The sequence below is a fragment of the Corylus avellana genome, chromosome 2, assembly GCF_965113065.1.
Source record: "Corylus avellana chromosome 2, dhCorAvel1.hap1.2, whole genome shotgun sequence".
NCBI lineage: Eukaryota > Viridiplantae > Streptophyta > Magnoliopsida > Fagales > Betulaceae > Corylus > Corylus avellana.
This window is the reverse complement of record NC_142491.1, coordinates 25,057,536-25,161,837: the sequence shown is the minus strand read 5'-3', so window position 1 is coordinate 25,161,837 and position 104,302 is coordinate 25,057,536. Positions and strand designations below refer to the sequence as shown.

The 104,302-nt window shown below is 35.7% G+C and overlaps 6 protein-coding genes and 2 pseudogenes across 13 annotated transcripts; 5 read left to right on the top strand and 3 right to left on the bottom strand.

The window, feature by feature from the left end:
• Positions 1 to 12,025: 12,025 nt before the first annotated feature.
• LOC132167127 (fatty acid elongase 3-like) lies at positions 12,026 to 13,058 on the bottom strand. Its single transcript, XM_059578025.2, has one exon. The coding sequence runs from the start codon at positions 12,933 to 12,935 to the stop codon at positions 12,132 to 12,134; it is 804 nt and encodes a 267-aa protein (XP_059434008.1). The 5' UTR covers positions 12,936 to 13,058; the 3' UTR covers positions 12,026 to 12,131.
• A 1,509-nt stretch (positions 13,059 to 14,567) lies between these two features.
• LOC148587553 (uncharacterized) lies at positions 14,568 to 16,800 on the top strand (annotated as a pseudogene).
• Positions 16,801 to 22,274: 5,474 nt separating this feature from the next.
• On the bottom strand, positions 22,275 to 46,514 carry LOC132164253 (fatty acid elongase 3-like). Of its 8 annotated transcripts, none has more exons than XR_015911555.1 (6): positions 46,278 to 46,514; positions 45,323 to 45,444; positions 27,084 to 27,158; positions 22,768 to 23,127; positions 22,595 to 22,677; positions 22,275 to 22,502 (listed from the first exon to the last, which is right to left on the bottom strand). XR_015911555.1 is itself a non-coding variant. In XM_059574727.2 (2 exons), the coding sequence occupies exon 2, from the start codon at positions 45,071 to 45,073 to the stop codon at positions 44,255 to 44,257; it is 819 nt and encodes a 272-aa protein (XP_059430710.2). In that variant the 5' UTR covers positions 45,074 to 45,444; positions 46,278 to 46,514; the 3' UTR covers positions 44,148 to 44,254. The 8 variants fall into 8 exon arrangements, 1 of the variants encoding a protein (XP_059430710.2); XR_015911556.1 differs by having other exon boundaries at positions 22,280 to 22,309; positions 22,442 to 22,502; positions 22,595 to 23,127; XR_015911551.1 differs by having other exon boundaries at positions 22,595 to 23,127; positions 27,074 to 27,158.
• A 2,489-nt stretch (positions 46,515 to 49,003) lies between these two features.
• Positions 49,004 to 51,988, top strand: LOC132186279 (putative pre-mRNA-splicing factor ATP-dependent RNA helicase DEAH5 pseudogene; annotated as a pseudogene).
• A 2,686-nt stretch (positions 51,989 to 54,674) lies between these two features.
• Positions 54,675 to 60,034, top strand: LOC132165596 (RNA demethylase ALKBH9B-like). The gene is made up of 6 exons (XM_088513539.1): positions 54,675 to 55,025; positions 55,872 to 56,345; positions 58,428 to 58,513; positions 58,616 to 58,926; positions 59,132 to 59,203; positions 59,311 to 60,034. The coding sequence occupies exons 2-6, from the start codon at positions 56,321 to 56,323 to the stop codon at positions 59,411 to 59,413; spliced, it is 597 nt and encodes a 198-aa protein (XP_088369665.1). The 5' UTR covers positions 54,675 to 55,025; positions 55,872 to 56,320; the 3' UTR covers positions 59,414 to 60,034.
• Positions 60,035 to 68,190: 8,156 nt separating this feature from the next.
• On the top strand, positions 68,191 to 71,776 carry LOC132167693 (RNA demethylase ALKBH9B-like). The gene is made up of 5 exons (XM_088512680.1): positions 68,191 to 68,326; positions 70,697 to 70,782; positions 70,885 to 71,195; positions 71,401 to 71,472; positions 71,563 to 71,776. The coding sequence occupies exons 1-5, from the start codon at positions 68,191 to 68,193 to the stop codon at positions 71,774 to 71,776; spliced, it is 819 nt and encodes a 272-aa protein (XP_088368806.1).
• A 5,181-nt stretch (positions 71,777 to 76,957) lies between these two features.
• On the bottom strand, positions 76,958 to 85,260 carry LOC132185518 (plant/protein, putative (DUF3411)). The gene is made up of 8 exons (XM_059599285.2): positions 84,763 to 85,260; positions 82,304 to 82,468; positions 82,029 to 82,121; positions 81,840 to 81,955; positions 78,916 to 79,014; positions 78,509 to 78,814; positions 78,207 to 78,371; positions 76,958 to 77,521 (listed from the first exon to the last, which is right to left on the bottom strand). Exons 1-8 carry the CDS (start codon positions 85,111 to 85,113, stop codon positions 77,236 to 77,238), a joined length of 1,581 nt encoding a protein of 526 aa, XP_059455268.1. The 5' UTR covers positions 85,114 to 85,260; the 3' UTR covers positions 76,958 to 77,235.
• Positions 85,261 to 102,092: 16,832 nt separating this feature from the next.
• LOC132167713 (RING/U-box superfamily protein) lies at positions 102,093 to 103,651 on the top strand. Its single transcript, XM_059578728.2, has 2 exons — positions 102,093 to 102,930; positions 103,583 to 103,651. The coding sequence occupies exons 1-2, from the start codon at positions 102,093 to 102,095 to the stop codon at positions 103,618 to 103,620; spliced, it is 876 nt and encodes a 291-aa protein (XP_059434711.2). The 3' UTR covers positions 103,621 to 103,651.
• The last annotated feature ends 651 nt before the right edge of the window (positions 103,652 to 104,302 follow it).

Below are 104,302 nucleotides of genomic sequence, written 5' to 3'. Positions count from 1 at the left end.
AAGTAAGGATAGAAGAAGAAGAATCTGAAGGGGAATGGCTAGAGTTTCAGAGAACCTCTTAAGTTGCCTCTCCAAATGCCTCTGCCTTACAATGGAGGAGGGGAGCCCGTTATATAGGCTTGAGAAAAGTAAAAACAGTAAATTACAATCATGAGCCGCGTTCATGCGGTCAAAAGTAAACAGTAAAAAGTAAACAATAGTGGCACGTCTGGCGCCAGTCTGAACAGTGAAAGCATCAATCTGGAACAGTAGATTGTCGGCACTGTAGTGTCGGCGGACAAATCTTGAACAGTGAGTGAACAGTGCATCTGAACAGTAATCCTGCGCGTGTCGTCCGGACATGAACAGTAAAAGTGAACAGTGATTTTGCACAGTAACTCCAAGTAGTTATGAACAGTGATCCGTCTAAGATCAAGGAAGACCAAATATTCTGAAACCAGCCGTCCTGGGCAGGCTTTGTTGAATTGAATAACTCTGGCCGTTATGGAGCCAGTCTTGGGAAATCCTGAGAAAACTAGCTGTTTGGAGGGCTAGATTAAAACTGGAAATTGAGGACCGTTAGGGGCCCGAGAATCACATGTCTTCAACCCTGGTTTATTCTTCTTTGTCAAGAGACCCAATAGACTCAAGATAGGTTTGAATCCATTGCTTCTTTTTTGAACAATATTTAGGGACAGGAGGATGAGTAGGTACAGGATATGGCACTATGGCATCATATTTGCGAGTCATCAGTTCAACCTTTTTAACAATGGGACCAATTTTTGGAGACATTGCCCAGGTTTTGCATTGGAACCAGAGTCTTACAATTTGTTCTTGATTTCTGGCATATTTCCATTTGAGAAACCAAGGAATTCTGAATTCTCTGGAAAAATAAAGCATGGGAGAAAAAATGGGGTTGTAATGAGCAATAAAGCCTTTACAAGCAACATGTGAGGAGAAGAGGTGGAAAGCATAAACAAGGGGATCAGGAAGAACATCAAGAGTTAGGCCAAAGTAATCCCACCAATGTTTGAACCAAGGGGGAAGCAGGCTGTTGAAGTCTTCAATGAAAGTAATGAACCACCAATGTTTGGAATCAGAGTTCTGGTAAAGCATGAAGCGAAACCAGGCATTAACATAATCATAATATGAAAAGGAAATAGGAGAATTGGAAGAGGGGAGAAGCTGAGATGGGTGGGAACCCCATTCTTCCGCGGAGATGAATTTGACAATATAGGCAATAGTCCCGACAGTCGTTAGAGGATTGTCTTTTTTGGGAATAGACCTAAACTTGACAGACTTGGTTTTGACCAAGATATCAGTAAAAAATGACAAATCTTTCAGAGGATGTTCAGGTATCCAATGAAATTTATCAGGAAAATAACTATGGGCCAACTGTTCAGGAGTTCTGGAAAGATCCTGAGAGGAAAATAAATATTGAGAAAAGGGAAGAGTGACCCAGGGGAAGGATAAAATAATAGGGTTGGAATTTGGTTCCGTCCGAGAACCAGAGTGGGGATTGGATTCCGTTTGGGAATCCGAAATAGAAGGAAGATAGCTGTAAAAAGCAGAAGAATCTGACTGAACAATTAGTGGGGATTTACCAACCACTGTTGAAGAATGGGTTACAGGTTCTCCAAGAAAATCAAGGGGAATCTGATCAAGAGGGATTGAGGGGCAAGGCCTCAAAACAGGGTTAATTTTTTCCTTTCCCTTGTTGCTGGCCATTGTGGCACTGCAAGAATTCACGGGTAAGAAAATCAGGTATTGAATTGTTTGAGCCTTTGATGTATTCAATATCAAAATCAAAAACACTTAAAATAGCTTGCCATCTGGCAAAAATCTGTTTTGATGCAATATTTTCAACATCTTTTTTCAAAATATATTTAGCAGACTTACAATCAATCCTTAAAAGAAATTTTTGATTGAGTAAATCAGACTGAAATTTGGTAATGCACAAAACAACAGAAAGTATTTCTTTCTTAATAGTACTATAATTAATCTGCGCAGAATTCCAAGATCCAGAATGGAATCGAACAATTTGTTCAGAAGTTTCTGGGTTAGACTCTGATGAAACAACTTGTTTCAGAATACCTCCAAAGCCAATATCGGAGGCGTTAGTATCTACAATCTTGAAAGAATTATCAGAAGGGATGCCAAGACAAGGGAGAGTCTTGACATGAAGTTTGATTTCTTTGACAAGAGAAGTATGGATATCAGTCCAAGGGGGAGGATTGCCTTGCAACCTTTCAAATAAAGGCTTACAATGTTTTCGCAAATCCTTGTAGAAATCAGCAATATAATTCAGAGAACCAAGAAATCTTTGAAGCTGTGATTTCTCAGTGATGACATCAGGGAATTTATCAGCAAATTGAATCGCCCTGTCAATAGGACGAATCTGACCTTTAGAAATATCAAACCCAAGAAATCTGATTTTATCTTGGAAGAGTTTGATCTTTTTGGCAGAAACAACAAGCCCGTTATATCGAATAGTTTCTAGAAACGATTTCAAATGTTTCCAGTGTTCATCGATGGACTTTGAGAAAACAAGAACATCATCAATATAGACAATGGTGAAATGGCTGAATGGGTTGAAAATATCGTTCATGATATTCTGGAACTCACTCGGGGCATTTTTCATACCAAAAGGCATGACATTCCATTCATAGTGACCAAAAGGGGTAGTAAAGGCCGTTTTGTACCTATCACTATCCTTAATTTGAACTTGCCAGAAACCTGACTTTAAATCAAACTTAGAGAAGACAACAGCGTCGTTCAGACGACTGACTAGATCCTTCCTATTGGGGATAGGATACCTAATCCACTCTAAAACATCATTGAGGGGCTTATAGTTAATGACTAACCGTGGAGCACCTCGTTCTAATTCAGCATTTTTCATGACATAAAAAGCAGCACAGGACCAAGGGGACTTACTCTTACGAATAATACCCTTAGCAAGCAAATCAGCAATTTCTTTTTGACAAAATTCTAAAGTTTCGGCATTCATTTGAATAGGCCTAGCTTTAGTAGGAATTTTGTTTTCAGAAAAATCTTTAACATAAGGCAAAGAAACAATATGCTTTTTTCTATGCCAAAAAGCATTAGGAAGGTCAGAACAAACAGAATCAACAATCAAGGTATTGAAAGCAGAAATTTTTGATTGCAAAAGTTCGTCCGAGAGCTGTTCAGCAATCTTCTTATACCTTAATTCTTGTTTGAGGAAATTGAGTTGTTTATGTTTAGCAGAAACTAAATTTAAACAACCGTTATCAGATTCAGTAGCAAAAGGAAATTTAACTTCAAATCCCATCTTAACAGTTGAGACACCTGTGTCATCAATTGTTATGGGGTAAAGCATGGCAATAAAGGGTAAACCAAGAATGACTTTATTAGTCATGTTTTTTACCAAAACAGCAGGGATATGAAAACAAACATTGTTTTGACAAACATGAACATTGTTTAATTCATATTTGATGTTTAACTTTTCTTCACTGGCTGAATGCAGCCGTTCTGTGGATTTTTCAAAATATTTGCTGGGGATTAAACCTTCTTGGATGCAATTCAAATCAGCACCAGAATCAATCAAAGCAACAACATCAAGGGAAAAATCAGGAGAAACAATGATATGCACGTTAGAATGCCATTTGGGAGGAACAACTTTGTTGATTAGATTGACAAAATGAGTTTTATCATAAACAGAGATGGGGAGTTGCTTATTCTTTTTTAAATCAACCATTTCATTCCTGATATTACGAATCTCGTATTTCAAGTCTGAGATTGTAACTGCCTTGGATTTTTGCTTTGAAAATTTTTCCAAAGTTATATCAGGAGATGTTTTAGTATTGCTTTGTTCTTCTTGATTGGTCAGAACCGAACAAGTACTAATACAATTATAGTTGATTCTATTAAGAAGAGCATGCTCAAAATCTTTCGTAGGATTGATAGATCCGTTAAAGATCTTTTGGAGGTTAAATTCCATTTCAATCTTACCCAAGTTTTGCTCTAGAATTCTGATGTTAGAATCAGTGGATTCTTGGGAGGAATTTTTAAAATCAGGAAGAGAAACCTTTTTGGTGGTAAGTTCTTGTTCAACAGAACTAGCACTACCATTAGAAAAATCAGAAAGAAATTTGTCAATTTTCTCAAGGTTTTCTTGAGAAGTTTTTTGATAAGAAAGTTTTGACAAATCTGGGTGAGAAATCAGAGGGTTTTCAAATTGCTCGATGATTCTTCTATCGTTAGTGATAGGGTCCTTATCATGAGTTTTGGAAGGGGAATACTTAACAATCATGTTGTTGACATCAAGAAGAGTGGTTTCAGTAGGAGGATGGGAAGATCTGATTTCAGATTTATCCTCTCTGACAAACTTCTTTTTGACAACGTTCAAATCATTTTCGTCCGGAAAATGTTTTTGGAGAAAGTCAAAAAACAAAATGTGAGTCTGAGACTCGATCATAGCTTCGGCCCATTGGACCTTGATACGATCTCGTTCCTTTGAAGAATATTTGGCACGGTAAGCATGCCGCAACTCACGATTTTCTTTTGAAGAAAAATCTTTGTTCAAAGCAGACCAATCAATGACAGAGAAGAAATCTCTGATATGAGCAGTGATAACATTACACTGATGGGGAAAATCAGAAGGAATAGGAGCAACAAAATCAGAAGCAGAGGGAGAAAGAGATCCACGATCGTCATCCGTCAGTGGATGATTTTTCGTAGAATAAAAAGCAGATGAAACTTGGGAATCAGTGGAAATTCCTTTGAGTTTCAAACCAGGACTAACAGTGGGATGAAGATGAGGAGAATCGTTAAGGGATTCTTCGACATCTTTATCTCTACGACGGAGTCCTTCTGAGGTCGTTGAACCAGCAAAAGAATTCCTTCGTTCGTTAATCAACAGGGGACGTTCAATTCTGTTTGAATATCCCAAATCAGCAAAATTGATTTTAACAGATCCATCCATGTATTGTTGGATGTAATCAAGATTAGAGGCATCGTTAACTACTCGAGAAGGTTTTGCAACACCTTCCAAAAGCCACTCGTTGGGGAGTTCAATCTCAGCCCACCGAATCATTTTTGGGGTTTTAATATGAGCATTCTGAGTAGAGCTCTGAATCAACAGAGTCGATTCGCCAGTATTCTTAATCACAGCACGTGGATCAAGATTTGTTTTCATCAACTTGTAATAAATACGGTAGATGATAGCAACAGGATGGCTACCTTCTTCCATATTATAACCAGATGTGAGAATATTCAGCGTCAGTGCTTTCAGAATATGAACATCGGTTAAACTCAAAGTCATGTTTGGAAAAACATCAAAGTGGATAGGGCCACCAAATAATGAAGACTGAATTAAACTAATAATGCTTGTTTTAAAATCAAGAAAACGAGCATCACGCAAACAAAGCAAGACAGAAGCATTAATACCGAGTCGAGTCAAGGATTTGACTGCAACTTGGACAGAACCAACATGCAAAAATCTGAATTTCTTTGCAAGAGCATCATTAACAAAATGCTTGCTGAACAAGGTAATAGTCTGATTATTACCAGTGACCGGAAAGGTCTGTTCAACAGTTTTGACAGAATATTGAATCTTAAAAGAAGATTGAAACCAAGTAGTATTGTAAACATCCCTAGCGTCCAGCTTGGGAATGTTCCAGTTTTTGAAATCATTATCACCATCAACCAAAATATTTTCGTAGTTGACCACGTCCGGTGGTAAACTGGAATTAGAGCTAACAGAAGAAGTAGATCTCCACATTATGACACACAAACTAAACTCATAATCACTCACTGGGTGAAGTCTTAAAGGATCTCATCCTAGGTACTCACTCGCTGTATAAACAGTCTCTGAATAAAGGCTTCTTCCTAGAATACTAGACTATCTGCACATACCCTTGGCCTAGCCCTTTGGTGAAACTATCCACACATACCCTTCGCCTAGCCCTAAGCTGAAACCAGAACTATTCGCACATACCCTTGGCCTAACCCACAGCTCTTCTTCACGCCCTGACGCCAACTCCAGGCTTAAGCGGGACTTACAGATACCTCGACTACTGTAGTGACGGGGTGGCGAACTACCGTTTCTTACAACAGAGGTGACGGGGTGGTGGACTACCGTTCCAACAAAAGTGACGGGGTGGCAGACTACCGTCTAACACTTAGGATCTCGACACAGAGAAAGGCTAACATGGGGTAAATAAAAAGGAGGAGGCAAAGACTATGCACTCAGGGGGGGAGAAAGAGAGAAGATGTATAATCAAGGCAGCAAAAGACCGACAACTCTCACGGCTCTGATACCAAAAGAGGGCGGTGATACCAAAAGAGGGCGGGGGGTGGAAGCCCAGTATGCATATAGATGCAGGGGATGAGGGGGAGGTGATAATAGATGCAGAAAATAAGCAGTTGTAAATCAAAGCAATAGAACCGTCCAAGATGGCGGTATGACAATTGATAATCAAAATAAACAACTGAAATTTTAAAAACAGTTGATAAATATGGAAACTCAGAAAACAGATAATCGTTATAGATTATACAGATAAAAACCTTTACAGGAGTAATATATATATATATATATATATATATATATATATATATATATATATATACACGTCACGTGATCACTGTTGACATTTTCTTCCCCAAAATGCCCCCACTCTCATCAGATTTTCTTGAACCTCGCGGGGGTAGCTGCCCAGCTCTAGCCGGGTAATTATCCGATGCCCCAGCATACCTTCAAGACAATGTATCCTATTAAATAATTCGGATTCTCAGGCCTGAACATGAAAAATCGAAAATAAAGCAGAACCTGAAAAATCGGTAAACCGACGCCCAGAAAAATCGGCAAGCCGCTACAATAATCGGTAAAAAAAAAAGTTGAACCTAAAAAATTAAAAATTAAAAATTAATCCCTAAAAGGACAAGGAGGGGCAGTAGGAAGGGGAGTGCGATAAGCATTTGCTTATCCTATCCTTGTAGTGAAAATCTTTTTAAGAATATTAAATGGTTCACTTTTAGAGGTGGCCCTTGAGTTCATTTGCTTTTAGTTTAATATGGTATCGATACACCAACGCCCACTGCAGGTTCTTTTGGGCACAGTCCACGTAAATCTTGTTCCCCGCTTGCGATTGCAGGTCTCGGAGCAGCCTCGATGCCGCCACTCCTGTCCGATCCGACCCTTCTCAACGGGATTCTTAACAACGATTTTGAGAGCATTTTAGGAATGATGATGAGGGTGGGGGCATTTTGGAGAAGAAAATGCTAACAGTGATTACATGCGAATCACGTGATGACTGTTCCGTCAATTAAAACGGTTTTGATTGACGAAATTGTTGAATTGCAAAATTTAGAACTTTGAGAGGGTGAATTGTCAAAATTGAAACTTTAGAAGTCGAATTGAAAAAGATTCAAACTTTAGGAGGTAAAGTGCAATTTTTTCATATATATATATATATAGGTATTCTCCTACTGTTATCTAGGTGTTCTCCTTGTCCTAGGTGTATATTTTCTAAAAAAAAAAAGAAATCGGCCATTATTTCTCTCACCTAATTTTTAGAAAATAATATCCACCTAGAACTAAAAGAACACAAAGATAGCACATAACATTCCCCATATATATATATTATGGTTTTCTCTTCCAATTAAATTTGTAACTACCCATAGGCACTACTAGGTGGCATTTTTATTGATATTTAGCTTGAGAAGTGCTAGAGAGCCAAGCAAATGAACCCAGAAAAATTTTCAAACTGACGTGTCAAACCGTGAGTGGCAGACAAAAGAGAGAGAATTGCATTTTTTTAATTTAAAAACCCTTGCCACGTCAGTTTGAAAATTTTTCTAGTTTATTTATTTTGCTTCCTAACACATCTCATTTAGCTATTCTTAATTCCTTTATGACCTACCTTTTTCCAAGATAAACAATAAGGTGTTCATAATTAAAGTGAAAAAAAAAAGAAGAAAAAAAAGAGCATTTCAGCCATATATGATTTATTGTATGATTATTTCTATTTAGACTTTTATATATATATATATATATATATATACGCTGGCTTGCAGACAGGTGATGGTGAGCTAAATGCTCATTGGACAGGTGGTCGGATGGAAGAATGGCCCCATTTATGGTAGAGAGAGAGAGAGAGAGAGAGAGAGTTTACAACAAGTTGTCTTATTTCTCTTTACAGGTCTGTCTTATTTTTCTTAATTTGGCAGAGAATTCTTTCCATTTCTCCTTTAAAAAGTCAACCTTATTTCTAGTTTTTTTAATGAAAAATGCTAAAGGCCCAACTTTTTTGCCCAACAAAAGTTCAACTTTTACCTTTTATTTTTTTTTCTAAAAAAACCAAAATGAAAAATGGAAAAAATGTCTGAAGCAACCCTATCTATTTTTGGCATTTCTTTTATTTAGTATTTTTTTAAAAATGAAAAATAGCATTTTTCTTCATAATAATGACATTTTCTTAAAAAAAAAAGACATTATTATGAAAAAAATACCATTTTTCATTTTAAAAAAAATACCAAATAAAAGAAAGACAAAAAATAGATAGGGTTGCTTTAAACATTTTTTCCATTTTTTATTTTATTTTTTTAAAAAAAAATAAATAAGACAAAAGTTGAACTTTTGTTGGGCAAAAAAGTTGAGTCCCTATCATTCCTCTTTTTTAATAACCCTTTGTTTTGGGTTTACAGTAGATTGAGACCCACGATATATGTACCACAAAGTCAATCCAGCTCCGAACCAAGTGCTAGAAAGAGCTCTATTAATTTTGGCATTAGAACATGAAATTTACATATCCATTATTTATATATCTTCAATAATGCCATGCACGAAGAAAGATTTGATGGAATATTATCAGGAATTAATCTTATAAAAAAAAAATTAAATGTAATTTCATGCCCAATATTTAAGATATGGGAATCTTAGTATTTGTAATCGAGAAATGATAAGTGTTCTCCCAATATATATAAAGCCTGAATGCTAAGTCGAGTACACCCCGACTTTTAAAACAAAGTTGTAAGTGTAATCTCTAACTTCGCACGTGATGCTACTACATCATACATCGGAGATAATAGATCTCACAGCAGAATTTTTTTCTTTTCTTTTAGAAAGATAACCCTCACATAACATATTAGAGCTACTGCATAATCCTTAATTAAATAAATATAAAAATTCTACTATTTATATTATAAGATAATTTGTTAATTATTGTTGTTTCTGTTTGTTTTAAAATTATTTGAGTTACTAATGTGATGCATCATAAATTAGTTGTCTTGTTTGTTTACAATATGTTTTTTTGTTAAAATATATATATATATATATATATATATATATATATATATATATATATGGTTGAAAGTCTAATGGTCGTCTTTGACAGGTTGCCCTTTAGTTCATCTTTTTCTTGAGATTTAGACACAGCTTCACATATAGGCACAGTATTAGGTGGCATTTTTAGTGGTATAAGGTGACCCATATTAATAGAGCTCTTTAGTGTCATCTTTAGTGGCATCTTTTTCTTGAGATTTAGACAGAGCTTCATAGTATTTAATTATTCCTAATTCATTTGTGACCCTATCTTTTCCATTATAAACAATATGGGGAAACTTCACAAATGATTCTTGAACTATAATGCGTTTTGAGAAGACCCTCAAATTTAAAAAACTTTTAATTTCACCCTTTTCATTTTGATGCAATTTATCCCCATCTATCAATTTTTGCCGTTAAACCCTAACAAAAATCCCTAAAAATACCAAATTACCCTTCCATTTTCCTTTTCTCTTAAAACAAAAAAAAAAAAAAAAAATGAAGAAAAAAAAAAGGGGATTATATGGGTCACCTTGTGATTTTTATTTTATTTTTTTATTTTTTTTATATATAATAACTTTATTCTTTTAATTTTTAATTTAAAAATAATATATAAATTTAAAATTTTATAAAAAAAATGACAGGGATATAATGGTCATTTTATTATTTTTTAACGTTTAAAAACTGATAAAGGGGGTACATTGCATTAAATTTAAGAGGGCCTTCTCCAAACGTGTGGTAGAATCTAAAGTGAAATTTTTTCAAACAGTAAAGTGTTAATAATTAAAGCAAAAAAATAGAGCATTTCTGTCCTATATGATTTATTGTTTGCTTATATATATATATATATATATAGCATTAAAAGATGAGAGTTACACGTTGCACATGTCAGACTGTGTTTATGAATCTATGGAAAGGAGAAAGCAAGGGAGAAATAGTCAAATAGGAGAGCATTAATGGTACACATGGTACGTAGCTGCTATTCCTTGCATGATTACTCACATCCACCATTAATTGAAGGCCTGCAGACTGAGAAATCAACTATGAACAAACCACGCGGTGGAGAGAATATGGTGGTGAGGTAAATGTTCCTTGGACAGGTGGTCGGAGGGAAGAATGGTCCAATTTATGGTTAAGAGGGAGAGAGAGAGTTTGCATTTCTCTTTAAAAAGTCAGTCTCATTTTTTTAAAAAAAAATTGGCAGAAAATTCTTTTCATTTCTCCTATAAACGTCAACCTTGTTTTTTTTTATTTTTTTGTTTTTTTTATTTTTTATAATATTAGAGTCTATTTGAGTTTGCGATATTAAAAAGGTTGATCGTTTTAAAATACACACGTTTCATGCAAGAATCAAGCGTATCTACTTCAAAAAAAAAAAAAAAAGCCCAATTTTAAACCGTTATAAAGAAAAGACAACTAATCATGCGATTAAACACATAAATTTCAGCTTAAAACATGAGAAATAAAGACAATTGTTAGGTCTAAGATGAGCTTTATACCTCAAAGTTGGGAGTTTTCCAAGCCTTAGGTTGGTCCTTCCTCTCTCTTGCTCTCGCTCTCTCTATCTCTATCTCCATCTCTTGGGTTGGGAATCAAAAAGTAGACGAAATAGGACCTAGGGTTATCCTAAGCCCTTAAATAAGCATATTTTCCCTGGTGCTTGTAACAAAAAAGATAAGTTACAAGTGCATGCAGACTGTCACGACCGATCCTCTTTTACTGCAAACATGCATGTGTGTCGTGTAGTACTTGATGTTATGAATGCCCAATTAATCTTGAACCAAAGTGATTAATAGGCTCGTTTGGCAACACTTTTTAGGATATTTTTTTGTTATTTAGGAAAAAATTAAAATCATTAGCAAACAACTTCAAACACAAAATACTCACAAACTACTTTCACTTTATGTCGCATGACAACAACAAAAAATATATAATAAGTTTTATCAAATGAGCCCCTTGTACGCTTTCTTGTTGAACCAAAGTGATATTGTTTGCTTGCTGAACCAACATAGGCATGCGCTTCTATCCGCCTTCCTACCTTGTGGAATTAAGCGACCTGGTGATTTGATCGTGACCCTAGCTTTGTGCCCCAATACTCATCCCAGGTTTGATTGTGACCCTAGCTTTGTGCCCCAATACTCATTGCCCCATCCAATTGGTGTGAGTTTTGCACTTGACTCGCCTTACTCATAACAAAAATTAGGCTGAACAAAAAGTGCCCCAACGCTATGTCTATAATAGCCATTGCATAAGTATTATGGTTGAGAAATTTGATTAAAGGTCTCAAAATTGTAGATTTTATAGCTAAGACGACTTATCAAGATTTGTTGCGATAACTTTGCTACAATTTTCTTCTTAAAAATTAGTAAGACTATAGAAGTAGAAACAAGCATAAAGACATGAAAGAAAACATTGAGAAACATGAAGAAATTAATGTTCTTTCCTCATAAGGTACATATTTTGGAAAGACTCATTATGCGAGTGAACATTTAAACGAATAGTTGAAATAAATAAAGTAATGACCATATTGATGTACCCGACATGCACCATAAAAAAATTCATATTTCATGTGGGCCAAGTGAAAAGAAATAAAATATTATCTTGTTATTAAAGTGTGGCCGACATACCATAGGTGATTTAATGTGGTTTTATCGAATAAAAATTTAAGGTTTTTGACAGTTTATTTCAATAACAACACTAGTAATGAAATTATAATTAATATGAACTAAATTCTCTTAAATGCTGATAGTAACAAAATAAATAGAAAGCAGTAATGCAACATTACATAAATTAATTAATCAATCCTGACTGTCCATGGCATACGAAAGAATCATCATCATCATCATCATTATTATGTCAGTTTATATTCATTCTTGACATAATTCTTGGCGTGGAAGTCAAGGAACAGAGCCAGAAGAGAAGAGTAGAAGGCCACGTTGAAGCACCAACCCCAGACGCCGGAGCACCCACCGCCGGTGAAGTGGTAGTGCAGCATCATCCCCAACGCCACAAAGCTAAACATAAACTGCAATATCTGGCACTCCGTCACCAGCCTCTTCCACCTGGGACGCACCCCAAGTGCGCACGATAAGTAGTAGGCGTACATTAGCACATGCACCGACGCGTTGGTAACGAGCACCGCCGGGAACAAGGACTGCGACGTCTGCAGCCATATGTAGCACATGATCACCACCGCTGCATGGTGGTACACGTGGAGGAACGTGAGTCGTCTCCGCGTTGACTTTCCAGCGATGATCAAGAGGGTGTCAAGGAACTCCACAATCTTGGAGAGGTAGAACACGTAGGCCCAGAAGAAGAGGGGTCCAGTGGGCGGGGTTTTCGGGGGGAGGCAGATGATCCAGTGGAGGTCGGGCGCATGGGAGAGGGTGGAGAGGGTGCAGCCAAGAGACATGGTGAGGGAGAAGATGAGGAGGATGACGTTGTGGACGGCTGAGATTGGCTTGAGGAGGGTTGGGTTGATGGGTGGGAGTGGGAGGTGGTAGAGGAGGAGAGTGAAGAAGAGGTAGGAGACGACGGCGAGGGTGAGGAAGAGCGGAGAGGAGCCAAGGGTTTGGCCTTGGGTCCATGAGAAATGGAGGATGGTTGGGTGGTGGACTAACCAGTAGTGGAGGGTGGAGGAAATGTGAGTCATCATGGTGTGGTGTGGATCACCATGCTGCCTAAAATGGTTGCTTTTATGATACTCAGGGAGTGGTAGAGATGGAAGGTGTGAATTTATGGCCTTCAATCGAGACCCTCTTACAATTGAGAAATGTTAAGCCGTCAATAAATTCTTTATATTTGGCTCATATTCTCTTATAATCGATCATTAAATTTTTATGGTTCACCATTGACTTATATGGGATCTATATGTATAAGGCTACAAATCCAATTACTAATTATAAAGGAATACAGCTAAATATGAGAAATTTATTGATTCTTAGTATTTTTTCCTATAATTATTATAATGTGACAGTGAATATCAGTTATTGATTTTTTTATTATTACATCATCATAGTTGTATAATTGTATAGCAGTCGTATAAGAGTCTACTAGTATCACTTTTTAAACTTTTCCTTATACATAGGGAAATGAAAGACTTGTAGAGAAGCTGTTGAAAATAATAAGAAAAACTGATGTGGTTTTGATTCAAATATAGAAGCAAAAAGTAGTTTTGTTCGTTAAATTCAAGAAAAATTTAAGACAAGCTACTGTCAGCTCTTAAACCCCAAGGGTGGCCTCATCTAGTAAGACGCTGGTATATCATGAAGAATCATGTCTAACGTTCAATATTTTTTTTAGTGTAAATAATGTTTTGAAAGTTTGAGTTTTACTCAACTCGTGTAGAAGGGACATTTTGTACAAGAAAAAGCCCCAAATATTAAAAAGTACTTCTACTTTTAGCTTAGGTGTGGTAAAAAGGTATACTGTAGTTTTTTAACTGTCTAAATTTAATTTTAACTTAAAAAAAATAGTAAAATAAAATGTGAAGTATATATCAAGAATATTATATACAGTGTATTGTTGTTTTAGGGAAAAAGTATGTGGGCGCGGGAAGAGAGACAAAGAGACACAGACACACGAAGAACAAGAACAAGACAGACACATAACTTCGAGTATATGGATCTGATGATGTTGGTCCCACCACAGCTGGCTGTACTGTCCATTTTCAAACTTCATGTCGCTCTCCCATTTATTTTCATTAATAAAAACTTCCAACTAATTTCTCACCACGTGTAGAAAATTCAAATAAATAAAAAAAAAAAATCTGTCACCACAGGTGGAATTGCAAAGGACGATTGAGACCTCAGAATTAGGTCTACCCTACTACAGTACTACACCACAACGACCTCACTAGATCTCATTATGATCACCTTCATAGGATTGCAATTGCTAATAATAAGATAAGGTTAAATTATTATTAAACAGAGTAGGATTTTCTTATGTCAAAATGAATTGAAGAGGAGCTGGTTTATTTAAAAGGAGGGGTAAAATTGGTAAATAAAAGTAAAATGACAATTTTACTCATTTTTTAAAGAAATCGGATTTTCTCCGGTTCGTTTGAATTGGAGAGGATAAAGTTCCAAGTTGTATTCATATATATTCAGTTGACTTGTATATACAACTTTATTTTTAATAAATTTTATAAAACTATTTTAATTTTGTAATGAAAACATTTTAAGTGAAATAGAATTCTCTTCATAATACGATAGAATATAGTTTGAATTATTTTTATTGTAAGTCTTAATATATCTATATGTGTACTCTAAGAAATTCTATTTAAAGAATGGCCCGTATGTCACATATATATTTACTGTAATTATAAAATAAATATAATTACGGTGTTCACCATAATTGTAATTATAAAATAAATATAATTACAGTGTTCAATGATTTATTCCAAATGAAGATTATATTATGAAATCAAATATTTTGAATTGATTATTGATTTGATTTTTATTTCTTGATGGGAGGAATAAATAAGGTAACGATTATGATTGAGAGTCTCTGACCTACCTATAAATAAAGCTTATGTATTCCATTTATTCGCACTGGTATGTATAAGTCAGAAGAACATCTTTCTCTATATTTTCCTGTTGTCAGGCTCTCTAATTATTTAAGAAAGGTGTTCTTCATTCCGCTTGACAAAGCAATGGCTGGAGATATTTATATAATTAAATTATTCTGCTACAAATTTATATTGTTAGTTAGCATTTAATTATATATTGCTAACATGTGGTATTAGAGCCATCTCTAGGCTAGATTTGCTCAGCATATAATTATGTTTGCATTCAATGATTATTGTGATTCTGTAAATGCTATACAGTTTGAAAATATTCACATAATCACTGTTTGGTTCATTACATGTTTGAATCATTGATTTTTTTTTATTTTTTTTATTTGTATTAACATTGTTGTGCCATAAACTCATGACTTGTATGGACTCCACCGTGAACCAACATTGAGCCGTGGTTGGGTAGATGGAGCGATGGTGGCCAAATCTCTAGCCACCGGCGCAAAGGCCACTAGCGAGCTTCGGTGACTGGGCACCTTAGCAAGAATGCATGTTTCCTCTATTGTCAGCGGCGTTTTGCCACACGCAGTGAGGAGCGGTCCATCATGGGCCGCCCATAAAGAATAACTACGGCAACCCTACAAGGGCTGCCTATTGTTTGGCCAGAGAGCCAATCCTTGGTGGCCTACGCATAAGGGAGGCGGCACTGAAGGGGAGGGGCGGCAGCGGCGGCTAGCGTTTGGGTTTTTTCGGGTTGGGTCTTAAGGTTTCTGGGTAGGGTTTTCTAATCCATATAGGAACCGGGTCTAGTGTTTTGGGCTATTGGATATGAGTTTATTTTTAGGGATAGTAACTTTTTTGGTACCTCGGTTTTAAAGTTTTTATTTTTTCCCCTAGGTTTTAAAACATGACAAATCTAGTACCTTACATATAAGAAGAGACGAAATCACTACCTCTGTTAGTTCTGTCAATCTCAATTAACGGAAATCCATGTCATCTACGTTTATATCGCAACACATGTCCTAAAAATTAAAAATAATTAAAATAAAAAAAATAAAAATAAAATAAACCTAAAAAAAAAAAAAAAAAAGCGCTCTCGGTACTCTTCCTGCTTCCTCTCTCATTCTCCCTCGTTGTCTTCCCAACCCTCCTCCACCTCCTCACCGATCCTTTCCCCAAAAACACCCAAGTCCTCCTTCATGCCCATCCTTTTGATTTCCATACCCACCACCATCATCATCATCAACAAGAACCCATCTTCTCCAACAACGAACTCTTTTCTCTCCTCTACTCCCTCTTCATCTGCGCCTTCTCTCTACTCGCCATCGCCTCCATCACCTTCAGCGGCTTCTATGGCCGACCCGTCAAGCTCATCTCCGCCATTAAGTCCGTGTTCACTTCCTTCTTTCCTCTATTGTTAACAGTCATCATTTTCCAGGTAATCGTTTCTTAGATTTGTATTGCTTTTGGGCTTTTCCTATTCTTGGTCGTGAGAGTGATGGAGCTTTTGGGGCATGAGGTTGAGCATTCCTCACCTTATTTTGTAACTTTTAGTGGGGTTTTGCTGGTTGCTTTGATTATGGTGTTGGTGTATTTGCAAGTGATTTGATCCCTAGTTTATGTGATTGTGGTGGTGGAATCGAGGTGGGAGTTCGAGTCGTTGAGGCGGAGTGCGAGTTTGGTGAAGGGGATGAGAGGTGTTGCACTTTCTTTTCTCTTGTTTTTTGGGGGATTTGCAGGGATTGTGGTGTGGACCGATGCGGTTTCGGCCATGGGATCGGATGGTGCAAGCAATGAGCGAAAGAGTTGGGCTTTTGTTGTGCAAATTGTGGTAACTTCCACTTTGCTTATGCTGCTATTACTTTACTATGTGGCGGCCAACATCCTCGGAAAGATCACCAGCAAAGTCCACAACAACGGTCTTGATTTAGGTCTTACCGTACTTGGCTTGAGTAGAATCCGAAACATCTTTGAGCTTGTCCGGATTCCAACCCACCAAGATTAGATTAATCCCTTTACGAGCCAATTGAAAAGCAAAAATGGGGGTGGCTCCCAAGGCCAAAATGGGGTGGCCAGCCACCCCATAGAATTTTCACTTTTTTTTTTTTTTTTTTTAGGTTTATTTATTTATTTATTTTTAATTTTTAGGACACGTGTCGTGATATAAACGTAAATGACATGGACTTCCACTAATTGGGACTGACGGAACTAACGGAGGTATTGATTTTGTCTTTTCCCATATGTGATGTTCTAGATTTATCATATTTTAAAACTTAGGGGGGAAAAAATAAAAACGTTAAAACCGAGGTACGAAAAAATTTATCAACCCTTATTTTTAACCCAAGCCCGATTCAGTTCAAAAAAAAAAAAAAAAAAAAAAAAAAAAAGGTTTTGGGCATGAATGGGTTTAGAACTTGGGTCATCAAGGTATAAAGGGCCTAATGCCACTTTCTAAGACCATTAGGCCATGCATTTTAATATACTTTAATATTACAATTTTATTTCTCTTGTTATTTAAATTGTTCAGTATTAAAATTATTGCTTCTTTAATGCATTAACTTAGGAATATATTTTCTCTTTTAATTTATATTTTTTAAATATAAATTGTTTGATGCCTAGACCTGAAAATAATTAACTAAGCCACATATATTGGTGAATGTTTATGGTACAATCCAAAATTGCAATGTCTAGGAAAGTTTTGGCTACGAAAGTCTTTGGATTTAAGTGTGCATTTGTGCGCTCCCTCACTTTTTTGGAAACTTATCCGGTTGTAATTTGGAAAATACTGTTTATCCACTTCCATGTTGGTTTACTCTTTATTCTTGGGAACTTTATTTTGGCATCTATACAATTATTAGATGTTAATAAAGTCGTAATTATCATAATAATTTTAGAAGAGTCACAGTATCCCGATTTTATAATGATAATTGCATCAAGATTATATATGTGAACTTCATAAAGAAAATTAACATCATGTTGTAATTAATTCATAAATTTAATTACTAATCCCCACAGGGACGTTTTTATTTTTATGATTGAATTAGAATAAGATAGTAAATTTAACATTGAAAATAAAATTTCTCTTAGGCCCATAGGTATGGAAAATTTTATTTATTAATGTTTAAATTTATTAGTCCTATTACTAAAGAGTAGATTTCATGTGTGATGCAAACTTTGCTCACAGGTAGGTTGAAATTAACTATTAAATTAGAATTTGTTAATTTAAATAAAGTTATTTCATAGCATTAAAGTATTTTTTTTTTCCTTTGGTTATTGATGGAACTTTTCATGTTCTAGTGCTTAATGGTAACAACTTTTCTGACTAAAAAGAAAATTTGTTTTTTATCTTGAGGTGTTTGGAGCTTGACTTAGCACTCTGTGTGGACGAGCCACCCGCCCTCACGGAGAAAGTACGTCACAAGAGATTGCAAAACATGAGCGGTGGGAGGGATCTAATCTCTTAAGTCTAATGTTCATGAAATCTCATGTTTCTAAGGGCATTAGGGGTTCTATCCCTGAATGCACTAAGGCTAAAGCATTCATTAATGCTATTGAGAAACAATTTGTGAGTTCTGACAAGGCCTTGGCCAGCACCCTAATAAAGAAGCTTTTAAGCAAGTCCTATGATAATTCCAAAGTGTGAGAGAGCACATTATGGAAATGAGGGACATGGCAGCTCAACTCAAGTCCCTAGAGGTTGATATATTTGAGTCATTCTTGGTTCATTTCATATTAAACTCTCTCCCCTCTGAGTATGTTCCTTTTAAAATATCCTATAACACAAATAAGGATAAATGGTCAGTAAATGAACTTCTGACCATGTGTGCTCAAGAGGAGGAGAGGTTAAAACATGAGAAGCCAGAAGGTGTTCACATGGCTACTTATGCTCAGGGAAAGACCAAGAGAGGCAAGTATGCCCAACAATTCAAGAAGGAGAACAAGGTGCCAATCATGCTATATGGCAAAAATGATACTTGTTTCTTCTGCAAAGAAAGGGGGGCATATGAAGAAAGATTGCCAAAAGTATATAAAGTGGCTCAAAAGAAAAGGTAATCTCATATCTCTAGTGTGTCATAAATATTTTTCATTGATGGTCCAAATAATGCATGGTGGATTGATTCTAGTTCTACAACCCGTATTGTCAACTCAATGTAGGGTTTTCTCAAAACAAGGAAGCTAGCAAGCAATGAACCATGTGTCTATTCCGGAAATAAATTATTTTTATGAGTAGAAGCTGTTGGGACTCTTAGATTAATTTTGAAATCTGGATATGTTTTAGATCTTGAAAATGTAATTTTTATTCCAGATTATTCTAGAAACTTAATTTATGTTTACAAATTGGATGTTGTTGGTTTTGGATTTTGGTTTATCAATTCAACTTTCTGTGTTTTAAAGGTGAACAATTTCTTGGTGGTGGAATAAAAATTGATGGTTTATTCAAAATTGATCAAAATCCCAATTTTGAGAACAACTATTTATCATTGCATATTGATGTTGGCATAAAGAGGAGTCTTATGGATCAAAACTTTGCTTTGTTATGGCATAGGAGATTGAGACATATCTCCATAGAGAAAATCAAGAGGTTAGTGAATGATGGAGTTTTAAAAACTCTTGACTTTACTAACTTTGGTACTTGTGTGGATTGCATAAAGGGAAAACAAACCAACAAGACCACTAAGGCCTTGTTTGGAAGCAGTTTTGTCTATTTTATGAAATGTTTTTGGTTTCAGACCAAACTCCAATGCAAAATGATCATGGGACTAATTTTGAGTAATGTGAAAAAATTCAAATAGAAATGTTTACAAAACTTGCATTCAAACGGTTTTTAATTTTGTGAAAACTTGGGGATAATCATTGGCAATTAATAACCCTAACCATCCTTAAATGATGATGCACAAAATTTGATGTTGTTATTCTTTTTTCCCCCAATAGCGGACAATCTACTAATATGGCTTTGTTATTATTATTGTTATTATTATTTTTAAATCAATTGTTAGTTCTCTACATCATATATATATATATATAATCATCTACATAGGTAACGTCCATTTGATTAGTAATGTGCATTCCTATAGAATTGCCACATTGGTGTGAACCCCTTTTTTTTTTTTTTTTTTTTTTGAGAAATGCTAAAATTTAATAAAAACTTCGCATTTTGCCCATAAAAGTCTAAGTGGCAAGATGTCACATTATATTTTTTGTGGAGGAAAAAAGACAACAAAAAAAAGATGATGCGACATCTTGCCACTTGGACTTTTATGGGCAAAATATGGAGTTTTTATTAAATTCTAGCATATCTCTTTTTTTAAAAGGTTAAACCGGTTTTTTAAGGCATCATTTTTGAATTGATTTTTTAAGAGTGAACCGATCATTAAATTAGTTTAATTAAGAGCGTAATTATATTTTAATAATTTTCCTTATATGTGATTTTATTATGTTCAAAAATTTAATGTACTATATTATTTTCTCATAATTTATTACTTTCCAAAATATATAAAGACAACATTTAGAATTTAAAAACATACCACATTAATTAACTACTCATAATCGGTCATATATGTTTTTTCAGTAGATATTACGCTAAAAATATTAAATATTCCTACTAATTTTTATATTATAATTAATGTATTTTTCTTACTTTTTTTATTTTTTATACTTTTCATTTTAAATCATATATACTTATACGAACAAAGATTTAAACATTTTTTAGTTTATATAAATTAAACTAAATCCAATGGGCTTATGTTTTAATTCATCTGTGTGTGATTGTATCATTAAGTACATGTTCAGTACACTTAAAAAAAAAGGTGCATGTTTAATAATGTATTGGTGTATAACCTTTAGTATGTTTTTTCGTTAAAAGAGGCATGATAGATTTTTTCACATGAAAAGTAAGATGAGAATTCATTTAAATTTTTTTTTTTAAAAAAAAAAAAAAAAATTCAGCGCATAGCGCAGGTCATGTGCTAGTTCATATAATTACTAATACATGTAATGGATGTTTTTTTCCTGATAATAACGAGTATTACAAATTACAAATTACAAATTTAAAGTTCATACATCCTGACTACAATCCTTGTTAATTTAACATAGAAGGCAGTGTCCATAGGACAAACTACTCACTGCAACTCAAAATACATAGTGTGGCATCATGCTCATTCAAAATAACAAATTTTTGGATTTTGCTAACTAATTTGCAACACGTCAACCAAGTACGATGAAAATGATATGGATCAACATCAGGATTCCTAAAATAACATGTTTGTAGTAATAATTTTCTTAAAATTCTCTTCATCCTCAGCTAAAGATCATGACAATTGACAATTGACAACCTCGTAAAGAAAAAACCACATGTGCCGGCCATTTCCATTTTCATACAACTTAAGGACATTTTATTGAAATCACACTCTCTTTGTGCCTCTAATATCTCAGTACTCAAGCCCAGATTTGATGCAAACGCAAAATATGATTCAAAAGATGATGATGAGGTAATTACTTACAGTTACAGTGCTAGATGGGCTGCCTTCCAAAACCACGGCTCCTAAAATCGTACAGTGACATTACCCACGTAAACATCCTAAAATGATAGTTTTTTTACTATTATATTACAAAATACAAGCAATTATGTAATGACGATAAAATAACCCACGCAATTGATAACAAAGGAATACCACATCAGATAGCAACTCTGCAATTACATCACAGTCTCCTTACAACAAAAGTCCAAAATATAATAGCGTCATACCAATTACTTTAACTCGTTATCATGGTTATGCATGGATAGAGACAAAACAACAGTTTATGTAACGAAAGTACAAATTGTTGAAAACAAACCCAGCATACCCCCCAACACCAAACATACATAACAATGTTCCCAACATACACACCAACAACTATTTAAACTAGCATATAGGTGTTAGGTAATGAGCTAGGGATGAGGGATGCTATCCCATATCAGCTGGGCAATTGTATCCCTAGTGTTGGCCATTGCTATGGAGGAAGCTTTAGAAAAGTCAAATATATGGCCGTACTCCAAGCCATCACCATCAAGTGGTTCAACAGGAGGGGCATGTGCAAAGAATACATCGTCACGATCAGCCAAGCGAATATAGTTATGCAAGGTAACACATGCGTTCACAAGAATTGGTTGGCGTGCAACTTTATACTTTGGCATTCTAGTTTGCACATGGAATCGAGATTTCAAAACACTAGAACATCGTTCAATCACCACTCTTAAAGACGAGTGTCGGTAATTGAACAGTTCCTTAAAGCCAACCAGGTCCCCTGAGTTGCGAAACTGTTGAAGATGATACCTCTCGCCCCTATAAGGTGGAAGGTAACCCTTGGAGCACGGAAACCCAGAGTCAACAAGATAATAGAAACATACGCGAAACATTCAAAAGATGATGGATTTTAATTGCTGCAATAAAATAGAGTTAAAAGTTATGGTCAGTATTGAAATAACGCATGCGTACCATCAGGGGGTATTGGGAACTGATTTTCAGACCAGGTCACTGCATCATAAAACACACACGAGTCATTTGCTGTGCCCTCCCATCTAGTGTACAAAAAAGTGAAAAGCATATTGAAATCACATGTGGCAATAACATTCTGAGATATGTATGCCTTGTGCCCCCTAAACGCACTTTGACTTGCCATCGGAACCCAAGCACTAACATGAGTACCATCAATTGCACCAATACATTGCTACCAAGAAAAAGTGAAATGGGTCAGCATTAATGACTAATGTTATGAAATGGACGGAAAAAGCATTGAGAACATTAGGAAAGTATATACACCTCGAACCAGGGGTAGTACTTCGGATTAGCAGCAATGTATGGGTGTACACCACCATGGTGGGTTGGCCTTATGCTTGTTTGGCCTAAGTGACAGAGAGCTCGCATTACCATTTTGAAATGACGAGAAATTGTTTTAGTCGAGTGTTGAAAACGATCCGCCGCAACACCCATACCTTGTCAATGTCCAGTTATTAAGCAGAATATGGCTAAAGACTCCTCCACCCGTAACAGACAGCTGTCTGCTAGGTACCCACCTCGTAGGGTAGTACACAGCAAGTTGAAAGTATCCAACTTCATCCTAAATAGTTCATAGCACGTGCCCGGACGGCCGAACAAAATCTTGTGGATGAAGTCATTTCCATGGAGAGTTGAGGTACGCTGCGGGACTCATTCTAGACATGTAGACTCGATCACCAAGTTTTGAAGTTGTAAGAGTAGTAAAAACATTTCTTCAAACCAGTCATGGTCATCAAAGGATGGAATCAATGCACTAAAGAAGATGAAGTCAGCATAATTCGGCCCATCCATGGATGCTAGATACAAATTCAACAAAGGCAGCCTTATGTTACTAATTAAATGATGTTACTTATAAATAATAATGATGCCAAATAAACGATAGTACACATAGTTGAAGACGCATATGAATGTGATAACTAACGTATAATTGACGATCTGAGAATAAATTGAGTAAAAAATAGTTTGGTAAACAATACAATGGCAATCACTAACAATTGGTTTTTTTTTTTTTTTTTTCCTTTATCTCAAACCGTATCTGTACTTTTGTATATAGTCCACAATTTGCATATATAAACAAGATGTGGATCACACCCTATTTATTTTAATATATACATAATCCACATAATTTATATAGAAACAATTGACTATGGTGGCTGCCGGCTACTATAAATAAGTCCATCTAAGGTTATTTCATTATAATAGAGGTCAAAACACCACCAAGTATACCGAAAATTATGTTGATGTATCAGTAATTAAATAATTATTTTCAGCGTACAAACCTGCACACTCATAGGCCATTTCAAGATAGGTACACCCTCATGGATTCAACTTTGTTTAAATTTTTTATTATGAAAATTATATTTGTTTAATTACAAACTGTAAAGGAAAAAAAAAAAATTATCAACACAAAAAAAACTACTAATGACATTACAATATGAGGTCTAAAACACAACCTCATATATAGAGAATTACATTGTTGTATCACAAATTAAATGATTTGTTCTAATCAATTTTCATAACAAAAACTCTAAATTAAAAAATAATAATAATCAACACAAAGATGCAACCAGTGACTTCATTACCGTGAGAGGTCCAAAACACCACATTATATACAGAAAATTTAGTTGTATTAGCAATGATTTTTGTTTTTTAAATAATTTTCAGCGTACATCCCTACGCACTCGTAATGGCCATTTCAAGAAACAAAAAAATACACCCTCATGGATCCAAGTTTGTACAATATTTATCAACACAAAAAAACTACCAATGGCATCACTGTATGAGGTCTAAAACACAACCTCATATACAAAGAAAAATATATAAGCGATCCCTACGTGGAATTTTTTTAACTCCTCCATTACTCCTTGGCTTCTCAAATCTCGCGCTTGAGCCTTTTTTTCCTTTCTTTTTCTCAATTAACTTCTTTTCCCACCTTCTCTGCCAACTTCCTTTTTTTCTTTTTTCTTTTTTTTTTTTTAAATTTTCTCCTTTCCCATCACTCACTTTGTTTTATATTATTTACTTTATTTCTTTGTCTCCCACTATCCACTCTATTTCTTTTGTTTTTTTTTCCTCCCTTTCTCAAGCTTCTGGCTTCTTCTCTCCCTTTCTCTTCTCCTTCTCTCTCCCTCAGTGATTTGATCCCTCTTAATTTCTCAAATCAAATACTCTCTCAGGTTTCGACTTTATTAAATTAGGGCTTTTAGTATGTAAATTTCATATTAGTTCATTGTCAATGAATTTAATATTAGTTAATTGGAGTTTAATCCTGAATTGTGTCATCACATATGAGAATTTGATGTTAATCAACGAGGCGCAAAATAACTCACATATTGAGAATATTGGTTGTTAGAATTTAAACATTTAGCTGGAAAATTTGACACAATTCTAAGCTCAATTCATCATTATATTTAAGTACCAGTGATTAGAAAAAAAATAAAGAATAGAAAAAAGTACCAGTTCATTACACGGTGCAAAAAAAAAAAAAATTAAGAAATTTTTTTTTTAGTTTAGCGGCACCTTCAATATGTAAAGGCTGGCTCTGCCACTGCAAAAAGTGATACTACCGTATGAGGTCTAAAACACCACCTCATATACAGAAAATGATGTAGATGTATTATCAATGAATGTAATGAACTTTTTTTATTTTTTTATTTTTATTTTTTTAGAATAAATATAATTTAACTTAACATATAGACCCACACACTCGTAATGGCCATTTCAAGAAACAAAGTTCACCCTCATGGAATTTGACCATTTGGTTTATTTTGTATTAGAAAAATTATATTTGTTTAATAACAAAGACAAAAAAATATTTATCGATACAAAACAAGCATCAATTTCATTAGCATATGAGGTTTAAAACACCACCACATATAGAAAGTTCTTTAGATGTATGACCAATTAAACAAATTAATTTTTAAAACAATATGAAGAATAAAAGCCCTCACACAGGTTTTGCCCATTTCAATAAACAAAAGTCACGCATTGATGCAATTGTGTTTAATTTTTTTATTATCAAAATCAAAATTGTTTAATAACTATATATATATATATATATATATATATATATATATATATATATATATATATATAAAAAATAAAAAATAAAAAATAAATAAAAAGAAGAAGTAATACAAAATACTACTACGAACAGACAGTACCAGATCAAATAGCGACAAACACTAGCAAGTGGGAAATCACGTATAATTGCAGATTTCATAAGTGAACACAAGTAAAAAGTAACACATAAAATAACAAGCAAACATTAACTTAGCAAATACGCAAATATTACAGAAAATTGCCAGCAATATAATTGCTAGCGGAAAATAGTTCCGTTACACATAACCAATAAATATTAAGCATACATTACAACCTTGAAATAAAGGATAGGAAAGCAAACAGCAGTTCCATAAAGCAACAAACATTACGCAGCACAACAGACCATAACATAACATACTATTGACCATTTTTTCCAACAACTACCACCTAGCCTAGAGGCACAAAATCCATGAAAGCCTCCTTTCTGGGGGCATGGATATAAATGCTTTTTGTAACTCCTTGTCCCTCAGCAATTCAACCGCCTTAAAATAGCGGTCATCATCAAGTTTAGGTGCAGTTTCAATCAGGAGTGCAATACACTTGGTCATAGGGTCAAATACATCTGAGCTACCGGCATCCTGGCTACCCCTAATGGCTTCAGCCATCATCAAGTCTTTTTTCAGTCGGGTTGCCTCAGTAAACTCCTTGATTGCATCACTCATGTAAAAAGATGCGGGTTTCTTACCCTTCTTGCGAGACCTACTCCTAGACCCACTACTAGCTTCAACTATTGGACGCTTTCCCAAACATCCACTACCGTTTATCATGACCCCGCCATTAGGAGAGGCATGAGGGTTGCCACGGTCCACAACTTCAGCACCACCACTACCTCGGGGTGCACTGTCGCCAGCACTCCCTGCCGAGCTTAGAAGCATACCAAACCTTAGTTCGTCATCCAGCTCATTCTCCACATCAGTATTGGGCGGATCCTGTGCACATGAGTGCTTCAACACACTTCTGGCAGTGGACCCATTGAATAGTACCCCCAACAACTCAAAATTTTGGCATCCCTTCCTACGGAAACAACTGGCCTTTTTGTTAACCTATGGGATACAATATTAAAAGGAATTACCTATTGGTTAGAAAATCTAAAAGTAAAGAGGATAGGTGTTGGTACACTTATCCTTATGTATTGCTGCCACTAGGTCTCAGTCCCTGTAACAATGTTTGAAATAGGGTCCCATCCGAACCCTGTTTCGCTCATCAGAAGGTTAGAAAATTCACGGTGATTCATCCGCAATCTTTTATACTTATCACTGCATTGTCTTGCAGTGTATGTCACTCCAAACATGTTCGACAATTGTGAGGCAATGGGAAACCATTGATTTGGGTGCATATGGCCATCCACTAGTCGGCCTTGGTTCATGAGCTCCACCAACATTTCAACAAATTTCGTCTCAATATTGAGAGGCCATGATGCATCCTGGTTAGCCATCTAGTGGGGATTGAAGTCATGGAAGGGATAACCAAAAAAAAAAATTATTTATGTTCAAAATTCAATTTTTTTCCTACCTACTCTAGACAAAATTACTAACATAGCTTTAACTTAAACATATAAATCGACAGAGGCAGACACAATTGAAAAAAAATATTCATGATAATATTACAGTATACTAAACAACTCAGGGCTATGTTTACTACATGTTAGAACCTTTTTGCGGATTTTCGAGGGCGGTGTCGATGGAACGAAAGGGCGATTGTATTTCTTGCTTCTGGTACAGTATGCCTGCCAACGTAAGTAAGAATGTGTTAGAATGGCAGCAAAGGTTTAATGGCCTCAATTTTTTTAAAAAAAGAAAAAACAAATTCAAAGAAAAAGGTGCAGTGAGAGGATGCAATTGTGGACCTTACCTTCCACGATCGTATCCTCGGTGCTGTAACGGTTGAGGTGGCCAAGTTGCGAGTTTTACGCTTACGACCAACTTTACTATGACAGCTACAAGTGCAGGAGGATTCAACCATTGTATTTGACTTGTGGGAACGAAGGGATTAAGAACACCTCAAGATCATTGTGCGTATCAACTCAACTCCCGTACATGTAGGGAGTAATTAAGTTGTAGGGATTATGCAGAGTAGGAACGGTGGAGAACACGCCCTCGGTTTATGCAACTTAGGCATTGCAGAGAAGACACTGAGAAGATGGTGAAGGGAAAGGTTTGGGGTACGGACTGAGGATTTGATTCAATAAGGGACATATTTGAATGCAAGAGTTGTATACGTGAAAGAGATGAAGAAATTTAATGGCATCGTTTAAGAGTATGTCATCCTCAATCGTTTATTTTGGGTTATCAACGTAACTATGGAAATTTTGCTAATTATGTTCACAATTTATCATGAACCGTTGGATGCTGGATTTTCATTTGAAGGAGCCATCTTTGCCGTAAGTAGAGTATACCAGGTAAAGACAAGATGATATGCTACATGTGAGCATTATAAGCATTATAAATGAACCATAATCGGACGGCTAACAAAGACACACATGGAAAATGCATAATCGAACGATTATGGGTAAATTGAGAGAATCGGGGAGGCAGTTGTCAAATTTTTTCGATTTAGGATGAGCTGGGTTACAGTGTGGACATAGCATTGCATTCACTTTTAATTGTTACACGTGTATGGCTACAACAATGTACTACTTCAGATGTTAAACCATCCAACTAGATCAACAATAGCAGCCAATCCTATTGGATGACTTGCTTATTGGGCATCACATGGGATTATACCATGAATAAATATCATATGCGGCATCACTCCACTTTTGAAGGGAAAAAGATATCTAAATCTCAACTTGCCAGCTTTATCTCACGCAAGTCTTATCTCCTTTGGCCGTTGGAAATTTTTTTTCTTTTCTTTTTCTTTTTTTGTTTTCTTACATAGAACAAATCGATGCACCTAGAACCATTAGATACAGATGTGCAGCTGAGGAGAGCTGTAAGGATGAGTAGCCCGCAAATCAAAGCAATTGTAGCCGTTGGATATGAAAAGGACAAATGCTGGCACATTAATTAGGCGTGAAAAAAAAAAAACATAAATGTCAAATTAAAAGAAAACTGAGTGCCTCGGGATATGGGATTAAGGGTGACTAACGAGTAAAATTGAATTTGGGTAGGTTGGTATTGGGTTGGTAGAAGCAGATTTATTACTCAACAAAAATTGTACCCGACCGGCCCCCACATTCATTGAGCGGCCTGTTGTATCAGGCTGACAAATTAATTAAAGGCCGGCCCAGAATTTCATGACTGTCACTGCCTTATGAAACCAGATTCCGAGCCTGGATGAAATGGTCTGAGTACAAGCCCAAAAACATCTCAAATTATTGTGGCCCAAAACTTATATAATACATTGGGTTTTGCAATTTTGAAACCAAACTCAAATCTAAACCCAAATGAAACGGCTTCCAAACAAGGCCTAAAGGTTCCAAAAGGAGTTATAAGATTCTTGAGATCATACACACTGATATCTGTGGACCTTTTCCTACTGTCTACGTTAATGGTCAAAGATATTTTATATCATTCATTGATGGCCATACATGGTTTATGTATCTCTATCTTCTGAATGATAAGGCTAAGGCATTAAATGCTTTCAAGACCTATAAGGCAAAAGTAGAGAAACAAAAGGAAAAGAAAATCAAGATCGTAAGATCTGATAGAGGCGGAGAATACTTAGGTACATAGAAAAAGGGACAAATAATAGGTTCATTTGCGAAGTTCCTTGAAGAGGAAGACATTGTTGCTCAATAAACGATGTCTGGCACACCACAACAAAATGGTGTAGCAGAAAGAAGGAATTGTACACTTATGGACATGGTTAGGAGCATGCTTAGTAATTCTCATCTCCCTTTATTTATATGGAGTGAAGCCTTAAAAACTGTTGTATATGTTTTAAACAGGGTTCTATCCAAGGCTGTCCCTAAGACACCTTTGGAATTATGGAATGGGTGAAAACCAAGTTTAAATCATTTACACATATGGGGTTGTCCTGCTAAATTGAAGATTTACAATCCAAATCTAAAGAAATTAGACCCAAGGACAACCAACGAATTTTTTATTGGCTATGCAGTTAACTCCAAGGGATTTAGATTTTACTGTCCTTCCCATAGTCCTAGAATTGTTGAGTCTATAAATGCAAAATTTATAGAGGATGCTGAACTTAGTGGGAATGCTTATCCTCAAATGGTTGAATTAGAGGAAGCACAAGAATTGACTGAAGCTCTTTCACATGAAGGACATTTTATTGTGCTTAGGAAAAATCAAAATGATTACCTTGAACCACAATTGGTTTCAAAACAGCCAACTCATGAGGAAAGAGTTTAGAATGAACGTACTCAACCTCTTCCAAATGTTGAGGAAGTAGGATTAAGAAGATCCTCTAGAATAAGTAGACCAGCAAGCAAATATCATGCTCCTAAATTCATGTGGTATTCGTTCAAAACTTTAAGAAGATCCTCTATGCCAATTTTAATATTCGTTCATAGAGACAAAAATCAACGAATATTAAAATTGTCTCAGAATGCCTAAATTGAAAAGGTTTTAGAGATATTCAGATTGAAGAACTATTCGACTTTTGTGGCACCTATCATTAAAGAAGATAAAAATGATCAGTATCCCCAGAATGCATTGGAACCAAAGCAGATGAAAATTATCCTATATGCATTCGCAATCAGCAGCCTATTGTATGCTCAAGTCTGCACAAAACCTGACATTCAAATGGCGGTTAGAATGCTGGGTCGATATCAAAGCAACCCAAGATTGGAACATTGGAAAGCTGCAAAGAAAATCATGTGGTATTTGCAATGAACCAAGGACTACAGTTTGACATACAGACACATTAACCATTTGGAGGTGGTTAAATGTTCAGATTCAGACTTTGTTGGATGTGTAGATAGCATGAAGTCTGCTTCAAGATATATTTTTATTCTTGCTGGAGGGGCTATATCTTGGAGAAGCAGCAAGCAGACTATAGTTGCTACATCTACAAGACTACAACGGAGGCAGAATTTATTGTATGCTATGAAGCCACTACACAGGCATTATGGTTGAGAAATTTTGTTGGTGGTCTCAAAGTGTCGATTCTATAGCGAGGCCAATCAAAATCTTCTGCGATAATCGTCCTGCAATTTCCTTCTCTAAGAATAATAAAATTGGAAGCAGAAGTAAGCATATCAACATCAAGTATCTTCGCGTGAAAGAGAACATCAAAAGGAATAAAGTGTTAGCATATTAGTACTGAGTTAATGATTGTGGATCCTATGACTAAAGGTTTACCTACCGGGAAAGCTGTTTAAAAGTCATGTGGAGCATATAGGGCTCATTAATTCATTTTGTACTTAATTCTTTCTAATTAGGACATCATGTTATTGTTATAAAGTTTTTGTGCACATTTATTACCTTATCCATGGGGATAAAATTAAAGTTGGACCCGAATGACTTATGAGAAGTTTATTCATAAAGTTTGATTGCCCATATGGTACACATTTGAGGAATATTATATATTGTAATGCATTGAAGGGACGACTTATTATATAAAGGTTTTACCAGCATGATTTGTATGTAGAATTTCTAGAATGAGTGGGAGAATTTCATGAATGGTTGGAATAAATAAAGTAATGGCCATATCATAGAACTGAACACCATAAGAAATTTATGTGTCATAAGGGCCAAGGGGGAGAATGTAAGAAATTTTATTTAAGGAATGGCCCGTATGTCAAATATATATTTACTGTAATTATAAAATGAATATAATTATGGTGTTCACCGTAATTGTAATTATAAAATAAATATAATTACAGTATTCAGTGATTTATTCCAAATAAATATTATATTGTGGAATCAAATATTTTGAATTGATTATTGATTTGATTTTTATTCCTTGATTTGAGGAATAAATAAGGTAACAATTCTGATTGATGGTCTCTAAACTACCTATAAATAATGCCTATGTATTCCACTTATTGGGACTGCTAGACATAGGTTGGAAGAACTTCTTTCTCTATATTTTCCTGTTGTCAGGCTCTCCGGTTGTTCAAGAAAGGTGTTCTTCATTACGCTTGAGCAAAACAATGGCCGGATGTATTTATATAATTAAATTATTCCATTGCTAATTTATATTGTTAATTAGCATTTAATTATATATTGCAAACATGTACATGCTATAAAACATACCTCAAGCACATACTATTAAAAAAAAAAAAAAAAATGTGTTTCACGTGTTAAAGAACACGTATTACTTTTAGATGCTGGTTTGTATAAAATTTCTTACAAACCGATTTGTAAGAAATGTGTCTCCATAAATTAATCAATCAGCTCGTGGGAACTTTACCTCCTCCTTCGTGTTATTTTGCTAATCAATACGCGAAAAGGGAGCTTTACCATTTTATTAGAAATTGAATGCAACCCAAGTTTTGAGTTCGATTTATAGGCCATTTATTTTTGTTTAATTCAAAAGGTAGATGGGAGAGATTACATGTAGGGTTAGCAATTTTGACACGGCCCGCGAACCCAACACGAACACAACACGAAGTTACCAGGTTTGGGTTTACCCTTAACGAATTTGGGTCATAAATGGGTCAACTCATTTATTTTGTTCCTGGCGGGTCAACCCACGGGTGACCCTTGGGTGACCCGCCACACCCGTTCAAATTATTAAAAAAAAACACACACACACAAGAAAAAACCCTAGAGAGCCTAAAATCCTAAACCTAAAACCTTACTTTCAAACTTCATGTCGCTCTCCCATTTATTTTCATTAATAAAAACTTCCAACTAATCTCTCACTCTCACCAGGTCTAGAAAATTTAAATAAATAATTAAAAACAATATCTCACCAGCAAGTGCAATTGGAAAGGACGATTGAGCCCTCGGCATTAGGTCTACTGTACTACATGACAGTGACCTCTCTAGATGCCATTATCACCTTCATAGGATTGCGCAAAAAATTGATGAGTTCGAATTGGGTTTGAATAGATTTGATTTGCTCTTAATAAATGAGCTCATTGTTGTTAATATAAGATTAGGCTAAATTATTGTTAAACGAGTTGTACGAAATGGGACCCTCTCCTGTTTGAATGAACTGGGAGGAGAGTCGGTTTCTTTAAAATGAAGGGTAAAATTGTCTTTAAAAACAATAAAATGACAATTTTGCTTTTTATTTTAATTGGATTGACTTCTCTCCCGTTCGTTTGAATCGGAAAAGATTATTCGAGTTATACTCACATATATTTGGTTTGACTTTTATATATATATAACTTTATTATTATTCATTTTTATAATACTACATTAATTTTGTAATAAAAACATTTTAAGTACAATAGAATTCTCTTCTTAGAGATTTGGTATGCACCTAGTAGCAATATTGTTGTTGCCATTAATGGCATAATGGCTTTACGTTAGAGTAGCCTGGAGAAATGAAATGGAGAGGAACCAGTTGGTTAAAATTTGAGGGGTAAAATTGTATTTTCAATTTTAGTGGACAATTTTGCCTCTCAAAAGACCAACCGGTTCCTCTCCATTTCAAATCTCTACATTTCATTTGAAATGGAGATGATCCGTTAGCGAAAGATAGACCAAGGTATTTTGTTTCTAATTCAAAGTTGGAAATTGATTATTTTTTAGGTTAATTGGCACTTTACCTTCTTCTTCTTCCTTTTTCCCTAATCAATACGGGGAAAATGGAACTTTACTATTTATTATAAATGGAATGCAACTGAAGCTTTGAGTTTGATTTATAAGCCATTTTCTTTCTTTTTTTTTAATTAATAGCGGGCGGGGGAGATCAATTGTGGCACTATTCTATTTGTGCATGATCATAATAGTACCTACCGACGAGAAGCTGCACATGAAGGGCATAGATAGTGAAAACTACATACACTCCTTCAAGTCCCACTAAGTCATAACCAGACTTAGCCCCACTAGGACATTAACTAGGAGCTAATGTGGTTTACACTAATCAAGCATGGAGATTTTTATTACAGGATTTAAACCTATGCCCTAGTATGTAACTAACCACATTATAAATTTCCTTGGATCATTGAACTACCACCCTAAATGATTTATAGGCAACTTCTTGTTTTTATTTGTTCCCACTTGTCACATTAACTACGATAGCAGTAAGTAATGCTTTAACTTGTATTATCCAATATGGAATATTAGGTGCTCTTTTGGTGTTCTTTTGGTTCTAGGTGAATATTATTTTCTAAAAAATCAAAAAAAAAAAAGTTGATTTTGTTTCTAGCTCTAACTTGATTTTTAGAAAATAATCCACCTATAGGAGAACATCAAGTATTTTCCTTATCCAATCCAGCTCGATCATCCACAATTTTCAAGGAGTGGTAAAACTTTGTAGTAAGGATTATACATTAACGGCTTGTCTAACTTCAATTTTTGAATGTTATTTTTATTTATTAAATAAACAACCAATCCCTTGAATTAATAACCAAGACTCGTTTGAGATTAAAAGGGCAAATTAAGTCAGACTTTTAAGATTGAACACCATCACATTGTTAGATATATGAATATGTATGTGTGGATAATGAATTTATATACATATTAGAAAACATAGTCATAAATTCAAGATTTGATTATTCAACATTCAAGTTCATTTATTTAATTAACTCAAATTCAAGATTTAATAATCGTTTCTTGGTTTTTGAGCTAGTGATTAGCTCCATGGATATTTTGTTTATTAACTTTGGGTTGTGGTTTAATAATCAATTGTGAATGGTGTTTCCTTTTGATTAACATGTGTGTATGCACTCTTGTATGGTGCATGATATACTTTGTCTCCAAACATTTTTTATGTTGGTTATATATTTTCCAATCTTAATACTTGTAATGAGTTTGTTGTATTATTGACAGAACAAGTACACTAATCTAATAGCGGTTTGTTAAGTAGGGGTAGGATTGTAAATGTATGTTTTTCCTGTACTTTTGTTTAATCTTTGATGCTGTTGAGGTTTTGTCACTTAATGGTTAATGGGAGAGATTGTAAGACTTAAGAAATGGGTCATTTTCAGTATTCAAAACCATAAGTGGTTGTCTCTTTATTGACCCAAGTGCTTGGTGTGAACATGGAAGTGTTTAGAGAATTATGTGAGGTTTCATTAGGAAGCCGTTAGAAGGTTGTCATGGCAGTATCATTCTAATCTCTCGACCTTGTTCCATCAGATAGCCACCAAAAGGTCGTCATGAGGTTCTTGCATCTGGAATAACATATACTCTTGGCCAGACTCTATTAGACTACCATTTTCTTCCAAAAACTCCCCCTTCCGTCAGTCAACCACGTTAAATTGGACGAAATATTTTCTTTTAGATGTTAAATTTCCTTAAAAGATAGAAATACCACCAAATAAAAAATTTAAACAAAAATACAAATATATAAATTTATTTTATTTTATTTTAAAAAGAGAGAGAGAGAGAGAGAGGAGTGACTGCCAACAGGGAGGGGGTGGCCAACAAGTCACCCCCAGAGGTGGCCGGGGGTGGCAGGTGGGGCACTGCCACCCCCGGCCTGGTTTTTGAGCTTGTGATTAGCTCCATGCACATATTGCTTCTTAACTTAGGGTTATGGTTTAATAATCAATTGTGAATGGTGTTTCCTTTTGATTAACAAGCTCATGAACTAATTAATGATGATATGTGTATGAACTCTTGTATGGTGCATGATATACTTTTTCACACATTTTTCATGTTGGTTATATATTTTCAAATCTCAATGCTTGTAACAAGTTTGTTGTTTTATCCATAGAACAACAAACTTTGAGCGGCAAAACCTCTCTCTCTAACCTCTCTCTAGTCTAGAGTTTTTTCTGTAATGCAAGGGGTGAAAAAATAGAAAACCTTCGTTTTATCGTTCAAAGGCGGCAGGTTTTTTAATAATATTACTAGTAAAATAGAAGTCGCTTTCAAATGGTTTCAAAAGGATTTATAAACGTGAAAGAGATTGAGTTAAAATAGAAGTCGCTTTTACATCATGGTCTACTTGTCACGCCCCAATTCCAAAAAGAAAAATTTGATTTACAAGTCATATTCAAATCAAAGCTGGGGGTGGTGGAAACCGACTGGGCATTTATCTTTTCGAGTATTGGGAGACAATATCTTTCTTATTCAGTTCGAACACTTCTGGGACAAGTCTAGAGTGTTAGAGGGGCGGCCCTGGATTTTTGAGGGAACTCTATTTGCGGTAGAGGAGTTTGATGGCTTAACGCCACCAACTCAGATCGTTTTCACACAGGTAGCGTTCTGGATCAAAATGTTCAACTTACCCCTGGCTTGTATAGGGAAAGTTACGGGGATGAAGCTGGGGGCTACTGTGGGTATAGTGGAGGATGTGGACACAAACGAAGATGGTATTGGATGGGGCAAATATCTGCGGGTGAAAATCAGAATCGATGTTCGTCAACCCCTCGCTAGGGGGAGAATTTTGAAGCTGGAGAATAAATCTATTAGGATACCCTTCCAATACGAGAATATACCCTGGTATTGTTATCATTGTGGGAGGATCAGTCACGGAGGTTTGGCTTGCCCGGTCAAGGAGCCACGGAGCGTCTCCGGGGATGCCACCAAACTGCAGTACGGTCCATGGTTGAGGGTGAGTCCACCCCTGAGAGGGACGGATAAGGGCCAGTGGGGACATGGAGAAGATGCGGAGGCACCGGAAGGGAGTAATCGACGGAGGAGTGGGGGCTCGTGGGCAGAGGATCACCGGAACGCTGGGTCGACGAAGAGACGTTTCGACGGGGAGACTCGAAACGGAAATTTTGGGTATCCCCAAAATTGCGCGAATATTGATTATGAGAATATTTCCTCAAGAAATAATTCCCATAACGGTAACAAAAATGGCGGAACTGTTATGGAGAATAATAGTAATGACATAGCAGATTTGGCGGAAAAACGTGCAAGAGGCGAACATGCAAGGTGGGAAAGTGATGGGGGAATTAATTTCCCACAAGAGGCCAAGATAGGTGCGCTGAATTCAATGCAAAAATCTGATGGGGAAGGGGCAACGCAGATTCTGGAGAATAGTTCTCTTGATGAGAATATACCAAAATCTTTGTGCATGCAAAAGGAAAAAGCGCTGAAGACACGTAAGTCCATCAAAGTTAAGCGGAAGGAAGCCAATGAAGGGGGTATGTCCTCCAAGGGTACACGTGGAACAATGCTAGTAGATGAAGATGCTACGGAGCAGCCAATTGCTAACGTGGCTACTCTCTTTGCTCACCACCTAATGGATCAAAGGGGTCCACGCCAGACCAAAAAACGACAACTAAGGAGCAGCCCAATTGGGACATTGGAGGAGGAGACTTTCGATGATGAGGGGAAAAGCAAAGAGGTCAGTGGGTCTTCGAATAAGAGGGGAAAACCGACGGCGATGGAAGTGGAGAAGGAGCTGCAGACTCAGGTGGTGGCTGGTTCACAGCCCCTCCAAGCATTATGAGAGCCTTAAGTTGGAACTGCCGAGGGCTTGGGAACCCTCGGACAGTTCGGGATCTTTGCCGTTTGGTAAAGACTAAGAGACCCAATTTGGTGTTCTTAATGGAAACCAAATTATCAGCCCAGAGAATGGAAGCAATTAGAGTTCGAACGGGTTTTGTTAGTGCTTTTTCGGTGGATAGTGTCGGAAGAAGTGGGGGTTTAGCTCTTTTGTGGAGCAATGATATTTCTATGGAGATTCAAAATTATAGCAGGAGACATATCAACACTGTGGTGCAATCTGAAGCTAATGGCCAGCTGTGGAAGTTCACTGGGTTTTACGGTCAACCCAATGTGTGGAAGCGTCATGAAGCTTGGGCTCTTTTGAATCATTTGCGAATTTATTCCCCTGAGGCTTGGTTATGCTTAGGTGATTTCAACGAAATTTTGGAGGAAAAGGAGAAGTATGGTGCAGTCAAAAAAGCAAAAAGCCAAATGGAGGCTTTTCGGTCTACTTTGGAAGCCTGTCAACTATGGGACTTGGGTTCTAAAGGACCTGAATTTACATGGTGCAATATGAGGAGTGATGGCCAGTTTGTAAAGGAGCGACTAGATAGAGTATTGGCAAATGAAGAATGGATCAGACGTTATCCTATAAGACAAGTAGAAGTTCTAGCCTCGGTCTGCTCGGACCATACCCCACTGGATATTTATTTTCAAAAGCAAAAGGGATTGCCCCAGTCCAGTCATAAAAGATTTAGATATGATGCAGAGTGGGGGGAAAATGTGAAGGCAAGAGAGGAGGTCAGGAAGATCTGGAGAAAAAAGGAGGTGGGTGGAAGTGCTTGGGAAACGGTCAAAAGCAATTTGGAAAGAAGTAAAAAGAAGCTGTTGGTCTGGAGGAAAATATACAAGGGCCCATCTGAAAACATAATAAACCAAAAGGTGGGAGAGTTACAATAGCTTTATGGAGATGCTGGCCTCTTAGACGTTAACTCCATCAGAACGCTACAAGCAGAAGTGGATGAAATTCTGGAACGGGATGAGCTGAAATGGAGACAAATGGCGAAAGAACACTGGCTGAAACTGGGGGCTAGAAACTCAAAATATTTCCACGCCGGTGTTAATCAAAGAAAGAAGGCGAGCAAAATTCAGTGCATTTCGGATGGGGAGGGAAGATGGTGTACGACTCCAGAAGCTGTCCAAACAGCATTTATTGAGCACTTCCAAAATATTTTTACCACTTCACAACCGGTGGACTTCTCTCAATGCCTTGAGGCTTTGCCAAGAAGGGTCTCGATGGAAATGAATGAGAGGCTGCTTCAAAACATGACTAAGGAGGAGATTATTGCAGCTCTAAAAGACATGGCGCCGCTCAAGTGACCAGGCCCGGACGGCTTCTCAGCGTGCTTCTATCAAGAACAATGGGAGGTGGTAGGCCAGGAGGTTTGTGAGGCTATTATGCATTTTTTTACTACTGGTTTTATTGATGAAGATATAAATTATACTCATATTGTTTTGATCCCAAAAATAAAAAACCCCACAAAAGTCACGGAATTTCGGCCTATTAGTTTGTGCAATGTGGTGTATAAGATATTATCTAAAGTGTTGGCAAATAGGCTGAAAAAAATTCTTCCCCATATTATTTCAAGCAACCAAAGTGCTTTTATACCTGGTCGGCTCATTTCAGACAATATCTTGGCTGCCTATGAAACCTTACATACTATGCACTCTCGCATGTGGGGTAAGGAAGGTTTTATGGCCATCAAGATTGATATGAGCAAGGCGTACAACCGAGTGGAGTGGTCATTTTTGGCAGAAACCATGGGGAAATTGGGTTTTGATCACAGATGGATTAAGCTGATTATGAATTGTATTACTACAGTTCATTATTCCGTTCTAATCAATGGAACTCCTGTGGGGTACATCCACCCATCCAGAGGGATCCGTCAAGGGGACCCCCTATCCCCCTATTTATTTATTATATGTGCAGAAGCGCTGAGCTCAATGTTTCAGAAAGCGGAACGAATGGGAGTTTTGAGGGGCGTCCCGACATCAGTAGGAGGTCCAAAATTAAATCACTTATTTTTTGCTGATGACAGTCTCCTTTTTTGCAAGGTGAACCGAGCAGAGTGGGATTGTTTGTCAGGGATTTTACAGCTATATGAAAGGGCATCGGGACAACGGCTTAACAAAGAAAAGACGTCAATTTTTTTCAGCAGAAATACAAAGGAGGAGGTTCGTGAACTCTTGATACAATTGGCGGGTATTCCAGCCTCACAGCGCTTTGACACCTATTTGGGCCTCCCCGCTTTGGTTGGGAAGTCAAGGGTTAGTGAGTTTCACTCTATAGCTGAGAGAGTTAAGAAGAAAGTCTCGGATTGGAAAATGAAGTTCTTATCCCAAGCGGGCAAAGAAGTCCTTCTTAAGGCGGTGGTACAAGCAATCCCCACTTATAGCTTGAGCATCTTCCTCCTTCCTAAGGAGTTGTGTAGGGAATTAAACTCTATCATGCAAAAATTCTGGTGGGGACATAAGGCCAATGATAGAAAAATTCACTGGATGAGCTGGGAGAGGATGGGGGTATCAAAATCACAAGGAGGTATGGGTTTCCGTGACCTTTGCTGTTTTAATAAATCTTTATTGGCAAAACAATGTTGGAGATTAATGCAGGATGAGGAAAGCCTAGCTGGTAAAATCATTAAAGCTAAATATTACCCACGGAACTCATTGTTGGGAGCAAAATTGGGCAGTCGGCCTTCCTACGCGTGGAGAAGTCTATTGTCGGCTATAAAACTACTCCAAGAGGGTTTAATATGGAGAATAGGGGATGGGCGTACGGTCCGTATATGGCAAGATCAATGGTTACCTACGCCTTCAACGTTTTCAATTCAGTCTCCATGCACTAGGCTGGGGGAAGAGGTGAAGGTTGTGGATTTAATGGACCAGTCTACAAGAGGGTGGAATACCGAACTGATTAAGGGGATTTTCACAAGTCAGGAAGCTACAACAATTTGCAATTTGCCTCTTAGCCGGTATAGGCAAGCTGACAAATTGATTTGGAGGGCCACTCCAACTAGTGCGTTCATTGTCCGAAGCACCTACTACATGGAAAAAATGAGAAGGGAGTCTTTGAAAGGGGAAGGGTCCTGCAACACGAGATATGAACAGGTTTGGAAATCTGTTTGGAACCTGAAAGCTCCTAATGCTACCAAGGTCTTCCTGTGGCAGGCATGTGCGGATATTTTACCGACCAAGGAAAAATTAATGCAGCGGAAGGTTGTGGCTGAAAATATGTGTCTGTTTTGTCTTAAGGAGAAGGAAACTGTGGCGCACATTCTATGGGAATGCTCCTCCTCTTCAGACGTGTGGGGGGTCTGTGATCCAAAGATCCAAAAATCTAGGTTGGTGGGGCTGGAGTTCATTGACGTGGTGGCTCAGTTATTAATGAAGTGCAGTGAAGAGGAAATGTCTCTTTTTGCATTGGTTGCAAAACGCATCTGGGCTCGTCGTAACTCTGTGTTGCATGGGGGGGAATTCGCAAATCCAAATAAGATTGTTCAAGAAGCAAGGTTGACCCGGGACCAGTTTTGCTGTGCCAACGATAAGGCAGTGGAACTGAATGAATCATATCCTGCAGTAGGGACGGCTAATACCAAGTGGAGGCCACCAGCTGAGGGGACTTACAAAGCCAACTAGGATGTGGCGATTGATAGGAACAATTCCCGCCTGGGCTGTGGAGTGATCATACGGGATTTTCAGGGTGCCGTCATTGCTGCTCAAAGTAAGAAAATCCCCATCCTTCAAGAACCAGTAGTTGCGGAAGCCACGGCAGCTCATGAGGCTGTGGAGTTTTGTAGGGATGTGGGTCTTCAAGAAGTTATCATGGAGGGGGATTCGCTACAGGTTGTTCAAGCATTCATGGATCCTGGAGCTAATTTCAGATCGTACGGTCAGGTGATAGAGGATGCCAAGACAATTCTGGGGAGAATGAGGATATGGATGTGTTGCCGTGTAAAGAGGGAAGCAAATATGGCAGCTCATGAATTGGCAAAGTTCGGACTGTCATGCTCCTCAAAACAAGTTTGGATGGAGGAAATACCAGAATGTATTCTCTCTGTTGTAACTTTAGAGCAGTCTGCTCTGTCATGTCAGAGCTATGCTCTTGATAATTTCTATGATGGAATAATATTATTCAAGGTTTCAAAAAAAAAAAAAAAATCAAAGTTGGAAACATAATTTTATAATTATATTTAATCATCATGACTTGTAAATTAATCAATCTAGAGCTGACATGACATCATTATACATTTTTTAGTTTGTAGGGTGTGGGTTTTTTAAGTAAGTAATGCTATTTAGTAAAGTGACACGTAGTTACAGTTAGTGATTATTGCTTCTAACTGCAACTGCTTTAGGTAGTTATCAAATTTTAGTAACCGTAACTGCATTGCTTTAGGCGGTTAATAATTTTGAAATAACCGCAATTTAAAACTTATTGAAACCCAAAACCACGTCACATAACTGCTTTTTAAGTTTGAGCCTTTTGTGTTTATTTTGGTGTTTAGAGCCTACCTTACGCCTCTTTTTAGGGTCTATTTTAAATGGTATTAAACACCAAAATATGCTATTTTGGAATATTATTAGATATATAATATATTATATATAAGGGTATGCAGTTAACGGTTTTTAACTACACATTTGTACACCCCTACAACTTGATGTTGCAATAAAAAATCAGTTCTTAGATCAACACTTAGAGGAAAAAAAAAACTTTTCTTACCTCCAAAGTATAGGTGCATTTAAAATCATACGCTCGAAGTTTAAAAATTTGCAATATCACTTATAAAAAAAATAAAAAAATGGAAACTTCATTTACCTCAAGTATAAGTGTTTTTGCAAAATACCCTTTTAAGTTTAAAAATTTACAATATTCGTATCCTAACAATTTCCCCCTGTCAATATCACTTCCATCATTAGAGTTTAGAGTTAAAACAAACGTTAAATATGTGAAATTGATCTTATATTCTTGTAAAATTTTTAAAAATACAAATTTTTCCTTAATTAAAAAATTAAAAAATAAATTGGAAACACCTAAATGTTTTATTTATGGTCATGGGATTGCTGACCCACTGGCTGGCTTTGGTCGTGGGTTGATGTTATATATATATATATATATATATATATATATATATATATATATATATATTTCAATGGGGGTATTTTGGAGATTATGACATCCTTTGTTAGAATTTAACAAAAACAAAAATCCTAATGAATAATAATAATAATAAAATCCTAATAAAATAGTAAGATTGAAAGGGGTAATTGTTGGAATACCAACATTGTAAATTTTTAAATTTTGATACAATTACAAAAATGCCTACTCTTCCAAAGGTAAGTGAAGTTTTTTAAAAATAATTAATTAATTAATTAATTTTTACTGTCACGCTATCTTAATTATTCAAAAAAATATTTAAAAAAAAAATCCAAACCGTAACTAAAACGGTTTTTTTTTTTTTTTTTTTTTTGTAGTGAAATAAGTGGAAAAAATTATATATATATATATATATATATATATATATATATATCGGAATTTAATAAATTAGTGATGATTTTAAAAAAAAAATCACTAATTAGTGTCAGTTTTGCCTAAACCGACACGTTTTCCCATTTCCCTACTCTTATTTAGTTATCCTTTGGAACCATCACTACTTTTGTAGTAAAGGTTTTTAGTCCTAAACCATCACCAAAAAACCATCACTAAATCTCTATTTTTTTTGTAGTGAGAGTTTCGGCATGGTGTGTGGATCTTCTTCTTTTCCTTTTCCAATAAGATATTTCTGGTGGATTGGTTAGAAAAAGGCCAAAAATAAAAAATAAAAAAGTCGGATATGGTAATTTTTAATTCGTATTCTGAAGTGAAACCCAAAATGAATTTTAAATTTCCAAACTCTTTTGTTTTGTTTTGTTTTTTTTTTTTCAACAGTTGAGCAATTGCATCCAAACAATTAATATGAAGAGAAGTCATACAACTTAAAAATGTGCCAATAAAAATTAGCAAATTGAATTTACACTTGTAAAAAAAAAAAAACTTAATGAATAATTTTCACTATTTCTTCAACGTCATTACAGTTATATGACCATTGTATATAGGTTATATTACCCTTAAGTTATATTTATTATGCAAAATAATTATTCTATTACAAAAAAATAATTATTTTTCAATTTAAAAAATAGTTGTTGCCTTGTCATCAATGAGAATAGTTATTCGGTCCGGTTTCCCGGGAACCGGAATTGGGGTACCCCGGTTCTCGATTTTGAGAAACCGGAACCAGAACCGGGACCTCGGGTTAACCGGGATCCCGGTTACCGGTTGGTTCCGGTTTTACCCAGTCCGGTAACCGGTTTTTTAAAAAAATTGGTTTTTGGGCTTATTTTAGGTATTGGGCCTAAAATAACCCCTTTTTTTTTTTTTTTTCATAAGTTGGCCAATTTTTTTTAAAATCTATTAGTCTCTTTGTCTAAATTAAAGAGGACTTTGTTGTAATTGTTTCAAACAATTAAAAAATAAACCTAAAAAAGTTCAAAATTCCTAAAAAAAATCAATATTTTTGCCTATTTGGACCTTAGAAATAAAAATTTAATTTTTTAAAATACCCTAAACCTAAACCTAAGTGTATATATATATATAAATATTATTAAATAAAATGAAAACCCGGTTCCGGTATTCCCGGTAAAAACCGGATACCAAAAACCGGTACCGGAACCGGGGTACCCGATTTTTGGATTTTTCGAACCGAAACTGGAACCGAGACCCCGGTTTCCCGGTAATTTTTGACACCCCTAGTTATTCCAAGTGTTCAATTCTTATTATATACTCTACCACCATTTCACGCGTCATAAAGCGAAACTCACTTATTCAAGTCCTCCTCCCTAATTTTCCTCTCTTCGTGCGGACATTCAAAAAAAATTAAAAATAAAATAAAATCTACTCATTTTGTTATGTGTACCAAACAATCTTATTACTAAGTTAACAATTTTTAATACGATTCACAAACCCAACACAAAATTAAAGGGTTAAAGTTAAGAAGTCGAAATTGTTTAAATAAATTGGTCAGATTAAGGTTAACCTATATAATCTTATACCGATGCCTCCATACGATCCAAACCCGACACGCAACATAATACTAACAATTTTTTACATAACCTATTAACCTTACACGATCTTAATACAAAATTAAAATATTAAAGTTAAAAGAATTTGATCCATTTAATTAAATAAATTGAATGAAAATTAACAAAATCCAGCCTACGAACACGAATTCCACCACACACTTATTACATTCTACTTGGTAAGAAACAAAATATTCAAATCTCCCTACAAGAAAAACAGATCGTGACCGTCCAATAAAAGAAATCAAGAAGCTTTATCCTTGCGAGGCATCTGCTTCCTATTGGCATAACTCTTGGCATGAAAGTCAACAAAAAGAGCCAAAAGAGAGGCATTGAAAACAGCATTGAAGCACCAACCCCATATCCCGGAGCACCCAGATCCAGTAAAGTGGGAGTAGAGCATCCGACCCGACACCGCAAAGCTAAACAAAAATTGCACAATCTGAACATTCGTGACCAGCCTCTTCCACTTGGGCCGGAGCCCCATTGCGCATAAGAAGTAGTAGGCGTACATTATCACGTGCACCGCCGCATTGGTCACGAGCGCCACCGGGAACAGAGACTGGCGAGTGTGGAGCCAGAGGTAGCACATGATCACGACCGTTGCGTGGTGGTACACGTGGAGGAAGGTGAGCCGCCGAGTGGAATTACTGAGGATTATCAAAAGGGTGTCTACGAATTCGAGGATCTTGGAGAGGTAGAAGATGTAGGCCCAGAAAAAGGGGGGCCCAGTGGGAGGGATGTGCTGTGGGAAGCAAAAGATCCAGTGGAGGTGAGGAGTGTGGGAGAGGATGGAGAGGGAGCAACCGACGGCCATGATGAGGGAGAGGAGGAGGAGGGTGAGGTTGTGGACGGCGGAGATGGGTTTGAGGAGGTGGAGGCCAAGGGAGGGGAGAGGGATGAGGTGGCGGGAGAGGAGGAAGGTGAGGGAAAGGTAGGTGACGACGGTGAGGGTGAGGAAGAGAGGGGTGGAGCCTGGGGTTTGGCCGCGGCTCCATGAGAAGTGAAGGATGGATGGGTGGTTCACCAACCAGAATTGTACGGTTGAGATTGTGGCCTCCATTTTCAGGCGGCTATGGATGTGGCCGTGTGGGGAAGAGTGGAAAAGAGAAAGGGGTGATGTCGTTTGTGGTGGATTTTCAGGATATGATGAGATGGATTTTGTTTATTTTAATTTCTGGAAAAACAATTTATAAAAATTCAAATCATTTAAAAAAATAAAAAATTTCGTCCTATTTTGGCCCCCTTAATTATAGCATAGACGAAAGAATAATTGAAAATAATTGCCTTGTTAATTTAGAAAATCTTTCACCTTTCACTCATGGATCTTCTGATTGATAGGACTTAACCTTATCATATATTAGAACCAAAATAGATGTTGAAGTGTAATAATTATCCTTCTTCATGTACTGTGTAAACAAATCTGCCTTCAATCTATTTAGAAAAAAGGAAAAAAGGAGTATTAGTAAATTCAACGTAGAACCAGTCGCATACTCGCATTGCAAAGCAACTTGGGAGATCAAGAATCATGAAAATAAAATAGCTAATAAAGCAGCAAAGCCCTTGAGATTTTATATATTATTGATTGCTCAAGCATACTTGATCACATTAACCACCAAAACACCTATTGATAAGATTGTTGCCTTAGAATTTTGCTTAAATCAAATTCATTGAATGCAACCAAGGAATTAGCTCTATCACCCAAAATATAGAAACATCTTCAGGGAGGTTATAATCAGAAAAATCACCAGCTCAAGCAATTTCTAATTCTAGAAATTATTCATTAAAATGGCATGCTTGTGCTTCGGCCAAGTGAGCACAAGCCAGTGCCCTGCAATTGTCGGTCGAAAATGCTCTCACTTACTTAAGCAGAACAATGGTCTTGGTTATTTGGCACACGTCACAAACAAATCAAGCAAAGCCGGCTACCATAAGAAATGAAACCTTTTCTGGCATTCATTTGGTTAAAGGGTTCTCTCCATCAATCCCTCTTGCCCAGAAAATGAATCCTATTCACATTTAATTTCAGGTAAACACTGTCTAATCCGACTTATGCAGCACTCAACTATTGAAAACCTAATACAACCCCCACCGACACAACTGGTATGTGCAGAAGATGATGCTTCACAGGTTTAATTTAAACTACAATGTAAATCCTCATATAAACCCTAAATTTACATCCACAAACTCAAGCTAAATCCAGAAATTCAGTAGAAAAGAAACCCCCAAATTTAATACCCATATGAAATAGGACCCAGAATTTATACCAATTGGAATGGAGATTTGAGTTTAGAGGCACCGGAGCACGCCTGCAAATCCGGCCAGTTAACACAGCCGCTCAACACTGCCCACGGCGCCACCTCTTCCTCTCTCTCTGTCTCTCGGTTCACTCTCTCTCTCTCTCTCCGCCTCCTCTCTCTGAAATCTGTCTCGTTCTCCCCTTCCTAGCAAATTTTCTCTCCTAATCCCACTCTCTGATTCGGCTTATAGATAAAGGAAGAGAATGGGAGGGAGCAGCATATATATATATATTGGCCGAAAATCCGCAGTTATCTTATAAAGTTGTTTCCTTGTTGGAAAAAAACAATCAAAAGACAGAAAAGCCCGAGGTAAGTTTGAAGCAAAAGATCAAAAAGCACATCTACATTTTTTAAATCAAAGAATTAAAGGGGCAAAAACGTAAAACTAACGAACAAAGTACACTGGTCAATTGGTCATTTATGGGACAATGTGAACAAAACACGAAAAAGACCTCAAAATCCATTAAAAAAAACTCGACTCTATACAAACGCAAAGGGCAAAAACATATTTTACGTAAAAGACAATAATGCCCAACAAATTTAGTAGATGGTCAAGGGTCAAACATGGGTAAAATAGTAATTTTAATACAAAAAGACAAAAATAACCCTCCCGGTTGCACTGTGATCAACAAAAAGTAAGGTCAAAAGGGTCATTTCATTGCACAAACAAAAAACTGATTTGTTGTGCATACTAAAAAGACAAAAATAACCCTCTTTGATTTCATTATGAATAATATGATCAACAAAACGTATGGGCAAAAGGGTCATTTCATCACCCAAACATAAAAATATTGTTTTGTTGTGTATGCTAAAAAGGCAAAAGACCAAAAAGAACATCTACATTTTTTTAAGTCAAATAATTAAAGGGGCAAAAACGTAATTTCAAGTAAAACACAATAATGCACAACAAATTTAGTAGACGGTCAAGGGTTAAACAGGGGCGAAATAGTAATTTCAGTATTGAAAAAACAAAAATAACTCTCCCTGGTTGCACTATGATCAACAAAAAGTAAGAGTAAAAGGGTCATTTCATCACTCAAACATAAATAGTGTTTTGTTTTGTTGTGCATACTAAAAAGACAAAAATCACTCTCCTTGATTTCACTATAACTGAAATAACAAAAGACAAAAAGCAAGGCCAACGCTCTTGATCTGTGTTCAAATTAGACCATAACTGAAAACATCATCAACCTGACCTCAAACTTTTATTTTGAACAAAGTGTTTCAGTAGCAAAACATATACCAAGTTTCCTTTCAACAGAGAATCTTTAACCAGCTGATGTTGATCTTTAAAGATCTACCAAACAAATGTAGTTATGAGAATGCAAAAACACAAAAAACCAACAATACATTACAGATTACCCTCATTTGAACAATTAACAGGATAGCAGAAGTATATATAATAAAATAACATTCCAACTACAAAAATCATGACCCGTTTATCAAAATTGCCTAATTATGCAAGCTCAATGATAAATTACCAAAACTATGTTTAAATTTCTAAAGATCATTAATTTGACAGTTACCTAACAAATAAGTTTCATTTCAACCGGATGAGAGCAAAAATCAAGTTTCATTTGAATAGAAAACATATACTCAAACATGGATCCGGCTTAGGTGTGGTAGTGAAAAACTACCGCACCATGCGGATGTGGTAGCCCAAAACGACCCAGTTTGGAGTCGTTTAGGGCAATAAAAAAAATAATTTTTTATAAGAAATAATATAAAATTCATTTAATATTAAAAAACTAAAAAGCTCCACTGCACATCATCTTCATCTTCTTGTTGCTCCTCTTCTTCTTCTCCAGCTCCTTCATTTCTTTTCTTCTTTTCTTCTTCTTCTTCGTCTCCCCCAATTGGCATACCCTTTTTTTTTTTTTTTTTTTTTACTACCATTGACCATTTTTTTAAGGCAAGCATATTTTTCCATGCTTCATCCATGGAAAATGACAAAAGCATATAAAATTCATTTTTATGCAAAACAGCCATGGATGGACCATTTTTTTTTAATCCTTAAAGGAAAAAGTGTGAGAGTTGGGGGAGATGAAGAAGAAGAAGAAAAAGAAGAGGTGAAGATGGAGGACCCAATAAAACTCACAATCTTTCCAAAACCGACATTTTCTTTTCGTTCCCCAACTTTTCTCACTAACCAAACAGAATATCCACAAACTCAAGCTAAATCCAAAAAATCAATAGAAAAGAAACCCCCAAATTCAATACCCATATGAAATAGGACCCAAAATTTATACCAATTGAAATGGAGTTTTGAGTTTAGAGGCCTCCGGGCTCCGGCAATGGTTCACCGGAGCACGCCTGCACTGCCCACAGCGCCACCTCTTCCTCTCTCTCTCTCCGCCTCCTTCTCTCTCCCTAAAATCTGTTTATGGTTCTCCCTTCTTTTTTCTTTTTTTACTTTTTTTAATATTTTTTAGTTTTTTAATTATTATTATTTTATAATTTTTAAATTTTAATTAATTTTATATTATTTGTATTTTAAACATAGTTTTTTAAAGTGAAAAACAGTGCCGTTTAGTGGAAAAACGGTACCGTTTTCGACTAACCGCAGGCATGCTGTAGTGAAAGGATCCGAGCCTCTTTGTGCTTCATACTTCAGTTGACCCCCGAGAGAGACAGAAAAACAGAAAATAACCTAAGAGAAGAGGAAAAGTGAAGGCCGGAGAAGAGGAAGAGTGAAAATTAATTTGCGGAGGGTTTCATAAGCGTATGAAACGCGTTTTATACGCGTATGAAACGCGTTTTATACGCGCATAAAACGCGTTTCCGTGTATAAGACGCGTTTTATACGTGTTTTGTACGCGTATAAATAACGCCCTTTGCAATTGATTCTCGCGCGATCGCTCCCTCTGTCTATTTCTCTTTGTGAATCTGTGTGGCGAACGATCTGCATTCTCTCTCTCTTTCTCTGTGTGACGATCGATCTGATTTCACTCTCTCTTTCTCTGTGTGACGATCGATCTGATTTCACTCTCTCTTTCTCTGTGTGAATCTGTCTCTCTTTCACTTGTGTGAATCTCTGTGAATGGAGACGCCGATGGGCAAGCATCACCATATTCCTCCAGATACCCCACCGTCACTGCTAGAGAGGAAACCGGTGAGACAACTGGTGGGTCTGTCTGAGAATGAGAGTAGCAACCCCTTTCCATTGTTTGAATCGCAGGCTTTTTCTCCGGCGGATGGGACTACCACGCCCAAGGGAAAGGGCCACCAGCTTCCTCCGATGCCGTATACCTCGCCGCCGTCGCCGTCGAGACAACGCAGAATAGAGGTGGGTCTAATCAATCCAACCCCGCCGGTTTTCTCTCCGGTGGGGGTCGGGTATCCGAGATCGGAGGAATCACGTGTCCATTGCCCTTCGGCGTGCTACTCCAATTCGCTGGAGAGACAACCGGCGAGACCATGCAGAAAACGGGTTTCGGCTCAAAACAATGATTCCCCGGCGACGATACCACGATACATGGATTGGTCGTTCTGTAGAAGCAATGATTCCCGTCCTCTGCACACCCTCCCATTTTTCACTGGAATGGCTCCTCGCTATTTCAGGTGAAATGGAGAGGATGTCCCTCTGGTATGGCTCATTGATATTAATATTAATATTGAAACCCTCATTACTGTGGTGGGTCGGCATGAAAATATCTTTGTCTGAGTGAATTTATTGTGATTGTATTGCTTTGAGATTCAATGTGCTTTAATATTTGTGTGATTTACTTGCAGCTGATTTTGTTTGTTTGCTCCTTTGTCTAGATCATATTCTAGCTGATTTTGTTTGTTTGCTCCTTTGTTTGGATCATATTCTAGCTTCATACAGACTTACCTTTCTTTGGTGATTCTGATCCGGTTAGCTTGAACAGTAGGTATGATTTTGTTTATTTTCTGCCACATGTTTTGATTTTGTGTTTGATACTTGTCAAATTTTGTTTACCATTTTTTCTAGGGATTTCTCGCTTTCCTCTTAATTTTAATTTTTGAATCTATATAATCTGTGATGCGTGATTTGTAGTATGTCATTTCAGTTTTGATTTCCAATTTTGAAGTTTGGAGTTTTTGGAAAGTTCAGATTCGGTGGTTATTTCCAACCCACTCTTAAATATTTCTAAATATTTTTTGAAGAAAGAAATGAATTGATTTTGGACATCTCTCTCTTTCAGATATAAGATATAAGATTTCCTTTTTTGAATGTGTGTTTGTTAATTAAACTAAGACTTATAAAAAAAAAAAATAGATTTAAGACTTGAGAGAAATATGAATCATGAATTTAGTTTAGACGGCTAGGTGACAATGTCCCGGAGTTGATTATTCTACCGGTATATAGTGCGCTTCCTAGTGAAATGCAGTCAAGGATATTTGAACCTTCCCCTCAAGGATAGAGGAAAGTGGTTGTGGCTACAAACGTTGCCCAGGCGGCATCTCTAACGATCGATGGGATTTTTTATGTCATTGATCCTGGGTTTGCGAAGCAAAATGTGTAAAACCCGAAGCAAGGGCTTGATTCACTGGTGATTAATCCTATTTCTCAAGCATCAGCTAAGCAACGAGCCGGGCTTGCTGGGCGTACGTGGCCTGGGAAATGTTACTGCCTCTACACTGAGAGTGCATACTGCAATGAGATGTCCTTCAATTCCTGAAATACAGAGGATAAATCTTGGGTTTACTATGCTTACCATGAAAGCTATGGGATAAATGATCTTCTGTCTTTTGATTTCATGGATCCACCTTCACCTCAAGCCCTCCTTTCTGCCATGGAACAGCTTTACAGTCTAGGGGCTCTTGATGAGGAGGGGCTTCTGACCAAACTGGGCCGGAAAATGGCAGAATTTCCTCTTGATCCGCCATTGTCTAAGAGGCTGCTTGCCAGTGTGGACCTTGGATGCAGTGATGAGATTCAGACAATCATTGCAATGATTCAAACGGGGAATGTCTTCTACAGGCCCCAGGCAGGTCAGAAGAGGGCCAAGTTTTTCCAGCCAGAGGGAGACCATCTGACATTACTTACTGTTTATGGCGCTTGGAAAAATAGTAACTTTTCTCGGCCATGGTGTATTGAGAACTTTGTTCAGTCTAGATCCTTGAGGAGGGCACAGGATGTCAGAAAACAGCTGCTCACCATCATGGACAAATATAAATTAGAAGTTGTGAGTGCAGGAATGAATTTTTCAAAGATCAGGAAGGCAGTTGCTGCTGGATTCTTCTTCCATGCGGCTAGAAAAGACCCACAGGAGGGCTATAGGACCCTAGTTGAGAACCAACCAGTTCATATCCATCCAAGCAGCGCTCTTTTCCAGAGACAGCCTGACTGGGTCATCTACAATGAGCTGGTGATGACTACAAAGGAGTACATGCGAGAGGTCACAGTTAGAGATCCAAATGGCTTGTGGAAGTGGCACCGAGATTGTTCAAAGTGGCAGATCCTACAAAGATGAGCAAGCGCAAAAGCCACGAAAGAATCAAACCGCTTTTTGACAGATATCATGAGCCTAACTCTTGGCGTCCGAGTAAACGCCGTGCTTGAGATGGGTTTCAGCAAATCAGTTTGTCATTCATTTTAATTGTGTATCTTGTTGTGAATGTCTCCTTGTATAGTTTTATCAAGTTTTTGATGCTCTTAATGTAAATGACCACCCTTGAACAATACTGATGAAAAGTTTTCCCAATTTCTTTTATGTTGGAGCAATTGCTGGTTTCTCAGTTAACTTCATTCTTATTTTACATTATTATTGACTTGTATTAATTGAAGTTGTGAATCCTGACTGAATTTCTGTCTTTGTTCTTCCCAAAGCATGAGCCAACTTCTCTTGGTTTTTAGTCTGGTTTGTTTTTGCATAATATCTGTATGCAAAGAATACTTGTCCAAGTCTTTCAAATGAAGTTGTTTGGAATTTGGTTGACTATGGTTGCTATTCTAGATTATTATTATCTTTGGGTGAGTTACTGATGACCTTGACATTTTCTTAAATCTTGATGGAGTATGTTGGGTGGTGTTCTTTCATCTGCTAACCCTTTGGGGTTATCACTCAATTTAGCTTTTAAAGCCTTAAAGTCCTTCTCAAAGGATTTGGCAGAGTTTACCTATTAAAGGTGCTGATGTTAAAAAAAATTACAGCACTCAGAAGCCTGATTAAGTACAAGTCAAAAATGATTTTATCTTGAGCATAGAAGAGCTCATGAGTTTTTTATTTATTTTTTATATATCCAAAGATTTCTGTATGGGCATCACAACAGGAATTCATTCAGATCACAAAAAGTTCTTTTCCATGGCCAACACAGAAGCTGCCAGATTTCAATTGCAGAGCATAAGATAGCCAGCTAAAGCATATGCCCACATGTTCTTGTATAGCCTGCATCTGAGCACAGTGCTTTGACATTTTCTTCAAAACCTGTGAAAACACACAAAGATATCATCAATTACCCTTTTTAGCTAGTAAATTTTCTGGGTGGTTTTCTGTGCATGCACTTTACCAATATTTAATCTGCTTAGCCCTGGACTACTTGGCTGTCATAAATCAGGGGAAAGCAATTCCTCCAAGGAAACAAACTTCCCATGTGTTTAGCTATGTTTTACTTGGACGAAAATTAGCTACAACCAGAGTGTACTTAAGACTTGTGCCTCTCACATGTCAGTTTTAATAGACTTTAACGGCTAATACCTCATTTAACTCCGTTAACTTTCTTTCTCTTTCTAACATTCTGTCAAGGAAAAATTCATGTTGTCTCAATTGCTCATAAAGTTTTATACGCAATATCAAGGGATGCCTATGAATTGGTTTCAAGAGCATATGTATTAGGACAATTACAAAACATACAAAAACAATCAAGTAGTAAATGTGGCCTGTGCAAAAGAACATTTTATTAAGTTCAGCGTAGGAGCATTTCAAAAAAAAAAAAAGGTTCAGCTTAGGAGAAAATATATATATATATATATATATATATATATATAGTGCTACATCTACAATATCTACCGAACAGTCCAAATAAAGAGATACTTATAAACAGAAATCAAAGGTAGTGTATAATGTATATGTATACCACCCACATATACATTCAGGGTTGATTTAAAATAGGAAAAAAAAAAAAAGTGATTTATATACGCAAGCTAGGAGGTGCTTATTTGAATGAATGCAAATTTAAACCAAAATCACTATGTCGCATAGAGTAATGCTAGGGACTGTCTTTTTATCTTCCTAAAACCAATATGGTTTTTAAAATCACTATTAAATTTTAGATGAATTATATTTGAATTTTGATCCAATGGTGATTTTGAAAGTCATATCAACTTTAGGAGGATAAAAAGATGGTCCATAACATTACTCATTTCGCATAACAAATATTTGATTAAAAAAAAAGTAATTTTTAACATGTTTTACCAAACGCAATTTTTAAAATCGCATTTATTGAAACCATAATCACAAACGGATACTAAGATAAACATACTTTTTAAAGAAAATTTCTTCCAATCTTATTTTTATTATTAAAAAAGCAGGTATTTTTATATATTTAAGGAATTAGTAATGTTAAAAGGATAACAAAAACACAATTGAATTTTGATATATTTGTGATATTAAAAGTCAAATTATTATTGAATTTGAGAAGATTATTATTGGATTACTTTGTTTTGTTTTGTTTTTTTTTTTTTTTTTTGAAACTTCACTTTAGACCTTGTACTATTGCATGTTTTGAGAAAACCATTTAAATTTAAAAAACTTTCAATTTAACCCCTAAACTTTCAATTGACTATTCCGTCAGATTTTAAACGTTAAATGTAATAAAATAACGTTTATACCCATGCTTTTTTATTTATAAAATTTCAAATTTATCCATAATTTCAAATTTCAAATTTTTAAAAATAAAGTTATTAAAAAAAAAAAATTTGACCCACGATAACCCAAATGGGTCTCGCCCATAGACCCATCGTGGGTCTTGCCGCGACCCGGCAAAAAAAAAATCGAAGGGTAATTTGGCATTTTTATGCATTTCTGTTAGAAGTTAATGATTAAATCTTACTGGGAGGAGATGTCAATTTAATTAAATTAAAAATTTAAAGGGTTAAATTGAGAATTTTTAAAATTTGAAAATTCTTCGCAGGCAGTAATTCAACGAGTTGATCACATTGTTAATTTTTTTTTACCAGGATAAACGAAATTGGAATTATTAACATCGTAATCTCCAAACAACCGATTGAGTTAATATGTGTTCAGATGTTGTTGTATTCCCGCGTTACCCTTCCGGCATAAGCTCTTGGTAGACGCGCTGAAATCGGACTCTATACGCGTGTCACGGGCCAAATTCAAAAAAAAAAACCAAAGTAATTATACCGTTGGAATCATAGTACTCATAGACCAAGACCTTGACTTGCTCGGAAAGAAACACGAAAATTACCTTCAGTCCTCTTCTTATAAATTCTCTCTCTCTCTCTCTCTCGCTCTTTTTCCATCTCTCAATTGACTACCAAGCAGGATCGGTTCTTAGAATTTTGGCTCTCTCTCTTTCGCTTTGATACTTTGTTGCGCTTTGAAAGATTCTTGAAATTTCGAACGATGACTGGGGAGTTGACCGAGAACTCTGCCGACTCTGCCGCCGGCGAGGGCTGCATGAATTTGCTGAAGACTCTGGGGCGTGAGGAGATTTTGGAGGTCTTGTCTGAAGGGTTTTGCCGGCAGTGTTATCCTCTTCTGGAGGCTCGTATTCGACGCATTCTCAACAGTAAGAAAATCCATCTTCTATTTTTCCTTCTTTTTTTTTTTTTTTTTCGTTTCCGTTGTTTCATTCTTTCTCTTTCTCTTTCTCTTTTAGTGTTTTTTTGGAACAAAGATGAAGCAGGGTTCTTTTTATTTAGCGTTGTTTGTCTGATGATTCTTGTCGTGTTTCTTGAATTGGGGTTGGTTTGTTTCTTGAATTCTCAATCTTGAATTGGGGTGGTGTGTGTTTCTTGAATTCTTGATCTTGAATTAGGGTTTTGTGTTTCTTGAATTCTAAGACTAATTAAGGTTTGGGGTTTGATTGCAATTTCTGTTTGAGTCTTATCTTTGACAAATTTTGACCCCTTTGGGTATTATTATTATTAATAACTGGAACATATTTTATAGTTCAGTTTTCTTTGAAACATCACTTTCAGATTCTGGTTACAATTTCTCTTTCATCCCATGTCTTCATGTTTTGAAATGTATTTGGTTGCTTTTCCTCAACGGATTCTAAACCTATCAAAGACAAAACCATGCACATTAAGAAATTGTTTGGGAAAGAAGGTGAATAAACTATTTGAAGTGAGGCATGAGGTGGGTTGGCTGGAAACAGGAATTTATGATTAAATTCCTTTGTTTCTTTTTTTTTTTAATCATCATCAAATTGACAACTTCATGTAATTTTGGGTTCTAGGCAGGCTTGGATTTGAATCGGCTGGCAGTAAAACTTGTTTCCTTTTGAGGGAATTCTCTTAGAAATATTATATAATATTTACATATTTATCTTGGTTTTATTAATGCTCATAAATTTCTGATGGATAACCATGCTTGAATTAACCTTTTCCTTTACTGGTTTCTTTTGATGCAGGGAAAGTGAGGGAAATACCCAAGTGGAATGATGGCATTGAAGGTTCAGACTCTTTCTACAGGAGGAAGCCTCATAAGCGAATGCGTACTCTCGAGAGCCTTCCCCGAACACCTGAACACAGCTACTTGTCAAGGCGGAAAAGATTCACATCTAATTTTTCTGGCAAATCAGTTACCGACAATTGTAATTCATTTGAACATTCGGATTTCAAAATATTACCGAATGATAGACTCGGCAAAGTTTCCTCTGGGTTTGATAATGGTTTATCCGATGAGAAAAATGATCAAATCAGAATATCTCAAGTTATAAGGAAAAAAGACTTCGAATATACTGAGAGGATAGATGGGGGGAGACAAAGAAATGTGCTTGGAGGCCTAGAGCTTCACACTTGAGTGTTTAATACCGAGGAGCAGGAGAATATTGTGGAATATGTCTGCTTGTTGCAAAGCATGGGGCAAAGAGGGAAGCTAAGAGGTATTTATAGTTATATGAATCCTCCCTTTCTTTTATCTAGTTTTGATCCATTCAAAGTGTTCAAAAGTTTGGTGACACAGCACGGAAAGAGAATAAAATAAAAATAAAGGATAAGCGTTTCACCAAGAATGTAGAGTCTCACCACATAAAAGAGTAATCACAATTCTCGAAGAAGAAAACATCTTTTTCAATATTATCATATGACTATTACAATCAAAAAGTATGCTTAAATAGACTTAAGACACTAAACCCTAACCTTAACTCTAACTAGACTGACTTTGGCCAAGCTCATTACTATAATTCTTAAAATATAAATAAAAACCAATGTAAATACAAATAAGCTAATTAACTAATAAGACCCAAATAAAATTAAAAGATTTATTTTTCTCCCTGCATCATTTGGATTAGTAATTTTCCCCTGCTTTGATATGTTCTACTCACATGTTTCATTTCAGTTTGAATCCCTAGGTTTTATGGTGCTAAGTAAATGCTTATTAAAATAAACCCAAGATTGTGTTCACTTGCAGTAGTCTCATGTTTCTCTGTGCTTTGGTATAGAGCCTCCCTCCCTTCTGCTCCATTTCTCACCCTTGAGTATTTCTATGGGCACTGCCATGGCCATATTATGAACCTTGCTATTCCTTCTGTGTACACATGTGTCTCATTGTCCAGCATGCCAATGGTTCTCTCAAACCAGTTGCTATTTTTAAGTATTCAGAACATGAAATTACACGCACACTCACATAGGAAATTACACAAACAAAGTCAGCCTTACGAGTTCCTCACAGCTTTGATGTGAGAATCATTGGTATACCTTTGGGATTTCTTCTTTGTGTTGTGACTAATTTCTTGTTGATGTCTTACGTACTAAAAGTTCATATTTTATCCTATTTTCTAATATATATTACAAGAAAATTCACTTGAGAATTATCAAAGAGGTAAGAACGTAAGTAGCTAATAAGATTAGAACTCTGCTTTGTGTCCTCCATCTTTTCTTTCCCTTTCTCTTTTTCCGCCAGAGAATGCAAGCAAGGGCCATCAAATGAACGTGTAGGACAAAAGCACAAAAATCAAAATCAAAATCAAAATTCCATCTAGACGATAGTAAGGACTGCAAAAGATTCTCTGACATAGCGGAAGTGATAGAAATTAATTAGTGGATAAAATTAGTAGATAGCTTCAGTATGATTCTCAGATCACTGTAAAACTGCTATCTATCATGAGAGAACCTTTTCTGCATTCCTAAAGCGGTTTAAGAGTGAGATGTCCATACCCATTTCCAAAGTGTTCTTCCCCCATGTTCTTGACCAACCTGAAAAAGAGGGGAAAAAACTAATGAATTCTTATGTACACCGTAAAATATTAAGTTATACAAGTAAAATCAAACATGAACACCTCAATCACTGGACATTGAAACGACTTATTTACAAATCCTATGCAACAGTAATCGAGGCCTCCTTCAAACCATGAAAGAATCCTGACATTTAGTTTGTCATGTTTTCTTAAGGGTCAATCAGTTGAGCATATTATCGTATCATGTTCATAAACATTAACCACAAAAAATAAGAAGAAAACAATAGGATTCATAACTTGAATTTCATTGCCGTAACTATATAAATGAAAAACAGAAATGAGCAATGAGGCCCGGCTCATGAGGATAAATGACTAGCAATGCAACTCATGAGTCCTTTATTTAATGATGCATCTTCTACTTTTTCTTACATCTGACCACTTACACAATTTAGAATATAATCAATTGCAGAGTTAATTTATCCTAATGATCTACCAACTTTCGCTGTTATTTTGCCTCTTTCATTGTTTTAGACGTTCAAAATGTTTTCTTAAAATATGTTAGTATCATGTTTTATAGGTTTTGGGACTTAGTTAACATACATTAATCTGTCTGAATATATATATACTCAGTGAAATTAGAAATATGAGAATGCAGGAAATGGCCAAAGGGAGGGGAATTTTTAGTGTTTTGTGCTTTCTCTATATAAATGTGTGTGTGGTTTACGGTATGAAGAAAATGTGGTTGTTCAAGTTTCTCACATTTGGTCTCTCGATTGCACTATTTTGCAGAACGTACATATTCAGAACCTAGAAAATGGATGCGCGGTAAAGGGCGTGTCACAATACAATTTGGCTGTTGTTACAATTATGCAAAGGTAATTTATGATTCTTCTATGTATAAACCTTTTTATTTGACTACTTCTTAGTATGTGATTAACCATAACAAAACATATGATGCTGTTTTTGCAACCTTACAGGATCAAAATGGGAAGCCTCCAGGCATAATAAGAGATGAAGAAGTGGATCCCATACCATCCTTGTTTAAAATAGTTATCAAGAGGATGGTTAGATGGCAGATTTTGCCACCAACATGTATCCCTAACAGTTGCATTGTCAATATATATGAAGAAGGCGATTGCATTCCCCCTCACATTGACCATCACGACTTTGTCCGGCCGGTTTGCACTCTTTCACTCTTAAGTGAATGCAAGATAGTTTTTGGTTTGAATCTGAAGGTTGTTGGTCCAGGGGAGTTTTCCGGGCCGGTCTCTATATCACTGCCTGTCGGGTATGTCATATGATTGAATTCATTGCGCATGTAGATTAATGTCTTAATAGAATATCGATACGGGAATTTCAATAATATTTTCTTAAATGAGTTTATCTCATTCATGCAAATGGGAAAATTAATCTGGAATTTAATTGTTGGGTGGGTGGTGATTTTTCATTTTAATCTCTTGCTTCTAAAATATCTTCATTTTTCCAATTTTCAGATCGGTGTTCGTTCTAAATGGTAATGGAGCCGATATTGCTAAACATTGTGTTCCAGGAGTCCCAACAAAAAGGTATGCTTTCATTTGCCTTCTGCCCTAAGCAAAAGAAAAATAAAAGTTTATATATTTGGAATCATTTTTTTGCTATTTTGATTTTGCAAGATTTCCATAACTTTCAGGAAAATGGATGAAAGCAAACTTCCATACACGTTTTTACCTGACCTTGAATTGGTTGGAATCAAGCCTCTTATCTGTTCTCCCTTGAACACACCACGCATCTAAATCCAGCATGATCTGTATAAGCAGCTCATTGAGAAAGATGAGTTTCATCCACAAGACAACTTAAATGCACAAAATAGATCAAGTGATGTAGCACAAATGGTACATCTCGAGGCGTCACCCTGAGCTCTCCTATGAGACTGTCCTAAGAGGCTAGCCCGAGAGACCATTAGAGGCCCAAGATGGCATCACGAGAGTGAGGGTTCCCGACACGTCATCTTGAGAGATCATTTCCCGAGACGTCATCACGAGAAACCATTCGAGAGCTCCCAATCCCAAGAAAGAATGTACGACTAGAGACTATCCATGGGTTACCAAGACCAAGAAGGAAATTACTACCCGATCAGCTGGCGCATTAATGGCAAGAATCAAAGAAGGAAAGATGTGATTGCCAAGTTTCAGATTTTAGTTATTGAAGATTTTATTTGATTTGATTATACTCTTTACATTAGGATTTTATTTGACTGTAGTTTTCTATTATTATAGGAACTTCCTTAATAGGCTTAGATTTTCCTTGTGCTCCAAGCCTTCACCTTAATATTAATACCGAAGGTAGACGTGTGTAATGCCAAGTTTTGAATTATTGAGAATTTTATAAATTCCACTGCAGAATTTTATCGTTCCTTTAAGCTTTTTGGCGTGTGTATCTCTTTTAATTAGAAGACGAGAAGCTTTTGATTGTCGTTATTAACTTTCGCTATGTTCGCTATGTCAAATGATATCAAAGATCAGACTCATTCGGAATCATTTGGAGGGCTATTGGGAATATAAAGTGTAAAAACACAATTGCACAACAGAAAATCAAAATACTATGCTATTTAAATTAAATTGCCAAACAGAAACTACTTATTTGTAGAAAATGACCGCTCCTTGGCTTTTGGGCAAAACTTATGCTTCTTGTTTCTCCAAGAACTCGTGTAGTTTCAGGGATTATGAGACCTTCAAATCTTCTCACCAATATCTAATAAAAACTGGACCCTTCCATGCTCTTTAAAACTTTAATTTAGGGGAAAGTTCATATGCCCTCTCAAATTACCACATAATTGATAATGTACCCCCAAACTACAAAAACATTATCAATGTTCTCTCCAATGACAAAACTACCCTCATTATTATTATTATTATTATTATTTAAAAAAAATACTAAAACTTCTTGAAAAAACTTAAACTGGAAAAAAAAAAATGAGTGGCCAAATTTAAAAATAAAAAAAATTCCTTTTTATAAGAAAAAAAATTAAAAAATTTCAATTTTTTTTTTTTATGAAAATTGAAAATTTTTGTTTTTATTATATAATTTTTTTAAATAAAAACTTCTGTTGTAAAAATAAATAAAAATTTACGTTTAAAAAAATAAATAAAAATGTCCGTTTAAAACATAAAAATTTTTTAAAAAAAAATTTAATATATATTAATTTTTTATATTTTTCGGATTTATATGGGTATTTTTGTCTTATTGAGAAATATATAAGGGCATTTTTATCTTTTCGTTAGCCTTAGAGAACGTTGACAATGTTTTGGTAATTTAGGGAATTGAAAGTTAATTTAGGGGAGACATTGTCAATTGGGTAATAGTTTGAGAGCGGGTATGTGGACTTTACCATTTAATTTATTATTGAGAGTTAACTCAAGATTATTAGTTCTTAGTAAATACTAAAGAATTGTGTGTTTTTTTGCAAGAGCTTTGAGATTCTCTATTTATTGGCTTAAAATACTAGAAGAGGTGAGAGAACTAATCCATGTGGGACTAGTATGAGTGACATATGGGCTTGGAGATTCAATCCCTTGCCCATGCTCCTAACCCAAATGCTTGGGCTTAGGTTTTATTCCCAGCCTAGTCTCCTTTAGATGCACCTCATGTATTGTTTCTCTCTAGCTTATGTTTTAATAAATAAAAACAAGCAGCCCAATAATTATGAAAACACGACTTAGTTAAATTATATTAGCTTGGTGAGGGATTTAAAGATAAAAATAGTCTCTAAGGGGTAGTTCAATCTGTTGGGGACCATGCCTCATAAAGCAGAAGTCACTAGTTCGAATCTCCCATCTCCCTCTTATGTGGACATGTCAAAAAAAAAAGATAAAAAAGAGATAAAAATAAATCTAGCTCCAAATAGTCCCAACTTTCTTAAGTCGTTAATTTTTTTTTTTTGACACGTCCACACATGGGAAGGGGAAGGGGGATTCGAACTAGTGACCTCCGCTTCATTAGGCGTGGTCCATAGCCGATTAAGCTACCCCTTGGGAACCTTAAGTCACTATTTAATTACAATTGATTATACTAAACAATTATAATTGTACTTTAGTTTATAGTTTTGATTAAAATAATTAATTCATTTGACTTACTTAATATTGACTTTTGATTTCTCTATTAAATATTTTATAGCAGAATTAAGGCCAAAGACACTAGCCTTGTTTACTAACACATTTTTTTCTTTTCTTTTCTTTTCTCTTTTTTCATTTCTACTACAAGAAATAAAAACATTAACAAAACTTTAATCAAAAAAAAAAAAACAAATTGAAACTACTTTCATATTTATGTCACATCAAAATATTTTTTTAACCAAAACGTAAAAAATAGTGAAAACTTTATATAGCCCCCTTAAACTTTTACGCGTTTTGATATGATCCCCTCCAAAGTTCAAAACTCTCTATTTCATCATTCAAACTTATAATTTGATGCAATCTTCCCATTCGGGCGTTAAAACCGACAGTACAAAAAATAAAATGACATTTATACCCCTAAAACTTATAAAATTTCAAATTGACCATTAATTTACCAAAATTTCATTTTTGAAAATGAAAATTATAGGGTATTTTGGTATTTTTCATAGCCTCTATTAGGATTTAGTGCCAACTCCTGCTAGAGGGGATTAGATTGCATCAAATTAAAAGTATAAGGGGTGAAATTGAAAGTTTTTTTAACTTTGAGGGGGTATTTTCAGAACGCGTAGAAGTTTAGGGGTCCTTTGTGGAGTTTTCCCTAAAAAATATATTCTAAAAAACGTTATCAAACCAACCTCATAATTTTCTCTATCCTAAAATTGAAATACAAGTATATAGACAATTAACACCAAGTCATCGATCCGAGAGCCCTTACAAGACAATCAAAAGTCAAAGTGGTACCCCATTGGTGGTGGTGGTGCCACCTCCAATACATAAGTTAGTCCTAAGTGATGATTAGGGCACGAGAGCATACCCACTCCTTGCCTTTAGCCAACTTTATATAGATGTTGAATTGGTTTAATTGGATGCATGAATAAGGCATCTTCAATTAGTGATTTATTTGGCTGATTGGGGCATTGATCACGCTGTGAGTTTCCTTTAACATTCACCTTCCTTATGAGTAGTCTTTTCTTTAGTGGACTATTCTTATCTTAGTCTCTTTTTTATTTTATTTTATTTATTTATTTATTTATTTTTTTGTTGTGGGCGTTTTTAAAGAATGGTTTGTTATTTTATAATGATGAGGATTTTAAATTACAAAAATAAAATAAAATCATGAGGATTTGTTACCTCTTTGGTGATGTGTGGCTCAAGTTAAATGCTTATTGGACTACTTCTTCTCTCTCCTGTGAGAAGATAAGATGCTCAAATCTTGGCTGAGAAGGAAGAACTCTCTTTCCTTGAGATTTCAGCGTTTAATATCGAGAAGGCATTCCAGGCCATTTTGTTGGATATTTATCACATTATAAGCAAGAAGGCTCTAGCAGTCCAGTAGGGTGCTTCCTCCAATGGCCTTCCTCATGGCACTACCATTAATGTTTCCAATCTGTCAGCTATTAGGAACAAAGCAACTTGTTGCACTGCAAATTAACTTCATCTTAATTTCTCCGTAGAGGCAGGAAATTAGATGAAAGAAAGCATTGTAAAAGATCGATTAATGTTTCATTTTTTTTCTTCTAGAAATTGAATTTAATTGTTGACATAAATTGCTTGTAAGTTTCTGGGTTTTGCATTGTGCTGAATCGTCGTTGTAGTGGCCTAGGAGTTGTATGGGTGTGCAAAAAAGATTGCCTTCGTGTCCTTTTCCTTTTGTCTCTTTCTTTTTATAATGCACATTTTTATTTACTATTTTTTTAAATCTTAATTGCCTCGCAATTCAAACCATTATAGAAAATAAAAAGGAACATATAAAAAGAATTTATATATATATATATTCAATGAGTTAAATGTCACGTGAACTACTAAGTTGTATATATATATATACAACTTAGTAGTTCACGTGACATTTAACTCATTGAAAAATATTTGGAGTATTACAATTCTTACTACAATCTATGTACAAACTCTAGCATATTTTTTAATACATGTGATCTTGTTGGCTATAAGATAAAATTATTAGTAATATAATTAAGTTAATAACAACAAAAGCTTAAGACCTATTAAAATCAATGCTTATTGCAAAAAGCTTACCTCTACAGAATATAGTGAATTGGTTGCGCTGTAAAATTGTTCTGTATGCAATAATTCTCATCTAATTTGCTTCCATATCCACACAAGGTTGAAACCTTTGTATCAGAGACATATGCTTCCAAAAAAAGGGATTGGGTGGTGTTGGGCCAAAATGGAAGACTTTGGGCTTATATGAGCAAAGCAATTGGGCTTACGGAGACCATCGGGATGTGGCAACTGTACTTATTGGGCCGGAAATTCTAAATATTCACAGGCCAAAAGAGTTTGAAATTTTTCTGTCTCTATCTAAACATTTGGACTATGAGTAGATATCATTTACAGACCGAGTAGAACCAACTCATCAGCAAATGTCGTATCTAGATGACCCTTAAGCTCAGTTGATCCAAATTCGAGCCCAGACGTTGATGGTCTAATCACGGTCTACACTGACGAACCCAGTGTCAGTGTATGGTTTAATTTAAACGACAATGTGAAAGAAAGCAAGGAAAAACTTGCTTTTGAGCTGAATAATCTCTACTGTTTTCTCATTGAGCTTAAATAGAGAAGAGTTACAATAGTAGTTGATCACATCAAGCTAATAAGCTAATCTTGATGTGATAAGATAATAAACTAAGAGGGTTAATACAAAAGGGAGACTAATTACAAAAGATAATTATCCACAAGAGATTTGGTAGAATTGATCTGTTTGTATTTAATAACAATACCATAAGTAGGAGTTTCTGTAGAATTAGATAACTCATAAAAGAGAGGCTCGTATGCAATCTCGTCCAGACGGGATTACAGACCAGAGCAACCAGAGAGGCTCGTCCACAATCTCGTCCAGATGCGATTGCAGACAAGAGGATCACTTCGAGTCACAGAGAGGCTCGTCTGCAATCCCATCCAGACGAGATTGCAGATGCGCGATATGCTGCTGCCCTTCCTTAACAGCCCCCCTCAAACTGATGGGAGGAGAGATGACCATTAGTTTGTCTCTAAGAAATAGGAATCGTGTGGATGTGAGACCTTGTGTAAAAATGTCTGCACATTGATCTGCTATAGAAATGTAGGAGGCTGTCGGGTCTTTGTGTAGGATCTTTTCTCTGATGAAATGGTAATCAACTTCTATGTGCTTGGTGCGTGCATGGTAGATAGGGTTAGAAGTAGAGCAATTGCCCTTAGATTGTCACACCAGAGCCAAGGGGGCGTATTAAGCACAATATGTAATTCCTAAAGAAGCATCATTAACCAAGAGATTTCAGCAGTGGTGATAGCCATTGCCCTATACTCTGCTTTTGTGCTTGACCTAGATACAACTGGCTACTTTTTAGCATGCCAAGAGATTAGGTTAGTCCCAAAGAAGACATAATAGCATGTGGTGGATCTTCTGTCAAGTGGATCACCTGCCCAATCGGAGTCACAATAGGCATGTATTTGAAGTGGTCCAAGAGTAAAGTGTAAACCATGGTTTGGAGTCCCTTTGAGATATCTTAGTACTCGTTTGGTAGCTTGAAGATGGGCAGTTGTGGGGCAATGCAGGAATTGACACAGTTGGTTGACAGAGTAGGCAATGTCTGGCCTAGTAAGAGTGCAGTATTGTAAGGCTCCAACAATGTGTCTGTATGCAGTAGGGTCTGGTAGAGCATCACCATCCATCTTTGTGACCTTCAACCCTGAGGTGCATGGAGCTACATACAGCTTAGCTCCAATCATGTTGACCCGTGTAAGGAGATCAACTATGTATTTGCTTTGATTGAGATGTAGTCCAGTCTTGTTTCTGAAAACATGGATGCCAAGGAAGTAGGACAGGCAGCCTAGATCCTTGAGTTTGAATTCCTGCTGCAAACTAGAAATAACTGATGCAATGACAGTGGAGTCAGTACTAGTGATTATAATGTCATCTACATATATTAGTATAAATAGATGGACTGAATCTCAATGAAGTATGAAGAGGGATGTGTCTACTAAAGAGCCAATGAATCCCAAGTGAAGGAGAGCCTGTGAAAGTCTATGAAACCAAGCCCTAGGCTCTTGTTTTAGGCCATAGAGAGCCTTTTTGAGCTTGCATACATGACTAGGGAGCTTGCTGTCCACAAAACCAATAGGTTGTTCCATATATACTTCCTCAGATAAGTGACCATGTAGGAATGCATTTTATACATCTAGTTGTTTGAGTGGCCAGCTGTAATGCACTGCTAGAGAGAGAAGTATGCGTATGGTGGCTGGTTTAATGACTGGACTGAAGGCCTCCTTATATTCTATTCCATCTCTTTATTGAAAGCCTTTAGCTACAAGTCTAACTTTGTACCTCTCTATTGAGCCATCTGCGTGCTGTTTCACCTTGTACGCTTATTTATTCTTGATGATGTTGTAGTTTGATGGTCTAGGGCATAGAGTCCAAGTGCCATTATCAAGAAGAGATTAGATTTCACTTTCCATAATAGTAAACCAATAATAGTAAACCAATGAGGAATGGGAGCAACCTTAGCAAAGGTAGTTGGGATTAGAGGGAGAATAAAGCTAGTCATGGCCTTGAGAGGGTATTTGGTGGATTTAAGAGAGTGGTATCGTTTGTAATCTAGAAAGGGTTTAGGTTTAGAAATTCTTGTCATTGATCTGGTAACCATGTGTGGAGATGAAGGTTCAGATGTGGGAGGTATAATTTGAAGCAAAGAAGCATCAGAAGAGGGGACAGTAGGGTCAAGTTGAGATGATGAAGGTAAAGGGGGTTCATCATTCTAAGAAACAGATTCAGAAGGTAGGGCAGGTGACCAAAGGTTTGGGGATGAATTCTAACGGGATGAATTTTGTGGCGTGTTGTTGTCATTGGGAGGTACTGATGGAGATGGTATATTGGTGGGTAAGGTTATGGATGAAATGAAAATAGTATGAGCAGTTTGGTCATTGGCAGATACTTGAGATGAAATATTTTCAACACTTTCTAGTCTAGGTGGTGAAGCATGAATAGAAAGAAAGTGAGATGAATCAAGAACCATACCTGATTGGAGAGAATCACCCCTTGCAAGAGTAGTAGTGGCTACTCTACCCTAAGCAAGAAATAGCACTTTATCAAATACCACATGTCTCGAAACATAGATTCGGTTGGAAGTGGGATCAAGACACTTATACCCTTTTTGGTTTGAGCTATAACCTAGAAAGACACATTGTTTGCTTCGAAACTCTAACTTGTGTTTGGTATAAGGCTTTAAGAGAGGATAACAGGCACAACCAAAGGTTTTCAAGAAGGTATAGTTAGGTGTTTTTTTGAAAAGTTTGTGAAAGGGACTGAAGGTATTGAGAGTAGGTGTAGGTAATCTGTTTATGAGATAAATTGAGGTACTAACAGCTTCTACCCAATATTTTGGGGAAAGATGTGATTAAGCTAAGAGGCTTAGGCCAGTTTCTATGACATGTCTATGCTTTCTTTCTACAATGCCATTCTATTGGGAGGTGTGTGGACAGGTTAACCTATGAAGGATTCCATTGGTAGATAGGAAGCTTTGGAATTTGTTTAAGGTGTACTCTCCACCACCATCGATTTAGAGTTGTTTGATTTTGAGAGTGAAATAGTTTTCAACAAGACATTTAAATTTGACAAAAGCATCAAACACATCAAATTTGTGTTTAAGAGTGAACAACCATATATATCTTGAGAAATCATCTATAAAAAGAACATAGCAAGTGCTTTCATTTATTGACTGAATTAGGGAAATCCACACATCACTATGAATAAGCTCTAAAAGAGCATGAGAAATTCGACTAGACTCAGAAAAAACTAATTGTTTGCTCTTGCCTAACTGACAAGAGACATAAAGGGACTGACTCGACTGAATTGAAGATACTGGAAGCTGATGCTTGTTGAGAATCTGCTGCAGAACAGGTTTACTAGGGTGACCTAATCTATTGTGCCATATTGAGGGAGGTACTTTGACTCCAATGTGGCAAGTAAGAGCTCTCACTTTGTTTCTAGTGAAATGTTGCAACTGAATAGGGTAGAGACCATCCTTACTGGCCCCCTGCAGGAGGATCCTTCCAGTGAGATTTTCTTTAATAAAAAAATAGGTTGCTGTTAGTTCAAACATACAATTGTTATCACAGCAAAATTTATTTATCGAGAGAAGGTTTGCAGCAGCATTAGGGCAATGTAAGATGTCAGTAAGGTAAAGCAAGAAATTTGAGGTGGAAAATGATGAGGAACCAGTATGGGAGATACCAAGCCCACTGCCATTACCTACTGCCACTGTCTCATTGCCCTTGTATGGTTGCTATATGTTCAGTTTGTCCAAGTCAGGTGTGATATGGATGTTAGCCCCACTATCTGCTAACCAATGATGCTCATCTTCTAGAGCATTGGATTGAGATGCCATTGCAGCAAGGTCTGATGGTGGATGGCGCCTTTGGAAAGCAAAGTCCATTCTGTGGAAGCAATCAAGAGCTTAATGGTTAACTCTGCCACAGATTTGGCATGGAGTCTTGTTTGTTGCAAAATTGCTGGAGATGGCTGCTCTGTTTGGATTAAAGCTGGTGGATGATCTGGGAAACAATCTGCCTTGAAGTTGTCCAAAAAAGAACCAGTTTGATGAGCCTTGAGGAGAGGCCGGTGAAAAGGCCCTGTTTTGATCAAGGTTCTTGTTGGCAAGAAAGTTCCTTTTGAAGTTGTTGACAGAAGGATTGTAGTTTGGAATAAGTCCTCCTATGATGTAGGAGATCAGGTCATCTTCTGAGATAGAATCCAGCAATTGCTAGCTGATCTGATAGGGATTTAGCCATGCGAATGACTGTAGTACAGGTCTTGGAACCTTGTTTCAAGGACTGTAGTTGATGCCTCAACTGAGTGATATGGGAACGGGATGGAGATGCATAGCAAGTGGCCAATGTTGACCATACTTGTGCTGGTGTTTGCAACTATAAATCGTCGGTATAATCTGGGCAGTTATAGTTGCAATAAACCAGCTGAGAATGCATTGGTCTTTCTTCTCCCAGAGAGTATATTCTGGATTCAAGATTTTAGGTAGTGTCAGAGGGTGCGGGAATGAACTTTGGTGGGCATGGCTCGAAGCCATCAACAATTCCCATCAATCCATTAGTCTTTACGATGGGTTCGAACTAAAATACCCATCCTAGATGATTGTTGTCATCCAATTTGGAATGACAAAGGTGTGCAATATTGGGCATAGAGAAAGCAAGAGCAGAGGAGCTTGATTTGGCCATGGAGGAGTAAGAAGAAAAATATCTAGAGAGGGTATATAGAGAAGGTGTTAACCGAGAGGCTCTGATACCATGAAAGAAAGCAAGGAAAAACTTGCTTTTGGGCGGAATAATCTCTACTGCTTTCTCATTTAGCTTAAATAGAGAAGAGTAACAATTATAGTTGATCACATCAAGCTAACTAGCTAATCTTGATGTGGTAAGATAATAAACTAAGATGGTTAATACAAAAGGAGACTAATTACAAAAGAGAATTATCCATAAGAGATTTGGTAGAATTGATCTGTTTGTATTTAATAATAATTCCATAAGTAGGAGTTTCTGTAGAATTAGATAACGCATAAAAGAGAGGCTCGTCTGCAATCCCATCCAGACGGGATTGCAGATGATAGCAACTAGAGAGGCTTGGACAAGAGGACCACTGGGAGTCATAGAGAGGCTCATCTGCAATCCCGTCAAGAGGAGATTGTAGACGTGCGATATATTGCTGCTCTTCCTTAACACAATGTAACTCTTGTCTCTTGAGATCTTGTAACAACCATTGTCTCTTAAAATCTTATAATCATTGTCTCCTGAGATCTTGTAACCATTATCTCTTGAGCTCTTGCAACCATTGTCTCTTGATCTCTTTGTAACACAAAATGTTACATTCAGATCGTGACTTATCACAAAAGTTTAAGTGGATAGAAAATGGTAAATCTAATAATTTAATTAAATTATATATATATATAAGCATCGAGATATATGTTCTCCCTTTCGATCCTTTGCTTCATCGTGATGTCCAACTCATCATCCTCAACACAAAATGAGTATCAGAAGCTTGCCATTTTCAACAATTCTTAGTCTACCAAATTAATTTCAAATTGTGTTTTTACACTTTTGCATTCTGTAGATAAACAAGGCGTGTATAAATTAACCAGACTATTTTCTAGAGAAAAAGAAAACAGGAAAGAGATTGCAATAAGATTTTGTACAAGAGTTTGACAATGTTTTGTCATATTACTTAGGCCTTTAGAAAATACTTTTGCATTTAAAAGAAACTAAGTCATTACTTTGGCCATCGTGTACTATTTATTACTATTTAAGAAAAAAAATTTCTCCAATGGAAAAAAAATGTTTTTCCTTCCAAATGATTCATTTGATCTGTACTATAAGAGCAAGAAATAAAGTACAGGCTGGGTTGGAAAAGTTGTCATTTCTGTCATAAGTTGTGTGGGCTTTCCCTTGTAGTTTATGTTCAAGTAACATGACTATAACGTAATAATTTGTTCCCCTTTTTGAGAATTTATCAATTAACTCTAAAATTGATAATATTATAAATTGTGTAAGTGGTTAGATGTAAGAAAAGTAGAAGATGCATCATTAAATAAAGGATATGATCTACCAACTTTCACTGTTATTCTGTTTCTTTCATTGTTCAAGACCTTCAAAATGTTTTCTTAAAATATGTTAATATCATGATTTATAGGTTTTGGGACTTAGTTAACATACACTAATCTGTCTGAATATATATGTACTCAATGAAATTAGAACTATGAGAATTATGTAGGAAATGTCCAAAGGGAGGGGAGTTTTTTTTAGTGTTATGTGCTTTCTCTATATAAATGTGTGTGTGGTTTAGAGTATGAAGAAAATGCGATTGTTCAAGTTTCTCACATTTGGTCTCTCGATTGCGCTATTTTGCAGAACGTAAATATTCAGAACCTAGAAAGTGGATGGGTGGTAAAGGGCGTGTCACAACACAATTTGGCTGCTGTTACAATTATGCAAAGGTAATTTATGATTCTTCTATGTATAAACCTTTTTATTTGACTACTTCTTAGCATGTGATTAACCATAACAAAACATATGATACTGTTTTTCCAACCTTACAGGATCAAAATGGGAAGCCTCCAAGCATAATAAGAAATGAAGAACTGGATCACATACCATTCCTGTTTAAGAAAGTTATCAAGAGGATGGTTAGATGGCAGATTTTGCCTCCAACATGCATCCCTAACAGTTGCATTGTCAATATATATGAAGAAGGCGAGTGCATTCCCCCTCACATTGACCATCACGACTTTGTCCGACCGTTTTGCACTCTTTCACTCTTGAGTGAATGCAAGATAGTTTTTGGTTCGAATGTGAAGGTTGTTGGTCCAGTGGACTTTTCCGAGCCTGTCTCTATACCACTGCCTGTCGGGTATGTCGTATGATTGAATTCATTGTGCATGAAGATTAATGTCTTAATAGAATATGGATGCTGGAATTTCACTAATATTTGCTTAAATCAGTTTATCTCATTCATGCAAATGGGAAAATTAATCTGGAATTTAATTGTTGGGTGGATGGTGATTTTTCATTTGAATCTCTTGCTTCTAAAATATCGTCATTTTTCCAATTTTCAGATTGGTGTCTGTTCTAAATTGTAATGGAGCCGATATTGCTAAACATTGTGTTCCAGGAATCCCAACAAAAAGGTATGTTTTCATTTGCCTTCTGCCCCAAGCAAAAGAAAAATAAAAGTTTATATATCTGGAATCATTCTTTTTGCTATTTTGATTTTGTAGGATTTCCATAACTTTCAAGAAAATGGATGAAAGAAAACTTTCATACACGTTTTTACCCGACCCTGAATTGGTTGGAATCAAGCCTCTTATCTGTTCTCCCTTGACCACACCACGTATCCAAATCCAGCATGATCTGGATGAGCATCTCATTAAAGGTGAGTTTCATCCACAAGACAACTTAAATGCACAGAATAGATCAAGTGATGTAGGATAGATGGTACATCTTGAGGCGTCACCCCAAGAGCCCTACGAGACGTCTTGACAGGCTAGCCCAAGAGACCATTAGAGGCCCAAGATGGCATCACGAGAGACGATATGAGGGTTCCCGACACGTCTCGAGAGATCATCTGAGGGTTCCCGAGACGTCATCACGAGAGACCATTCGAGAGCTCCTGATCCCAAGAAGGAATGTATGACCAAAGACTATCCATGGGTTCCCAAGACCAAGAAGGAAATTACGACCCGAGTAGCTGGCCCATTAGTGGCAAGAATCAACGAAGGAAAGATGTGATTGCCAAGTTTCAGATTTTAGTTATTGAAGATTTTATTTGATTTGATTATGTTCTTTACATTTGAATTTTATTTGATTGCAGTTTTTTGTTATTATAGGAACTTCCTTAATAGGCTTAGATTTTCCTTGTGCTCCAAGGGTTCACTTTAATATTAATACCGAAGGTAGGTGTGTGTAATACTGTAATGTCAAGTTTTGAATTATTGAGAATTTTATAAATTACACTGCGGAGTTTTATAGTTACTTTAAGGTTCCTTTAAGTTTTTTGGTTTGTGTCTATCTTTTAGTTAGAAGACGAGAAGTTTTGATTGTTGTTATTAACTTCCGCTACGTCAAGTGATATCAGAGATCAGACTCATTCTGAATCATTTGGAGGGCTATTGGGAGTTTAAAGTGCAAAAACATATTTGCACAACAGAAAATCAAAATACTATGCTATTTAAATTAAATTGCCAAAAAGAAACTACTTATTTGTAGAAAACGACCGCTCATTGGCTATTGGGCAAAACTTATGCTTCTTGCTTCTCCAAGAACTCGTGTAGTCTCAGGGATTATAAGACCTTCAAATCTTCTCACCAATATCTAACAAAAACCAGCCGAGTCTGGGCCCTTCCTTGCTCTTCAAAGCTTTAATTTAGGGGAAAGTCCATATACTCCTCTCAAATTATTACATAATTGACAATGTCTTCCTAAACTACTAAAACATTGTCAATGTTTTCCCCAATGACAAAACTATCCTCATTAAAAAATTTTATAAAAAAATTACTAAAACTTCAAGAAAAAACCTAAAACTTAAAAATAATAATAATAATAATAATAATAATAATAAAAACGAGTTGCCAAATTTAAAAATTAAAAAAAAAAAATCATTTTCATAAGAAAAAAATTTAAAAATTTCGATTTTTTTTTTTATATAAAAATAGAAAATTTTTGTTTTTATTTTATAATTTTTTTAAAATAAAAACTTATGTTGTAAAAATAAAGAAAAATTTACGTTTAAAAAAATAAAAATTTTCATTTTTAAAACAGAATTAATATATATATATTTTAAATACAAATTTTCGTTTTAAAAAATAAAAATTAGAAAATATCTTTTTTTTAAAAAAAATAAATAAATTATTAATTTTTTATATTTTCGAATTTATGTATTTTTATCTTATTGAGAAATATATAGGGGCTTTTTTTATCTTTTTGTTAGCCTTGGGGGAACATTGTCAATGTTTTGGTAGTTTTGGGGAGATATGTGGACTTTTTGGTAGTTTGGTAGTTCGGGTATGTGGACTTTACCCTTTAATTTATTATTGAGAGTTAACTCAAGAATATTAGTTCTTAGTTTTTTTTTTTTTTTGAAAGAAAAAAAATATATAGACAAAAGCTAATAACAAAAATCAAAAGCTTGTTGCTATTACAAAAGTTCTTAGTAAATTGTAATTTTTGCAAAAGCTTGAGCATCTCCAGCAGTGCTTTTAAACTAACTTTTAAGTTAAATTTAGCAATTTTGATGCTCCAACAGACCTTCTAGAATAGCTAAAATTTGCTACAATGAACTTTCATATTTGAAAGTTCACTGTAGCACCTTCTAAATATTTTTTATTCTTTCTTTCTCCTCTCTCCTCCCTCTCCTCTCCCTCTCTCCTCTATTTATAATAAAAATATATATTAAAAATAATATTTAAATAAAGTATATTGTAAAATAAATAATCTGCTGGAGTTCATTATGAAAAAGTAGTAGCTAAACTAAAAAAATTGATTTTGAGTGGTTAAAATAGCCATCAACTGCTGGAGATATTTTATCGGCTTAAAATACTAGAAAAGGTAGGAGAACTAATCACGTGGGACTAGTACGAGTGACATATGGGCTTGGGGATTCAATCCCTTGCCCATGCTCCTAACCCAAATGCTTGGGCTTAGGTTTTATCATCAGCCTAGTCTCCTTTAGATGCACCTCATGTATTGTTTCTCTTTACTTTGTGTTTTAATAAATAAAAACAAGCAACCCAATAAATAAGAAAACACCACTTAAATTATATTAGCTTGGTGAGGGATTTAAAGATAAAAATAAAACTAGCTCCAAATAGTTTCAACTTTCTTAAGTTACTATTTAATTACAATTGATTATACTAAACAATTATAATTGTACTTTAGTTTATAGTTTTGATTAAAATAATTAATTCATTTAACTTACTTAATATTGACTTTTGATTACTCTATTAAATATTCTATAGCAGAATTAAGGCCAAAGACACTAGCCTTGTTTATTAACACTTTCTTCTTCTTTTTTTCATTTCTACTACAAGAAATACATTAACAAAACTTTAATCATAAAACACACACAAAAAAAAAAAAAAAAAAAAAAAAACCTTGAAACTACTTTCATATTTATGTCACATCAAAATATTTTTTTAACCAAAAGGTAAAAAATATGAGAAACTTTACAAACCCCCTTGAGACCCCATTCAAAGTTCAAAAACTCTCAATTTCACCATTCAAACTTATAATTTGATGCAATCTTCCCCCTCGAGCGTTAAAACCGACCATCCAAAAAATAAAATGACATTTATACCCTTAAAACTTAAAAAATTTCAAATTGACTCTTAATTTACCAAAATTTCTTTTTAGAAAATGAAAATTAGAGGATATTTTGGTATTTTTCATAGCCTCTATTAGGATTTAATGCCAACTCCTAATAGAGAGGAGTAGATTGCATCAGATTAAAAGTTTAAGGGGAGAAATTGAGAGTTTTTCAACTTTGAAGGGGTATTTTCAAAACGCGTAGAAGTTTAGGAGTCCTTTATAGAGTTTTCCCTAAAAAATATATTCTAAAAAACTTTATCAAACCAACCTGATAATTTTCTCTATCCTAAAATTGAAATACAAGTATACAGACAGTTAACACCAAGTCCTTGATCCGAGAGCCCATATAAGACAATCAAAAGTTAGAGTGGCACCCCATTGGTGGTGGTGGTGCCACCTCCAATCCATAATTGGATGCATGACAGCATACCCAATCCTTGCCTTTAGCCAACTTTATATGGATGTGGTATTGGTTTAATTGGATGCATGACTAAGACATCTTCGATTAGTGATTTATTTGGCCAATTGGGGCATTGATCACGCTGTGAGTTTCCTTTAACATTCACCTTCCTTATGAGTAGTCTTGTCTTTAGTGGAGTATTCTTATTTTAGTCTCTCTCTTTTTGGTGGGTGTTTTTAAAGAATGATTTGTAATTTTATAATCCTAAGGATTTTAAATTCAAAAAATAAAATAAAATCATGAGAATTTGTTACCTCTTTGGTGATGTGTGCCTCAAGTTAAATGCTTGTTGGACTACTGCTTCTCTCTCTTGTGAGACGATAAGATGCTCAAATCTTGGGTGAGAAGAAAGAACTCTTTCCTTGAGACTTCAGGGTTTAATATCTAGAAGGCATTCCAGGCCGTTTTGTTGAATATTTATCACATTATAAGCAAAAGGCTTTAGCAGCCCAGGAGGATGCTTCCTCCAATGGCCTTCCTCACGGCACTACCATTAATGTTTCCAATCTGTCGGCTATTAGGGACAAAACAACTTGTTACACTGCAAATTAACATTATCTTAATTTGTCCGTAAAGGCTGGAAATTATAGATGAAAGAAGCACCGTAAAAGATTGAATCGAATTCTCAATGTGGTGATGCAAAATTTGTACTTTTTAAATTTTATTTGAAAGAACGCGGAATTTCAGAAAAAGAAAAATAAAAAGCTTTTAACCATGTTTAACTGTGCATGCAATTATTTGACCGATGAAAGTGAATGTCTATATACAAAAGCTTAGAGTTTATTTAAGTTTGCAATTTTAAAATGTAAGATTTTAAAACATAATTTTTAAGAACGTAATTTATGTGTTCGGTAAAATCCCAGTTTGACATTTAAAATCTCAGTTTATCCTTTAAAATTATGTTCTTTCAAAAAAGTACTAACTTGTATACGATTTGAAAACACAGATTTTTTACTTTTTTAAATCGCAATTTTTTTAAAACACAATTTCAAATAACTCATTTTCTATGATTTGGCTTAAAATCATATTTTTTGTCTATAAAATCACAATGCCAAATGCACGCTTATTATTGTCTATCTATACAAATATAATATATTTTATATTATTAATTATTAGTACCCTCATAACAAAAAAACCTTATTAGTCTTGCCCCTACAAGTGCCTAATCCTAGCTCCGCCATTGCACATACCCCCCTCAAACTACGACCTCATTGTCAATGCCCCCAAAACTACCAATTTTGTCAATTGATAGTTTATAAATTGAAGAAAGTATGTGTACTTCTATTGACATTTATAAACTGCAACATTTATAAAATTGCAGTTTATAAATGTCAATTGAAACATTGACATTTATTGCTAGTTTATGAAGGACATTGACACAACTAATAATTTGGGAAGAACATTGATAATCGGGTCGTAGTTTGAAGAAAGTATGTGTACTTTTCTCTCTTTTTTTTTAAAAAAAAAAAAAAATTAACAACTTCAGAAAAGTTCCAGCTAACTTATTATAATTTGTGACATCTTGTATTCATTAATTTGGGTTTAGGATTGCTGTTTCACATTAACAACTCCAACAATCTCTCTCTAGTGTTCTTCTTAGGTCCTTCAAATTTTGATATGCAATGAATTCAACATTGTTTTTATCAATTCTTGCAGCAGGGAGGGATAATTTGAGAAAACTACATTATTATTATTATTATTATATTGACATTTGAAAATTCCTCGGAATTGTATGAGACATGACAAACAGGTTTTGCAGCTAAATCCTGCGAGCCGATGCCAAAACAAATAATGTTCAACTTATTCTTCAAAACAATGCAATCTGAAAACTAGTAAAAAAAAATTCTGAATACAAGAATCTCAGACAGAGAAGAAGTTGAATAAGATATTATATGTCCAAGTGTTGTTTTAAGGGACAAAAGAAAAATCAAGAAGTCCTCCCCCGAAAAACATATTATTCTAGTTCTAGTTCATTAATTTTGTTCGTTTTAGCTGCCCCTCATGGCTGAAGCAGTCATGGAATCATTAATGGGACACTACCTCCTCCTTGCAGCTCTTACTTTGTCGAGCAAGTTCGCCGGCAAAATTGGACTGTGACTCTCATGGCATCAACAAAACTATATTATGTTCATCCTGTAGTCACCTTCTTCCGGACAATCCTCTTTCTCCGAGCCTTAGGCACCGACAATGGTTGCCCGTCAGAAACTGAGTCAACAGTTCCCTGTTTGATGCCAAGGAGCCCAAGCCCGGAAATAACTGCCTTCTTTGATATAAACCATTTCGAAGATGCCTCATCAACGTCCTCCGGAGGCCTGCTGTAAACCTTCAAGAGGCTGTCTGAATCAACCAGTGGATCTGCCTCTACCCCTAGCCAAGCCACCCTTGATCTCTCTCCTAATTGAACATTCAAAATCCTGCATCAAATCACATACAAGCGTTAATGTTGAAAGGCGGGGAATAATTTATTTTACGTACATAAACAAACCAAACAAACATTACTCTCATCATCTGTAGTCACAGATTTCAATTTACTCAAGATGCTGAATATTAACAGGATCTCTCAAAGATTTCAAGATAATGGAACCAGCCCACCACTTGAAGCAGGATTATAGAAAAGAAGACACCTAATTCATAATATGACACTTATAAATGGGTCCATCAAACATAGAAAGCATGTAACCAAGAGAATGCAAATACAACTGGATGAAGCTCTCAGAACATATTAGGCAAATATGCCAACACGATTAAAATATTGAGTAGATATATTGACAGACCAACAACATAAGCCTAAAGAATATTATATCTATTTTGTAGAAGTCTAAGAAACCATCCTTTCCTAAACATGATTACACAGATAATAAAAGTTAAAATAATAAAATAGAGGCAGCTACAATTAGAATATCACACAACTAAGAAATTATTTGACTAATTTGATAAAGCAGCCAAAGCCATAGCATATCAATTTAATAAAATAGGAAAAGGAAAAGAGAAAAGTCCTTCCTTAAGCAAGAGAAAATGATAACATAACTACCTAAGTGTGCACCAGCAAAGTGTAAGGCTCAATATATGAATGACTGTTTACTAGTTAAAGAAACAGACCTCAAAGCTGTGCTAAAGAACAGTGCCACTGCGATGACATCAAAATGGTTGGCCATTGATCTATCAAATCCACATATCAGCTGATATCTGAGGTTTGCATAAAGACCGAGAAATGCACCATAACCAAGCGCATTAGAGCTCACAGATGGAATTGTCACAGATAACCTGCCGAACAATTATAGGTGACCCAAAGTAAATGAGTTGGACTAATTCACCCAATCACATGCAGAGTTCTTTACTTCCTTCTATTAAGGTGAAAAGGAAATAGACAAACGGAATGCATGTTTTTAAGGCATGCTTACCTTCCCTCCTTTTTACTAGCCAAAACGTTTGACAATGCACCTTGTACTGCTCCAGCACTTAACCCAACCATACACAACTCCGCAGCCTTGTAGAAGAACGAATGAAATCTCTTTTGCAAATCAAATTCCCGAAGTGGGTAACTCTTTTCAAATATATTGTTTGGGAGCTTCTGCAATGTATTTTGCAAATCGAATTGGAATGTGTTACCATATGAGCGACAAGGAGCAAGTGACCAAACAACAATGGCATTGCAGGTTGCTACTGTGAGCACATTAATAAGTGCCAGATCCCATTCTTGCTTTATCCTACAACCATAGCAAAGCAGAAACTAGAAGTTAAGTATATTGAATGGGTATGTCATAAAGTTTCATTTCCCTTTCCAGTTTCCATGAAAAAAAGCACACACCTATCCTTGCGATTCTTCAACTCCCACCAAACTGAACAACCAATTGTAGCAGCCTCCTCTAAAAGAAGCTTATATAAGAAGGCAGGATCTGCAATCATCCTGTGCAACAGAACAACATTAGTTTATCACATAATAGAATTTGAGGATAGACCCAAACCACCACTTACTGCTAATGCACATAGAAAATAATCCACCACTTAGTTCTTCAAAACATTATTGAGAGGATGACGTAAAAATAATTTATGTTATGTTATAGAGTTTAATAAACATCCATTTCTACTAATACATCATTGCCTTCGATTATGTACATCTGATGACACAAAACATTCATATCCAGGTATCTATTAAGACAGTCTCACTACACATGAACAATTATAATAGTGAACCCTGATTCTTAAACAAATACAGCCTGCATCACCAGCCAGAATGACAACTATTATATGAATATCTTAAACTCCCTCTATCCCACAATAGATTATGTGCTCTCCATTTTAGACTTGCAAAAAGATGAAAATTTTCAAAAATGAAAGCATTTATCTATTTAACAGCCCTACATACACTTTTTTTTTTGATAAGTAGGAACCAACTTTATTAATGGGCATAAAAAATTCGGGCAAACAGCCCTACATACACTAAAATTTGAATCCATCTTTTTCCACATTTGAACTCACTTTTCTTCAAATCTAAACCTACTTTTCTTGGCCTATCTAAGGGAATTTTAGAAAGAGTATTAAAATGCATGCAATCTATAATTCTGATCTATTGTGAGATGGGGGGAGCATGATTTTTCATGAAATCCGTGTAAGCATCATGAAACCAAAGTTTAGAATGATAGTGACACAATAGCAGCATGGGTCAAAAGAACCCAGCAGTTTGGAAGCCATAGATAGACTAAGGCTTAATGTGTTGTGTCAACTAAAAGGCCCATGCCAATTAAATAAATAACCATTTTAGTCAAGTGACCACAGTAGTCGTTGGGCCTTTATTAGTTACTGGTAGAGCTTTTTTTATAAAGTAAAATATATATATATATGAAAGGATTATGAATAGTTCCATTTATGGTTTGCTCATTTTGAAAAAGGCTTAAAATTATCTCTTTTTGAATTAGTGGCTAGTATGAGATTTACAGCTTTGCTTTGTTAAACATGTGATATTCTGATTTATTTTCTCTTCTTTATTTCGTCTTTGTTCTTTACATTTTCTGCTTTCCTGCACCTTTATCATTCTTAAACATACAGGCAGATCAAAAAAAAAAAAACATTCACAACACTCATACTTTACCAGAACCAACCTTTTTCTCATTAAATAATAAAACCTAGCCACCCAAAAATATTAAACCGAGCCTCTGTTACTGTTTATTACAGCTGAAAGCCATGCTAACAGCAACCTGATTCCTACTATCCTTGCTTTACCTCAAATCCAAATTCAATCCTTCCCTTATATCTTTATAAACCCTAAGTCTTTGTTCTCCACCAATTAATCCTCCAAAAGCCACTTTATAACCCTCTATTTTCTTCTTTCCAAACTCTTAGCAACATGATAATCGATCTCCTGAACTCTATTACCTTTCAGAACAGCTCCCACAAGTCCAGTCTATTCAGACAGCCTTTTAAACTCATCCATACAGTCTAATTGAACTGCATAGGCAAAACCCATATCCAATGGCTTGATTGTAACTTGATTGCCTTAATACCTCAACAAATCAAGGCCAATCATCTCATACAGTCTAATTGAACTGCATGTGCAAAACCCAGAGTCTCAACATGGGGTAGAGATCATCAAAAAAACCTTTACTGTATTCTCAGGGGATTCATTAAATAACTCTTACACTTATGCAAGGCCTCCATTCTGCTACAGAAAACTGAACAAAGATAAGGAACAATAATCCGTAGACAGAAGCCTAATTTCAAGGGTATAATGAGTATTAGACTAATTGCAATCTTGTATCTCACAGTAAATTACCCTGTCATGAAGAAGTTGCATTATATTCAGATACTATTGTAATTTAACATATGTAAAGGTTTTTCTCATTTTCTAAAGCAAGATAAGTTTATAGCCATTTAACTGAATTCTTTTACTGGTCAAAGCTATCACTGTTTTAATGGCATCTAACAAAGCATGTACAACATTTGGAACATAAAAGGGAATCTTTCTTACCAAAGAATGATTAAAGAGAAAACCAATTGCAAAACACTGATGCAAATATTGCAGATATGATCAGTAAGCAACCAAAAAGAGAGATTGAACAAGATTAATTTGTAAAGGTAGCGGATTGTTAAAGTATTAATTAAATGATTAGATTTACTATTTCCTACCAGTTGAGGGTCCATCTGGGTTTGCGATTTCAAAAGGTGCAGTTTTAAAATAGTGATTTTAAAATGTGCGATTTGAAAACGTGATTTTTAAAAACGCAATTAAGCTTTTGGCAAAATCATGGTTGGACCTTTAAAATTGAGCATTTTTTTTAAAAAAATATCCTTTTTATCTACGATTTGAAATCGCAGAAAATATGCATTTTCAAATCTCAATTTTTTAAGAACACATTCCCAAACCAATCATTTTCTGAGATTTGATTTAAAATCGCACTCTTTGTCTATGAAATCGCAAAGCCAAACACACCCTTAAACTTTTAGGATATGTAATGATTTAACATAATATCAGAGCAGAAGTTTTGAGTTCGAACCCTAAGTCCACAATTTACCCTCCATTTCAGGTAAACATCCCACATATTGGGTCTCACTTGTTGAGGTTAAGTTTGAATCTACACGTAATGAATGTTAAAGTACTAATTAAATAATTAGATTCATCATTTCCTATCAATTTAAAATTTTGTAATAAATGATGAACTAACAAAGATTATGAGGGAACACAGTAAAGTTAACAGCCTACAATGTGAAATCATAGGACAGTTCAACAAAAATCACCTGCCAATAAATGCCCTTGATATCCCTTCAGGAAGTGCTCGAGAAATGAACCTAGTATTAGTCGGCCTGGCATTGATTGCTAGGAATCTTACCATTTGAGCAGAGCTGACCAGACCCTGGAGGCAAAATTGAGTCGGTATCCGTAGACAAAATTCTTGGCAAAAGCACATACTTAGAAAAATACTATACCATTTCATAAGCTTGGCGGAATCCAGCAGGCAAATCCATCATTGTCCGCTGCCACTCATGTAACACCGCATCCACAAATTTACGATCAAAAAGCTGGTAAAAGGCATAAAATTATAACTGCATCAGAAAACATTAATATTAACAGCATTCAAAGACAAAACATTTTATCTACTCAAGGAGCATGGCTTAGTGTATTTGAGTATGTATGAGAATTTAACCTCCTCAATAAATTTTTTTTGATAAGCATAAAAAGGATTTAATAGGTAAAAATGTACCTCCTCAATAAATTTCCTTCTCCTAAATAGGCCTCCCTCATCTCCTTCATCGCCGTCATCGAAGTCGTCAAAGTAATCGTCGTCGTCGCCATCGTCATCACCACCATCACCACCACCATGATTTATTTTCTTTCCAATATCTCCACCACCTCCCCCAATTGCAGTCTGCAATTTCAACAGTGTCAGCCATCTTGCCCAAAAAAAACTGAATGATTTTCATCACAATATGATAAAACCAACTGAAAGTAGAATCATTCAGTTAACCGGTTAAATGAATGCGGAACCTTGAATCTGAGTACTCAGACCTAGATCAGCATCCAACTTAGAAATAAATTATCAAATCTATAAGCAGGTTGGGTCCTCTAAAAAATATACACAATAAAGCAATGATATCCACCAACTTCACCAGTTTCAGACACAAGAACTTCAAATCCATCTCAACAAACATGTTTATTCTGAGAGCATCTAAATGTGAACTCCTATTATGCTGTCCTGTACCAGTAAACTAGTTCCCTATAATACAGTATTAGTGCTTGAGAACTAACAAAAAGGTCTGAGAAACTAAATTCATCAGTTCCATGATTCATATTTCTCTGAAGCCTTAATCTAATTTTTTTTTGTCTTAATTTAATTAACAAACACACATTCAAAAAAGCACACCAGCCCACCTAAGCCAATCTTATATCTTATATCTTATAGAGAGAAAGATGTCCAAAATCAATTCATCTTTTTCTTTCTTCAAAAATTATTTAGAAATATTTAAGAGTAGGTTGTGCCCAGAGAAGTTACCACCGAATCTGAAATTTTCAAAAACTCCAAACTTCAAAATTGGAAATCAAAACTTAAATGGCATACTACAAATCACGCATCACAGATTATATAGATTCAAAAATTAAAATTAAGAGGAAAGTGAGAAATCCCTAGAAAAAATGGAAAACAAAATTTGAAGAAGTATCAAACACAAAATCAAAACATGTGGCAGAAAATGGAAGGATGGTAGATGCCAATGCTGATATATGAATGACGGACTTGCAGAAGAATATGCAAACTTCAATTCTTCACTTTGACAAGTTAGAGTAATTTCAAGCGTCCACTTCTTGAACTCCAAACTTGTCTAGACCCTATCTCCTTCTACCAAAATATTAGCAAAGTTCTTGTTTCTTTCAATCAAATAAAAAGATGTGAGGAATGTAAAACTCAAGCTAGCCACCATCATCCCTCAAGACACACCTACAACTAACTGGATCAGAATCACCAAAAAAGGAAGTATTGCTTCACCAAGCCTTCAGGAAAAACTCACAGAACAGGTGGTAAGACTCTGTATGAAGCTAGAATATGATCCTCTCTTACCATGTTGCTTATAATGGTAGAAAGTGTTTTCAAATTTGATAGTCATGATCATAAACACACCAGAACATATCTCAGTATCCAACTAATAGATAATAATATTCACTTTACTTCACAGATTTCAATTTTTTGAAAAAATCATGACGTTTTTTACAACACTTGCTTTGCTAATGATTTGAAAATTAGGGAAAAGCATCTTCTATTACATTATACGCAATAAGATAACATCTCCAAGGAAAGTAATTTGGTGAACCGATAAGCCTAAAGTTCTAAAATCTCAACAAGCTGTATATGTACACCCATAGAGAAGGTTATTAAGTATTTATTATTATTATTATTATTATTACTCTATAAAATAAATTCATTAAAAGTGCAAAGAGCGCATCCCAAATACATGGGATGTATGCAAGAGAAACACCTAGCAAATCAAGAACAATAAAAAAGAGAACAAAAATCTGCATAACTAGAGACATGGAGAAATGTGGTAGTAGAGATCCACTCAAATAAGGCTTTAAGAAAACAAATCCGTCAATCCTCTCCTAATCATCGAAGCTTTGAGCGCTCCAAATGCACGACAATAAAAAGGAAGCAATTTCATTCCAAATGATAATGATGTCATTCGAGCTGACCCTCCTATTCCAACACGCCAAAAGATCCACCACACATGTTATAATGCACACCAAAAGATCCACCACACAGGTTATAATGCTAGGGATGACACACGGAATATCATATATAATTTCTTCACAAGCTCTCACTTGCGCAATTACAATAGTGAGAGCTTCCCTTTTGGTCTTTTTAAAATATAGAGCTTCACTGAAGCTCTAAATTTTAAAGAATCAATGATTTCCCTAAATTATAAAATTGAAATTGTAATTTTTACTCTCTCTCTTTGATTTCCGCTCCCAAACTCTGACGAGCACCAACTCAAAAAAAATAAATAAAAATTTGCATATGGTTCTATCAAGTGAGGTTCTCAAGTCATTTTCTTCAACTTTCCCAGTTTCTCAGCAACCAAACAACACATAAAAGAACTCCAATTTACATTTCTCAGCAAAAAGAAAATAAAAATAAAAATAAATGAAGCAAAATAAAATAAAAGACGAACAGACCTCGGGGCTAGACTGGGATTGCTTCTGAGACATATCGAGCTTGCCCTTCTCCAGAGTAACCGAACCTAACGCACCGTACTGCCCCTTCATAACCGGAGCAACCATCACCGCCGAAGCAGAATCGGAACCGCCAGGTGTCGGTGGCGCTACAAAGCAGCGCTCCAACAGACCAACGGAGTCCCCACCCACCTGGGCCGAGGACGACGAAGCGGAGGCCCTCAGCACCAGTCCCCTCCGGCACATCTTATCGGCCACCGGATGCACAACCGGTAAAAAAGGCCCCACCTTGGGCTTCGAAGCCAAGGTCTTTATGGGCATAAATTGCGCCGTATGGAAAACCGCGTGAGACATTTTCTGCTTGGACACCGAGAAAATCAGAGGTAGAATTTTCTCATAGGAGGTATTGGGAGTTCTTGCCGTCTCTCTCTCAAGGGAGCGAGTGTGAGAGAGAGAATTTGAGAGAGAGAGAAAGAGGGGACGGTGTGGGGGGTTTTGATAGAGCCGACTCCGTGACAAACACGAGAGAGCAACCCAATCCCAAACTTGGGTGGTTAGCCAGGTGAGTTCACTCGGGCGGGTTTGGTGAGTGGACTCAGGAAGCAGCTTAAGGCCGGCTTGCTTTGGTTGTTTCAATGGGCCGGGCCGGGCTATGGTCATCCTTGTGTGTACCAAACTATACGTACCGGATGGTCTTTCAACTAACTACCATCCGCCGTTCGTTTCTTCAAGTTTTGTTGAAAACTATACACGTAACTACTTTTTTTTAGGGCATATTCTCCTTATCAAAAGCTACTTTTTTTTTTTTTTTTTTTTGTAATAAAAAAAAAAGCTACTTTTTTTTTTTTTTTCCAAGCCACGCAATGACCCGACTTTCATTACAAAAATAGAGAGCTCTTCCTAGCAAGATGGGTGTGAAATCTCATTTTTACGGCCTCCAATAAAAAGTATACAAATCAGTTATCTCACCAAATGACAATAAACACAAAAACACACTATCAAAAGCACTTTCTCCATTTCAATTGCCAACAACCCTCTTTCACGTTCAATCGGCATAACCTCACCGAGCCAACCTAGCCACCGCCATATCCTCCGCCAAACAACGCCTAACGCCAACAATTCCTCACTGCTACTCCGCCAATGGGTTGGTCTTCAAGTCCCACACCCACCACTGCAAAGGCACCGGCTATTCAATATTTTCACCGACGACTGGAACGCGTGTAAAATACCCAACTTCAAGAATGGTGATGGGCAGCCCTTGTTACCCAAAAGCATCCACCCCTTGTATGGCTAGCCGGCAATGAATTGCACCACATCCTAATGTTACTCTCATCATGATGTAGATCGGGATGCTTGGAATTACATGAGGAAGACCCAAGGAGATATGAGTGTGGAGGCGCCTTGAAGAATCAAGACCAGGTCACAAACACGCAAGAAATCTGAAGCCCGTTCGGACGAGGAGAGCACCCATCCAGACTCCCATGTATCCAAGGGCTTTGTCTGAAGCTTGTCTGCCGCAAGTTCGAACAAGGTTTAAACAAAGGGCCTCGTTCGGAGCTCGTCTACAACCCTGTCCGGACGGAGGCCAAACAGAGGGCCTCGTCTGGAGTTCGTCAGCAAGTTCGTCTGGACGCCTATGTTATTTTTCTACAATTGTTGTTTTCTTTCCTCTACTCGTCTAGACGACCCTATGTCCCGTCGGGACTGCCAGCGTAGCTTTATTAAACCGACTTAATTGTGTTTCCTTCTAGGTTTAGGACTCTTGGGGCTATAAATACATGCTTATAGCCTCCATAAACGTAGCTTTGATTATTATTTCAGTTTTCATCAATAAAAAGCCTCAGAGTTTAGTTTTCTTCATATTTCCTCCAAACCATAGATAGACTCTATAATTTTGAGAATAATTCTTATATCTTTGATAGACTCAAGATCTAGAATCAATTATTTTTCTTCTTGTTACTGTTTTCTTTGCATCCCACCAAGTCAGGCTGCATCACATCAGAAGAATCACGCTCATCATATCATTCTCTACAACCAGTTGCGAAGCCACAATAGTCTTTGGGGGTGCCCAAAGATTTAAAAAAAAAAAAAAAAAAAAAAAAAAAAAAAAAAAACCTTTTTTCCTACCAATGGGAATTGCGACACCCAAAAAAAAAAAAATCTTTTTTCCTTTGGACATGGCACCCCTGTACCCAGCCTCTCTCTCTCTCTCTCACTTCCAACACACTGACGCACCTGAGAGAGAGAGCTCCAAAGATTGAAAGAGAGTTCCAAATTGAGAACTCTCTCTCATGTGCGTCAGTGTGTTGGCAGGGAAGAGAAGAGTAGAAAGTGAAAGTGAAATGGAGCGTCTCTGTGAGAGAGAGAGAGAGAGAGAGAGAGAGAACGAGATAGAGAGAGAGAGCTACAGATTGAGAGAGAGACTTTGGATTTGGTCCGAAAATTAGAGTGGAAAGTAAAAGTGAAATGGAGCGTCTGTGAGAGAGAGAGAGAGAACGAGATAGAGAGATAGAGAGCTGCAAATTGAGAGAGAGACTTTGGGTTTGGTTCGAAAATTACGGTTCATGCATGAGATTTTGAGGATTTTGCTATATTGTTGAAATTTGCAGTTTCTCATTGAGTTTTTGTTCTACCCATTGAATTTCAAGTTTGAAATCATAATGATTTGGGAATTTGTTCTACCCATTGGATTTCTATGCATGATTTAAGCTTCGAGTTGCTAGATTAATGGGTGAAAGCTTCAATTTCACTATTGTTCATAATATGGACATAAACCCTAATTTGTGTAATATGAATTAAATTAAGGCTTTTGGTATGTGAACATTAGGATTGCTAATTGGATGTGTTAATTACATTTAAAGTGTTAATTAACTCTAGACTTTCATGAGTTCAATGGAAATTAATGTCTATGGGGTTTAGGTTCTAATATGTCATATTTGAATCATATTGATTATTGTATGTGAATATGAGTATTATAAATTGGGGGTACGTTGCTAGATTAATGGAATAAGAAGAGAATAATAATTATAGGGTTAAATGACTTCGGGGAGTTGATGACAATAAATTTGATATTAGTTCATTGAAGTTTGATCCTGGATTGCATCATCACATATGGGAATATGATGTTAATCAACGAGATGCAAAATAACTCAACGCATGTCGCACTTTTTGAGGTTAGTATTCTAAGTTCAATTCTCAATCTAAGTGGTCTTGTAATTTGGATATTTTGGTTATTAAATATTGAGAATATTTGTTGTTAGAATTTAAACATTTAATTGGATAATTTGACACAATTCTAAGCTCAATTCGTCATTGTGTTTAAGTACCAATGATTAGAAAAAGAAAAAAAATAGAAAAATTACTGGTTCATTACATATGCAAAAAAAAAAAAAAAAAAAAAAAAAAAAAACATAAGAAAATTTTTTGCTTTGGCCCCCTCTCATAGAACTTCCTGGTTTCATCTCTAACCTACGTTGTAGAGGTTCCCCGATATCAAAAAAATAAAAATAAAAATTTGTTCAACTGCCCTACAATATGAAATGTCTGGCTTAGGGGTTCGGATTCGTCTCCTTGCGTTCACATTTCACCACTCGCTACACACTTGGGAATTCGAGTTCATTTTGTCATCATTTAAATAGACAAATAATATCCCAAGACCAATTGCTTTAGCTATTCGTGAGAGGCAATTTCTTGTAAGAATTATGGTTTGGAAACTAGGAGATGAGGAGTACTAATGCCAAGAGAAGAGGCATGAAGTGAAAATACGTTTTTTTTTTTTTTTTTTCTTGATGAGTGCCAAATATTGCATATTTGAGCCCCTTAACTTGTATTTGTTAAATCCTTAGCTTTGTTATTTTCTGATTTTTTTTGGGTAGTTTTGGTGTTTTAGTGTTTTGCAAGTCATTGAGAAAAAACTACGGTTTTTGGTCTGAAAATTGCGAAGAAGTTGAAGAGGAGCATCTCTGGAAGTGCTCTCGAGCGCACGGGGACCGCAATCGAGTGCACTCGTGCAATCACCCAAACTCGCAGCGCCTAAGTGCTGCGCCGCAGAGCCCTGACGCATGCTCGAGTGCGCTCGAGTGCACCTAGTGTGCGATCGAGCGCACCCGTGTTGACCTGGCAGTACTGAAGCCCTAGGTTTTAGTATTTATATCACTTTTTATTTTGCAAAACACATGTTGGGAGGTGCTGTAGAGAGCATACTTTTGACTTTTTGTCATTCTAGGGCTTTTGCTAGGTTTCTCTTTGTAAGTTTTATGTGTCTTAGGGTTTTAATTCATTTTGATATGAGTTTTGTAATCATTAGAGGCTAAAACCTTCAATTAAGGTTAAAGATGAAGCCTCGTCATTGATAAACAAACACATTCTTGTCATTTTATTTATACAATTCCAATGTTTAATCAAATTATTGTTCGAATTCAATTCAATTGCTTGATTAATTTCATTTGAATTGAATGTTGTGTCTTTTATTCATAGAAAGTTGGATATTCGTTGTGTTTCATCGATGGATACATCAAATGATTCGATTGAGAATGGATATCCATTGTGATTCGTATATCAAACGGATACAGTGGATGATTTGATCTCAATTAGATATTCGTTATGGTTCGTTTAACGGTTGGATTCATCGAATGATTTAATATGCATTTTTACGAACTTTGAACAATGTATAAAACTTATTGTTTGTCGGTTTTATGTATAAAATGCAAGAATATGTTGTTTGATTTGGCGAGGTGAATTCGAAAAACCATGGTGTTTTTCCATTAATTGTTTTTAGTCATTTTATTTAGTTTATTTTAATTTTGCACGACAAAATCACTTGAACTTTGGAACTAGGTTAAAATAGAATTAGTTTAGATTAAAAATTTGATTTTTGCAACACAACTCCATGTGGTTCGACCTTACACTTGCACACGCTTTATTACACACGACTCGTGCTCTTGCGAGTTATTTAAATTTGCACACATCATTTCTTTTTTAAATATTTAGTGTTTTGTTGTTCATTTTATTTATATTGTACCTAGTGTTTTTAGATGATGTGTCAACTTCTTATTGGAGGTTATAAAAGTGAGCTTTTACCAACCATCCAAATTGAAGGTGTTGGGAAAATAAACTTCCCGTTACGTCTCTCCTATTTACTGGGGGCCCACAATATAGGGGCAAAGCCATGCACTAGGCCCACTTCGGTTTGTCTCATGTTTGATGAAAGTCCGGGCCACTAGAATTGGTGATGTAAAGAAGAAGAGGATTTTGAGGCTACAAAACCCCTAGTGCGCCCGGGAGTGACCCTGGCTTCATATTCAAATCCAACTATGGAGCCAACTCATAGTCCGCAGTAGTTGATTCTCGTTTGACTAAGGATTCCTTTCATGATTATCTAACGTAATGGGGATAGAGACAGAGCCCATATACAACCATTACTCCCAATTAAAATCAAGCGCTAAGACGTGGATAAGGTTTTCAAATCAAGCTCTAAGGCCTGGATTAGGTAGAAGATCGAGTCCTAGCGGAGTGAACCTATCCATATAAATAGGTCAAACTCCAAGTATAATACTACATTGAAATATTAAGAGCATACACATATTTTTCTCAGGAAAACTAACTTGGGCATCGGAGGGAGATCACACTCAACATAGGGCACTTTCTCTTCGTGTTTGCTTTATTTGTTCTTTCAGGTTCAATCTCGAAGGGTGTGTTTATACCGTACATGAAACTATTCTAATAGAAAGTATTGTCAAAAGGATAAGAACTAACAAGTTGTTCAATAGTAAATCTTGTTTGGATGCATGATTTTTCTCAACTGTTTTCAGTTCTTTTACGAATTCATGTTTGGGTAATTTTGGGATAAATTTCAGTTTAATTCGGATTCACTCTATCCGATTGGAAAAGCAAGTAATATTAACTCAACCCGGTTGAAAGCATAAAAACCGAGACGCATTTTCGATTTTGTTTTTTTTTTTTCAAATTTCAACGACAAGTGCTCATGGACATGATTGTGTGTAGCTTTGATTTTGTTCCCTAATGTTAAACTTGGTTCACATGCCTTTGATGGTGCTGACTTTTCATAAGCTTGAATAACAACATGAAATCTAGACGTCCAATTTGATGTTATTCTTAAAAATATAGGGAAAAAAATACAAAATTAATTTACTTGATTCGCAATTAGATCCATGAGGTATCAAAATGAATTCAGAGCTCTTGAAGTATGCTGAAAAAATAATTTACTCCCTACCTACAGTCAAATTTCGTCCACTAATTTAATAGATTCATTTAGTTTGACTCTAACTTAAATAAGACACATGTCATAATTTTATTGGCTCTAATGTTTCACGCTATCGAAATTTGTTAAATTAGTGGACAAAATTTGATTGTAGAGACTAAATTATTATTTTTAGAGGTGAAAATGTGGTTACGGTTAGTGGTTTTTGGTTAAAACCACTAACCTTAACCGCCTTTGCTAACTGTCTAAGCGGTTAACCAGTGGTTAGTAACTCTAATAACCACGGTTGGTAACTATAATAACCGTTAACTGCTTTTTAAAAGAAAAAATTTTCTTTTAAAAAAAATAACATAAAACGATGTCGTTTCTATGATAATACGATAATATCATACTACATATGACATCATCGTTTATAGATTATACTATATATTTAACAAAAATGACATTGTTTCATGTATATATATATATATATATATATATCCTTGGTTGACCTTTAAGTCCCGTCTTAAGCTTGAGTTTTGGCGTCTTTGGGTATGGTAAAGGGTTAGTTTCGGCCAAGGATATGTGTTGTGAATTCTTAGAGAAGAACCTATGTCTAAAAGGAGTATTAGATTTTAGCTTTGGAAGATGTGGGGATCCAATTTACCACCCGATGTTGAAAACGTTGAACATTTCTTTGTTGAAGATGATAATTCGTTTAATTTTGATAAATGGAATATCCCTAAACTTTCCACTAAAGAAGTTTACACTACCAAGTGGTTAAAATCCACTTGGAAAGCTGAATACTCTGTTAAAACCATTGAACAAACGTTTGCCTTTGCCAGTAATAATGAAAGATACCAATTGTTCATTAAAAAAATCGTTAATGATTCCCTTGCTAAAGGTTTTAAATTTTTGCATATTGGTTATGTTCAAGTTGCTGTTAAACCATTAACTAGATTAGGTATTAATGCCTGTGTTTTGTTATGCCTTCGTGATGCTCGATTTGTTAATTTCCAGCATAGCATTCTTGGTATGATACAATCTTCTCTATTTAATGGTCCCATTCATTTTGATGCTTTTCCCAATCGGACTCTTGCTCTGAATGACATTCACATCATTAAAGCTTTAACTTTGAATGTATTAACCTCTGGTCGTGACATGGAAGAAGGTAGCAAGTGTACCTGATAGCATTAACACATTGATTTACACCATCATTAAACATTTCAATGGAACACCTTCTAACATTACTTCTCCAATCTCTAATTACCTAAATAATCTTCGTTGTCCTACTATGTCTGATTATAGATGGTATCAAGATGTTTTTCTTTCTCGTGTTATGGTTAGATCTGATAGTCAGAAGCCTTATTGGAAAAAAAAATTTATTGATGGGTTACCTTCATTATTTGCTCACAAAGTTAAAGATGAACTCATTAACTCTAACACTAGATTAATTGAATATGAAAACTTAACTTATGGTGATTTGTTTTATACCATTTAAAAAGTTGACATAAAAATGTGCATCAACCAAAAATGATAAGACAACAATTGAAGAATACTTAAAAAGCTAAATATGAAATGGGTAATTTCTACGAACAATTTGGGTTACTTCCAATGGTTCCCTCTCGGAGAAATAAAAAGAAACCCGATAAGGTTTTCAAGAAAAGACCCGCTCCATATTTCATTGTCATTAAAATTGATGATAATGAAAAAGAAAATCTTTTTAGAACTCTGCAATCTGTTAATTCTTCTGATTCATCTAACAGTGAATTTTTAACAACTTCAGATGACTCCAATTACCATTCTGCTAGTGAATTCTTTGACAATGATTTCAAAATTGGTTGTAATGATTCTTGCTGCAAAAATGTCAAAGCCTGCAATGTTCTCACAAAAACTGAAGAACAAGAAAATTTGCTAATCACTTTAATTTCAAAAATTGAAAATCCTGAATTAAAAGAAGACTACCTTAAAAAAACTTAGAAATACGATGATTAAAAATGCTAATAAACCTATCAATGCAAAAATTTCTCTTGATGAAGCTCTGGAACGATTTTCTAAACAAAAATCCAAAGTGATTACTATCTCAAATTTGCAGCATGAGATTAGTAATATTAAGAAAAAAATTGTTGATTTAAAAAATGATTTGTACACGATTAAAACGGATAATAAATATTTAAAACAACAACTTTTAATACTGAAACTTCAAGATTGCTTTCAAGATAATAATTCTGATGATGATAAACAATCTGAGCACTCTGATGAAGCAGAATCTAGCAATAATATGATTTCCAATAAAGTCAAGATCGTCAGTCTTATTGACAAGGTTGTTTTACCTAAATGGTATTCTAAAGTTAATATCATTGTTGCTCCTGATTATACTCTTGATGTCATTGCTTTGATTGATTCTGGGGCTAACTTTAATTGTATTCAAGAAGGGTTAGTACCTAGTAAATATTTTGAAAAATCCACTGAAAAATTAAATTCTGCCAATGGAAGCTGTTTACAAATTAAGTATGAATTGAATAATGTTCATATTTACCAAAACAATGTTTGTTTTCATACTCCTACTGTCTTTGTTAAAAATATGTTTGATAAAGTTATTCTTGGCCTTCCCTTCATTGCCATGCTTTATCCTTTCACTGTTAATGAAACTGGTGTTTCAACCATTAAAATGGGTGTTGAAGTAAAATTTCATTTTGCTTCCAAATTTGGCATTGATGTTAGTCGTTTGAATATTATCTCTACTAAAACTAAGCATTTAAACTTCTTGAAACAAGAAGTTAAATACAAAAAGATTGTTGAACAACTTTATGATAAATTACTGCAATCTAAGATTGCGGCTTTCAATACTTTGATCATCGATCTCGTTTACTCTGAACTTCCTACTGCCTTTTGGTATAGGAAAAAACACATTGTTTCTTTACCATATATTAAAGATTTTTCTGAAAATAAAATTCCTACTAAAGCTAGGCCCATTCAAATGAATGCTGAAACTTTAGATTTTTGCCAAAAAAAAAAAAAATTGCTGATTTACTAGTTAAAGGTATCATTCGCAAGAGCAAGTCTCCTTGGTCTTGTGCCGCTTTTTATGTTATGAAAATTGCTGAAGTTGAAAGGGGAACCCCTAGGCTAGTAATTAATTACAAACCGCTCAATGATGTGCTAGAGTGGATCAGGTACCCCATCCCTAATAGGAAGGACTTAGTTAGTCTCATTAGTGAGGCTCTAGTCTTTTCTAAGTTTGATATGAAATCAGGGTTTTGGCAAATCCAAATTAATGATAAGAATAGGTATAAGACTGCTTTTACTACTCCTTTTGGGCATTATGAGTGGAATGCCATGCCTTTTGGACTGAAGAATGCTCCTAGTGAATTCCAAAACATTATGAACGATATTTTCAATCACTTCAGTCATTTTACCATCGTTTACATTGATGATGTTTTGATTTATTCAAAATCTATTGATGAACACTGAAAATTTTGAATTTGTTTCTAGACACAGTCAAACACAATGGACTTGTTGTCTTTGCTAAAAAGATTAAGCTTTTCCAAACCAAAATTAGATTCCTTGGTTTTGACATTTTTGAAGGTCAGATTAGACCCATTGATAAAGCTATTCAGTTCGCCGATAAATTTCTTGATGTTATCACTGATAAAACCCAGCTCCATAGATTCTTAGGTTCTTTAAATTACATTGCGGATCTCTACAAAGACCTGAGAAAACATTGCAAGCCTTTGTTTGACCATTTACAAAACCCTCCTCCTCCTTGGACTAGTATTCACACTTCACTCGTTAAAGAGATTAAAACTCATGTTAAGACCCTACCCTGCTTAGGTATTCCTTCCGATAATGCTTTCAAAATTGTTGAAACTGATGCTTCTGAAATTAGCTTAGGAGGTATTCTGAAACAAGTTGTTTCTCCAGGATCTCCCGAACAAATTGTTCAATTCCATTTCGGATCCTGGAACAATACGCAAGCTAATTATGATACTATTAAGAAAGAAATTCTTTCTGTCGTTTTGTGCATTACTAAATTTTAATTTGATTTGTTAAATCAAAAGTTTTTGTTACGCATTGATTGTAAATCTGCTAAATACATTATGAAAAAAGATGTAGAAAACATTTCATCAAAACAAATTTTTGCCAGATGGCAAGCTATTTTAAGCGTTTTTGATTTTGACATTGAATACATTAAGGTTCCAATAACTCTACTCCAGATTTTCTCACTTGTGAATTTTTGCAGTGTCAACATGGCAAGCAAAAAGGATAAGGGGAAGATTGACTTCAAGGCATTGGTCTTAAAACCAGAGTCTGTCATTACTGCTTCCATTACTAATTCATCTGTTGCTCTCGCTAACCGTTTCTCGGCTTTTAGCCTCGGATCACCAGCTACCTATCCCCTTACCCCAGCATATATATACACGGTTAGCGATTAGTGGTTTTGAAAAAAAAAACTAAAATCGCTAACCGTAACTGCCTGGCCAATTAGCAGTTTTTCTAACCACCTTCAAAAGTGGTGTTTGCTAGAATTGGTTTTGCTTCTAATTGATATTGATGGAATTTGGTGTGTGTGCATTTGTATAAATTTGCTCATTTTCGTTGTGTCTTCATCCACTACCCAAGATCCTTTTTGCAATTTTTTTTTTTTTTTTTCTTTCCATTAATCTGTTGGTGTTTGCTAGAATTGGTTTTACTTCTAATTGATATTGATAGAATTGGGTGTATGTACATTTGTATTTATGTGTGCCTTAAGCAAGCAAGGTATTCCTTCTTTTTATTTGTATGTGAAATACTTTAGAATAAAATATCTTTTGACTCACTATTTTTTTTCAAAATCTTCTTTTTCGGTAGGGATATTGTGAACACAAATTTGACGCAAGCTAACTTGAGGTCGATAGATCAACAAAGTTTAGTGAAGGTAAGTACATCATGACTTACCATTATAACAAAGTTTAGTGAACGTAAGATATCCATTATTTAATTTTTATTTATTTCTGAATAATTTACGGTGCCCGTTGCCAACTATGGGGTATCCGTCTCAAGGTCCCGTTGTAGAAGATTATTGTGATGAAGTTGTGATGAGGTCTCAAGGTCACGGCTCAAGATTATTGTGATAAAGTTGCTGCGATTTTTGACTAAATTTTTTTGTTGTGTGTATAAGTTTGAGAAATGAGTGGCAATCATTTGGGCAATATACTGATTGGTGTTATACAATTATTTTTTGCTAGTGGCTGATAGATCAATTTTTTTGGAGCTTTGAACAAATTAAAACTCTTCCTGGATCGTGCATATGGCTATTGAATATTTGAATAGTACTGTGCAGGAAATTATAAACCCTCTAAACATGAAATTGGTGCAGATTATGAAGTATTGTCTGACTACAAGAGATGGGGATTATGGGAAATATGAGCATGATCATTGCTATCTGTGACATGGACTTCCCCCTTCCACCACCACCACCACCAACCACCCCCCCCCCCCCCCCCCCCACCCCCTCTTTCCTCGCTCCAAATCCTCAAAGAAAAGCACAAAAGTTGCTACTTTGACGTTCCAACTCTTATGGTATAATAATCCACATTTCAAAAATCCAACTCAAAAAGAAAATGCCAATTGAAAACAACTCTAAAAACCTCTTAGGTAGCAGAGGAAAAGTAGTTTTTGAAACGCAACTCAATTAAGAAAACACAACTACAAATTCAATTAAGAAAACACAACTACAAATCACAAATAGCCAAGAATCAACAACAAGTGCAATCACTCGTGTTCCAACTTGGCATTGCAATCAGCCGAAGCCTCTCACAGGTATTTCATCAAACAAATGACATGATCTTTCAACTTGGCTGTGTCCTAAAGCACCTCTCAGACAAACATTCCAAGATATACAATTCCAAAACATTTCAAGGGAAGAATCAAATTGGGGTTGTAATGGAAGTTTATCCAAAACTTTGTGAGATTTGATGTCCTTTAAAAGTTGTAGATGATTTCGGAAATGCACTTCGGCTGGTTGGGCAGGGGACAAAAACGTCAGGCGAAGACGTCCGACAATGGCCGGCAGCGTTTGGGCAGTGGCCGGCAACGTTGGGTAGTGGCCGGGGACGTTGGGCAGTAGACGGCGACGTTGGGCAGTGGACGGCGACGTTGGGCAGTGGACGGTGACGTTGGGCTGGCCGGCGACGCTGAGCAGTGAAGTTGGTGGTTGCTTGGCTTTGGTGTGGAGGCAGCAGTGACTTTGGGGCCTTAGGCAGTAACGAAACTAAGTTGTTTAGTTAATTTGTTTGATTTTTATAAGGATCCAGTGTTACTGAGTTACTGGATCTATTTGGGTTTGTGTACTTGTGTGATGTGGCAGATTTTAATTGGGTGCTGTAAAAGCCACCTTTTACAAACCATTCGGACCTAAGGGGCTCTCTTTTGCTATATATAACTCTTTGGACAGATTCAATTTAAATGCATGTACTAATCACAAGGGTGGACATTTTTCATAGAAGCAGTAGCATACTAACATTTGCATGACCAACGCCCGCGACATTCTCCGTCGAGTAATGATATGATGCACGCCCATCAACAGTGATGCACGCTAGTGCAAATTTTTTTTTTTATTATTATTTTATTATTTTTTTTTAAAAAAAAAAAAAAAATTTGCACTGGCGTGCGTGGGCGTTCCACGCACGCCGCGTGCATTGTATCATTACTCCCGTAAACCGCTCCCTCGCTCTGACCCTTGCCTACATTTTATGTCGCAGTGGGGCCAGGGCTGGCCTAACTCTTAGGCGGTTTACTTAATAAGGCCCTCAATTAGTAATTTTAAAAAAATAATAAAAAAAATAAAAATTTCATAAAAAAATTTGAAGTCATTATTACTGTTCATATTCTTTAATTAAGGCTTCCTAATCATGGTAATGAAATAATGTTAAAAAAATGCCACCAATTTAATAAGGCCCCCCAATTAATGAATTCTAATAAAACAATTTCCATAAAAAAGCACAAAATTAAAGACTTAATTTTTTTTTAAAAAAAAAGCATTAATATCATTTGATTCTCCAATATTTAAAAATAAATAAGGCTTAAAAAATCGATAGTAATAAAATATTCGTCTCTAATTATATTACACATGTCTAACCGTAAACAAAATATAGAAAATTGTGTTAACACTACAAAAAAAGGGCAATTTTTTAACGTGGCAAACAATATCCATTTTTTGCCACGTCAGTAAATGTTGACGTGTCAAAATTGATACGTCAACAAATTTTTTTTTGAAGTGCCAAAAGTGGCACGTCAGCATTTACTGATGTGTTGAATATAACACGTCAGGATTTACTAACGTGTCAATATTTGACACGTCAATAAATTTGAATTCAATTTAATTTTAAAACTTTTTACTTAAATAACTTAATAATTTAATATTTACTGACGTGTCACTTTGACACGTCAATAAATTATTAATGTGTCAAAGTGGCACGTCAATAATTTTTGACTTGTCAAAGTGACACGTCAGTAAATATAATGTTTATATATATTTATAATATAAAATAAACATGATATAAAAAATAAAAATTATATATATATATATATATATATATATATATATATATATAAAAGAAATTCTGACGTGGCACATGTATTTTTTTTTATATATCATTTTTATTTTATATTATATATATTTCATCTAACTTTTGTTTTTTATTAGGAAGGGTTTTAAATGAAAATGTGACTCAAAATCTTTCCAGATCTTTATTAAATAACTCTATTGTTGCTCTTGGCCTTCCGATCCGGATTTCTTTGATTTATTATTCTCCATTCCCTTAGTATAGAAATTAAAAAAATTAAAATCTGTTTTCTGCTCTATGTCTTTTTTTTTTTTTTTTTTTTTTGCACGAAAAAATACTATTTATTTGCAGATAAAACAAAGAAAGATGAAATGAAATTGTCGTTGCATCTACTAGGTTTTCTTCTTCATGAATTCTTTCTTCCTCGTCTTCTTCTTCTTCTTCTTTTCTTGTCAATCAATCGGACCATTTTACATAATTGTTTTAGTGTACAACAAACAGTTATATATAATACGAGCATGATGACAATTTGATATTTTCCTATATATATATATATATATATATATGTCAAAACTTCAATATGAATAATGTTAATTTAATTATTTTAATCAAATTCCAAACGAACGAGGAAAATGTTATATATCCTTTAGGTTTGAACCATGCACGTTAATAGAAATTCTGACGTGCCATCTTTGGCATGTCAGATTTTTTTTTTTTTTTTTTTTATATCATGTTTTTATAATTTTTTTTTATATCATGTTTATTTTATATATATATATATACATATTATATGTTTCTGACGTACTAATTTCTGACGTGCTAAAACTAGCATGTTAGGAAAAAAAAAAAAAATAGTGGGACATTCAACTTAATGTTCCATCTTCTTTCCCTCTTTTATTATTTATTCTTTCCCCAAATCTACTTTTCTTATTTAATTCCAAATCTTCTTTTCGTCTCTCAATTTCTCTGAATCTCCCTCTTCTCTCTCAATCTCTCAGCAGGGCAGTAGAGCTAGATGAAAAGCAGATCAAGAAGCAGGAAAAAAAAAAAAGGAGAAGAGAAGAAGATCGAAGAAGAGAGATTTTTGATTTGAAGAAGCTCTGATTTAGTTTATTTTGATTTGATTTGAGAGATTTTTTATTTTTGATTTGAAGAGAAGAAGATCGAAGAAGGATAAGGTTTATTTTTTGATTTGGGTTTTTGATTTTTTGAAGATTTTTTCGGTTTGAGTTTTTGAAAATGGAGGAAAGAAGAGATCAGGGAGAGAGCTGGGGGAGAAGAAATGTACGGTTGTATTCCAGAATTTAAAAATAAAAAATAAATAAATAAATAAATAATTGAAAAAAAAATCCAAAAAAATTTTAAAAAAGAAAAATTATTTTTTTTTTAATAATTTTTAAATTACTGACGTGTCAAAATTGACACGTCAGGAAATTTAAAATTATTAAAAAAATAATTTTTCTTTTTTTAAATTTTTTTGGATTTTTTTTTTCAATTAAAAACATTTACTGACGTGTCAATTTTGACATGTTAAAAATTTTTCGTTTCTGACACCCATAATTTTAACGCCTGAGACACGTCAAAACCGACCTGCTACTCTAGGAAGATTTTCTGACGTGTCAGACCACCTAACACGTCAGAAAATGTAAGTCAACAAAAATTTTGTTTTTTGTAGTGTAAACATTTAAAATCATATGGGAAAAATAAATAAATAAATGCTAGAAGATTGAAAGTTTCTAACATATTTGATTAAGTAATTAATCAGAAATTTTGCATCTCAAAAGATGATAAGAATGATTTTTAATTAAAAATATAATAATATTATTAAAATAAATATTATTTAGTTAATATTTAAACACTACTTAAAATTTTCGCCTTAGGCCTCAAAATATATTGAGCCGGCCCAGAGTGGGGTGATAATCTGCATCTCCGACGCCATATTTTGCTCGAAAGACGACAACCCTGCCTGTTGCTAATCTCAAAGACATGTAAACAAATCCAAAAATAAATTAAAGGATAAAGTTCATTTAACCCCCTTAAACTACCACCACAATGACAATCTACCCTCCAAACTATCAATTATGACAATTTACCCCCCAAACTACCAAAAAATAACAATGTACCCCCATGTTAGCAAAATGATGAAATTACCGCTATAAAATTTTTAATAAGACAAAAATACCCTTAAAATTTTGAAATAAATAAATAAATTTTAGTAAGGGTAATTTTGTCATTTTATTAAAATTGAGGGTACATTATCATTGTTTTGGTAGTTTGGGGGTGAATTGTCGCAATTGATTGTTTGGGGGGGTAAATTATCATTGGAGTGATAATTTGAGGGAGTTAAGTGGACTTTACCCTAAATAAAATAAAATAATAATTACTAGAATGCACTAGCTTCAATATAAGGTGCTTGCCATGAATAAAATATATATATATATATATATATATATATATATATATATGAGAGGTATAAGAGTAGCTTTCTTTCACCCATCTCGACTACAACAATCAATCATTCTTTGTTTGTTTTCATCTTATTTTTATTAGGGGTAGCAATTTGTGTTCGGGTTTGAATCGTGTTAATATATATGCATAAAGTCAACCTTAATCTGATTAATTTAATCAAACAAATCAAAATTTTCAATGCTACCCCTTTAATTTCGTATCAAATTCTTGTGCCACATTGAAACAATAGCTATGTTTGGGGAGAGCAGGCCCGGCACTGTAGCTGGAACGGTACTGTTCCAGCTACAGTGCCAACTGACACGTGGCGCCAGAAAATAATTTTTTATCTTTTTTTTTAATATTTGATTTAAAAAAAAAAAGGGGTGGGAAACGCTGGGGTGGTTCCAGCCACCCCTTGGCCAAAATGGGGTGGCCGGACCACCCCATTTTTGGCCAAGGGGGTGGCTGGAGCCACCCCCTGGCCGATCTGGGGGTGGCTCCAGCCACCCCCTTGGCCAAAAATGGGGTGGTCCGGCCACCCCATTTTGGCCAAGGGGTGGCTGGAACTACCCAGCGTTTCAAACCCCTTTTTCTTTTTCTTTTTTTAATATTTTGATTTTAAAAAAAAAAAAAAAAAAAAAGATAAAAAATTATTTTTTGGCGTCACGTGTCAGTTGGCACTGTAGCTGGAACAGTACCGTTCTAGCTGGGCCTGCTCTCCCCAAACATAGCTAATAACACCTTTCAAAACTGCTGTCCCCCACTCCCCCCTTTTTTTATCTTCTAGTAATCAGCAAATAATTAAACAAAAAAAGATAATAAATAAATAAATAAACTTCAAACCCAAGCAACGTGGCATGAGCCCAAGTCTCCTCTACGTAGCTAACCATTATCAGCTTCACCTTGCAGAACAATCTTCCTTGGTGGGCAAGTTTCGATACTATTTATTATCACTAACATGAAATCATCACTTTCCAATCATCCTTTGCTTTGTTAAGAGGAGACAAATCTGTTGAAGAAAAGAAACCAACAAAGACGAACCACAGAATCTCTTCTGTACCGCCGGGAAGCCATCCTTTTCTCTCTCCTCATCAACCTCGCCTATAAATACTCACAGCAATTTCCGATCCAAAACAACAATGTCTTTCACCGGCAGCCGGCCTCGCGTCACGGTGAACGGAGTCCGACGAATGAGAAGCTTCCATTACTTCTGGTGTCAAAACTGCCAGCGCACTGTACGGATTCCCTCATCGATCTCGAATCAAGCCTTTTGCCCCTTTTGCTTCCACTCGCTACGCGTTGAGCTGGACGCATCGAGGCATAGGCTTGTCGCCGAGCTCGCCGGCCTGCAGCGCTCCTCAGCCGCCGAGCTGTTGGACTCCTTGGCTCGCCTGTTCGACCCACTTGAATGGGTATCTGAAAATGGGCCGGGTCAACAGTCCTGGATTACGCTCCGATTGGCCGGGCCGCCTCGTCCGCCAACACCCATTTCCCCGCCCGAGAGTGTAAGCGATGCCGTGGTTGATAACATGCTGAATGATTTCATAGAAGGGATGGCGCCGCAGAATGAGCGCCGGATAGGGCCGGCGCCGGCGCCGGCTCCGGTCATTGAAGCGCTGCCGAGGGTGAAACTGACGCAAATGCATTTGGGTAACGACCCATGTTGCGCCGTGTGCAAGGAGGAGTTTGAGGTTGGCGGGGAAGTGAGAGAGATGCCGTGCATGCATTTCTATCATTCGGATTGCATTGTTCCTTGGCTGCGCATCCACAACACTTGTCCCGTTTGCCGCTACGAGCTCCCGGCGAACCCTTCCGGCGACGATCTTGAAGACGTGATGGATGGAGATTTTGGCGTTGAAGACGTCACAAACGGACTGCGGTGGTGGTGGAGTCAGCTGTTGTCTCTGTGGCCTTTCCGTGCACTCTCAGATTGGACACACCGCCGCCATGATGTCGGAGACACTACTTCTCACGGGGGTAATTTGAATCCTTTTGCTCCTTTTTTTTTTTTTTTTTTTTTTTAATTATTTATTGAGTGTGACCATATATGGTAGCTCGTGTGCATTAAGAACTGTTTAGGAGAGCCCTACACCGCGAAAATCGTAGGTGTTCCTTAAAACCAATTGATTCATAGTCAAACTCAGCCCCAATAGCACCTCGGTGGTTTCCTAATACTAATGAGGTTATGTGAGTGATTCTCCATTGCAGAGAGTCGAACCTACATCCTACTACATGTCTAATCTCATGAAAATTTCCTTAAAACCACAACCACATGCCTTTTATTTCTTGAAAAAGAAAAAAATGTGTTGCTTCTGCTGTCTCAGTGTAGGGGATCGTATTGAGTTATAGGTATGCGGAAATAAGATTATATAAGTAAATTATAATTTATTTATTTAATTAATTGTGTCAAACCCTTTAACCCTAATCTATTAATTTCGTGTCGACTTTGTAAACCGTGTCAAAAATTGTCAACCATTATGTCGTGTGCCAAGTTCGAATCTTATAAGACTATATTAATTAACCCTAATCATATCCATTTAATTAAATATGTCAAACACATCAACTCTAACCCATTAATTTATGTCGGGCTTATATTGAAATCGTTAAAAAATCTGTGATTCCCTTGCAGGTGGTAGCCACTGGTGGGACTCTTGGCTCATTCTCTAGCTTTGTATTTATTGTTTATTTGTAAAGGCAGGTAAAAATAGATTGTGATAATTATTTTGAAGATAGCCCAACCTTAGCAGGTACGTTATCTCAAACTTTACTTACGCAAAATTCCACTAAATCTCATGTATTTGAGGGCAGGGAAGTCAATAATATATAGTTTAGATGTTTCAATTAAACAATTTGATTTGTGTGTGACATACAAATATATGCCATGTATTAATGTTAAATATATTCAAATTATATATCTTCAATTTATAACATTTTCTTTCTCCCTCTAATCTTGCAGTTAAATATTATCTTCAAAGGGAAGATTTAAGCTTTGAGATCTTCATTAGCTTGATGGGTTTGGTTTTGGAAATTGTAAATGTAATTAACCAGTTTATATGTAATATTTTAGAGCTATCTCTCTTGTAATGGGACCAACAGTATTATAGGGTACCATATGAATGTACATATCTGCACAAAATACATGTAACTATAATATAACATCCTACTTTCCATATTAATTATTGTAAAGATAAGTATTTAGTAGTTGAAAAAAAAATATAAAAAAAAAACTATATATATTACATGTCGAGTTGAAACAAGGTTTCACGGGTTTGTGCCTTGCTTTTTCAATAGGTGTTTCAAAAGAGGGTTTTTATTAAATTTGTTCCTCACATCTTTGCCATATTTTAAA

Bases quoted from the DNA above. Each gene is read 5' to 3' on its own strand.
- LOC132167127 (XM_059578025.2), bottom strand. From the start codon at position 12,935: ATGATGACTCACATTTCCTCCACCCTCCACTACTGGTTAGTCCACCAC.
- LOC132164253 (XM_059574727.2), bottom strand. From the start codon at position 45,073: ATGGAGGCCACAATCTCAACCGTACAATTCTGGTTGGTGAACCACCCA.
- LOC132165596 (XM_088513539.1), top strand. From the start codon at position 56,321: ATGGGGCAAAGAGGGAAGCTAAGAG. The intron at 56,346-58,427 runs GTATTTATAGTT...ACTATTTTGCAG, and splicing joins GCAAAGAGGGAAGCTAAGAG to AACGTACATATTCAGAACCT. The intron at 59,204-59,310 runs GTATGCTTTCAT...CATAACTTTCAG, and splicing joins CCAGGAGTCCCAACAAAAAG to GAAAATGGATGAAAGCAAAC.
- LOC132167693 (XM_088512680.1), top strand. From the start codon at position 68,191: ATGGCGCCTTTGGAAAGCAAAGTCCATTCTGTGGAAGCAATCAAGAGC. The intron at 71,196-71,400 runs GTATGTCGTATG...TCCAATTTTCAG, and splicing joins TCTATACCACTGCCTGTCGG to ATTGGTGTCTGTTCTAAATT. The intron at 71,473-71,562 runs GTATGTTTTCAT...TTGATTTTGTAG, and splicing joins CCAGGAATCCCAACAAAAAG to GATTTCCATAACTTTCAAGA.
- LOC132185518 (XM_059599285.2), bottom strand. From the start codon at position 85,113: ATGTCTCACGCGGTTTTCCATACGGCGCAATTTATGCCCATAAAGACC. The intron at 82,469-84,762 runs GTCTGTTCGTCT...TTGAAATTGCAG, and splicing joins AATCCCAGTCTAGCCCCGAG to ACTGCAATTGGGGGAGGTGG. The intron at 81,956-82,028 runs GTATAGTATTTT...TTTTGCCTCCAG, and splicing joins TCCGCCAAGCTTATGAAATG to GGTCTGGTCAGCTCTGCTCA.
- LOC132167713 (XM_059578728.2), top strand. From the start codon at position 102,093: ATGTCTTTCACCGGCAGCCGGCCTCGCGTCACGGTGAACGGAGTCCGA. The intron at 102,931-103,582 runs GTAATTTGAATC...ATTCCCTTGCAG, and splicing joins AGACACTACTTCTCACGGGG to GTGGTAGCCACTGGTGGGAC.